The 144,179-nt window shown below is 45.9% G+C and overlaps 1 protein-coding gene across 1 annotated transcript; it reads left to right on the top strand.

The window, feature by feature from the left end:
* The first annotated feature begins 81,894 nt into the window (after positions 1–81,894).
* LOC126522453 (sodium-coupled monocarboxylate transporter 2-like) lies at positions 81,895–141,811 on the top strand. The gene is made up of 15 exons (XM_050171196.3): positions 81,895–83,889; positions 107,076–107,141; positions 114,662–114,713; positions 115,614–115,681; positions 117,933–118,090; positions 119,630–119,770; positions 121,292–121,421; positions 122,496–122,584; positions 124,786–124,895; positions 125,094–125,161; positions 130,716–130,802; positions 131,676–131,848; positions 135,116–135,216; positions 137,595–137,695; positions 141,279–141,811. The coding sequence occupies exons 1-15, from the start codon at positions 83,557–83,559 to the stop codon at positions 141,363–141,365; spliced, it is 1,764 nt and encodes a 587-aa protein (XP_050027153.2). The 5' UTR covers positions 81,895–83,556; the 3' UTR covers positions 141,366–141,811.
* The last annotated feature ends 2,368 nt before the right edge of the window (positions 141,812–144,179 follow it).

Genomic DNA, 144,179 nt, shown 5'->3' with positions numbered 1-144,179 from the left:
CTGTCAACTCATCAGTCAGCTGTCAACTGCTCTAGGAGCAACTGAGTGTTTGCGTGAGCAGACCGCCACCGAAACTTGTGAGCCGCGACAAGCTTCGCTTGAAAACCAAATAATTCGACTGTAGAAGGTCTCGGTTCCAGCTCTCGTAACGCAGGGGCCATATAACGTAAGGCTCTTCCAATATGTTTTTATTGCAATCTCCTGACGTCAAATTTGCGTAACCGCCGACGCAAGTATGGGGCGGTGACCCGCAGCGTTGTCTGAGCAGCCCAATCAAGCACTCTCCTCGTTTATAGGAGGTCACTTTTGTTTGCTTTCAAAACAAATAACACTGCCTACATTAGGCGGCGTTTCTTATCTAATTGGCTGACGAGGGGCGAGAAGTACGCTTAAGTGGAGAGGGTCTTGATGGGGCCAAGCCAGCGCAGTGAAAATCGACAACCGGCTGAGGAGGGTGGGGCCGGCGTCTGCGATTAGTCCTCGTCTCCTTACTTAGCTTGCGGTGGCTGGTCGAAAGTCACGGCGTCGTGCAACGGAAGCTTAAGAATGCCGCTAAAGCGGATCCTCAGCAAAGAAGAGTTGGCAGAGCGATGTCTTGTACTTGCCGAAAGGGCTCTATAAAGTTAAACTGCCACGCAACAAAGCTTATTATGCGCAAATCCATGCTGTCCAGCAGGTGCGAATAGCCAATGTGTGATCGGTGCTCAGGGAACTGATGGCGCATCTGATAATCGCCGGCGGGTGTTGTGTTGTTCTGCGTTTGTGGCCTGTAGCTGGTGGCGCGGTTATGTGGCACAGACGAACATAACAGTTCCCTTCCCTCCGATGACGTATAGAAGACAGGCCGACAGGCTGCAGTACAAATCGCCCGTTATTTACTCCCTGCCTCGCCGCTTTTTTTTTGCATGTTTTTCTTAGCTCATGTGGCTCAACTTAAAAGACCACCGATGAAGTTGGGCATCGCTGCATGCGGACAGCTTTATCGCAAGAACTTCGTCCCAGCAAATTCGTGCCAACAAACTGGCTGTTCTGTGCAACGGGACATAGCAAGAATGCATGTGACGGTGCTGGCGGTGTCGTCAAGCGCCACGCAGCCCATAACAAACTTCCGAGATCCCGCAACATCTGTAATCAGAACTGATCGAGAGCTAGTGTAAATAGTCGGGTATGAGCTACCAAATGTGAAGTTAATCCATCGTCCTGAAAAAAGAAGCATGCAAGAATTCAGAAAAGAATAGCAAGATGCCTGGCGCTGACTTCCCCCGTACATGGGATTCAGTCGTGGCATACGTGGCGGAATCATCGGGAAAGGGACTAGCAAGTTCAGGTGAAAGTGGGAAGAACGAAAGATGCACAGATAAAAAGGCTGAACTAAAGAAAACCAGTTCGTCTCTCTCCGTAACGATTTGTTCGTTCAAGGATGAAAGTTCTGAGATTCTGCATGTAAGGAACATCCGGTATCCGAATAAATAGCCTAATGGCAATCATAGACTCGGCTGAATGTTTTCTGCCCGCGAGCAGACAACCAAAAATAGAGTGAAATCACCTCCTTTGTTTGCGGTTCACAGTTCGCGGGTGATAACCTGTGGCATAAGGAATATTGGAAATTTTTTTTCCGGGTAAAATAACATTTTTTTTTGTCGAGAAAGTAAGCTTGTATTCTCTTTTTCTGCCACAATACCAATATTATCATGTTTTTTCACATAGTTTAGAAACGTAGACCGGACATTCTCGGCTGAACTTAATTAAAACCAGCTTAGATACGTTTTCTTAGTGTACGTGCATAGGCACAGTCATATGGCGTAGGCACTTGCACTATCTATGGACATTTGATATCGTGGATTTCTTTTTAATAACAAATAAATTACCCCTGCCTGCTCCATAAATATAACGGGCTTAGCCATCCACGGAAAGGCGAGCGCTGCGTGTTGTATGCCACGTATTCGCTCGGCGGCAGTTTCTGGTGGGTGTTTTCGCTCTCGTGCAGTCTAGTTAGTATGGCGCACGTGGAGTGGGAAACGGTTCCGCGAGACATACCGAACTGGTTTAAGTTGGCATGGCCGGAATTCCTGCCGCCGTTGAGGCGGTCGAAGCATCCAGCGCGATGTGTGCGCGCGTGTTTGAGCCTTAAATCAGCCTCGGGGATCAGTTTCGTAATTCTGAAGACTTGTTTAACGAATGTGGCCTTAATGCAGCATTCTCGCTGTAATATTAAGCTGTCGTTTAGCAGAAATTAGTAGTTACGAAACATCAGACAATCCTAACAGTGTGGGTACCGTTCTGCTGCACAATAAGTTGTGTTGGGGCCCTATAACGTAAAACTATTCCAATATGACTTTATTCCAAACTCCAGACGTCAAATTTACGTAAACGCCGACGCAAGCATCCGGCGGTGACCCGAAGCGTTGCTTGAACAACCAAATTAAACGCTCCCCTCGTTTAAAGGAGGTCTCTTTTGTTTGCTCGAAAAACAAATAACAATGCCTACATTGAGCGGTTTTTCTTATCTAATTGGCTGGCAAGAGGAGAGAAGCACGCTCAAGTCGAGAGGGTTTCCATGGGGCCAAACCAGCGCACTGAATATAGATAAGCGGACAAAGATGGAGGTGCTGGCATCTGCGATTGGTCCACTTTCCGTTACTTAGCTTGCGGTGGCTTGTCTGAAATCGCGGTGGCGTGCAACGGACGTTAAAAATGCCGCCAGAACGGATCCTCAGCAAAAAAGAGATGGCAGAGCGATGTCGTATACGTGCCGAAAGGGTCCTATAACGTTATACTAGTCACGCTTAAAGGTTTATTATACGCCAATAAACCCATGCTCTCCGGCAGGTGCGAGTAGCCAATGCCTGAGCCACCGGTGCCAGCCATACTATATTCCTTTCGAAACGGGGCAGTCTCTGGCTATTCAGAAAGAAATCCAGTTTTGTTCGCCATATTAATGCATCTTTAACGCGTGCACGTCACCATGATGCAATAAGTTTTCGCATTTCTTTGAGGTTTAGCGACAGACAGGTGAAGTGGGTGCTGCCTGAAACATTTGGCCCATGGCAGAGGGTTCATGGTGAAACGGCGTCGAATCAGAAATAATTATTTTACTTTTGTTCGGTCGAATCATGCATAATCAGTGCGTACACATCATGCCAGATTGGGAGCTAGCGCGGTTTACATTATGTCGCCTGACAGGCAGGGGAAGGGGAAGTGAATCGCGGAGGGCTGATCGCAGAAATGGAATAGAAAGGTACATTGACTGCGCGAGCGACCGAAGCAGGATTAGATACTGGGTTATAGATCTGTTTGTGATATATAGCGCATGGTCCAAGCGTGTGGCATGACCAGAGTAGGTGTTTTTTTTTATTTTCAGAAAATGAAAATGAAAAGCTATTCCTTTTTTCGCTCCTGTTCGTCTCGTCTTGTGCGACGCACTCACCCGTTTTACAGAAATTGCGTCTCACAAACAGTGGTTGGTTGCATTTTATGTGGTTTCCTTTGGAGAAAAATGCTTTACAGTGCTAAAAAGCAATGCTAATGCACATACATTATGTGCATCGTTCTGCTTTACCAACTGCAGTGATCCCTATAATGACCAACGCCATCGGTCTAATACAGGAGGTTAACGTTTACACAGCACTGCGATTTCAGGTCTGCTAGACTTGGCGCTTAGAAAACGCCGGTGGCTGACGCAACTATATTTCCATTCATTGGCGCAATTCCGAGTTGCCGCTGCTCTTCGTCGAATAAAAAACCGATACCGTCAAAACAGTTCACTATACCCACACACACTGTGGCTGGCGATGCTCGTCATAGGTTTGCACGCCTAAGTGAAATTTCCGCATACTATATAGCTACCATTGCGAGCGAACGGGCAAACAGTGGTTTTTCAAGGACGTCGTATGAACTGGCATGACGTAAATTTCCTTGAAATTGAGCTAAAACTGCTAAAACAGCTTCAATTCGTTCCGCAGCACGCGACGGCAACACATTAAAGCAGCGAACAAGCCGGCTCGCTCAAGCCCGAGAGGAGGAAAGGCTCGCCACGCGCCCTTTCCTCGTCGCCCGATGAAAAAGTCCAGCTTGTAAGTGTATAGTGTAAACGCGCCGACTAAGGATTGCTCGGAAGGGGAAGCTTTACAACTGAACACTGGTAAGCGCAGTTCCAAGACGGGACAAAAGAAAGGCACAATCACAGTACAAGCGCTTTACCTCGGGGACTCCTGTCTGACTACATGGAAACGGACAACGTTTTTCTATGCAACCATTGCACCAAGTTTCACGAGGTTTGTTGCATCTAAAAGAGATAGCGAAAATGTAGTGAATGTTGGAAGTCAGTTTTATTCTGATAGCCATTATATGGGGCACTCCAGACGCATTTTTGCCGTCACCGTCGCGGTCACCGTGATGTTCCGTATAAAGTCGAAGGGCGATAACATCGTTGCCAGACGCCGTATGCTCTATGTAAAAGTGAAAGCGAGCGAGGATCGGCTGCTCAGTATCGCGCGCGAAGGGAGGAGAGCGGGGAGAAAGCGTGCCGTCTTCTGTCGGGCACAAGGCATCGGGGGAGGGAGGGTGAGGGAGGGATAGGGGTGTCGCTGTTCCGGTAGCTGCTGCTGCGGTTGGCACGGCTGCGCGGGCTTTATTTTGAAAGCGATATGCGATGGGACAGAGTGCGCACCGAGTGCTGCTGGCTTCGTGTGCACTGTGTTTTCGCTGCAGACGCACGCCATCACTACTCCGTCCCTCCTGAATAAACTATACCCCGATCGATTTCTCGATCCCGGCTGTTATCGTTGCGCAGCCTTTATGCTAACTATGGGCCCTATAACGTAATACTATTCCAATATGTTTTTATTCCAGTCTCTTGATGCCAGATTTGCATAACCACCGGCGCAAGCATCGGGCGGTGACTTGCAGCGTTGTCTGAAGAGACCAATCAAACGCTCTCCTCGTTCACAGGAGGTCACTTTTGTTTGCTTGAAAAACTGATAACATCGTGTACACTGAGCGGCTTGTCTTATCTAATTGGCTGACAAGAGGCGAGGAGCTTGCTCAAGTGGAGAGGGATCCGATTGGGCCGAGCCACTGCACTGAAAATCGATAACTGGGTGAAGAGAATGACGTCAGCGTCTTCGATTGGTCCGCTTTCCCTTACTTAGCTTGCGGTGGCTGGTCGAAAATCACGGCGGCATGCAACGGAAGCTTAAGAACGACGCTAAAATGGATCCTAAGCAAGGAAGATATGGCAGAATCAGGTCGTAAACCTGCCGAAAGTGCTCGAAAACGTTACACTGCCACGCAAAAAGTTTTAATATACGCAAATAAACCCATGCTCTCCGGCAAGTGCGAGTAGCCAGTGCGTGAGCCATCGGCGGCAGCCATCTTTTATAACTTTCAGAACGGGGCATCCTGCGGCTGTTCAGAAAAAAGGTAATTTTTGTTCGGCATATTAATGAATCTTTAAGGCATGCACGTCACTTTGACGCGATCAGTTTTTGCGGTTTTGCGACTTCGCGTGACAGGCAGGTGAAGTTGGTGCAGCCCGAAGATTTTTGACAAATAGCCGAGCTCTAATGCTGAAAAGGCGTCGAATCAGAAATAACTATTTTTCTTTTGTTCGGTCAAATCATGCATAATCAGTGTGTAGACGTCATATAATATGGGGAGCTGTCGCGGTATTCGTGGCGTCGCGTGACACACAGGTGAAGTGGGAATGGTCCAAAAAATGTTTGACCAATAGCGGGGGGCTGATTGCAGAATTGGAATAGAAAAGTTTGGAATAGATTTACGTAATATCGCCCCTGTTTGAATAACACGATGCCGGAATATTTCTAGCATCCTAGCCTTGATCTGACCTGACCGTACTTTTTCATTAGCTTCACGCCCATCATTGGAAGAAGGAAGGGTACGAAAAATCGACAAACGATTGCTTACTTCTACTGCCAACACTCCCGCAGGGCAATGCGGCGGCTGTACGTTCGTTAAACATATATCGAACAATGCTGCAGTGCGTGCAGTCAAACGGGTTGCCTTAAAAGTTACGTTTTTGCAAGCAAAAGAATTTCTTAGTGGAGTTAATTGCCGTGAGCATGAATGCTGTGACGACATATCGATATTTGAGTTACTCGGTGCCACAAATAGAAGGCCAGTGTGACCCAAGTATTCCAGAACGTCGTCTATGAATTTAGCGGACCCAGATTTACTCCCAGAAGATGGTCTATGAACGACTGCAGCAATGCATGTAACTCGGATTAGGAAAGCTGCATCTAACTCTACCCCTGTAACTTCAGGCGTACCCCAAAGGTCCATCCTCGGTCCACTACTATTTCTAATTTACGTTAATGACCCACCAATGTATGTATCTTCTAACATCCGTGTGTTTGCAGACGATTGTGTAATTTATCGTAAAATTAACAGCGTTTCTCATAACACGTCCCTTCAAAACGACCTGCGAAGTGTACAGGAATGGTGTAATCTTCGGCTAATGGAACTAAACCCTAACAAATGTGAGACTGTCTCCTTCCACCGCCGCAGAAATCCGCTTGTTTTCTCGTACCAAATTGCTGACGTCAACCTTGAATTAGTTCCTTCCTACAAATATCTCGGATTAACCCTTTGTAGTCATTTAACCTGGGAAGTGCACATTATGAACATCATTTCATCTGCCAACAAAACACACGGGTTTTTAAAGCGCCATTTGCGCCACGCCCCAAAATATGTAAAATTACTAGCCTATCAGCCTCTCGTCAGGGTGAAATTAGAATATGCATCCCCCATTTGGAACCCTTATCAAATATACCTCATCAATCAACTGGAATCGCTTCAAAATTGAACTGCAAGATTTGTTCATTCTAAGTACTCCTACGACGTCAGCATATCGGCACCGAAAACAGAATCCGGCGTATCATTGCTTGCGTCTCGCCGCCGCAGCGCTAGTCTTTCTTTGTCTTTTTCACAACTTCTTTCACAGCTCACTTGGCAAGGCACCATACATTCTCCCCCCGGCAAGCATCTCCAGTCGCACTGGTCACCCGCAACAAATCGCGCGCCCGCGTACGCGCATTGTCACTTTTTAGTCTTCATTCTTTTTTTCGTGCAGCAACAGACTGGAACGGCCTTTCTAACGAAATCACAGTCATAACCTGTCGTAGCACATTTTTAAACACCGTAATAAGTTACCTTATCCTGTAACAAAAATATGGCCTTCAATTTTTCATGTATATACCAACTTCTTATGTAATACCCCTTCAATGGGGCCTTTAAGGAAGTGAAATGAAATGAAATAAGACACTCTACAACTTCCTTAATAACGGAAAAGTGGGAGGTAATTTCATGTTTTAATGATTGCTCCATGTGAATAGCTACATCACCTCCTCTTCCTAAGGGACGCACAAGGCCATTGTAAATATAGTTTTCAAGGTATGGTGGTTCTTCGAGATAGCAATGTTTCAGAGAACAACATTAAGTCAAAACTAAATGAAAAGGAGCTAAGGATATCAAGGACCACTGCGTGTTTAGATGAAAGACCTTTATGCGCCTGCGCGTATCCGGAAGTAGTCTAACCAAAGAACAGCTATCATACTAACCACTGCTAGGTACTGCGCATAACAGTGGTCATGAAACTTATTCGAGCGTCTGTCAGTTTGGGCTTATTCAGATACCGTACTTATTCTCCAGCAGTTCCTCCCGCTTCCGCGGTCATCTTTTCGAGGTCATTTGCGTTTCTCATTTTGAGTACATGCAAGCCCTCGTTTCTGCATGCAAAGGCCTTGCCCCCCCGATGTGCTGACAAATTTCCGCCTCATCTCCTTCTTTCTCTGTTATAGCTTACCTGAGAAGCTGTTTGCTGTGTTTCGTCAGAAGCTCATTGACATATATACTGTCGAGGACATTTGGCTGCCAAAGTCCTTGCTATCAATTCTCACTTTTTTTGCTTGCTTAATAAACCAACATTCTTTGTCCTAGGGCGCAAATAGCACACCTATGTTACTTCGGTCAGAACGAGCAGTCGGTGCTCTGTGGCTGATATCGACGTCATCAGCAGGTATGTCTTCTTGAATGAGATCGCCGATTTTCTAATCCGCTAGAAGTGGTTCAATGTGAGGTGGAACCTCCTGAAGTTCCAGATTATTTGAGCGCTGATATTGCTCAACTTCCTCTATCTTGCGGCACAGTCGGTGCTGTATCATTTTCAGCTCTGAGCTCTTCGATTAACCGTATTACTGACTGAATATCTTCTCTAAGGTCTTCCACTTCCTTCAAAGCATCTGCTATATCCAGAAGTTCATTTCTCATTTCACGTCCTATGTCTCCGATGGCTTTGGCGATATCGCACGCATCCTTCGACATAGCTTGCCAAAACAGATGAAATCACTAGCAAAGCATCCGAAACAAAACAGTACGTCCGGCAGCAGTGCACAGCTTGCGAAATTTAACTGCGGCAAAATGCAACCGGGAACTTCGCACCCGAAAAAGGCATAGCTAGTTTTAGTATGCGATGCCAAAGGGCACTGCTGCCGAACTCTGGTCGACGACTTTCTTGCGGCGTCTTTTTAAAGCAGCAGTGAACTGTTGCCTTCTGGGGATGCGCAGCTCAGGTCGTCGATGCAGGGAACACGGCCCGCTATGCCAGCTCCAGAGTAGAAGGCCGCGTGAGCGATGTATTGGCAGTAGGCGTATGTGAAAGAAGCGTAGCATAAGTATTCAATGCCAAAGTGCACTGTTGCCAGGCTGTTTGGGGCACTGTAACAAGGAAATTAAAAATGATATCACAATTCTGCTCACTACACGAATAGTACACCTAAGGCGGACCAATTTGATATAATAAGTTATATCTTACCTGAACTTATTACAACGATTGTGAGGTTTCGCAAATGTCACACTAACATATTAGGGGTGCGCTTGACAGCAATATGTAAATAAAGATTTCATCCGCTGTAGATTCTCTACGGATGCAGTTCACAAAATTACGATGTCTCGTTTTCGTGCAGAGTTACGAGTTTTTAAAATTCGCGGTTCTACTTTTTTTGAAGCTTGATGATTTACCGCAATCTTTCTAAAACAATGCCGGCTTGAAATAATGTTTTCGCTTCCAACATTCACTAGAACTTAATTTTCTCTCTTGAATACAACAAATTTCATTCAGATCGGCCCAGAGGTTGCCTCACAAAAGCATTTGTGCGTTTGACATGTATTTGAATAGGCGGCATCGGATTGGGCCGCATCTAAACCGTAGTTTTATGTCTTAGTTTAGTTGCTGCACGATCGACCGTTATTGCAGTAAGAGAAAAAAAATGCTTGGCCGATGGCCTATAATAGAGCAACTCGAAAGAGCACTCTTGGGTTTAAAATACTTTGGCAAAACACAAAATTATTTGGCTCATACTAAACGTACTACATGTACGAGCCGACTAGTACAACTCTTCAAATACCAGAGGTAGTGCAAGTGCTGTTAACGCTTGATTTTTTGATATACATGGTTGTGCACACGTGTGTTCTGTTATGAATACATATGCGCAGCCCCCTCAGCCACCCCATCCGCAGAACTATCAAGTGATGTACGCTTTTTCGGACCCTCTCACGTCTTCACTTGATTACGGAACAGTATGCGTGCGTCAGTTTCTTCTTACCTTTCTGCTGTGGCCCCCTTTACTTTTGCGCGGAACTTCGCAAGCATTCGTGATTTTTTAACGTCACTAGTGTTTTTGTGTTTTTTCGTGGCTTTAGCTTTGTTCGCCCATAGAATCGGGGTAGAAAGGGGATGAGCTTTGCTACTGTTAGTGAACGATGACGATGCAGCGGCGCACGAGTTGTTTTCTTTTCCACCTGCCATCTTGTCTTATACTGACGGGTCCTTGGCATAAATGGGCGAGCATGCCCTCAATAAAACTGTTAGTTGATAGTCAGGACATCACTCGGTCCCATCCTCTCCTCTAAATTCATGACAGCAACAATAATAAATAACACAGTGCCAGTTTCAAAACTTTCGCGGAGCATTCCCAAACTTCATCGACGCGCCGCGCCTGCCCCAAGAAGGGGTCAACAAGGCATCCGAGCGTAAGCTGTAGACACTTTCCTTCGAACGAGGGCGTTTTACACGGGACGCTTGCGCGCAAGAACCGGAATGCGCCCCGACCGGACCTCGAAGAAGCCGCGTTGCTAATGAGGGGCAATGCGGTATAATGCTTTTTGTGTTGGCGACGTTTGTTTGCCGGTTGTTTGTTTTATTTCCTAATTCGTTTTTCGCGCCCTGAAAGCTCCGACGGGCGGCGTGCCTAGCTGACCTCTCGCAGCGAGATCCTGCGGGTTATTTATGCCTTTCTCACCCTACCTGGTTCCCAATGAGAACTTGTACCACGCTCGCGCGGGACTTAAGAGCCTGCTCCTCGTTGTCGGCTGCGTTATCGCGCAGGAAACGGTGGCCAACTGGCACTCTGCGGAAACACCGTCTCAACATCAGTCGTTTGATAGCGACGTTTTCCATGCAAGCTTTTATTTCTTTCTTCTACTTCTTCTTGGGGATTTGTATCTTGTAGGCTGCGAGAGACGGCCTTTTATATACATGACACTAAGCGTGAAAAACAGGATGCTCTTACGGTGGAAAGTACGTTATCTGAGGGGAAGGATATTGAGCGACTCCTTTTTTTCCTAAGACGCGTGTCTCGTGAGTAGATAACCAAGAAAACGCCAAACAACATCCGCTGAAGAGTCTTGTTCATTCCTTGTGAGACTGTCGTTCTTTTCTTCCAGTCTTTGACTTGCATCGTTGCGGGCTATTAAAATTTAGTCTTTTTTTTTCTCGGTTGTTCGCGAATGTATGTAAGCTAATTCTTGCTAGTGGTAATTTTAATAGAGCGCTGCAAAGAATATGAAATTCGTGCAGTGCAGTTCAAGGAACGACTGCCGATGCTGAATTCTTGCACTCCTTTATTTACAAACCGAATACGTCTTACGCGTCTTATTCATAATCTCAAATCAACATACAGAATGATATATAAAACCTGCATTGTTCCTCGTACACTCATGTGATCATACCCGCATGATAAATATAAATTCATGTGTACAAGAGGCTAAGTACTAGTCAAGAAAACGGAAGCAAAGCTCAAAGCGGGAAAAACGCGCGGAATGCGGCATGTCGCCGATGCATGCCTATAAACCAGCATGAAAAAATTTTCTTCAAAACATTTGGTTAGAATTATTTTACCGGCGTTTGCACAACACGGACCTCAATATTATCTGCAATTACGAATCCTATTTGCATTTCTTAAGCGCGTCGTGAACTATCCAGGGTGCGAATTCCGGCCACATTTGGTATCTCTAGCAGATGTCCGATTTATTACATGTGATTATTTCTAGTATAATGTACCGTGTTCACATTGCTGTAGCTCTTTTTTTGTTATTGAGCTAAAAATGGGTGGCGTATACGTTTCACAAGGAAACATGACAGTTGTCATAAGAAACGTGATAATTCAGCAAATAATCTCGCGAGCACAATGCATCGGAAGGCCGTCAGTATTCGTGGCGTGAGTAGGCGTAGCTCCGTGGCTTCACCGTCTGCGCAATGGAGTGCACCGTTGAGTAATGCTTCGGGATGCAATTAAGCATCGTTGTGTAATTTTAGATGCGGAATGCTCTGCTTCCGCTGAAGTTCAGCATTGAATGTGGTCTGATGCAATAAATGAAATCGCGGGTTCGACTATCGGCCACTGGTGGCCGCGATGAAAGCCAATGTGCCCTTGGGCCGCACTTCAAGCTCGCAAAATAATCCTGACCATCGCACTGTAAGTATTGGTGCAGCTTAGCGAATGCAAACCTCATCTGTTCTCGCTAATCTTTATCTGCTTGATGCTAGAAAGAAAGCAAGCACCATTCGCGAAAGCTTTCAATCACGATCCTTTATATTCCAGAAGCTATGCAGGGGTATCCGGTTGCAACGCCGGAATTCGCGTTCTTCCGAGCTCTGTCGACTCCTCCCCACCTCCCTGCAGGGTGAATGAGCTAGCAATATCAGGACATAGATGTAACGCCGAGCACGCCTGAAATGCCAACAAGCGGCACGTGTAGACAGAAAAAAGAAAAGCTTGTTGCATCGCTGTCGTCACGCGGCCGCGGCCACGACGACCGTCGACTGCGAAGCGAGAGAGACGGCGATGGAGGACATTCGCCCGAGGCCTATAGCGGATTACGCGGTAGGCGCCAGATGTACGCTCGGGGATGCTCACCAAACGAGAAACGAGGTGCGACGTGCGAAGCGGTGGGAGCAAGGCGTTCGACCGCGAGTACTGTTTTCCCTTACTGAAAGGATGCAACGCAATTGTGTTCGGCTTGTGTTACACATTTGTCACACTTGCTGGCGACAAGCATGCTGTGCCTTTAGGTAGTGCATTAAGTGCTCGCATGTGTCGTCGAGGAGGTAGACCTAAAGCGCCACACGTGTACTTCGCACTGCGGCTCGTTATGTTTTGCAAGAAGCCTCACCCCACCGATCGTATGGCTTAATGAATAACCAAGTGTGCAACAGGCTTTCGCCTTCACGTCTTACAGGAGTCTGACATGCTGCCGAACTTTTTTCAAAATTGTTTACGTTCGTTAACACGCCCGTGCAAACAGGATGGCCTGCCGTATCATCAGGTTCTACCATTTTAAGAAGTCGAATTTCTTTCACGCTGCTAAGCACGAGGCCGAGAGTTCAATTGGCGGCCACAGCCGTTGCTTTATGATGGGGGCGAAAAGCAAAACCACTCGTGTACCGTGCAGTGGGTGCATCCTAAGGTGGTCCGAGCCGGTCGCAATCAATGCAGGGTCCCCGACAACGGCATGCCTCATAATGAAATCGAGATTTTGGCTCTCAAAATTCGTGAACTTTATGTAATTCTTAACTGCCGGTGGTCCAAGCTATAGCATTTCCCGAACTGCGTTTGTGTTAACTACAGGGCCCGACGTTGGAGAGGCTTTAACTCCGGCTTTCGCGCATAACACTAGTCATGACCTCCTTGAACCTTGCAAGGGGATGGGAGGTGGTGAGTAAGCAGGAAGGCGCACAATAGTCCTAAATTAACCGCTTAATCTGTCAATCTGCCTCTAGAGCCAAAAACTATTCACCATGCTACTGAACCAAAGAGTGCAAGCTCACCGTCCCAGTACGTATCTTTCAAAATGAAGCATCACTGCGGGTTTTCACCTCGCTGTTAGAGCGACGGTCATATCACCGGCTATGCTACTGAGAAATGCCTGCAGCACGTCTTTCAGGTCGGTTGAAGCAGTGGCTGCAATGGGCTCTCGAACCAGAAATTGCGGTAGTACATGCCGCTCCGCACTAATCCTTTTCCTCGCTATCCAGATAGTGATATATACGGAGGCAGTGGCAGGGTGTAGGAAAAACATCCCCTTCTCCAACGAAAACGCGTAAATGTATAGTCGGCTCTGTGCAACAGGACCGGTTTTTCTTTGCCTTCGTCTTACACCCCCGATCTTGTTAAAGGTACTTCAGCAAACTTTCCTGAGGTGATGGCCTGTGGCAGCGTACTGGTTATCAAATGTCAATCAAAGAACACCAAGCAACGCTACTTGCGTCAGAGTCCTGAATTTTCGCTTTGAAATGAACGATGATAAAATGAAAGTTACGTTAGGTATGCTTCCCTGGAGACACACCACTTCCATGCGGTTTTTAGCCTTTAACGTGTAACTTGTCTCTGATGTCACATTTTCCAGACTGCAAGTTGTAGGCCAGCTCGAAGTTTGTCGGGAAGTTGACGTCAAAATTGACGGCGTGGTCCAGCAAGGCTACCTGCGGAGGAGCACAGAAGTAGCTGTACGACCAGGGCCAAAGTGGCGAATCTCCACGAGCAACAGTCCGCAAGCAAACCAAGCAGCAGTGGTGTGAGAACTTATTTATATACAGCTTCATTGTTTTTGATATGTCAGCTGCTAAGATTGGCACATATCAACGCAAACATTTTCTTTTCTTTCGGCACGAAATCGCCACATCTTAGTCACTCCCCCCAACTGGGGTCGAACGCAATTTGACAAAGCTTGAAAAACGAGAGGTATCATAAATACCAACTTCATGCATTCTTAACAATAGTGCGAATAACTGGAATAGTGAGATACACAAGAACGACACGAACCAGGCTCTGACTTTAAGCGACGATTTATTTTTATCGCTGACGCCATTTGCGTGTAGTTCACCGTGTTGTTTGTGCAGTGCGCACGAGAAGGAAAGGAAAATAAAAACAAAAAATAATGCTGCCACACCTCATCTCCCGGTGTCTATCGACGGTAATGCGAATAGCACTCGTACAATGTAGCGATAGACCTCATTGCCGAAGCCACGTTTATCTAACACATGTAATGGTAATTCTTAGGCTTTCGTTGCTTCAGCAATATGCCACATACTTCGATATCGTACTACTTTGCTATGGCACTTCCTTGCCAAAGTTGCCCATAGGCATGGATGCATGACGGCGACTATATGACGCCGACGCAGGGATCGAATGACGAAGTAATGATATCGACCGAACGTGAAGTGCGTATAACGACGACGGCATGGCCACACTTAGATGCTGATTCCTGAATTACGGCGATGGTATAAGACAACGTAACAACGATGGCATGGAGACAATGAAGTGACGATGACTGTATGACGATGATTGAGTGGCGACGATGTTACGACGAATACGGCATAATGACGATGATATGACAATTGAGGCATGATAGCGTCTGTCTGACGATGACGCCGTGACGACGACGGCATCAGAGAGAGAGAGAGAGAGACAGACAGAGACAGAGAGAGAGAGAGAGACAACTTTATTGGTCTATAATGAAACCGTGCGAGTTAAGCGCCTGATGGGATGGCTCCCTGTTCACGGGTTCCATATGCTTCCAGGGCCGCCTGGCCCCTGTGGATCAGTTGTAGCTGGTCTTCCAGGGCGTGCATAGTAGGGGGGTTAGTTATGAATATAGGTCGGGGGTGTTCTTTGGAGAAATTGCACTCTCCCATGACGTGCCGGAGGGACGGCGGCATAATCAAGACTGAATGACGATACCATGATAACAGCAAAATGACGAACAAGGAATGACGTCGATGGATCGGCGAAGGTGGTCTGACGACGACGGCATCGTGACAATGGCTTGAGAACACTGAAGTGATGACGATGGCAAAACGACAGAGTGACGACGATTGCATGACGCATGACGGCACGACGATATTCGGGAGTCGACGTTACAACGACCACGATGGAACCCCCTTGATGACATCCCGGCGACGGTATGACAACGAATGTATGACGACGAGACAGGGAGTACGATAATAGGACAACGGCATTAGGAGAATAGGATGACGACGAGTGTGATGACAATGGCTTGACACTGACTGTATCAAGAAACCTGTATGACGACTATGGCATGACTACGGCAGCGTTACGACGCCGGTATGACAATGGAGGAGGGGTAGCGACTGTCTCACAATGACGGAATGACAAGGGTGACATAAACACGACTGAATGACGAAAGCATGATTAGAATGCAACGCTCAATAAAGACTGACGTTGTTGAAACGACAAAGGTGGTATGACGACGACGGCATGACGAATGTGTGACGGAGATGTGATGACAACCCGACGAGAGCCAGATGACAAAACTGGAATGATGACGATGTAATGACTACGACTACATTACCACCCCGAACACGTACTTAGTGGTCAAAGCTATCAGAAAATTAATTGGACCACTTCGACGAAGTAGAAGGCGTGACGATGACACACAACATGAAGAGAGTAAGATATCGCGAAGGTGGAATGACGATAATGGAACGACCACAACGGCGTCGTGACCAGGAGCGTATAACTAGTGGCCCCAGAAGGTAAACTTGGGCCACATGGATCAGTTTAAGAGGCTAGATAGATTGATATGCTCAAAACGGCTGAAGTAGGCAAGGAATGCGGTTGGCATTAGAAACCCAGACAACAGAAAAGATCTCACGATACCATACAATACTATACTACAATACTATACTATACTTCATTACGCTGTAAGGATAATGCTGACCTGCGAAAATGAACAGCGCGTCTTCGTCGCCATAAGCAAGAGCGAAAAACTAGAGAAGTAGGAAAAACCTCTGAAGCAATAACCGAAGAAACACTCGGAAAATAGAAACTCTAGAAAACGGCAAGAAATCGAGTGCTAATTAATGCAAATTGGAAGTTCAATGTATGTCCCCAAATAATTTGAAGAGATACTTATCGATACAGGTGACAAGACGTACATTTCCGCGTATGCGTATTTCCGCGTAAATTCGTATTACTTTATTACTAATTGGCTTCGATAGAGCATTTGAGATATGTCCTCTAATGTGAATGCTACAAATGTAGTTAATTTAATTTTGGCAGTCAGCTAACAGAACTCTGCAATGAGTCGTGCAAATAGTCGCCTCGGTATATATATATATTATATATATATATATATATGTTATGTTCATACTGGTACCGAGCTATCACATTGCAGCTGAGGCACAGTCGAATAGCAAAACTTTTCAACGCGGCTGCTATTCATCACATATGCAGAAAAATAGACAAAATATTCCGTGTTAATCATACATTCATTAAATTCAAGACATCTCTCATAGCGCACACCAGCAATCTTCTAGCAATTGCGATTTCTGCATGCGTTTTGGCGTCAGAATAGCCGGCAAAGTTTGCAACCTCGAAAGATGCATTTATAGATATCTGCTACCAATGTTAGATGCTCCGGAGCAAGCAGTTACTTACCACGAAATGCCCCATAACACTGCCTGGATTTTTAACACCACAGGCTCAAAGAAACATATACCTACGTCTGCCACAGAGCGGCTGCACTTTTCCTTTCCAGGAGATGTGCGCACGAGAGGCTTTGCAAAAATATTTGTTTTTCGTGAAAGGATATACATGCACAGACTTTGTCAAAAGTCCACAGGCGTCTCCGCACCTTCGCCATATATGTTGTTTGGCTCTGTGGTGTGGTTTCCGTGGCGCTCCTGACGTTCAAGAAATCTGGGTGGTGAGTACAGTTTCAGTTCTTTCAATTTCCGAGGGTGGTAGATCTTAGTCACTACCACAGGAACTCCTCCCTCCCCCCCCCCCCCCCCGCCATTAAATAAGCTGTGGTTTTGCTGGCGGTCGCCAGTCAGCGCTGCCCGTACACTTTTGGCAAAGGATGTACGCATGCGGGTAACAGAGCGTGCAGTAAGTTCTGTTTTGCTTTCGTTCTGGCGCAGCTGTTTTCCTGCGGTGCGAGAAGTCCCCGCATGAGTAGTAGTCGCTGCTGTTAGGTGAGCGAGAGGTGAGCGAGAACCTTCGCATAATTGGCGGGTGCATACCTCACTTACTAAATAAAGGCACGTGCAGGGCGCGTTAATATATGCGCAAGGACGTCACTCGAAAACACCACCGGTGCCATAACGTAGGAGCAAGAGAGCGCGTTCACAAGGTTAATAGGTTTGGCACATCGGCACCGGGCAACCTTCACCCCGAAATAAATCACGAAGGTCTCGCGGTCCTCTTAATAAAACCAAGAAACCATCACTTGTGGTGGAAAATAAGCGGTTCGTTGATGGGAACAGCGCAAGCGACGAAGACGAAGTGAGCGAGACGACACAATCGGCGCTCAACAAGCAATCTAAAGTTTATTATGACAATGAGAAATTTGTGACTATAGTCGCGGACAACGTTCTGTGAGAACGAAGCGAAAGCTACTTAGGCAAAGCGTGCGCAAATAACGGCGCTCCTTAAACGAGTCCCAAAATCTCATCCAAGTTATTCTAACCGGGCGATGAGGAAACGTCCGCACACTATTTACCGCCAGTGACTTCAGACGAAATACACCACTGGGTTTCAACTTTTACGTCTCTTCCTGCTTTTCGCTTCCGCGTTTGGTGAAATGCGAAACCGTCAGAGGTGGAAACTACGTTGATTCACTACATGTTCCCATAAACCAAAAGCGCTGTCAAATGCTTCAGGAATACTCGACAGAGTAACGCACGTGCAGAGGTTCCGCCTCTGTAGATTTCCTTTCATTGCCACAGGAAGTCGTTCGCGAGCACATACGCTCAGGGCACAACGTGATTCCTATTAAAGAATCCGCGGCAGTGAAGTAGCAAGAAAGGGTAGGCCGACAAGATCCATACAAATCAAGTAGATTGCAGCGACGATTGGAGGTTAAGTAGGTACAACACCCGATGAGAGCAAACCGAAGACGTGTCTGCCCCCGTCAACCCAAGTTCAATAAAGATATTTCCCCTTCGGGCAACGGTAGGCTGACAGAAGTGGAGCCCTGCGCTCTTATGTGAAAGTCTCTATGACTTCTCGGGACAGCTTATCTAGGTATTGGAACAATGCAGGGGTTTCTTCAATAAGAGACTTCCAGCCGCAATCCCGGCATTTAACTGATGCTTTGGAGTGCACTATACTTCCTTCAGGGAACCTGTATGTTTCCTTAAACTAATATTATGGTAACGGCAGTTTTGACGAAATAGATGAGTCCGCAAGAAAATAGCATCGAGATGAATAGCCCTACCTTATACGGACCCTGAGTGGCAGTTTAATTTCCACACAGTTTGCAGCTGGGTGTCGCGGCGAGTGGGTGAAGTTTCCGACACATGACGCTTTGTATTTTGCTAAGTCGTTGGGCACTCAAATAGTGCAATGTTCTTTTTAGACATAATGGTATACCACGTCTTCAACATCGACCAGAGTGATGTTAAAAAAATTAAAATGGGCCTTTTTCTTAGAAGGAAGAATTATTTTGGCGTTTTTAATACAATGTTTACGTACGAGTAAAATTTAAAGTAGAACGGCGTTTGGCTCAAGCACGAAAATTACTTCGAAGGAAACCAAGCACCTATGAGAAAATAACCGCGGAGTATTGTTACCCTCATTTTGAAGTATCCGATGAAACAAATTACAGGCATTTTGGGCTATTTGATGTTTTGTGATTCTTTTTTCGGCAGCGCGAAACTACAAGTACCAAAGGGTTTCCGGCAGTGGAAAATTGCATACTTATTTCTAGGCAGGAAAAAGATATTTACGCGAAACTAAGTTCAAAGTCATTGTCCTGGATTCAAATTCCGGCCACGGCGGCCGCATTTCGATGGCGGCGAAATGCGAAAACACCCGTGGTACTTAAATTTAGGTGCGCGTTAAACAACCCCAGGTGGTCAAAATTTCCGGAGTTCTCCACTACGACGTGCCTCAGAAATCAGAAATAACCAAAAATAATCAGGAAGCGGTTTTGGCACGTAAAACCCCATAAGTTAATTTAAGTCAAGGCTTTGGGAAAGAAGGTGCTTACAGAAAACTTATCTTCATCTCAGTTCTCCGACATCGGTACTGTGCTAGTCTTACTGTTGTAACATTATTCTGCACATATGTCGGCAGTAGAGTAAAATCATTCTGGCAAGACACAGCCTAATCTGCATATTAAATAGACTAAGCACTCCGGAGGAAGACGAAGAAGTGGCTCTTGAGCGGAACCCCGTTTTCTACTGCCCTCATTTTACGAGTGTTTTTGCATGCTTTCGGGAGACGCCGCTTCCGAGACCTTCGGCGATGGAAACGGAGTCCGCTAGCCGTCCGGAGGAGACAGACGTCACCGCGTCAAGCGCTCCTAGAAAGCGCAACCACCTCATTAGCGATACAGGCAGCGAGGACACCATGCTGTACTACTCAGCTTAAGGCGAAGATCTATCGGATGACGGTAACTACTTGACAGTTGTGACACAAAAAAGGAAAGAGGAGAATCGTCACTGCTTCCTCCTCTTCAACAAGGACGGCGGCGATGGCAAAGAACAATGACACGGCTCATACCATCCTCTTCTTGCCCGAGACGCCGTCCGACGACCGCAATTGGCTAAACAGGCAAGCCATATCTGTCACACTGGAGGCTCTTGTTTCGAATGAGATTACATATATGAGAATCAACACCCATAAGAACATTCTCGCGATCGATGTCAGGGACAGAGCAGCGCTGAATGTCTTGAGAACAGTCAAATTGGATAGGGTTGGAAAAACTTTAATAAACGTCCTGCAGGACGCACGTCTGGGAAAGTGCAGGGAAAGATTGATGTTCGCACCATAATACCACAGGACAGCGATACTTAATCAGGTGTGATTTATGATGTCGACGAGTCAATCAACGACAACGATCTGCCTATATTGGTTAAACCCGTCACAGCAGATGTCACTCTCATTGAAATCCGTCGCCTAGGAGAAACACGTTGTGTAAGGATAACCTTCAAGGGAGGAAGCTTGCCGTCACATGTGAAAGTCGGATTTTTTCGTCATCCAGTGTGACCATTCATTCCACGACCACTTCAGTGCCGTACTTGTTTGAAGATAGAGCATGTCAGCGGCATATGCAAAAATTCGACCGTGTGCCCAAAATGCTCTGAGCAGCACAGCGCTGATGCTTGCCGTGCGACTGATCTCAAGTGCGCGAATTTCTCTGGTCCTCATGAAGCATCGTCGAAAGACTGCCCGAGACACAAGACAGAGCTGAAAGTCCTAAAACAAATGGTGAGAGACAACTCAATGCACAGAGAAGCCGCCGCCAAAGTGCGACGGCGTCGTTCCCGCCGCATACGATCTTCGTCTACTAGAAATACTGAGACCGTCATAAGAAAGACGCTACTTCCAACAGCTGGTGCTCCCAAGACGCTCACCCACACTAGCAACACGGCGTCTGGTGACGCATTGAATACGCCTTCTGCAAATGCCTGGCCTGCACTTCCGACATTACGTTCTCCAGCAGAACAAAGATCGACGGTCGACTACCAACGCACCAATGATGGCACAGATCGCGGGTGAGGACAAGACAAGCAAGTAATCGCTATAATCAAGTCTCTAATGGCAGTCATTCGGTGGTGATAAGTGATATGCAGACGCCATCTGCTCGGGGTGCACTGCAAGTGCTGGACGGCCTGGATCCGGTTCTTGCGAGCCTCGAATAGCAAGCTCAATAGCTCTACCGCGTCAGCCGTTTTTCAGACAAGTCAAAGAAGCGTATATTACCCAATGGAATGCCCGTGGACTGAAATCCCGTATTGCTGATTTTCGCCAATACATTTTCACAAGTCGATTGCCCATTACCGTCATATGTGAACCGAGCCTACAGAAACCCGTCCGGATCTCAGGCTATGAACCTTATGTCATCGACTTCTGTTCATCCAGTGCTACCACATGACAGTAATCAGTATGTTTGTTCGACCGTGAAAAAGCGCACACTTTCATTTACTCTAGTGGGCTCTTACCTTTCTCCATCAAGTCGTTTCGAAAGACAGCGACTGAGTGGCCTTAAAGATGCGACTCCTGATCCATGGATTGTTGTTCGGGACCTTAACGCACATCATTCACTTTGGGGAAGCGTCAAGGTAAATTCCAAAGGAAGAAACCTCGTTTCCTTTGCCTGTGACCATGAACTTTGCTGTCTAAACGATGGCAGTCCCAAGTTCCTGCACGGCCGGACGTAAAGTAGCTGTATAGACTTGGCTTTTGTCTCGCGATGCATCACTCGCCGCGTCCTTTGGTTCGCACATATAGAAACACACGGAAGCGACCACATTCCTACCTACCTGAAGATTAAAGGCCTAACCAAATCCGTTCCATACAATTTTAAACAAGCAATAGATTGGCCCGTATTTAAATCACTTATGGAAGATGCATGTCACGAAGGCTTTTCGTCCACACTAGAACCTCATATCGCTAAGGCTATGCAGGATGCTATGGGTCCATTTCGGCCATTAGAGAAATACACAGATACTGATGCGGAAATACAGAGCCTCCGTGCAATCCGCCGGCGAGCGGAGCGGCGGTACAGACGAACTAAATCGGTCTGCGACCTTAGAGAGGCCAGACGTATTCAAAAGAAAATTCTCCGTCGTCTTGCTGTGCTGCAAAATCAACGCTGTAAATCCTTTTGTGAGTCTCGATCCGCGTAAGCCTCTGTCAGTAGTCTGGAGAACAGTCCGCGGACTTAGAACAGCTCCTCACCAGCGCCGGCCATTTAAATCTCTAGCCCTCCATCAAGGACACCGAGAAGTCGACGTAGCCGAAGATTACTGCGCAAGGATCGCGGGTCCAGCGTTCACTTGTTCACCTCGCGCACATACTCCTATTATTGTCCCCCTTGCTCCCGAGATCCTCGTATGGACGTTCCTTTCTCCATAGAAGAACTGGAGGCCACAGTTGCTGGGTACAGACGATCTTTGTCACCAGCACCCGATGACATCACATACTCTGCGCTTGCAAACCTTGGTCAAGAAGCCAGAGATGCATTTCTTGGCCCATACAACGCATCATGGCGTGACGGCCTGGTCCCTACCACGTGGAAATCCAGTCGCCTTGTTCGACTCCTCAAGCATGGCAAGTCTCCACTGGAATTGTCTTACCGCCCGATAGCAATGGCCAGCTGTGTCGGCAAGGTATTGGAGATAATGATCCTTACACGATTAGAATGGTACTTGGAATTTTACAACATCTATCCGGAGGCAATGGCTTGCTTTCGACGTGGACGCTTCTCAATAGAGAACGTTACTGACCTCGTAGCATATGTACAGCACCAGAACCATCTGAAGCCAATCACTATGGCCTTATTCCTTGATGTTAAAGGTGCGTACGACAATGTCCATCATCATGCGATTCTGGACGCCTTAGAAGCTGTAGGGATTGGTGGACACGCCTTTCGCTGGATAGACAGCTATTTAAATGGAAGATCTTTCTTTATTTTGACTGAAGACGGATCAACGCCGTCTAGCTATACCAGTCGTGGTGCACCGCAAGGCGGAGTACTCAGCCTGACCCTGTTCAACATGGTGCTCGTTGGTCTTACCGATTCGTTACCGCAAACCGTTCAGCTCTCCGTATATGCAGACGACATTTGCATATGGGCTTCAGGGGTGACACGTCTACAAGTCAGCGCCCGACTTCAGAAGGCTTCAACCGCCGTGTCAACATGTCTAGGAAGGCAAGGCCTGGAGCTTTCCCCTGAGAAATGTGCACTCGTTGCATTTACTCACAAAACCATGGCTCCGTATGCTTTGCAGATTAATGACCAAACTGCATGATACAGGCTTTCTTGGCGTCATCATTGATTGGGACTTGCCTTGGAGCCCTCACGTCTCGTACTTGACAAAGCATTTGGCCGCCATCGTGGACCTTCTTGCATTACTCGGAGAGAAGTCCTGGGGCGCAACAGTACCATCAATGATGCAACTATATAAAGCACTGTTCTTGGGCTTCCTGCGGTACAGCTTACCTGTACTAGGAAATACTTTCACACAAATATCCGCAAACTTCACAGTGTGCAAGAACAAGCACTAAGAACTTGTATTGATTTCCCCAAAACTACGTCATCGATTGCGACAGTGGCCATTGCCGGAGACATTCCTTTAACAGTCTATATATATATACAGATGTCCTGAGAGCACACATCCGACACCTGACTTGGGTTCCCTCAGACCATCTTGCTTGCTTGCCAGCAAAGAGGCCACATTCTACTTTGGCCAAAAGTGTTGTAAGACATCAGTCCTACTTGCCATCAGAATTTACGCCCGCTACACGATCAGCAGATACATTGTAGTGTCTGCACCGGCCGCAAGTGCAATTGACAATTCCAGGAATCAGAAAGAAAGCTGGAGCGCCGTTCTAAGCTTTGAAACAAGCAACTTTGGAACACATTCACCACGTACACAGATTCCGGCAACATGCCTACACATAGGGTTCGGTAAAATTCACCAGCTCTGCTGCTGCAGTCATCATACCAGCGAAATCTGAAGAAATCAAATTAAAAGCTTCATGTGTGACCACATCAACAGGTGCTGAACATGCGGTACTCCATGCTGCACTTGATTTCATTAATCATGTACCCCCGCTACAATGGACAGCCTTTAGTGACTCCAGGGCAGGCCTTCAGTGCATACAAAGCCCAATGCGCCACGGACCTACTGAACAACTGGCCTCAAAAATTGGACACATGTATCATCACAGCCATGACAAGGGACACAACATAATCTTTCAATGGCTTCCAGGACATTCCAGGACGTTCTTTCCGAACGAGACGAAACTGATAGATGAGATATATTTAATGAATTACTAAAGTTTAGAAAATAACAGAGCTTACATGGGTAATACGAAATTAAAGTGGTAGTCAGTCAGTTGCTCAGGTCTAGTGATTATGCATATTAATAGAGGCTTTTAATCAAACTGAATAAAGCACCAGTTTCAGTACTAGCTACTGTTGAAATCTGAAAATGACTTTTTATAGGTAATGCAAACCACAGAAATCGCTTGCGTGATTTTTAAAATCTAATGGTGTATACAAGTGTTTAATCTATGTCCTAAGTAAGCTCTGATATTGAATAATGCTTCATTCGCAATGAAAGGTTGTTCATGTCGGCATAAGAAGCCGGCGCCAGTCTTTCCAGGACGAGTGAGTAAGCAGCAGCAGATACGACAGGCTATTAACCAGGAATGGTGGTAGCCCGAGCCACCCCGCACAAATACTTATCACGCTGTCCAGCGGTACGGTGGCTAGATGCGTAGATGTGCCGACATGGTTAGTTCACTGCTTCTACACGTCATCACAGTAGGAATCGTGCGGCGGTGAGAAGCCTGCCACAAAGCGCGCGTCGTCTGCTACGGAGTCCGTTGTTATTGCGAACCTGTTATATTTAAAATACTTGGTTTTAACAGCAAACCTGCCAGAAACTGCTTAAGTTATGCACATAGTGTGCCTACAAATGTGATTTTTCTTGCTGCAATGAGTAACATTCAAAAGCGGTCATTTGTGTCGTCTGTTAATATGCTGGCGGCATCGTGCGCTGCCCTCGCAGTCACGATAGCTCCCCTAGTTCTGTTATTTACTTAGAAGTTCAAAGAGCGAAGTGGGTACTGTGGGTGACGTTCGCGAATGCAAACCTTTTTAGGCTTCGAGACAGAGTGAAAGTGTCCCTGCACAGAAGAAAACTCGCTGGAGGAGTATCAGTTACTTTGCGCCGAATCGTAAGTTCGGCTACAAACATGCAAGCCACATATCGATGATTTTGACGCCACGAGACCCGGAAATTTCCGAGAAACGTGAGTTTGCACATCACCGTGCTGAAAAGAAATGTTTCAACCGCGTTAGTCTTGTGCGAGCAGCACTTTGAGTAGCATTTCATTAGACGTATTGTGCAGATTCCGAGGGTGCATCCGCGGCTAACGAGTGACGCTATTCCTTCGGCGCTGCCCGACGCTGCAGCTGAAGAGGACTCCTAAAAAGAACAAGCGGGACATCCGTGGTATGCCGGTCGCTGAAATAATCCTGAAGAGACAGTCAGCCAAATTGCACACGCACTTCAAGCGAATAGGATGTGAAGCAAAATGACGCGTGTTGAAGAAGCGACGAATGAGCTTTTGCACACAAGCGAGGAAGCGAACTTGTTTAAAGACGGTTGACAAAGCGATTCTGCGTGAGAAGCTTGAAGCCGTCTTGACAAGTACGACGACCAATAGCAACAGCCACATAGCAGAATAAAATGCAGCTTCATGTGCAGCGGCCGGAGTTCAAGAGAACTGCTGCTTGCACTGCAGCTGGCAGATTTTCCTTCCTTTTTCCCGCTGAAGCTTTTTGTACTGGTCGCTTGCAAGCAGCACAAGCCTGAACTTACAAACGGCATCATCACGCTAATCCATCGCTGGCCTGCACTTTCTTGTGACGAGCAAGAAATTGGCTCCTGAGCGTACTCCAGGAAAGAGAAAGCACCTTCCACAACGCTACATGTACTCTGAGCGCTGTGAGCGTAGTGCCATGTTTCATTTAATGCTATAGTTTGCTGTACAATCTTGGAGTTGCTGGTTCATGCGAGCGACCTTAAGATTAGTCTATTACGTTCAAATATAGCTATTATTTGCATGCTACACGCTCCCATTATCATCATAAATCGTACAATTAATCATAGATAATCGAACACAGTAAGAAATTGAGTTTTTTTTTCCAGAAACACAAGTTTATTTCTATTGCCAAAATTTTGTTGGCTTTAAGTACAAAGATGTACAGCTCGATAACAATTACCCAACATCTTCTTTATGATAGCATCCATATGGGCGAAGAAACAAGGCAAGGGAGTATAGTTGTGTGAATATTAAAAATTATTCCATTGTATATTACAATAATTCAAACGAAGCCACATTCGTTGCAGATTTCATAGTATAAGAACAGCCCTTCCGCGAATTACATTCACGCACAGCACCTACACACTGATTCGTAGGACAAATTTCGACTCGAGCTCTCCCGTTACGAGAACTGATGAGCGGCTATTTTGTCTCTGCAGAATTTGTACTGCTCTTCGCAGATTCGTGTTTGCCGAACAAAACAGGATTAAGAGCTCCGTATTTTCGCCTCTCAAACCGGGAAATAGACAGCTCACGCACGAGGCAAGTGCGCTACCTTCGCAAGTGACAGAGTTCCGCCGCGTTCATAAATCTGTAACCGTTTATGATGTCACTCTGAAGACGGCGTGCAGTTTAAGTACAGTGCTAAATACGCTGCATTTCCACTGCAGTACGGCTGCAGCAGCACACGACGCATGTCGCTTGCGACAGGCCTCTGACCGCAGCGCCACATTTGTCGTGATGAGGCGGATAAGCGCTGCGCTACGTCACACGCCCAGCACTCGGCGCCGCTATCCATGTAGCCACCGTACCAGCGGAGCGATACGGTGTGTAATGCTCAAAAAAGCAACAAAGCAAGAAAAGGCAAAGGGCAAATATTTGAACCACAATAGCTGTAATCGAAGAACCGCAACAAAAACGGAAGCTGCACAAATCTGCAGCAATTCGAGAGTTGGCAATTGGAGCTTCATCAGATTGGGGCGCAGATTTTCGGAACGGAACTAATTCGCGAAACTGCTGCTAAGGATGTAGTTACTCTGTCCGATGCCTTGGGTCTTCATGCAGTGCGGGAAGGACAATCGAGTATGCTACGTAGACAGCTACAGCACAGCAGTAAGACTGCTGGCCTTAATATAGCAAAAGCAGAAACATAGGAGTAATATTTTTGTTTATTCTTTTGAAATTCATCATATATTTTACACCATTTGCCGAACCACTGTTCTTACAATGGTGATGAATAGAGCCACCACAAAGAACAAAATAACGAGATTCTCGGAATCTCCTGGTTCAAAAGCAGGCGCTCATAAGCCCCCCCAAAAAATGCACTGCTCCATTCTTCCCTTGTAACACATTCACAGCTGATGTTTGGGCCACCTTACTGAATAAGGTCAACGAGAGCCGAGCAGCCGCCCCAGAACGGCGCTGCGTAAAATTTTTTTTATGATGATGTTCGTGCGGATGTCAAGATTCTGCCAAGATTGAGCAAAGATTGAACAATCAACCCAGTGCAATACTCTGCTTGCCGTGAATGACCTCGTGAGCAGCGTGTTACGGGAGGCGATGCGTTCTTTTTTTTTTTTCGCAAACATTACGAAATCATGCACCTGTTCTGGAGCACAGCAGCGTCTAGAGTTCCTCCACGTGCTTGATTTGATGTCACAGCCAGGCAGCCCATTATGACGGTGATGGCTGGGTATTTGACACCGCAGTGATGGACAGAAAGCGTTACCACACGTGGCAGCATCGCGTACACAGCTTAATATGAAACGGAGTGCTTCAGCTTCATGTACTTCAATTACACCACGCGTCCTCGAAATTCGTGAACAACAAGCGCTGCATGCTATGCTGCGTCCGTTTTTCACTCCTACGTGTGATCCGAAACATAAAAGATACATAATTACAACACTGTATTATCTATAAAAGCATATTATTTTGTACTGTTGTCGTTTCTTCGTTTCATTACAATTGGTGGTATGTATTTTGGTGTGATGTTGTGCGCATACGTGTTCCTGCTGTCGCAGCTTTTGCTGTGTTATTAATTGTTCCATTTGCATCATTGTACCGTTTAAAAGAAACGAGGATGCGACAGTCACTCACGTTACAACAAGCCGTCATCCTACGGCAGAAGCATAGTCGACTAGCACAAATTCTATACGTAGCTGTCGTCTCTCACATATGTAAAATTATAAACAAAACCCGCCGTGGTGGCGTAGCGGCCACGGTGTTGCGCTGCCTAGCACGAGGTCGCGGTATCGAATCCCGGCCGTGGCGGCTGAATTTCGTTGAGGGCGAAACGCATGTCGCTTGCATTGGGGGAGCGCTGAAGATTTCGAAGTGGACAAAATGAATCCGTAGTCCCCCACCATAGGGCGTGCCTCACATCGTGGTGTTTGCACGTGAAACCGCAGGATTCTGTTCAATTCCAAACATAAACAAAGAAATACACTTTCGTTCATGCATTCAATACTTGGGGACGGTTCCCCGCAGCGCAGGCCAGCAATTATACTACTAATGGCGCTTTCTGGGCAGGTTTTGTCATCATAGTCGCACATAAAGTTTGTAACCTCAAATGAGGGATAGCGCAACCTGTAAGCACAGTTATATGCTACCAAGAAGGACAGTCTTCATGGCTGAAATGCGTGAGAATGCGATAAAATGCATCACGAGACTGTTTTTATTTTGATCGGCACATATTCCAAGAAATGCACGTCTGCTAGAAAGCGACTGTAGCCTTTTTTTTTGACCTGTAACTGTTTGTACCGGGGGGCGTGCAACAACATTTGTTTTTTGGTCCCGAGATATGGATGTTCGCATGTGTGTGATAGGGCATGCGTCGTAGCCGCTGCTGTAAATATTCATTTTACAAAAACGTGAGAGAGAACTTTCATATCATTAACCAATGAATAGCTGATCTGCTTAAGGATGGCACATGCAGGGTGTGTAATATGCGCGAGAATGTAACTCAAAAGCACCGTCCGCGCAAACGTACGCATTGTGAAGGTCGCTACATGTGACACATCGTCAACGGGTACCCTTCACCCCAGACGCAAAGCAGAAATAAAGCAAGCAGTTGTCGGCAACCTGCTCAATAAACCAGCAAATATTCACTTGCGGCAGTAAAGAAGGGGTGTTACATAGCCCCTCACCAGGTATACTCACTTTAAACAAACTGGTGTAGCGTTTGCATGAAATGCTGACGATATACTACACGCAAAATGGTGTGGCCACTTTGCGCCGCACCCCTTCTCCCCCCTTCACACGCACACACACACCAAAAAAAAAGGTACCCACTGAAATTTTAAATCAAAAGTCATGCGCCTTCCTTTTCAGGAACCGGCTGACAGCCAGAGAGTCAAAGTCACACGTACAAGTGGCTCTTTTACGCGCGTGTTTCGTCACTCATAATGACTAATCATCCAATCCGGAAGGCGCAACGCCTCAAGAAACGGAAAAGAAGCAAAAAAAGAAGAAGGGGGGGGGGGGCGGTAGGGCTCGACGTCACTTGATTTCGGTGCGGAAGAAGTTAGGATAGAAACAAACATTCAGAATGGGATGTCGAGGCAGAGGGAGAGCATGTGTCTCTAGGCAGCGACCCTCGCTCTCCTGACGGCATGGTATCAGGTAGTTGATTTTTTCATGTCTCCTTCAATAATGAACCGATTTGTGCAGCTATTTGAGTAAAGCACTTCTTAGACGGCGTTTTACGGCATTCAGTGTACAACTGAAATTCGAAGTGGAGCCTGGTCAGGGGCCCTCCGAATGCCAAGAATGTGGACACAAATTGCAGAAATCTCTCGTTATATTCGGAAGCATGTCGTAGTACTCTGAGCTTGAGAGAGAACAGTAATACAACATTAGGTGTGTTTCTCTAATTTTTCCGATTTAAAAATTCTAGTAAAAAAAGATCCCTTCACTATTTTAAAGGTGCGCAGCTCTGAAGAGCAAGCGTGTTCCACAATAAGACTTCGTATGCAACGCAATTCAAGCACTAATGGCTTTTTACTCAGCTTATCTCCAAAAGAACATAGCGCAAAGGTATCAGGAGCAGAATGGATAGCCGACGGAGCGGAGTAACATGGTCAGCAGCGTAAAACTCAAGACAAAATTGTTCTAGCTTTGTTTCAGAGCAGAATTTACTTGAATGTATGTAGATACAGCAACAACGATGACGGGATGCGTTTAGAGTGCATCCAACAACTAATAATTACTACCATAATTTTGCTTCACTGGCATTACCGCTTATTCAAATCGCTTACTTACAGTACGTTTCGCAATAATCGCACAATGGCAACCTCAAGCAGTTGGGCAGTGTTTATCAATCACATTCAGTAGCGCACATACGTGTTTGAGCCAATCAGAAACAATACACGAATACTGGTTTTGCTCAGGGGCAGAAACTGATAAGAAGTGCTGGTTTTTATTTTTTCGCTAACGCTTATAGAGAGAGATGGAAACAAATAACTTTGTTTTCTTGGCAACCAGTGCACTCAGTTTGATCAGCTGTTGCGCATTTAAAAGAAGTTGAAATCTGGTGACTGTAGAAGCAAACATGTCACTATATAAGGCCACCAATATATTTTAGAAAAATTCTTAGTGTTGGAAAATTTATTACAGTAGGATGTGCACAATTGTGAAACTTGCAACAAAAAAAAACGAGATAGTTCTGTACACTGAACATATTAAACCTAAAGCGAACAATAGTTATGTATTATGAAGCGTTCTGAAATACAGGATGTGCCATAATAATACCTGTCACACAGCTTGCGCCTGTGATTGTCACGAAATACCTCTAAGGGCCTCGTGTAGCAAAACATCTGTTGTAGGTTACGGACGTAGTTCTGTGAAAAATTATTCCGAACCTAAACCACGCAGGCCCTCCGGGTGGCGCATATGCGTTACTGAACTAATTAAATTCGTCAAAGTAATAAACGTCGGGAAAATCGTAAAGTACGACCGAAACACAAACGACAGACGTGATAGCGTCGTAGTTTAAATGGAATGTATCGGAAAGCATAATTCTGTCACGCGAAAAATGAAACCCAAACCCGTTTTCCAACGTTTCTACCATTCGTAGAACGATGCGACCCGCTCGGTTCCTTGCAACAGCATTATCGCGTACGCCTCCGCGCATTGGCGAGAAAACTGCGGTTCCCGGGAAGCGTGATAAGTAGTGAGGGATACATGAATGCTATCGCGTTCCACTCTTAAAGGGAAGCTGAAGAGTCTGTCGAATTCAATAAGACGCTCATATACGGATGCGGGAACCTTATAAACCATGTAGGTAAAATTTGGGTTTTTTTTCAATTAGGAGCGATGTAATCGTCGGTTGAAATTGCGCTGGAGCTCCGCCCCCCGTCGAATGCCGCGCGCTGCTGCTGACGCTGACGATGCGAGCGGAGACCGGAAACCGCGGTGTTGTGACGTCAACTCTAGTGTTTCGTTCCTTCGCAGCGTCCGCGACAGTGCCTGACCGCGCTTGTTTCTGCGTGCGTGCCATCGTAATCTGCTTCGATCGACCCTGCATTCCTTTGTTGGTGCGTCTGCGTGTATGTAGAGTGGTAGTCAACGTGCGTGGTAGTCAACGTGCGTGGTAATCAACGTGAGTGGTAGTCAACGTGGTAGTCAACAGATGAAGGTCACTACACGTACTGTATGAACCGGGAAGCTTTTCACGCGTTTAAACCGTCTTTGTAGATTGCCGACAGCTTTGGACAGCGCACAAATGCCGACGATCGCATCCCCGCTTACGTTCCACCAGGAGGCATGCAGGAAGACAACACTACAGTTGTTTGACCAGAAACGAGCTCACTAGATCGGCGAAAGATCGGCGAGATCACTAGATCGCTTTGCAAAAAACATACTCACCAAAGAGCATTTCCAACACGAGGAGATCCCAAGACTTTGCTTTCGTTCGCGTCGAAAGCACTACTCGCACAAGCATCGTTTGCTTCTTCGAGAGGCCGGCTCTTCGCAATCGGCTCGTACATGTAGGGAGTAACGCCGAACTCCTCAGAAAAACGCAGTCTCTCTAAATTTTCCATTACCGTCTCAGAAAAACAGCACCAAACTACCTGGCACCGCGCTTCATGTGTAGCGGCAGTGGTCGGTTACTAGAGTTGATGTCACGAGGCGCCCGACCAATCACAGGCGGAAACGAGACGCCAGAGCTGGGCGTGTCGGCTGCTGCACTTTTCGCCAAAATAAAATATATTTGCGCTTTCTTTCGCTCAATTTCGATACGATATTCAAATTCGGAGGGTTGAAAACCATTATGTACAGATGTTCACTCATTTTTTCTGGAAAACCTTTCAGCTTCCTTTTAAAGGCGAAACTTAAGCGTCCTCCAAATTTTACAGCGAAGCTGTATATATGACCCAGATCCGGGATTTTTTGGCATCTGCAAGCAGAAATTATCTTCATCAGCAATGACTCGAGCGTCGCCGTCTTCTTCGTTGACGCTCCTCCGCGCAACCTCTAGAACTTGCTCGTGCCACTGCTCGCGCATTCGTCGTCGTCATCTTCCATAGCTGGCTCCGTTGCGCAAAGAAATATAATCGCCAATGGCTCCTTCGAGTGCAGCTGAGGTCACGGCTGTGTAGGTGAACGGCGTAATTGATCTCAGTTTCGTTCCTCCCGTGCAGTGGGCATGCCACGTGTCATCAGGACTGCAGAATAACAGCACGTGGGTGAAGAGGCACGGAGGGAGCAGCGACGACAGCGTGATCGTCAACGGCTTGCGCGCGCTAATGCTGTGGCCAATCAGCGTACCCGCGAGGAGGCACGTGCGACCAGCGGGAACCGACGAAGCATACCGGGAGTCAGAGAATTGCGCCAAGTGCCTTCGGCGTCAAGGGCTCAACGTGGATGAGTTCAACGGTGCGAACGCGAGGTTCCAAAGAGACTTCCCTGATCGCCATTTCGGCTCTACTTGCAACATCTGTGACTGACCGTGGTTCTATAACGCCCTCCGTCATAATGGGGAGGCCGCGTTTACGGGGGCCATTGATTAAGGAGGTATGAGCTATTCGTTGTTTTACGTGACGGACGCATTTATTAACAGAGGTGACACTCGAATGTGTGTGCCGTACCTATATCGTCACGATAACAACACACAAGTGCAATACTTATGTTCGCGCCTTTGTTCGAAATTCCATGTCACCTCTGTGTCGTGCGCTAAACAGCCTCGCTGGTCATCCATCTTCACAGAGTGGAAAGGATCATGAATTTTTCAACATTTCTCCTCATCGTTTCTTGAAACATACTTTAAATGTTTATTCTTTATTGCAACCGTGTTTCAAGCTGGTTTGGTTATTAAAAATTCCCCGCTCTAGATCACATCGGCGCACAATGTCGTCACTGAGCAAGGCTGGAGAATCTTCTTCTGATGTCAGCAAAGTTCAGAAATTTCACCCCAACATTGTTTACTTGGCTCTCAAACGTAGCGCAAGTAAGGAATTAACGCGCTCTGTAGCCACTTCTCAATTTAAGGAAATTGTGAGGAATATAATCCAATGCCAGCCATGAACAAGCATCAGACGGCCGGCCTAGCAGCGGAATGTGTCGGCGACAACAATGAGAAGAGCCGTGCGAAGGAACCTAAGGACGTTTCCCTACAAATTCTACAGAAGACGCACACTGACGGAGGTGTAGAGAAAGGTCAGATGGAAAAAGTGCCTTCTGCTGTTGGCACGGGCCGCGAATGTGGGAGATTTGGCAACTATCTTCACCGATGAACGAATTTCACGGTCAGAACCTATGTCAGAACCCACAGATTTCTTGGCTTTATTATTGACCGATACCTCTGTTGGAGCCGGCACGTGGCCTACATGAAACGGCGCCTGACAGCAACTTCGCAGTTGTTGAAATACTTGACAGGAAAGACATGGGGGATGTCGTAGACGCAATGCTGAAACTCTAAAGAGCTCTCTTTCTCGCTTTCTTTAAGATATAGTCTACCTGTACTAAACAACACCTGCAAGACAAATATTCGTGTTTTGCAGGCAGCACAAGCTCAAGCACTCAGAGTTTGCCTTCGTTTGCCCAGATGCACGTCAACAGAGGCAACTGTTGCGATTGCTCGGGACCATCCAATTCAAACTCACATTACGGTGGAAGCACATCAGACATTTCGCACGTGCCCCCTATCACCACCTTGCAACACTACCTTCAGACAGGCACCAAGCATCATTCTCTAAACCTATTGTCAAATACAACGACAAACTTCCCCCGGGCTTCACCGCTGCACCTAAACTATCGATACCCCCTTGGTGTCTTATCAGCCCCACAGTCCATCACAGTGTACCAGGAATCGGGAAAAAGTCTGAGCTGTCGTCGCCTGTGCTGAAACAACTGTCTCTGCTTCCTCTGCACGAGAGGTACGCGGACAGTGTAAATATTGATACTGGTGACTCGACAGACATCCAGTGTTCGTCCGGTGCTGTGGTTATCCCAGCAAGAGCTATTACCATCAGCTTTAGGACTGACCACCCAACTACATCGAAATCTGCGGAACTAGCTGCTCTTCGCGCTGCACTTTGTTTCGTCAGTCGGGAGCCACCTCGACAATGGTCAATCTTCAGCAACTCAAAGGCAGCCCTACAATCTGTGCTATCAGCTCTGCGTCGCGGGCCATCCGAACAGCTCGTATTCGATATTATATGCCTACTCTATACATCACAGCAGAAAGGACACCACGTGACGTTTGAGTGGCTGCCAAGTCACTCCGGCGTCATAGGAAACGAAGACGCCGATAATGCCGCTCGGGAAGCTCTTGAAGACACACAAGAAGGGGCCATACCACTTTCACGGTCCGACGCAGATAGCAGACTTCGAATGCTTGCACAGGAGATCACGCTCTCTCTATGGTGCACACCAAACAGCCAGACCAACCGGAGCAACCGTAAATACCACCTGCCCTCTTTTCTGCATCTCTGTATGCCAACTGGACTCCGCCGAAGAAATGAACTTTGCTCTGCTCTGCTCTGCGCCACTCTGCTTTATCGCTTATGGCTAGGGGTGGCTTTCACGAAATCTTACTAATTTCGCATTGGAATGGCCGACAACGCTCTCTGCAATGCCTGTCTTTGCGAGGAGACGCTGGAACGCATTCTGTGCGACTGTCCTGAATATAATGTTCAACGACAGCCCCTGGCATCCGTTCTAGCGCACCTTGACACTAGACCATTGTCCCTCGGAACGATTTTCACATGTCGCCGACAGAAGACATCGCAGCTGAAGGCGACGAATGGACTACTTCGGTTTTAGAAAAAGACGGGATTAGACAAGCGACTGTGACAGTGATATCACGTACCACGCAAGAGTGATGGACTCTAACTGACGGTGTGTGTGCTGTGCTATGTGCTCTCTCTCTCCCTTCCCCATCTTTTATCCCCCCCATCCGGCTCCCATGTGTAGGGTAGCAAACCGGTTAAGCTAAACTGGTTAGTCTCCCTGCCTTTCCTTCTCCACTTTTTCCTTCCTTCCTTCCTTCATTCCTTCACGGTAGCGGCCCGGCACAATGCTCACAATTCTTGTGCGCTTGCTCGGAGGTTGAACGTTGCTTATGCAGCCAGTTGGACAGTTTTGGACACTCCCATGGTTTAGACTGGAGTATCCGCCGCTGGCTGCATTCCTCTAATCATTGAGCCAAAAAGCGCACACATCGACATTCACGCGCGCTTTAAAGATATGCTTTTAAATTATGGGGTTTTACGAGCCAAAACCACTTTTTGATTATGAGGCACGCCGTAGTGGGGGACTCCGGAAATTTCGACCACCAGGGGTTCTTTAACGTGCACCTAAATCTAGGTACACGGGTGTTTTTGCATTTCGCCCCCATCGAAATGCGGCCGCCGTGGCCGGGATTCAATCCCGCGAACTCGTGCTCAGCAGCCAAACACCATAGCCACTGAGCAACCACGGCGGGTTTTAAAGATATGCGACAGCCGCATTCACGACGCTGGTCCCAGTCCGAGTTCGGGGAGTTGTTTTGGACTTTGTAGCTGGACTGCGCCTCAGCACAATAATCGAATCGAATCGACACCGAATTCATTCGCGTGGCGGGTGAACTACCCTGAGCAAATCTCAACGGAATCCTGCGTGTGGACGATTCTCGAAAAGGAGACCCATCCCTATCAGCACACCAGCATGGTGCACCCGAAAATATCGCTGGACCTCGCGAGCCACGAGTGTAGGGCGCCTAGAAAGTTTGAAGACTGTGATCAATGCCAAGAGCGGAGGCATTAAATAAAACGTTTCACGGTGTGTTCCTAGTGTATCATGTAAATGCCATACAATAGATTTCCTGAGATTGTTTCTTTTTTTTGTTCCTAACCAGGGCCCGTATTCTGAAGCATTCGCCTTCCGCCAAACTACCTCCTTGGCCACACCTCCGCCAACGGCGCGCCCTGATTGGCTGTTTTAGCAAAACCGGAAAATAAACAGCGCCATTTAGTAGTTTCGGTCTACGTCACATTAAGGTCATAGTGTCGATGGGCGCTCTCAACATGTATTGAATAAATGAACACGCCTCTTGGCATTCTGTTGGTGGCGCAGTGTAGTAGAGAGGTGGTAGTTTATAGTAGTGTTGTTGGTGGCGTCTTACACACGTTGTTTCGCGACGATATTTGTTGATTCATTTAAAATAGAACATTTAACACTACCTCTTTCAATTTACTTTACCCAAAGTGGCCGTAACCAATCGTGGTCAGTGCGCAGAACCCGTACTGCGGCCACTACACTCGAAAACAACACACCCAAGCCGCTCTGCACTCGCACGGCGCGCTCTCGCATGCGATGTGAAGCGTTTGAGAGCGCGTGTTGGTAGTGCGGGCTGACGTCACGGGTAAGAAGTCGCTTGATTTATCGAACGTGACTATCGCGGAAGCCGAACATTTCAGAATACAGTCCCAGAATAATAGGCTTAAACGTATGGACAGTACTTATGGTGCAACCTTATGCCGTTAATTCGCGAGTACTTTTGCAAAATCCTCAAAAACATTGTCACAATTTCACGTAAACAGTAAGTGTATATATCAAGTTTGTGCACAAGATATTCTAACATATGCAGTTTACGCAACTGCTACATCTGCTTTTGGTTCAGAGGTATGAATTTGTAAAGATTACACAGGACTTTTTTTTAATGTTGCCAAATTTGAGAACACTTCCAAACTGTTCATTGCTCTTAAAAAAACGTTATTTTTAGAGTCGATAGAAGCTATTGCTTTTCTCGAAATACAATCAATTTTATTCAGATTGGTCATGCGGTTCTCTCGTAAAAGCTTCTCTGCGGTTTACCTGTATTTGAATAGGGAAATTGGAGTTGGCCCCGAGTTAAACCTTGCTCTTGTGTTTGCCTTCCTAAACGAAGATGTCTAAAAATCCTATCTCACATTTATCTCTAGAATCGACTGGTTGTAATTGTGTAGGCTGCGTTGATTCTTTTATAAATAAAATCTATTTCTTGTTAGAAACAAAAACGTCGTGTAATCTTGTTCATATTAAATCGTAGATTTTGCGCCCTTGAAATATAAGTGAATTGCAACTGATTACTTTGATCTTTTATTAAACATTATTAGCGTACACTTACTTGACTATGTTGAACTTTCTTTTCACTATGCTTTAGCACGTTCACACTTTTATTTGCAATTCGCTTTCTCATTTTATCTATTTACAGATACTGCTGTCTCCATACGAGACATAGCCCCCCTTCCAGGGGGGGGGGGGGCGTGTCATAACTAATCTTCGAAGATACAAGAACACGTTTGCAGAATATAACAGGTTAATTGATCACACAAAAAAGCAAAACAGGTTTACAGAATGCAGATCAAAGTTAAGAGAACTAATAAATACTAACAGAATATATATTTTTTCACTTCTGCAGAAAATTGTTCCGGGAATAGTCGTCTAACGGATCCATGAAGCTTGTTCCATAATTAGAATGTTGACAGATGGAAAGAAAATTTAAAGCAGTTCAGTTGCGACCTAAGCGGGACAATGTTCATCGAATCAGTGCGCCTGTTGCTACGCACAGAGCTGGTGACAAAAGATATACGCACATAGTCAGGAACAGAAGAACTGACACTTCTGTGAAGCTGATAAGATGATGACATGTGCTTGTCTGAGCCAGCGACTGTAGAGATAATAGCTGATCATGCGAAGAGGGTGAGAAATGGCGATCGTACCGGCCGTATATAAATCGTATCGCTTCTTTTTATTCTACAGCGTCAAGTATCTCTGTGTCACATTGATGGTGAGGGGACCAAATCACAGAGGCGTATTCAGGGATGCGTCGAACTACCGTTTTGTAGGCCGTGAGTTTGCACTCTTTAGTGGAAGTTTTCAGAATGCCTTTGACGTAACGAAGCCTCTGAAGCGCTTTTGAACAGACAAGGTCAACTTGCTTGTGCCATCTTAAGTTAGTCGTGAAGTGACTCCAAGATACTTGAATTCCTTGGCACACTCGAGGTATTTGCTGCCGTAACTGTAAGCGAAATACAAAGGCTCTTTTTTATTAGAAAAGGTCATCGACTCTGTTTTCTCAAAATTAATCGACATTTGCCAGGAACGGCTTCAGCGGCAAAATGAAGCGATAAGGCTGTTTAGCTCAAGTTGGTCTTCAATGCTAGTAACGTTTGCATAAAGCACACAGTCGCCAGCATACATACGAAGTTTGACGTGGGTGCTACTAATGACTTCGGCCGCATCGTTAATACATATACTGAATAGTAGTGGCCCCAAGACCGAGCCCTGGGGAGCACCTGAAATAGCTGCCGACGAATGAGCGTTGTTAAAGGAAACAAACCGAGACCTCGAATCCAAATAGCTAGTCAGCCAAGCAAGTAGCCTGTCCTCTTTAAGAACCGAGCATAGTTTAACGAGGAGTTTCTTGCAACATACTGCATCAAATGTTTCAGCATAATCTATAAAGATGACATCTATCTGTCCGCGAGAGTTTAGTTCCAACGCAACGTCATGAGTGAATTCGATGAGCTGCGCGAGCTGCGTTTGTTTCTGTGTAAGTTTTGGCATGCCTATCCTTGCTACATGCTCCTTGCCTAACAGAGAAGGAGTAGCGGGCGTCATTCATGACACTAACCTCTCTTATAGCCATATTTTTTTTTTTCATTGTGACGTTGAAAGCAAAACATCATCGTATTACGTGCGGCACATAAACACGAATGAAACGCTTTCTTCGAAAATGAATTGAATTGAATTTTGGTGTTTTACGTACCAAAACCAAGATTTAATTATAAGGCGCGCCATAGTGGGGGTCTTGGCAATAATTTTGACCACCAGGGGATCTTTAACGTGCCGCCATTGCACAAGACACAGGTGTTCTTGCATTTCGCCCCCACCGAAATGCGGTCGCCATGGCCGGGATTTGATCCCACAACCACGTGCTTAGCAGCGCAACACAATAGCTACTAAGCCACTACGGCGGGTATATATAATAAAAAAATAAAAAATAAACACTTATTATTCGAAAACATAACAGGTAACCCAACAGATTGGCTGCTCAATAACAACTCCAACGTATGTGTCCTCCGAACCCCGATAACAAAATGTGACAGAAACTTACAAAAAACGCCAATAAATTCGAGTAGCTTACCAATGACTTGTGGGCATTTCAACGATATACCTGTACATATTTTATAGCTGGAGTTCCGTGTTTCTGACAGGCAATTGAGGTAAAAATGTTTCGAAGCACTAACCGCAGACCAATATTGACACGTGTACTTATATTTAACGGGTTACCACATTCGCCGCCTAACAAATGTTATCGCACAGCGCTGGACGCGTCTGCATGTATCCGAAGTTTCTGGAAAGTTATCGATGCTTCTATCCACTGTTTGTTGTCGCCGAACCTTGTGTTGTCTGATTTCATCGCGTGACTCGAATGTTGTAGAACTTTGTGGAAGGCATGCGGGTCCCAGCGATTAGTCTGGAACATTCGATGGCTGCTGTATAAAAACCGACGCACTTGACCCGCTGAGCAGATTTTCGACGATCGCCGACTGCGTTCGCCGCTATCGTTGTGCTTTAAGTGTAGCCTGTTTTGTGGGCACAGGTTCACCCAATAAAAGCTAGTTTTGTCTTTCACAGTACTGCTACTGTGTTCTTTGGCGTCACTACCACGTGACAATATCAAGTACTTTGGGTTTATGGATGATTCTTTGGCAAGCCATTAAGCTTGAGGCCTGGGTGTATGCGATCCAGACGGATGATCCCGAATGCCAAGTCATGCTGGCAGAGTGGGCTAACGGCGTCGCGGCCACATGGCCTCCGCGCTAGCTCCTCTGCCAGGGCCTCAACTACTAATTTACGCCTCCGATAACGTTTACTTCTTTCTCTCTCTCTCTCTCTGTTTCCCGCACTTCCTAGTAGAGATTCTAAAGGTCAACACGTCTCCGTAACAAAGAGTGAGGTACTTTGCACAAGCCGACTTCTCTGCATTTTTGTCGTTGAAAGATTTTGTCTCGTGGGCGGTGAAGTTTGTAAAAGGCTTTGTACATTTAACTCACACGCTTGCAAAGTCAAGGCAATGACCGACAGAATGGTTGCAGCTGTTTTTATCACCCAGTTTTATTATTTTAGTGTGAGCGCCTTTCAGACACCGCATAATTCGTAGTACGCCTCAAGTTGTTGCCGGAAAATGCGGAAGTGTGCAGCGCCGAACACATGCTTTTATTAGTGGGCATGCTCATTTACGCTCGTCAAGTATAAATCGCCAAACGCAAAGCCTCAACCGCGAATGGGTGCCTCAGAACGGTGAGGATATTTTTATATCAATCTTCGTCGAACCCGTCAGTTGAACCCATATGTAAGCAAAGGAAAAATAAGCTGCCGGAATATTCAGAGCCATTTATCTGTGTGGCTTGTCCCGTTATATACCTCAGCCACCTTCACAAGACTTCGGTTGTCCGTACGATGTGACCTTGTGACTTGTTCTTGATACTTCACGTTTCGTTACAATTTTGCGCAGCCACGTGAAAATAACAGTTTCACGCCGCGACTTCAGGCCAGTGTTGCCAAATAATTTTTGAAAAAGACACTACCCAGGCTTCTACAATACTGTACGTTTTACGCTACACATCAGTTTACTGGTAAAATATTTCACTAGATTATTCGTGTCAGAAGAATATTAATAAAAATAATCGGGCGCTAATACAACCAAATGACACCATAATGTAATCGAAACAAGTAAATTTTGGGAATTCGTTACATATGACTTACGTCTAACGTACAGAAACCGCATCTATGTCGTCTAAGATTATGTTTTGAAGATGCTAAAACACGGTTAAAATCGAATAATATTTAGTGTAATAGCAAGACATGGCGCTACGTATGTCAACTACTATCACTTTCTTTCTTAAAATTTTGCTGTCTTGGACAGCTGTAGTGAACATGAACCGACAACGAAAGCTTAAATGTTTGTTTAAGATCGGCTAAGAACCACTGAATATATCTGTCCTGTTCATTTCCTTTCGATACAGTGAAATATACTGCTCTTCGACACTCAAAATTTCATAGTTCCAGCTCGACGTCACTAAGGCGGACTCGATTATGAGACAAGCTTCAAGTTAACATTGCTTTTTTCTTACATCAGTCATACTATAGTGGGTGTTTTCAGCAACTGGGTTATAGTGTGGCAAAGGATATATGAGCTGGGCTCATATCAATACATTCTTTAATCCGTGCGTGCCATCATAGGTTCTTATGTCTCCCAATTCTGGCCACAATGACGTGGGTGACTTTTTTTCGAATGGGGCTTTCACGTGACTGGTAAAGCAGGAAATATGAGTCCGCCACTCTTGTTCAGTTCTTCCGTGGTAAGGGAGCAAATGAGCAAAGCTCTTCTGAAGTGTGGGCAAGGCAGTCCTGGCAGCCCGCATCCAGCCTCCACACTGAAAGATGTTGCTGGCGCTATGAACTTGACCTGAGTCACTATCTAATGAAACACCTGGCAGCAGATTCGCAGGTCTTCTACTTCTGTTTGCTTGCCAGCTTCAATGCATGTGGCTGCGCAGTTTGCTGTCTCAACCCAGGTAGACGTCTTCTGACGGCAGCAAATTTTTTGGCGCCATGGGGTTGATTTCACTAACTTGTATTGCGCTGGGTAAACGAAGTTCTGCAAAGGGTAATGACAACAGGCTCACTTTCTGTTTGGTGCACTGATATGAAAGTCTGACGGGGCTGAAGAAGTGCACTTAGCCTGTTGAATAAGTTGAGAACATCATTTAAGAAGCTTAAATAGGTCTTCGTGACCTAGTTCATGTCTTTCAGGATGTTCTCGGCGACAACAACACTATCACTGATGGCTGCTTTCTGGAAGGCAAGTCTAAGCGTATTTTACTTTTCAATGAATTCACGTTCAATAATTTGTGAAGGATGAGCCATTGCGTCTCACAAGGACGGATAATTTTTTTCGCCGTTTCGATATATTCCTGAAAAAGCGGCAGGCTGAGCTTGTCGCTTGCTGCTATGGCTGAAGTAAGCGCTAATATTGCGGTCTTCAACATAGGCAGGTAATATCATCACACCTTTGCTCGCGGCGACGTGGGCTGACTGTGACATACAGCTTATATCCACAAAACTATGATCTGCCTTATCCTGCCAATTGCTGTGAAAAAAAAAAAATCAGAAGAGTGGAATTTTAGGCCAGTTGGTGATGCCTATTTGAGTACGGTGAAGGACGCAAGAGGGGGCAATATCTGGCGAGACAGACGAGACAAGCGCTGCTGTCAACAGTTAACGTTTATTGGAAACATTTCGCTACAGCAGGAGAACGCGCATGCGCCCAAGACATTATCAAGGAGAATCAGTGCAGCCAATTTCGCCTTGGTGGACTTCAGCTTCGTGGCCGCGAAGATCTTGTTGACGGCTTCCGCACCTTTTTTACAAAAGAGCTCATTGGGCAGGGTTGTGAAATCTCCCACTTTAACTGAGAGCAAGAGTGCCAGTTCTCACTCTCTGAAGTAACGTACCACTTCCTGAATAATCGCGCTGCTGCGTGATTTGTTGGGGTACGAACTCAGGAACACATCCACCCCCTCAAAATGGCGACGCTCCCTTTCTTCTTTGGATGCCTTGTCAGCGATCCTGCACAGTGTAGCCAGGAGACCATGTTTGCTCACCTGTGTTTCGAGGTAAAACGTCGGTCCCTGTTCGAGCCCTTATTCACTTTACGAGAGAGAGAGAGAGAGAAGCTCCGGTCATTTGGAACACCCGTACCTTGTAAACTTCGATACGCCGCTCCCTCTTCGGCAGCTGGAACCTCTTGAGATGCCAAAGGAACTGAGGGGAAGACTTGGTCGTGCGTGTCAAATCATTTCAGAGCCTCAATGCCTGGCGGCCCTTTGCCGCGCCCATGGAAGCATTGAAGCCGCAGTAAATCAAACGAGCCGCCCTTGTCGCCAGCCCTCCGACTTCAGAACCTTGGTGATTCGCTTCCAATGTCCGACGGAAGGGACTAAGGGGCCCAAGGTTGTGCAGACTTCAGGTGGAAAAAAGTTTACCCCAACTAATAGTCATACGTTCTTGCGCTGGGTAGTGTTGCGGCCAGGAGACAAGCGCACAAGGTACACTGACTGCTAAACGACTAGTTACACAAAAAGAACCAAGCGAAGTAGAAATGACCTTCAGGAGAGTGGAATTTTGTGTCAATAGGTGGTGCACATAAGATTCGAAGCGCGAAAGACGCGGCAATGTGAGGCGAGACAGACGGGACAAGCGCTGCTGACAACTGTGAACGCTTATTAGAAAAATTTCACTGCAGCAGGAAAATGCGCGCAAGCGCCCCAGACACTCCGAAACCAACAACAAACAGAGTAGGCGCAAAAGGTAGGAGATACGGAGAAAGTTGCGAACAACGCGTGCACAATCTCTTTATGAAACGTGATAAATTAGATGCATGTGCACTCTGTCAACAGCGCACAACTTGCGAAAGAGGCAAAGCAAACAATAGGCATCAGAAACAAGAACAGAAGTATTGGACCAGCTTAGCTGTGGCTGCCCTTGAATCACGTTTCTATGTTTAAACGTGCCACCGAAGCGACGCTAGCGCACTTATCAGATCTAGAATGTTCGATTAACACCGCCTCCAAAAGATCGCTTTCTGATTTAGTTTTTCCGCGGCCTACAACTTCCGCATTCTTCAGGCGCGGATAACAACCGCAACTTTTGCAGTATAAAGGAAAATCAGACCCTTCTCATGATTTCAAACACCTAAAATGCTGCCACAGCCGGTGGTTCAGGGATTGGCCGTTCTGTCCCAAGTAAACACCACCGCAGCTTAAAGGATTTCTGTACACGACAGAAGTAGCCCATTGTACATACCGATACTCTTGTTTCGTCGTACAGTATTTCGTTTCCCGACTGCCCGGGACGCGTTTACACAGCCGTGCGTACTTACGTGGCGAAGAAAACGCAAGATCCTCTCCATTCTTCCCTGTGACTTTCCTTAAGTTATGGGAAACCTTGTGCACGTATGGCACAACCTCGAACAATCGCCTTTTCTGCGGGGTACCTGCAACGACTACCGCAGGCTCCTTGTGCAGCTGCTTAAAGGGACACTAAAGAGAAGAATTATTTCTTCTGCATCGCTAAATTACCTTTCCGCGACACTAAAAACACCACTCTTACCAAAATAAGACGCTTGGTAAGCCAGAAAAAGCGCAAGAACGAAAGACGGGTGGCGACGCCTCCTTGAAGTTTCCGCACCTGGTCGCTGTGACGTCATGGATTTTGATGGCATCTTCTAGGGCCTACATACTTATACAGCAGTACAGATTGACTGCATTGTGCTCTAAAGGAACCAAATAATAAACATAGCAAGTTTCGGGAACCTTTATTATGCTGACGCGGCCCAAATGCGAAGACATGCTTTGGAATCCCTGACGTCACAATAACTGTTTATATTGTTTCTTACAGAAGGAGCATTCAAGCATATAAATTACGTCCGAACTTGTACAAATAAGGCTAGTTTTTTCTTCGTGTGTATAACCATTGGCGGTGCGTTTAATTTTACTGGCACTTTGAAGGCGCCTGCAGGTTTTGCATCTGGGTCGTTCTCTTCCCTGCAGATTCATTTTATTCATTTCGCTTGTCCGACAAAACTTCCTTGCTTGCAGTGTCACAGGTGATGATTGTTGTAATCTAAATATCGCTAGCTATCTGTAGGCTTCCGCTAAACTGTTGTCCTCAGTTTTCTATTTTCTATGTAGACCGTCGTATTGAGGGAGTTGATGATGATGAAGTTGACTAGGAGAGTGGTGAGCAGTAAATATAATACTGTGATGAAAGCGTTTAAATGGCTAATTAAGTCAGCTGATGCGCTTGTGCTGTGTTCCCATCTATCATCAATAAACCCTACACCCATCTGCGTTACATTGACGACAGTTTTATTTATATAGTTATTCCATTTTAGTCTTTTTTTTTCACGAGCACCATTCTCTGCTGCTACGTTTATGATCTCTTTCAGAGAGACGATAGCCCATTGACCTCTAGCGAAGCACTTAATAAAGGGGGCCATGCACACGGCCGTTGACACACCGGCTGACACATGGCCGTGTCACTGGCAGTGTGCATAGCACACCTTTATTTTCAATTCTACACCCTCGCCGCTCGTTGCCTCACTCACCCGCCTTACCCCCTCTCCTCTTTGGAAGAATTCTGCCTATATATACCGTGCTGAGGAAAGCATGTGTCGCCTTGAAAAATAGAAGTCCTCTTGTCGAAACGTTGTCTCCCGCTTTTTACTTTGTTTTGGTTTTGCTGTCGTCTTGAATTTTCATCTCCCGCCTTCCCCATGTTATCCCTTTATTATAGCTTGGATTTTGTGCGGTCTATGTAAACATTCTTTTTAATAGTCGACTCCTGAAAAGAAATTGTGTAGAAGATTTTCTAGATGATCGATAGCTAAGAATACCAAAAAAGAACCTGTAGTAACGTAATTACCCAATGGTTGGCAAATTACAGCATATTCTGTCAAAAAGCTGTCGGACGTCTCTACGGCTACACCAACGCAGGCGTCAAAATGCTGAAAGTACCCTCCAGTACGACATTTGCCCTACCCTAGGCAACACTGTTTCAGGCAGACTGCTTATAAGTTTAGCTTCATGATGAATTCGTACACTTACTGCATTATCCTTACACTGGCGTATGAGACCAAGCAGTAACGTCCCAACACATGTGAAAGATGAGCATAATCTCAGCGCTCAAATCAAATGATAAATCAGGTTTCTTCCTAACCTTACAACACGTTACTACTCAAGACGTAATAATCCTGAACGTACACGCGCTCCATGTCAAACCTGTGTCTTCTTTCTGCGCCTTTCTGGCACCGTCTTGTGGGGTAGCCATTTTCACGAAGTTTAGTTTAGGTTCCTGATTTTACTTCTCGCTCGTTTTCTCAGCTCTGTTGCAAGCAACGCAGTCAGAACTATATTCCTCGTAGTGAGAAAAAAAAAAGAAAGAAATTATGCAGATACAAGACAAATCTTGAAGTCTATGTGAAGCGAAGCGTTTCGTGAAGTGGTTCATCAATTATGACTAATGCGCCCATTGCATACCCTCGACTATGGCGTAAAGGAAAGTGGCGAGCGCGAGGGTCTTGCGCAATGCCATGCACGCGCTCGTCATCTCAACTAGCTATGTTGGCGTTGCCACGATAGAAGAATGCGTGCGAGTGCGGCCTCATAAGTACAGCACCAGGATGCAGTGCTAGAGGAACGAGCTCTCATCAGGCACCTATGTTATATTCGTTTTTTTTTAGTGTGAGCTATTCGCCAGGACTACAGCCGCACTCAGCGGTACCTAGCAGTGACGGCCGGTAAAGACTTGAAGCGTTTGCGAAAGAAGGTTCACTTTTAATTTGCTCCGTTGCGAGACTTAAGCTTATGTATTGGTATTGCTGCATTACAAGTTTGTGAGATGTGTACGTTTCTTGGAATGGTCTTTTTATGCAAGGTGCATGCGAAAATATGTCACAAGATGTGTGTAGTCTGTGTATGAATAGACCTGTGCCAAATATAAACATACCTGTGCGTGGAATGTCAACAGGAACAAGTTCCTTTTTGTTTGGCCACGCGGCCTGTAGCTCTTGTTCTTCTTTCTGTATAAGAAAAAAAATCTAATGAATTGATGAAAATTGAACAAAATTAATGTAATGTGCCTTTTCCTTTTTTTCTAATGCTGCTCATCTGCAGCAGCGTAGTGTGAACTCTATTCCAGGCAGAAAAAAAATTCCATCATTTATGTGCATTTTTTGTGTAGCATTTCAAGTTTTTTAGATGTTTAAGTTCACATGAATAATTTTTATACGCAGCGTGCATGCAAAAGCATGTCGCAAAACTATACAAAATGTATGTAAATAGACCTGTATGAAAGGTACATGTACTTATTGTTTGCTGAATGCCGACAGGAACAAGTGTCTCTGTCAGGCCACACGGCCTGCAACTCTTGATAGTCTTTCTGCATGAAAAAATAAACTGCCCTAATGAAAAAAAACTCCGTATTTCCCATAACCCTCACACCCTGTAACATCATATGATTTATGAGAAAAACGGGTTGTTATATGGTATTCTATATGCAACATATTGGATTCTTGAAAGGGAGAGTTTGGGGTACCTGTTCTTTTTTTTTCAGTAAAGTGAACTGGAAGTAAATGGAATTCGTATAGGTAGCATCTTAGCGTACACATTCAAATATAATACTCAAATACTCACCCACCTATATTATAAAATACGCAATATTTTCAGTGTTGCATCATTACCAATACATCAATATATACTGTGCATAAATTTCTATCGGCCGTAACTTCGTTTTCATTAGGTGCCTCTGACTTTACTGCTTCTTTTCGCGCTCATGTTATTCAACAGCAGGATATTTTCTGCGAATTTCACTGCATTCTTCTTTTTATTTGCTAAGAAGAAGCGCAGAAGTTCATGTGCATGCGCACAGCAAGTGTCAAGCGTTCCGCTATGTCTACAGAGAGGTTCTTGAGGTACCAACAGAAAATTAAGTTAAGGGGTCTTACGTGCCGAAACCGCTTTCTGATTATGAGGCACGCCGTAGTGGAGGGCTCCGGAAATTTCGGCCACTTGGGGTTCTTTAACGTGCAACAAGATCTAAGTACACGGGTGTTTTCGCATTTCGCCCCCATCGAAATGCGGCCGCCGTGGCCGGGATTCGATCCCGCGACCTCGTGCTCAGCAGCCCAACACCATAGCCACTGACCAACAAAAATGTTCATGTGAAGTTGATTAGAAAATAGAGTATATTCGTCCAGGCAGTATATTCTACAAGAATGACCTTTGATACCCTAATGCGTTTTTACTTTGTTTGAATAAGCTTCAACACAGTAAACCTAACGAATCTCCTGAATATAAACGTTGCCATTTGTGAGCGCGCTGCACACTGGTTATTAACATGTCAAGTGATGTTTTGCATATTTATGCAATATTCTCAGCTTTATGCACGACTGACCGAACGGGATGTGCTTCTGATAAGCTTTACGTTTTAGATTTTATGCAACTGTATTAGAATCTCTTGCATTTGAACGAGTTCTCAGCGTTGCGCTGCCGTTGCACCAGCATAGCAACCTATCCGGATGCGGAGAATCATAGCAGCCCAAAACACACGGACGCGGGATGTGTACTGCCGCCCAGAGGTAGAAAATGACAATCTTTATTCTGTGGTTAGCGGTTCTGTATATCGCTTGTAACTAAGAGGCGTAAAAGGTTAGAGAGCGCAGGTGAGCAAATATATGGGGCTTGTCCTGAAATTGTGTGTGTATGCTATGTGAAATCGAAGGTAGCCTGCCCTCAAAGACGCCGGTTGATGTCAAACCGCGTTCTGAGCGTCGGTGGATCGACCAATGAGAATAGCGACTTTCGTTTTATTTGTTAGCTTTAGCGCCAGTCACCTACTTGTTAATGAGTCAGCCTGTCAAAGAGACCCAAATGTGGTTGAAAAAAACGAATTTCTTTTATTAGACGATTGTTCCTTCTACATGGCGCTGCTTTCTGTATATTTAGAGTGTGCCTTTGAAGTTTAGGAAAGGCCGCCTATTTGGCAAAAGCTGTTTGCGCAGGCGCTGCAATGCAAGGAAGCAGTTATTTAGGCATTTTCGCCATGAAAAGTTGAGCGAAAGCCCACTCGAGAGCAGATACATAATTTTACACTCATTGCAGCTATACCGCTAAATATATATTTCACAAAGCACGAACTAAAGGAAAGATAGAGAGAAGTAAACAATTACTAGAAACCTGGAACAGGCTAGGTGTCCCAACTATCAACATCAACCCCGCTGGGGCGTCTGCGCAAGCAGGCGTTTGGTGTGTTGCGACACCACGGACCCGAGCACACGAGGGTTGGATCCTCCCGCGTGTAGCCGTGCACGGCTTAGCCGTGTCTGGGGAAAGGGGGATCCTGGAGGTTGAGCTAATGCTGGGTGTTTGGACCTTTAAGGCCCCCCGGCGGAGGCAACACACCTCTTTGGCCTCTGCTTCACGTAGACGGCACCCCCGGACGGACCCACCCGGGGGAAATCGGTAGTTGCCTTTTCCTGTCTCTCGCTCTCCCTCCAACCTTCGTCTTTCTCTTACTTTCCATCTTTCCTTTCTCCTCCTAGCTTCCGCTCACTTCCAATTTTCCAGGCAGCAAGGGTTAACCATGTGTGAATAACCAACCTAGGTTATCTCATATGTGGTTATAGTGATAACGTACAGCTGGCGTTTGCAGGACCTGCTCTTACAGCCCCTGTAGCGTCCCCTTGTAGGACTCCACGGTGGGTGGCTGGCGTTATTGCCGAAAATTCAATCTCTTTATGGCAACCTCTTTCCCTCCGCTTCCTGATCGCCCTCAGAAAAGAGGGCGCACCGATGATGTATTCCAGTTTTTTGGTTGGCAAAAAGAATCCTTTCCTCGTTTTCACGTGATCCACTCTGAAAAACCAGCTAAACCAGTTCGAACAATCTCACCATTCCTTGTTCCTAAGACATTGACTCTTTGGTCCAGGTTATATATAAGGCGTCGAGCATGGCAAGCGCTGATCTCCTCTTGGAACTCCGCGATCAGAAACATTATGAGAAATTGACAAAAATAGTATGATTTGGGGATACCCAAGTAATTGTAACCCCGCACCTTACGATGAACACAAGCCGTGGTGTTGTCTCGGACGATGACTTGCTGGAGCTCACTGAGGATGAACTCTTGGAGGGCTTCAGTGACCAGAATGTTATCAATGTTAAAAGAATTAATATCAGGCGTGACAGCAAAGAAATCAAGACCAAACACCTTATATTGACTTTCGGCTCTAGTATTCTGCCCGAGTCTGTAGAGGCCGGGTACATCAAGCTCCGTGTTAGGCCATATGTGTCAAATCCCCTCAGATGTTTCAAATGCCAACGTTTCGGCCACAGCTCGCAAAGTTGCCGAGGCCGTCAAACCTGTGCGAAGTGTAGTGCTCACGAACATACTTCTGAAGCTTGCGTGAACACTCTCCATTGTGTAAACTGTGAAGGGGAGCACGCCGCATACTCGCGGTCGTGCCCATTCTGGAAAAAAGAGAAAGAAATAGTCACAATCAAAGTTAAGGAAAACATATCGTTCAAAGAGGCACGCAGGCGGGTAGCATACCTGCCAAAGAAAAGCTTTGCCGTAGTGGCGCGTCAGGGGGCAGCGTCACAACGGTCCCCGGCGGTTGTCCGACCCACAAACAATGAGTCGGCAGTTACGCCGTCTGCCCCCACGGCGGTTGCAGCTAGCGCTGCTCCGTCAGCCCAGAATGAGGGATCATCGACCCCGAAGGTTGGCGCAGCCGAGGCTGCCCCGGCATTCCTGGCCCCTTCCAGGGAGCCTCATCAGGGAGCCCCATCGGGAGCCTTCCAGGGAGCCCCATCGACCTCCGGGCTGGTGGGCGCAAGGGTCTTGCCTTCCGAGGCAGGACTCACTCGGAAAACTTCTCGCTCTCAAGAGCACGTGTCCGGCGCCTCAATAGAGGCAATGGGCACTACACCTGTCCTGAAGGCGCACCAAACGCCTAAGGAGCGGCGGTGCTCCCTCGAACGCTTCAAAAAGGCCAAAACCCCGATTACAGGGCCTCGAAAGAGCTCTGTAATCTAAGGCATCACTTCCATTTCCATACACACAGCACCAAATTAACTTCATTATGGACACGCTAATTATGCAGTGGAACGTCAGAGGCCTCCTCAGAAGCCTTGATGATGTTCAAGAACTTCTCTACGAACTCACTCCAAAAGTGCTGTGTGTACAGGAAACCCATCTTAAATCTAAACACACTAACATTCTGCGTCATTATGTTATTTTACGTAAAGATCCTGATGATGCCATCGCATCATCTGGCGGTGTAGCCATTATACTCGATAAAGGTATAGCGTGTCAACATCTACAACTACAAACACCCCTAGAGGCAGTGGCCGTTCGAGCCATACTTCTAAACAAACTTATTACCGTCTGCTCTCTGTATATACACCCGCACTATCAGCTCCATAAACATGAATTCCATGCATTAATAGATCAATTACCCCAACCCTATTTGGTTCTAGGAGATTTCAATGCACACAGCAACCTATGGGGCGGCTCTCATTGCGATGTGCGAGGTCGACTGATTGAACAGTTTCTCTTTTCATCTGGTGCATGCCTTTTGAATAGTAAGGCACCTACATATTATAATACTGCACATAAGACCTATTCCTCTATAGACCTCAGTATTGCATCTCCCACCCTTTTACCTGATCTTAAATGGAATGTTATTAGAAATCCAAAGGGGAGCGACCATTTCCCGATAGTTCTTTCTACACCGAAGATGAATGAATGTCCCCCACAGTTTCCTCGGTGGAAAACTGATTCAGCCGACTGGGAACAGTTCCGAAAAATTACTCTCATATCGTGGGCTGACGTTTCTGCTCTAAGCCTGGAAGCTGCGGTTGAATACTTCACCTTTTTTCTGATTGATGCCGCGACCAAATGTATCCCAGAAACAAAAGGATCATCTAACAAGCGCCGTGTTCCATGGTGGAACGAGGAGTGTCGTAACGCGCGTAAACAGCAGAACAAAGCATGTGTCGTAACGTGCGTAAACAGCAGAACAAAGCATGGGGGTTGCTCCGCGATTCTCCGACTGCATCAAGCATGTCAAATCTCAGGGAAGGAGAACGCGCCGACAAGCTAGAAGAGAGAGTTGGCAAAAATATATATCAGGAATTAACTCTTACACGGGTGAGACAAAGGTCTAAAATAGAGTGCACAGAATAAAAGGCCGACAACCTTACTCGCTACCCTTAGTAAATACACAGGAAAATAGTATGGAAGACCAGGCGAACTATCTAGGCGCGCATTTTGAACGCATATCCAGTTCGTAACACTATTCTGACACATTTCAAAGACATAAAATACGAATAGAACGGCAGCCATTAGTACGAAAAAGTGCAAAATGTGAGGCATACAATAGACCATTTGGTATAGCAAAGCTTCAAGCAGCACTAAATGGCTGCGACAAATCTGCCCCAGGCTCTGACCGGATAATATATGAAATGTTAAAGCACCTGCCATCTGAAACACAAAGAACTCTTCTTTGTCTTTACAATGGTATATGGTCTTCCGGCAAGATTCCCTCTGTCTGGAAAGAGGCCATTATAATTCCCATTTTGAAACAGGGTAAGGCTCCTTCCTTGGCAAACAGTTATAGACCGATAGCGTTGACAAGCTGCCTATGCAAACTCTTTGAAAAGATGGTGAATAAACGCTTGCTCCACTATCTTGAAACCAACAAAATATTAGACCCATACCAATGCGGTTTCAGGGAAGGTAGGTCGACGACAGACCAGCTTGTCCGCATGGAAATGTACATCCGTGAAGCCTTTATCCACAAACAGCTTGTCGTATCTGTATTCCTTGATATGGAAAAGGCATATGACACTACGTGGCGCTTCGGGATCCTTCGGGATCTTTCTGAAATGGGTATACGCGGCAACTTGCTGACCATTATTGAGAGCTACCTGTCTGACAGAACATTTCGTGTTAGAATTGGCAATGTGCAATCTCGATCATTCTCACAGGAGACAGGTGCACCGCAGGGTGGAGTGCTGAGCTGTACACTCTTTATTGTGAAAATGAACTCATTGCATACCATCATACCTCGCACACTCTTTTACTCGGTTTATGTGGACGATGTACAGATAGCTTTTAGGTCGTGCAATCTCAGCATCTGCGAGAGACAGCTACAGCTTGGCCTGAACAAACTCTCAAAGTGGTCAGAAGAAAATGGTTTTAAATTTAACCCTCAAAAAAGCACATGTGTTCTCTTCTCAAACAAGAGAGGTATGTCACCGGAACCCGCCATTGGCCTTAACGGAGAACGATTGTCGGTCAGTCTTGAACATAAATTTTTAGGTATTATTTTGGACACAAAACTTAATTTCATTCCCCACTTAAAATATCTTAAAGCCAAGTGCCTGAAGACTATGAACCTGCTGAAGCTGCTTTCCCGAACAAGCTGGGGCAGTGACAGGAGGTGCTTGCTTAGCCTGTATAAAAGTCTTGTACGATCACGCCTCGACTACGGAGCCGTGGTGTACCAATCCGCATCGGACAGTGCTCTCAAAATTCTCGACCCGGTCCACAATCTAGGTATACGGCTGGCAACAGGCGCATTTAGGACAAGCCCTGTGGAAAGTCTGTATGTCGAAGCGAACGAATGGTCCCTACACCTACGCAGAACTTACCTAAGCTTTTGCTACTTTTTAAAATGTAAATTGAATTACGAACATCCGTGTTATTCAACTGTACTTGACTTATCTTCTGCAAGACTTTACCGTAACCGCCCATCTGTTCGGGCTCCTCTATATGTGCGCTTAGAACAACTGGCTAATGAAACCGGTATTCAACACCAAGAAACAGTCCTAATGACTCCCACTAACCTTGCACCACCTTGGGAATGGCAGTCTATCCAGTGTGATATGTCTTTCGTCGCAATAACAAAACATGCGCCTGAGGTGCATATACATTCACACTTCCTCGAACTCCAGGCGAAGTACTCCTGCGCAGAGTTTTATACAGACGCTTCAAAGTCTACTTATGGTGTAGCTTATGCAGCACTCGGACCTTCATTTTCAACGTCCGGTCCATTAAATCCAAACACCAGCATTTTCACAGCGGAGGCATACGCGATCCTCTCTGCTGTGAAACATATAAAACAAACAGGTATAACAAAGGCTGTCATATTCACAGACTCATTAAGCGTTGTTAGTTGCATATCAAGTCTACGAAAACACAAAAACTCCATTCTTAATGAAGTCTATAACCTTCTATGTTCAGCATACATGTCTAACCAAATGATTGTTCGTTGTTGGGTGTCTGGCCATAGAGGCCTAGAGGGCAACGTAGCTGCTGACGAAAGGGCTACATCCGTACCTTTTTGTGATGCAACCATTAATATACCTGTACCCTACACAGACCTTAAGCCATTTTACAGCACAAACTACGGAAATATTGGCAACGGCAATGGGACACTCAGGTATCCAACAAACTGTACCTGATCAAACCGAAAATAGGAAACTGGATCTCTAAGAAAACAACGAGACATCAGGAAGTACTGCTCTGTAGGTTAAGAATTGGGCACACCTACAGCACTCACTCGTATATTCTAACTGGAACTAACCCTCCGACATGCACTAGGTGTGGAAGTAGACTTACAGTCCTTCATGTTCTCGTTCAGTGCCCATTATTAGAAGAGGAGAGAAAAAAGTTCTTCCCTTCCTTATACCGTCATAATATTCCTCTGCACCCAGTCTTCTTTTTAGGCAATGACCCTCTATTTAATTTTAAATCAGTACTCAAGTTCTTAGAAGAAACTAATACCATAGAAATCATTTGGCCAGGCTATTTGTAGCACAGCCTCTGCTTAGAGGCTGTAGCTGCAATGAAATCACTTACAGAGCACATGCCTCGCAGCCCTTGCACTGAAGGGCTCTGCAGAGGCACTGATGCTGCTATAAATTAACATGTTTTAGTATCTTATCGTTCTCAACGTACTTTTACAACCGTAGGACTCACTTTTCATTGACATTATTTTAATAGATACATATTTTACACCGCTTATAGCGAATATTTTAGGCCAACATACAGCCACTCGATTACCGCCATATTCATCGATACTTATTGCCATTCATCACCAAATGTCCTGGCGCTCTTTGGCCATTTCTGGCCCTTGCGCCAAGAAACAATATTCATCATCAACTATCAACATCAAGGTGTCCCAACTATCATGCATCAAGATTTAAAAATGTGCAAATGCCACGTTGCTGGACAGAATCCAGGTAATGTTGTTTGGCATCGCTTAGTGATACTCAGAATATGTTTGTGCATTTCGCCTAATTAGTTAGTTAGGCATGCTTAATTTATCAATTTCTCAGAAATGATAACTAGATGGGAAGTGCCAATGAGAAAATGGTAGAGCAACATGAAAAACTCCCGATACAGCTTTTTGTTGCCCAATACGTGCTACATAAAAGCGTTTTTCCGAGCGTGAAAGAACCCCGCGAATACACGCTAAGTGCTTCGAGCGGGCAGTCATGCGGCAATGTTGTGTGTATTAGCAGTGGACGAGCCACGTAGCAGCTTTAGTGAAGCCGAAACTTTCAGACTCGTTCAAGCCTTCGGCATCGGCCGCATTGCATACAGCCTCCCTAACCAGGAGTTGTGTAAAACGGTGCTGGACCAGGTAGATGCCCTTATACGAACGGCCCACAAAGCCTCCATGTGGGCCGTGAAAAAATGAAATGCGCTGGGGGTGTAGAACATCTTCGAAGAACTAAGGACAGCGATATTAATATTGCAAAGAGAGCGCCTAAACCTATCCTCAACGGGGAGAAAACTGGTAAAAACATTGGGCTACCCGTGAGACTGCACTGCTGCGAGGAATACTCAGTGGCTCTACCTCATATGATACGCGAAAAGCTCATAGTGGCCCCAATTCCACCAAACATCAGCCCTTTTTACCACCAGGGCCGGCGCAAGGCTCGGGTACGCCAACTTAAAGAAGATTGGGAAATCATGCTGAGGCACTCTACACAGATGGAGCTCCGCGACCAGATGGCCACAAGCCCGACGGACCGATTGAAATTCCATACCGGCGCAACAATTAAGGCTAAATCCATAGTCACGGTGGAGACATTCACCGTCACTTTGACAAGGCGAAAGACGCAGCCAGCCAGCCATTGTTTCTTTAAGTTAAGGAAGGGAACTGCGCTAAAAAAAGACACGGACGAGTAGTGACATAGTGACGTCCGTGTCTTTTTTGAGCGCAGTTCCCTTCCTTAAGTATGTACGACCGACTCGCCCAACAACGTGCTCTCCTGAATTTAAGTTACATTCGGCAATCCTTCCTGTCAAAACCTGGTTAGAAAAAAAGGGGCTGTTTTGTGCCGTGGTAAACGAACTACCACTTTTGTCCACATGCTGAAACGATTTATCACTGTTTTGTACGTTGTAGAGACACCATGTTCTTCTTGGACATTCTCCAAAAACACTTAAAAATGATTCAGATGTCACACACTACACAATTCGTTTCCTACGTTTTGATGATGATGATGATGAAAAACTTTATTTATCCCTCTTGAAAGGGAAGGGGGTAATGGAATAGAGGGTGGGGGGAGGAACTACTTGAAGTAGGCCTCCTTTATCCTCTCAGCCCACTCCAGGATGGCCTCCTGAAGTTCCGGCCTGGAGCTGCGCAAGGCAGCCTCCCACTGCTCCTCACTAGATATTAATTGCTTGAGGAAAGGAGGAAGGGGGAAGGATCTCTGTGGCCCACCATATGACATGTTCATGCTACTTAGCCTACACAGCCTTTGGCACAGTAGAACGTGTGGCACGCTGAACCACCGTGAAGCATTCGGTCGTTTTTTTTTTTTTTTTTTGAAATCCGTTGCCTACGTTCGCAGTGCGTACGCTGCACAAGAAACAGCGCCAGACTGGATGCCTTTATTGGACGCTAGCTCGTGCCTGCCTGACTTTTGAGTGTGTTTTCAGTCACGTTAAATTTCTGTAGAGCTTTTTCTTCTTTTGCAGAACATTCTGTTCCCATGTAATAATAATAATAATAATAATAATAACAATAATAAATAAGGCTTGTGTGGCTCTGTGGTAGAGTAGCTGACCCCCGTGCGGCGGTCGCAGATTCTATCCTGGCGAGAACTGGGTATATTTTTTTATTATGCATGGCAATGGCTGCGACGGACGCCACCCGGGGCAGTGGCAGAAGATATCGCCAACCGAAGCGGCTGTTGGAATTGCGCAGACGCCACCGGTTTGAGGAGCTAGTCTCATGACGAAGACACGACAGTTGACGATGGCAACTGCGTGATGACAAAAGCTTAGCGGTAGAAACGACCGAAGAGACGCGTACAGCGAACCCAGTTTGCCACTTTTTAACTGTTATCACAATGAAATTATTCCTAAGAGAATGGGCTCATATCTTGCAACTGTGTTATTTATTGCCCCAGTTTTACTTTATATTGCAGCCGTGTTATTTATTTCTGCAAACGCAAAAGATAGTCCGATACTGCAGGAGATAAAAGGCAAGCGCTCACTGGAAAAATTGGAGTGGCCAGGCAGTTTTTCTGTTCCCACGCTTGCGTAGTTTCTTAAGGTCAACCCTGAAAAGTTTTCACGACACTTGAACACAAATAAGCCCGAAACAAATGTACCACTTAAAGATTCATAAGCGGGTAATTCATAATCAGCAACTACAAGCTTCTCAGTTTAATCATTACTTTTAGTCTGTTTTCTCTGAATCGAATCAGTGCTGTCCAATTGTGGCTGACCGCGGCGGAAATGTTAGTACTTATAATTTCATAACACGCAAGGGCGTCTTTTTTATGCTTTTAGATATGATATCAAGAAAAGGCATGCGGTCCTGACAATCTCACGAATTTTTCCCTTCGTCGGGGATGACAGGTGGCTTTCCCGTTTTCTTATTTGCCACACGTTCAACTCACGTGGCATTATTTCGTCAGACTGTTACGTGTACATTGGGGTAAATGCATCGGATATTTCGAAGTTCTAGATGCACAGGGGGCACCCCAGGAAATTTTTTAATGGCGGTGTAATGCCTTTGAAACGCTCTCTTCGAGCAGTAAAGATTCAGACGCTTGCTGCAAGCGGTGAGCTGGATATTTGAGCTGTAACTTTCTGCCTGAAACAGGGAAGGCCCACCAAGTTTCAGGTTTCTTTTTTATCAAATTGGTGTTCGTTGGATGACACTATCTCTAAGCGGTCACGCTTAGAGATATCGAGGACACCGGCGCAGAAGATTTGGCCCACCAATCCAGGCTTGGGTGGTGAGGAGGGCGCTCGAGCCCAGAAAAAGAAGTTTCACAGGAACTGGAAGAGCCTTTTAGCAGGGAACACGCTAGAGCACCCACGGAACGGCTGTACCTCTCGCGATACCTAATTTTGGTCGCTGAAATTCTGGTCGTGATTTTGACAGGTTGCGCAAGTATTTTAGATTTATGCTAGATTTTTTTTAAGTGGTTCAAGTTCAGAGCACGGCACATCCAACGTGAAATAAGGGAAATTATGAAATTCTTTCTATGCAGAGTGCAGTGCAATTTATACCTCACTTCCACACTTCTCAGCATTTTACGTATGAGGAAAGATGGGAAGGTCTCATGCAAGTGCGCATTTCATTGATGCTGTACTGCTGCCACGAGCTTGAATGAAACGCACCCCAAGCGGTAGTGCTTTTGGAAGCGCTCAACGCGAGCTCAAAGAAAGTTAATGGAATCTTGGTGCGAATAAACATTTCGCTCTGCTTCCGTCCGCTGGCGGCCAACGGGGGCTGTAAGACAATAAGCGAGCTGAATGAGGCGGAGGTTTCGCACGTGCCAGGACGCAGGGCTGAACGAACTTCGCGTCACTTCCTGGCAAGAGCAGGCGTAGTCGTCAGCGTATTTCCGCCGTCATTCGGGTCGCGGTAACAGGCCACAGCATGTGGAGTATTGCTCTCCGTGGAGTAGTGCGCGCCATAAAAATACCCTCGTGATCCGTTTCCTTACACATGCTGCAACTGCGGCTAAAAATTAAAAAAAAAAGAATGTTTTAGCTTTCATTGTTTTATTTCGCACCAACTGTGCTTGAATGCACGGTATCTAGAATGCGGCAGCGCAGTCCTCGCGCCCTCCGTTCTCGCCCACAAAGCTGAGCGACGCTGGAAAAAAATTTCATAGTTTAGCGCAGTCGAATTCTGGGAGGCTTTTGGGAGCGGAAGAGTTGGCGTAAGTATTTAACGGCACACTGGCCTAAAGCTGCACGTGTCGAAAAGGATATGGACCAGAATTTCTACTCTTTGTACCTTTTTTTTATTATGACTTTTTGTCTAATGGGAAGATCTTTATTAGGATTACTATTATTTTCATTGCGCACGAGAAAAAGACCGGGCCACTAAAGAGTCACTGTTAGCCGGAAAAGCAAGACTCTCGTCGGCCGCTGCCCACTCATATAATCGAAACGAAGAAGTTAAGAGGTCTAACGTATGGTACACTCTGAATTTCTTTGTATATTGGTTCAAGCTATAAGTGAAAAATGTTTGCAAATATTTTCCGCTTACCTGTAGGAAACGACGCCCTACATAAAGTCACAATATATGTACAACGGCGATACGTATGTTGGATTTCTTGCTTTCAAAGTACACATAAAATCAAATATGTGGAACTGTGCTCTAATCAACCAGCCGCTGTTGGCGGCTATTTCACATTGGCGGGAAGTATCACAAATGCCGACGGCAATAAAGCAATTCAGTCACTTGTATGCAGTTCTGCACGCGCCAGACTCCACTTTAATATTTTAATATTGGATCGACGCGTGAATATTTTATGTAATTAATTTTTTTAGTTAATTTTGAAAAACATTATGAACAGGTACTAGAGTTTGCACCAAGGGGCCAAACAATTTAATTTACGTCTTGTACTATGCCGAGTAGCCTAAAATTTTCCTCAGTGTTGGGCCGTTGCACATGAGAGACACATGAAAATTGAGTACGCCGAAGCTGCCATGAGCTAAAAAAAAAGAAAAAAAACCGCGGATAATTATTTTCATAGGTCCGCAAAATTTAATCAGCTTCGCAGGTTAGGTAATCTTCATTCTAAAAGATAGGAATGAGGTGGGCCGGCAAGTCCACCCGTAAGGCTACCTGTAACGATTACCTTCAGTTTCACTTGCTCTCGTGTTCACCGATCCACGTGTGAGACAAGTGTTGCAGTTCCAGAGAAACGTCGGTAGAGGGAATAGTTCGCCGTGTATCGGTTCCTGGCATGTGGATTTGACACGCGAGCGAGATCTCTCCCACGAGTGCTTCCAGCATCAGAGTATTGGAAGAGAGAAGATTGGTATACGTGACGCAGAGAGATACACATGCACGACATCAATCTTACTACTCCCGCTTTTCCACTCTCTCTCTCCCTCTCTCTCACTCTTTGTTTGGCTCTAGTTTTTTCCTGGAAAGACAGCAATGCATCTGAGCCCTACTGGCAGCCAATACCGCCTTCTTTTTTCTTGTTTGACTTTTTTTTATCACGCCGGCATATTCAGATTTCACTTGCTCGGCATCCTGTCACTGTGAGTCAGTTGTTACCTCCCTCTTCCTCCTCCTCCTCCTACTTCCCGTTTCTCCGTCCGTCCTCGAACGCGAAATTGACCTCATGATATCGACAGGAAATAGGAAAAGTCTACCTTAGGCACGTGTAAAGCAGCGGATGCTGCCATAGCAAAAGTGCAAATGAAAGCTTGTGGGGCGTTCGAAATGTATTTGCTTCCCAGGTTTTTGCCACACTAGAAAAACTAATAACCCATTCCGACTTGGCGTTACGAAGGTGCGCGTTCTGCGCCCCGCAGCGCTGCCCATTTAATCACACGGCTATGTAGTTGCTTACCCGGCGTATTTCAAGCCATTGTGAGGGCTCCTACACAGTGACTCTTCAGAAAAACTTTAACTGGAAGCCTTCGTCATCGAGACATCAAACTCTAATCCCAACTATATTAGAATAATTTCAATTGACGTGAAAAATACAAATAATTAACTGCGGGTCTTAAAAAATTCCGAAACTGCACATTGGCTTATGAGAGACGCCGCAAAGGAGAACTTCGCGTTAATTTTGACCTCATTACCAAAAAACTGCGCGGAAAAGGCGCAGACGAGCGAGAGAGAAACGACAAACGCCGGCGCTATTCGCAACTAACAGTTTATTTTCAAAGAAACCGGGTACGTAGAAAACTACACGGAAAGGACAACAGACATCCTCTCAAGTGTGTACGAAAAAAGGAGGGTGACATGTAGGTGGCAACGCCAAGGCTGGACAGGCATAGAGCGCAAAAAACAAGAAAAATAATGGAAGCCTTTTACATGTTTTTGCAAGGTGACGGATGCATCAGTAAACCTTCGATAGCTTTGTCATAGGCAGAAGTGTCATACTTACTGGAGTGCATGCGAAACAGTACTTGATCAGCCAGCTTTAACGTTGTTACGTGTATGTTAGTTTCGTCTTTTCGTGCACACTTGAGAGGGTGTTTGTTCTCCTTTCCGTGTCGTTTTCTAGTTATTCTGTTTCTTGGGAAACAAACTGTTAGTTGCGAATAGCGCCCGCGTTTGTCGTATCTCTCTCGCTCATCTAAGTCTTTTTCGCGCAGGTTTTATTTGTTAAGGTGGAACCACACCAACTCGCCCAGCTCGCAGTTTTGATGAATGATTTTTACCAGCTGAGCGAGTTGGCCCAGCTCCTTGACCCCTGCATCGAAATACACAGAACACGAGCGTTTTTGCGTTTGGTTTTCAACAAAATGTGACCGTTGCGTCTGTAAATTGAACCCATGACCATGTGTTTAGCAGCGGAACCGCTGAGCCACCGCAGTAAGTGTGAAAGAGAAGAACTAATCAAAAATAGGTAATAGAAGTAGGCAAGAAAATGCTACATGAGTCAATAATAACCAAATCGCTTGGGTCCGGACATTAGGAAATCATGATGCACCAAAACAATCCCAAGATTATCAATAGCCGTATAAAAGTTAATATGCCTTTGAAAATGCGAAGAAACATTTTTCGAAATATCACATTTTTGAAAGAAAAGCGGAAATGCTTAATGCCAGTTAGTGTAGCTGCAAATCGGAAACCAAATCTTTCCATATATATACTTTTCAGGCAATAAAACTGGAAAGAGGTCCTTGATATAAGAACGTCCCAGGCAAGCGTGTTTTTGATATAGAGACAAATGTCTGTCATGAAACGTAAACCCATCTCACGATAATTGTCAACGTTAATGCGATTAGCATTCAAACAATATGGCTACACAGCGCACTGCCACGGCCGAAAAGCGTCATGTGTCATCCGTGTTATGATGTTTATTCGCATCCCTTTGAAATGGGGCGGTGACAAATAATCACCTAGCCTCCTTGAGCTAATTCGGTATGCTATACACGCTTCTCAGTCTAGCCTTTTCTATACATATCCCCAACCTTTTTATTGCGATAGCAATTGCATGGATATTCCAGGTGCATTTCTACCGTCGCCGTCTCCGTGAGGTTCCGTATAAAGTCCAAGGGTGATAAAATCGTCACCGTGTGCCGCGTGCTGTACGTGCGAGTGAAAGCGTGCGAGACGAACAGGCGAACGCGGCTCAATCTGCGGTGCGCGAGCGAGGAAGGCGAGGCGGCAGCGTGCCCTCTTCTGTCGCGCGCACGGTGTACTTCTTACACCGTGGTCGCGTGCGAGGTACCTGGGTGAGGCGAGAGTGAGGGGGGGGGGGGGGTTCTTCTGCGGCAGCTGCTGCTTACGGCGCGGTCGTGCGGGCGCCATATCTTGAAAGCGATCTGCGATGTTTGTAGAGTGCGCGTAGTACCGATAGCTTCGTATGCGCCGTGCTTTCGGCATTTCCTTCGCATTGAAGCGAGAGATGCCCGAAGGTCAATTCGCTCGCTGCTGCTGTCCCGATTCCTCACTCCACTGTTTTGACAGCGAGCTTCCGCGGTCATTGAGTTAGATGTGTTCATGTTTGCGTGGGCGCGCGCGACACCCTGGTTCTTAATTTAGTCAGTAAGCGAATTTTTACAAGCTTATAGAGCCGATAAAACTACTATCGTTATTTCTTATAGCTATGTACTAAATTGCTATCGAAAGTGGTGCTTCGCCTTTCGGGCGAGACTTCGACTTTTTTCTCTTCCTGAAAACTTCTATGTCTACCTTGTACCGCGATCTATGCCTTGCAACAGATCCTGTCTATCGATCGCGGCCCTGTTTTTTTTTTTTTTTTTTTTCTCGCGAATACTCTAAACGTCTCTTGCTTACCTCGAGGACGGACTGGTTGATGCTTCCATCAGCTTTAACTCCCAGCACTTGTGAAAGGTGTATGCGATGATGATAATTATTGGCATCTCGCTTTGAAATAAACAAAAGGTAAATTATAGGGCTTTACGTGCCAAAACTACCATCTGATTATGAGGCACGCCGCAGTGAAGGACACGGGAAATCTGAACCACCTGGGGTTCATTAAGGTGTTCCTAAATCTAGATACAGGGGTGTTTCCGCATTTCGCCCCCATTGGAATGCGGCCGCCCTGGGCGGGATTCGATCCCGCGACCTCGTGCTTAGCAGCCCAATACCATAACTGCTAAGCAACCACGGCGGGTGCTTTGACATGGGGTGTGGTCAGATAGTCTCCTCGCATGATAGATTTTATCAAGTTGTACTACATCTACTGTTATCTAGCATTTTGCCTATCTGATCTCAAGCTTAGCTTTCGTATTTAAAACCTGTATTACTATACTGTACCATTACCTACACTTGCAATAACTCCGGTTCCATCAATCGCTTCCCGGCTCTTATTCCACCTATACTCCAATCATCTCTCAGCAGCGCGAAGGCGTTGGGCTGCTGTCCTTGAGGAACACGTGTGCCCCGGGTTAGAATCCAGCTAGCACCGGATAAAATTTACAGGAATATTTTTGAAAAAGAAAGCGGCAGAAAGAAACTAGCTAGATAGACACGCACAGTGGCTTTAAGTAGGCTAAGAATGCAGATCGCATGAAAATGCATTTCTTTCTGGTGTATGTGCCTTAACGTAAATTCAATAACGAACTCCAACCAACAATTTGTTTCAGACAATACAACCATGCACACCAAAACTGAACGCTTGATCTTTGGGAGTTTGATCGTTCTATCAGCTAAATCGGCCAGTTTATAAAATGTCCTCCCACATTGTGCTCTTGTCCTCCTTAAGAGACACAAATTTCAACCAGAAGAAACGAAGGATCGATATTTAATACAAAAGCTATGAAGCCAAGAGACAATGACGCGAAGAAAGGAACAATGGAAGTTTGCTATTGTTGCACAGTAGAATTCATTATGGACGAGCGTGAAAGTTGCAATAACATTTAATGCCCGGCATTAGAACGCTAATGCGAACAAAAAACCCGGTGTCGTCTTTCGGCTGCGTCGTTGCTTGGGGGAAGAGAAAAGAGTGGTGTGTAAAATGGAAGTGTGTGACGTACGAAGTGGACAGGAGGAACCGAAGAGGTAAAAAAAGAAGAAGTGAGAGAGCCAGTGTGAAGGAGGAAAAGGATGGTGTGATGTCAGACCTTTGTAGCCAATACGAATACAGGTGACACATGACATCGCGCTTTGGAGCTTGCAGCTGGCTGTCCGCCAGAAGGAGAGGGGGGAATCGCGCTGTGGGGGCGCGCCGCCACAGGACATCTAGAAGAAGGATGGACAGTCCCATAGAGCTACATGTCGGAACGCGGAACCCTACTATAGCGCTCATTTGTCCACTGGTGTTCTCCGGAAACTGTCTGCGCATGCGCAACATGCATCATGTGGCGTTCACAAACACCGCGGTAAGAGTGAGGGGAGGGGGGAAGGCTCGCTTTGGGTTTTCTTTCGGTTTCGGTTTCCAGGTACACTGGCATGTTCTCTGTGGGCCAACATGCAAATTGCAATTTAGTATTTATTTAGGCCAAGCAGTTTATCGGCATTGCGCATTTTGGTATGCTACGTTTTCCTAGATAAGCAGTGATACTTTGCTTCGATTCGTATCGAAGTAGTATCGAAGCGTAACGAAGCGTAACGATGCAATCGATTCGTATCGATTCGAGGCAGGGGATAACCATCATTCTTTGTTATCCTGTTGAGGTGATGTTCGTCAACGCAGAAGCGCCAGGAGTTGTCCTTTTTCTTTACTAAGACAACCGGTGATGCCCACGGGCTACTGGAAGGTTCAGTGATGTCCTTGTCCATCATCCTGTCTACCTCTTTCTGTATGATGGCCCTTTCTGTTGCGGAGACACGATATGGCCGCCTGTGAATGGGGCTGCCGTCACCGGTGTTGATGCGATGCGTGACAACAGATGTCTGGCCAAGTGGACGGTCGTTCAAATCAAAGATGTCCCGATAAGATGGCAGGAGGTGACGAAGAGCTCTTGTTTGCTCGGAAGGAAGGTCAGGGGTGATCATATTAGAAACATCGTCCGCAGGCGTCGAGTACGAAGGAGTGGGTGACAAAGGTCCGTTGGTACTGAGGAACGATTCAGAGGTCAAAGAAGAAATCTCAAATTCTTCGAAATGAGTGATATGCGCTATGGCGATACCGTGTGGCAGCACATGCGACGAAAATCCAAAATTGAGGATGGGCACGTGAGCGCAGTTTTCGCGGATCCGGATTAAGGTGCTCGGTAGGGCAATATTGCGCGACAAAACCACGTCAGTAAGGGGCGACACGACGTACTCGCCATCAGGTAAGAAAGGACAGGGCGTCAGGAGGACATTTGTAGCCGGCTTTGGGGACAGCCTTGCAAACTCCGCAGAACATAAGCGGTGTGAAGCGCAAGTAGTTGCGTCGGCAGGAAGCGGCAGATCCAACTGCACAACAGCTGCGGATCAGTCAATTTGGGCAGAGTGTTTCGAAAGGAAGTCGAGGCCGAGAATTAGGTCGTGCGGACAGTGTTCAAGGATGATAAATAGAACAACTGTATAATGGCACCCAATGGTCACACGTACTGTGCACATTCCAAGGGCAGGTGAAGTACTCCCATCGGCGACTCGCACAGTGCGCGGTACGGCGGGTGTCAGAACCTTTTTGAGCCTTCGGCGGAGAGCAGCACTCATAACTGAAAGCTGCGCTCCTGTATCAAGAGAGATGTAACAGGAACGCCATCAACTTTAATGTACAATAGGTTTTCACAGGTAGGTAGGGTTAACAGAGGATTTGCGGGCTGTGTCGGAGTTGCAGCTTCACCTCCGGGAGCTGCACCGCCTAGTTTCCCGAAGCGAAGCGACCGGTTGCAGAAGGGGAAGAAGAGCGGTGAACGAGAGAAGAACGGGTCCTACGGCCTTGCGGAGACGGGGAGTGGCTGGATCTTGGTGGAGCACTGTCGGCGTTGATGTTCCTAGTCGGCGTATAGAGCGATAAAGTAAGATTGTCTGGTACTTAGCGGCAGTGACTCGGAGACGACCGTGTTTCCAGCTATCGTAGCTATTTTGGGTACGCTTGAAGTTTCAACTGGGTGGGCAGTAATCTGAAATACTTCAATCTTATATTTCTCATAAGCAAAATGTGCTGTAAATAAATTTATTATGTAGGCAGCATCGCGCGGCGAACGCCAGAAGTGTCTCACAAGTTTTTTTCTTAAACATTCAGTTACGTGCTTTGTATCCTTACCATGACAATGTGCGGCTACGCTGTCATTTGATATGAGCGTAAATTTTTAGGTTTATTCACTAGAAGCTGAGTATACAAGCACAGAAATAAGTGTTGTGTTGTTGCATGCTACATGTATAACTCTACGAAACACAGACGTTACCTGGTATGTTGTTAATGACACGCAACAAGTGCCGCAAATAAAAGGAGCACGTGGCAGCAGCCACAAAATGAACTACTGGACGGCAATATACCGCTCACGCGGCATCGAAGCGTATTCTATTTGAAATCAATGCTTTCTGCATATTGATGGCAGTATTTGCGCTGCGATCACTTGCAATATTGCCTTGCGATGCCAGTACTGGAACCAGTTTTTTGTTTCCTTTCATAGCAAAAACGGACACAATTTCCGTCACTAAATAAACACTTTCAGAGTGACTTGCGTATCAAAATTGCTTGTTAGAATTTAGTACAATTAATTTTGAATGCAGCAGCGGCTCAGCTACAGAAGGAATACAAATCGTACACTGTGGCCTACATGAAGTAAAACTCGAGCTTCAAACGAGCCTCGAGAAGTTCGAGAAGCTCGAGAGACGACGACGCTCGAGCCACTGCTGCCGGTGCTAGTTTTCCGTAGTTTTTGGGCTTTTTGACCCGTTCAACCCTACTGGACCACCAAAATTTTGGCTGGGATCGACGCTGGAAGTGAAGAGGACCACGAGGACCCCAAATTCAAGCCGGTGGGTCTAATATTCTGGATTTTATCGGCATTTGAGTTTGCCATGTGGCCGACCGGGCGCTAAGCCTAACAAAACCTAGAGCAATAGCGGGGCTCCGCGGCCTCCCCGGCCTCGGCCCGAGGTAGAGAAGACCCAGAGCGATGTCCCGAGCAAGCAACCCCATCTACGACTGACCCTCAGCGACAGGCCCGACAAGATTTTCGGCCGAATCTCAAGAAAACATGGAGGAAGACCTCCAAGACACCACCCAGGCGGCTCCCGAGCAGCAGCTAGTCCGCGGCGGACCCGCGGCGGCAGGCAGCCACCAAGCCCTAGGAAGCAGCACCCCGTCGACACAAAGCTCACAAGGAAGCAACAATGGCGGAACCGACACAGATTGGGAAATCGCCATGTCAAAAAGGCAGAAAAGACGCCAACGCAGCGATAACAAGCAGCAAGTTTTGGCGGGAACGCCGGGAAATGGAAATTCCCCAGGCGCGGCGAAGGTCACAGATGGTGCGCCAACTGCGCCGGAGAAGAAGAGAGAGAGAGGAGGAGCGCCGAGGAGGAGACTGCCGCCGCTCCCCAGAGACGACCTTAAAATAGTCCTTCGGCCGAGGGGACTGGCTGTTAAAAGCCTGCAGACGCACCAGGTGGCGCGAGCGGTGGTTGCTGCCACCGAGCAAGGATGTAAGGCGGAAGACCTCATCATCCGACTGCGCAACGGATCCAATATCATCATCATCAGCACCGACAACGAAGAGGCGGCCCAGACGATTAGGCGCATCACGCAGCTGAGCTTCGGGGGCAAGAACTACGCCGTCAACGCCCACGTGGCGGCGCCGGAAGGCACGTTGCGCGGGGTCATCCACGGCGTGGACCCGGGGACCTCGCCGAAAGAACTCAAGACCAACCTCAGAGTCCGCACGCAAGGCGTGAAGATCCTTGCAGCCAGAATGCTTGGGAGATCCAGCACGGCCGTCATCACCTTCGACGGACCCATCCTCCCGAAGCAGGTGCTGTACTACGGTGAGGAGATGTGGTGCTACCGGTATCGGCCAACGAGGCAGGTGTGCTACGCCTGCGGCCAACAGGGGCACCGAATGGACGTCTGCCCGAACCCGGAAACCAGGACCTGCAGGCAGTGCGGCTGCCAAAACCCGGAGGAGGTGCACCAGTGCACGCCCAAGTGCCTGCTATGCGGCGGCGACCACGCGGTGGGTACGAGAGACTGCAAACAACGCCTCAAGTCAGCGAGCGAGCTGCGATGGGGCACCCAGCAGCAGCTACGGCGCAGCAGAAGCCGAAGCCGAGGAAGAAGACCACGATGGTTCCCGGACGAGAGCCAGGACCCGGGCCGGAGCGGATCGCGGAGCCGCAGCCGCGGCAGGAGCCGAAGCCGAAGCCGAAGCCGAGGGTCCGTCCGGGATGAGTCATACCCACCCCTGGGCAACACCGACAAGAAGCAGCTGTAGCAGAAACAGCAGCAAAAGAAGAGCGGCGAAGGAGTTAAGGTGAGCTGGGGAGACGGCCCTCCCAAATCGCTTTTTGCACCGCACTCGAACAACACACAAACAACACAAGACAGACAACTAATTGAAGAAATCAAAAGTCTCAGGCGCGAACTCGAGCAAGGTCGCGAGGAATCGAGGCAATTATAGAAACAGCTAAACGACTTAATCAGGGAAAAACAAAAAATGAGGGCAGGTTATACACCGACTAGCACACCTTCTCCGCCACCCCAGACCATGGAGCTGGCACAACAAAACAGCGAAGAGGGGAACCCCATTGACGACATCAGAAGTCTCATAATGAATCTACAGAGCCAGATGCAAAGTCAAATGCAACAGATGCAAAGCGAAATACAGCAAACACAACAAAAGCTTGCTCTGCAAGAGCAGAGTTTCCGAAATTACGTAAAGAACCAGAACACGCAAAGAACCACCAACGACGCCAGACACAGACTATACAACGAACGTAGGTTCGGCGCAGAAACCCCCAACGCAACCAACAATAATCAGACATGGCAGAACGGAAACAACAACACTTAGAAATCTGGCAATGGAACTGCAGGGGGTACAAGCGCAAGCAGGGCCTCCTACAGCAATTCATATACACCAGAGGAACCCCACCAGATGTAATCATGTAGCAAGAAACAAACAGCCCCCCAACGCTCAGGGGCTACACATGTCAAGAGAGCGGCCGCACCGCGACCCTCATAAGCAAACAAATAGTAGCCATAGCACACAAAGAGATAGAGGATACCCAAATAGAGCACGTAATCACGGAGATAATTCCCAAAAAGAAAAGAAAAGCCAAGAGCACCTACATCGTAAATCTATATAGCCCACCAAGACAAACAAAGGGGAACTTTATTAGGCTCTTTGCGGAGGCGAAAAAGTTAGCGGGGCAGAATACTCTAATCATTGCGGGCGACTTTAGCGCCAAGAGTCCGAGATGGGGCTATACTAACGAGGACAAAAAGGGGCGCGGCATCTGCACGGCGGCAGAGAACGTGAGGTGCGATCTGCTAACCGACGAGAACCAACCGACCAGGCAGGGGAATAGCGTCAGTCCAGACACGAGTCCCGATCTAACCTTTATCAGGGGCGCCAAACAAGCGGAGTGGGAAAACCTGCTCGAGAACCTTGGGAGCGACCATCACATAATAAGGATCAGCACGGTTGCCGACAACGTCCGGAGGAAGATTGGCACGGCTCTTCTGACGGACTGGGACGCCTTTAGAGCGCACTGCAAACAGCTCGAAGGCAGCATCGTTTCGGCGGAAGAGTGGAGCCAACAACTCAGGCGAATCCAAGACCTATACACGAAGGAAGTAGACAGGACGGAACAGACGCCGGAGGTGTACAAGCGGCTCCTCAGGCTATGGGAGGCGAGACGCGGGCTCACCAAGAGGTGGAAGAGACAGAAACTCAACAGAAAGCTAAAAAAGAAAATTGCGGACATCACCAAGAAAACGGAGGAGTACGCGACGCAGCTGGCCAGACAGGGGTGGTAGCAATTTAGCAATTCGCTAAACGGCACCCTCAGTACGGCCAGAACGTGGCAGATCCTCAAGGCCCTCATGGACCCGAGCAAAAACAAATCCGAAGGCAGCAAGTTGATACAGAGGCTAGTCCACCAGTACGAAGGCACGGACGAACAACTCCTTGAGGAAGTCCGGGTCAAATGTTACGGCAAAGACCAGGTCGAGAGCTACAAAGAAGAATACCGCGGCGAAGAAAACCCTACCACGGACCGACCCATCATGAGAGAAGAGGTCGTCGAGGCGATAAGATCGGCCACCAAGAACACGGCGGCGGGGGCGGACAAAATCCGGAACTCGCTAATCAGAAATGTCGGCGACGAGGCCATCGACCAACTTACGGCCTACCTCAACAAGCTCTGGCAAGAAGGAAGAGTTCCGGCGGAGTGGAAACACGCCGTCGTCGTAATGATTCAGAAGCCAGGGAAGAAACTCCAAATAGAAAATCTCAGGCCGATATCCCTAACGTCGTGTCTGGGCAAGCTGTACGAGAAAGTGATCACGAAGAGAATCCAGTCGCACTTGGAAAACGAGCGATGGTACCCGGATAGCATGTACGGTTTCCGAGCCAACCTCTCAACGCAAGACGTGCTGCTCCAACTCAAGGAGGAAGTGCTCGAGACGATGCCGAAAACGGGCGAAAACGTCGTCATGGCCCTCGACATAAAGGGGGCCTTCGACAACGTGAGCCACGCAGCCATCATGGAGGGCATCAACAACACCAACTGCGGGAAGAGAGTGCACGATTACGTCAGGGACTTCCTGAGCAACAGAACGGCAACGGTGGGGCTGGGCGAGCTGAGAAGCAACGTCTTCCCCACGCCGTGCAAGGGCACACCCCAAGGATCCGTCATATCGCCCGTCCTCTTCAACGTGGCAATGATTGGCCTGGCAAGAAAACTTAAGGAGATCCGAGGAATCCAGCACGCGATATACGCCGACGACGTCACGATCTGGGTCACCCAAGGATCCCTCGGAGAGAAGCAAGAAAAACTGCAGGAAGCGGCGACCTGCGTGGAGAACTACACCAGAGAAAGGGGACTGCGATGCTCCACGGAGAAGTCGGAGCTCCTCAGGGTCGGCAAGCACCCAACGCAAGCGACACTGGAGGTGACCCTCGAGGGACACAACATCCCGGAGAAGAACATGATTAGGATCCTGGGCATGTGGCTACAAGGCAGCCGGAAGTGCAGCCACACCATAAGCCTGCTGAGCAAGGCGGCGGAACAGGTGGGCCGCATGATCAATAGGGTATCCCAAAAGAGATACGGAATGAAAGAAGAAGACACTGTCAAGCTAGTCAACAGCCTAATTGTCAGCCGAGTCACGTACTCCCTGCCGTACCACGTGACGACCAAGGCAGAAAGAGAGCAAGCAGACACCATCCTCAGGAAGGCGTACAAGACGGCTCGGCGTCTACCGAGAAACACGTCGAACGAGAAGTTGCTCCAGCTGGGCATCAGCAACACCTTCAGCGAGCTCGTCGAGGCTCTGCTGGGAACGCAAACCGCGAGACTCAGAGGCACCCCTACGGGACGAGCGCTCCTGAGGAGGTTGGGTCGGGATACGAGCGGACTGACAGACAGATACGCGGACGTACCGGACCACCTCAGGAAAACCATTAATGTGGGACCACTGCCGAGAAATATGGATCCCAACCTACACGAAAACAGGCGAAAAGCTAGGGCCGAATACGTTGAGAGAACGCTAGCCCAGCTAGACAATACAGTATACACGGACGCCGCCGTATATCTACACGGAAGAGAACGCGTGGCCGCGACGGTAGTGGTTAACAAGGAAGGAAACCCGATCACGTATGCCACGGCAAAGGTCGCTGGCACAGCGGAGGCCGAGGAGATTGCCGTAGCGCTGGCGGCAGCGGAAGGTTATAGAACAGGCCGATCTCTCAACATACTGACGGACTCAAAAGAGGTGTGCAGGAACTATACGAGAGGCAGAATCAGCAAAACTGCCCTCAGAATACTCAGCGGAGCCACCTCCGCCGAGAAGGAAAACCCCAGGCACAAACTAATCTGGATCCCGGGTCATGTAGGCATAGGGGGGAACGAAAGGGCAGACAGCCTAGCTCGAGGCGAAGCGTTCCGAGCTGGGCGGTCGGATGCCCCGGAGACCCACCTACAGGCTTGCGAGGGGGGATACGCAGAGACCCTGAACTTACATAGAGGAACTAGAATTAGATATCCGCCAGCACACAAAGACCTCACAAAGGAGGAAGCGACCAGCTGGCGCAGACTACAAACTCCTTCCCCAACTTACACGTGCTCAATAAGATGTTTCCGACACAATACAGGGCCACCTGCCCTTGGTGCGGTGCCAAACCTACACTCTACCACATCACCTGGGAGTGCGAACGCAACAAAGCATTCCACAAACACGAACACCCGAGTGCGGAGCAATGGGAGAGTCGGCTCACCAGCAGCGAGCTCACGGCCCAAAGGGCCCTAGTGCAGCACGCGAGCGATGCAGCACGACTCAGTGGAGCCTTGGATTAGGGGCCCACCCTTGCTGAAGAGGAGTCTCAAGTCGCCAGCGCCAAGAAGATGAAGACGACGGAGACCTCGTAACCGCGAAACTCTCGAAAGACTCAAAAGTTTTCACTCACTCACTCACTCACTCACTCACTCACTCACTTGGTGTTCAGCAGCTTGCGCAGTGCGGCCGCCGCTTCTGTTTCGCATGCGTTGTCACAAATAATGAAAGCAAGAGTAAGTGGCGCCTGCCGCACTTCTCATTCAAAAGCCGACAGAAAGATGCGGCGGGAAGCCGCGCGCGGTGAGAACAGAGCCAGAACTTGCTCGACTATGGGCTCGGCTTGTTTGTGCTCGCGATTGCCGCTTCGCTTCATACTCGCAAGGTTATATAGCGCTAATTCTTGGTTCTTATTCCACGTTCGATCAGATCTTGTGCAACAAAAGTTTATGAGGCGCGGCATCGCCAGCTGTGTACATTCTTTTTCAACGAAAGCAGTGCTCTCGGAGTCGAATGCGGCGCCATCACTGGCGGGGACACTTCAGGCGTTCGGTTACGTGAAGCTTGGAAACAATTACTGCTAACGCATTTTAGCCGGGTCAACCAAGTGATGAGCCATTAGTTTTTATTTCTGATAAAGAATTCCCCAAGGAAACACACACATGCACACTCATGCACACACACACGCACGCACGCACCATATACAAGAAGTTGACGCCATTTGGGGCGCATCTTGTCCCCAAACAATAGTCATCAGCCTCTCGTGACGTTCCTTTATTTACCTGTGTGCGCCCAGTACTTGCACTTCTCGAACGAAATGCGCGTTATCAGCGTGAAATAGCATTGTTGACAGGAAAGCAGCGAGCTCAAAGTTCTAAAAAAAAAAGGAATTCAAGGGAGCCTGACGGCGATTATCGTTTGGGGATAAGGTATGCCCCAAAGGGTGCCAACTTTCTTTCGAGTGCATTTGGGGGGGATGAACGCCTCGAAACGGCGCAATGGATTTTAATAGAGGCCGTGCAGGAGGGCTCATAAGTCGGTAGCTCCATTATGCACCGGAACGCTGAACATTGGAGTTCTTAGGGCGAGGCGCGGGCTGCGTGAGTTCAGGCGCGCAATGTTGGAGGAAAATACCGACTTCTGGCAGTCCAGAATGCTAAACTAGAGAACGAGAATCAAACTAACGGTGTGCCTGTTCAGTTTAGTGACCGCTGTATTGTATGCGTTAGTCGTACGGTTTCGCACAGCGGCCAGTTTCTGTACGCTTATTAAGGGCTTGGGTATAAGGGAAGAAACTGGTATAAGTTGTCAGCTTGAACGATTCGTGCAGTGCGATTCCCTTTGTTGCAACATGAAATTGCGAATTGTTGATGTCCGCACCAACAAAATATATGAACGGTTGGGCTTCTTTAAAAAAAAAATCGCAGCACATGAAAACTGACATGTGTTTGGTAGCGTCGGGGGATTGTGATTGCGTTTCGAACCCAGAAGATCGTTCGTATGATGGACACTGCGCTGATTAGAGAGTACTGTTTTTGAAGGGTGCCAAAGGAAAAGTCCTGTTGAAGAACATTGCACATTACGTGCATGGTAGTAAGTATTGACATTATATTTATATCCAAGGCAAAAGATAGGCTAGGTTAGACAGAGCTTATCTTTCGCAAGAAATTGCCGCGCTGAGTGGAGATTACAAAGTGTTGAACATTGCATTTATACTGGCCATTGTGTAGTAAGTAGCCTTCACGTTAGTAATAAGGAAATAAGAGCAAAAGCAGAACAAAGTGACACACATGTAAACTGAACGAAAGCTCCTATCATTATTATTAAATGTACTTAAAGAGAGTTTGGTGCCTACGTGTGGCGCCGGCTCCTGCTCTTCTCTCACGTGATAGTTATCATCAGAAAGTTATCAACAATCACCAAACTGGACAAATAAAGACATGAAGGAACATTCACGTACTAAGTCTCAGTACTGCAATATAAATAAATGGTCGCACAACAGAAGAGTTCACATGGCATAAATACTCACAATACCGAAGTGTTCCCACGCAACACTTGAGCTCACACAGCATAAATGTTCACAAAACCGAGATGTTCATACAGAAGATGTTGCGCACTTGAACGCCGTACTCTAAATGCAACAAATACAAATGCTACGTGAGAAGGAAGACACAATGAACATGTAATTAAGGGTTTCGCTTATTAATAGCAATGCGAGCAATAACTATTGTATGACAGTATCTTGGGGATATTTTTGATTCCTCCAAAAATTGTACTGAGGTGCGCGCAGCGATGGAGTTTTTCTGTTGGTCATGGCTCACAATTTGTTTGTCCACTTGGCGTTCTTTAACGCGCGCACAAAGCACGGCGTATACTGACCTTCTTGCATTCCCCGCCCCCACTGGAATGTGACCGCCGCGGCAGGGAAGCGAACCCACGACCTCGGGCTAAGCCGCAGAACTCCATACCGACTGTGCGGCGGCCTTTTCTTGGCCCTTGTCTTTTGGCTTATCTTAAACTGGCGTTAATGAAAATCCAATGGCTCGGTTCCCCTGAATCTCCTCGTTGCCCAGAGACGGCTTTGAATGTGGCAGCTATAATGCCTCGAGGTGGGTTTCAAGGGCTCATCGGCCACGTTTCGGTCCTCGAGATGACGTACTATGTGGCGTAGCGCTTTGCAGCACGATACACAACCGCTGCCAAGGTTCCAAACGCCTTCAACCGGCTCGAGTGGCACTGGTGAGTATTACTTGGGTAATGTTGTAAGCACATCTGCACAATTAACAAAAAAAAAAGGTGCAGCGAAGGACAGTCGTCGCCATAGCTCGATTGCCATAGGATCACCGCACGGCTCATGCGGGTGTTGCGGGTTGTCATTTCTCACTTGTTTCAAAGTGAAGCTTTCTTTGCAAACCATCCCAGATTTTCCTGACCGTGACTGCGGGGTTGCTGCTGGGTAAAGCTGCTGGGGGAAGCTGCTGGGTGAAGCTGCTGTCTTGTCTTGCCGAGCAGCTAATACTTGGAGTTGTATTTATTTATTTATTTAGAGAATACTGAAGGCCATCAGGGGGCCCTAGCAGGAGTGGATATAAATACAGTCAATCAATACAAAAATGGATGCAATTCAGATGGATCACTATAAAAACACTAAGTATTGTAACAGCAACAACAACAAATAAGGTAGAAAGTGTGTTAACAGAAACAAACTAAAAGCGGGTGCTTTTACACACCTATGAGCTCAATAATAAATGCCAACGTGACCACAACGTGACCAATGACAACTCAACCACCACAAATGTTCAAGCCCCCAGAAGTTAGGTTAGGCTATACAATCAGTCTAGTAAAGAAATGCACGAAATAGTGCAACAAAAGCAAAGCAACAACATACCAATTACAATCAAGCAAATGGAGACGCATATACATAAGGTAACAAGGTACCAACAAAACAGAATGGTACCAACATAAGGTACCAACAAAACAGAAAAGAAATAAAGGTACCACTACGTCCTATGTAACCATTTGATCGATTATCTCATTGCTGTGCAACCATACCGATGGAAGAACGTTCCAGTAGTTTACCGTGCGTTGAAAAAAAAAAGAAACCTTTAACGCATTGATTCTGGCACTGAAAGGGGTAAGAGACTCAGCACGGCGATGCCTTATTTCTCTGGTGAAGAGGGGCGATATATAATCATCTGGATTTAAAGCTAGTTTACTGTGCTTCAGCTGAAAAAGAAGTTTCAATCTCTGAATATTGCGCCGAAGCTGCAATTTTTTAATGTCATCTTTGCGCATTAAGATGGTAGGGGAGTCTGTCTGCCGACACTTTGAATAAATAAGCCCTATAGCTTTCTGCTGGATCCACTCAAGTTCGCTGATATTAAGTTTTGTGTGTGGATTCCAAACAATAGCAGTATATCCACGCTTCGGTCGAATAAGCGACGGAGATGCTAACCGTTTTGCCATGACCGATGCTTGCTTTAATTTATGTAAGAGGAAACAGAGTTTGAGGAAGGAGGACGCGCAAACATTTGATATGTGGGAATTGAATTTCAATGTGTTTGTTACAGCTATTCCTAGGTATTTTTAGTTTGTGTTTAGGATATGGCCCACCTTGTCTACCTCGGTCAAGTGCTCGTCGACTTTCCGGTAAAGCGCGAGCACTTCCTGTATCTAGGAGACCTACGATTCGGTCGTCGACTGGACACGGGTGGCAAGCTCATTTCACGCAGCCTGTTGGCGACCTGACGGGTTGCCAAAGAGGTCGCGAAGCCGCTCTTTGAAAATGTCCCAGCTGGAGACCTCGATCTCATGGGTGCGAAACCCGACATGCAGTGTCCCGTCCAGATAAAAGATCACATTTGCTAGCATGATGGTAGGTCCCAGTGGTGGCTTTGGCAAACACGCCCATACATGCTGAGCCAGTCGTCGATGTCAACGTAATTTTGGGCGGAGAATGTCCCAGGATCACGGAGACTTGAAACCGTAACGCACGTTGTGGTTGGCGCCGCAGGTGTAGGTGGCGACGGGGTGGTTCCATCGGAAGCCATGGCTGAGAAGAGGACGGTGCGGACGCTTGGGAGCTCCGTGGCGAGGACGGGAAATGTTCTATCTCCGCCACAATGTTACGCGAAGGACGAGTCAGTAAGACGGGCAACTATTTACAGGTAATACTTACAACAGCGGTTGCAACGCTGACCGGTCAAATTCATAGCGCGAGCCCAGTTCATTCTTCCTCCTCTTTTCTCGAGTGATGGCGCCCACGAGCCTCGTTCAAACAATCAAATACCACACGCGTGTAGCAATATCTCCGGCGCTTCTTGTTCGTAGCTGCACGTGTCAAGAAGAAAGAAGAAGTATTTTAATGACTGGAAAATGTAGACAGGTCGGCCGGATAATGGAGCATCTGGCCTGCTACTTTACGTAAGGGAAGGGGTAGAGGGGAAGAAAAAGGGTCACAATGGGGGGTGATAATGGGACGAAGGAGGTGAAGGACACATTACACAACTGGTATCGCAGGCGTGAGTCCAGGCCCGTGTCACCTAGGAAACGTGAAAGAGCACGCATTGTCTCTGTCGTCTGCCAACTCTGTGGCCATGCGCCTAGCAAGAGGTCCTCCGACAGTGGTCCATTGTGCAAATGTCTCAAGGTATCTGCCATTGTCAGTCTTTCGCGCGCATACTCAGGACACACCACGAGCACATGTTCTATAGTCTCTACAGCGCCACACTGAACAGTCCGGAGAGTCTGTCCGTCCAATAATGTGCAAATATTTGCACGTGAAGGCAACGCCTAATCGCAGTCTGTGTCAGGCATGTATGAGGGCGAGGAGTTATACGCAGAATAGGAAATTTCATATCGGGATCCAGCCTTTTAAGGCGGACGTGACGAGCGTCTGGCTGGGCCCAGTATCTTCTCGTCGCACTCCTCATTAATTCCGACAGGAGCCATGTGATGTCCGGTCTGGAGAATGGCACTACAGTTCGCAGGCCATTGCTGAGGGCGGGCCTTGCTGCAGCGTCGGCCATCTCATTACCGTTGAGCCCACAGTGCCCCGGGATCCATTGGAACACTATGCGGTGGTGTTTTTCTTGAGGGCATGACAGTAGCTCGGTGATCTGCAGTGCCAGAACCTGATATGCGGTGTGGCGCAGGAAGCATCGCAAAATTTGCAGCGCGGGTTTTGAGTCCGTGAAAATGCACCACTCTTGAGGTCTTTCCCTGCAGATGTGTCGAATCACTTCCCGAATAGCCACAAGCTCTGCAGCGGTTGATGTAGAATTAGGGTCTAGTATGAAACCTCGAGTCATCTGTTGGGCTGGTATCACCACAGCTGCTGTTGATACCTTTGGTGACGCGGAGCCGTCTGTGTAAACATGAACATATGTCTGGTATTCTGACCAGATGTGCGCGAGAGCAAGTTGGTGTAGTCCACTGACGGGAACGAATGATTTCTTTAGTATGCCGGGGACATATACGCATACGGAAGGTTGAACCATCACCCACGGTGGTTTGACGGGGTGATATGGAAGGGCATAGCCTGATGTTATGTGGGGTAGATGGCAGCGGAGTGCACTTGTGAAACTGCTGTGCGGCCGCTCATGTAGAACCGACGTCAATGGATGGCAATGGTATCGTGTCAGTAAGCGTAAATACACACGAAGTGGTTCGTGGGACAGGTATATCGATAACGGGCATACGCGGGCTTCCTCAATTGTGCCTTTGTTGGAGGCACGCCGTGGCAATCCGAGGCATATTTTGAGTGCCTGCGCTTGAACGCTCTCTAATGTCCGTAAGCAGGAAATGCTCAAGTTCGAGAGTATCGGAAGGCTGTATCGAATGTAGCCTACGAAAAGGGACTGATAAAGTCTAAGTAATGAGCCTTTCGTGGGGCCCCATTTCATGCCTGCTGCGAAGCGAAGAACATGGAAAAACAGATTAAGTTTTTGCTTCAACATATTAACAGGCCTCGACCATGACAAACCGCGGTCGATGATAATGCCCAAGAATCTGTGGTGGAAGACATAAGGTATTATGACACCGTTAATGGAGATCGGGTAGCGGCAGATGGATTTGCGCGTGAATGCAACCACAGCACATTTTTCGGCAGCTAAGAGCAAACCCTGACGCCGTATGTATCGTGAAGTAGATGACACAGCCCGTTGTAATTTCGCACGTAGTTGTGGGCGTGTTGTACCAGAAGCCCAGATGCAGATGTCATCTGCATATGCACTGATGTGGATGTGAGGTGGAAGTTCGCTCACCAGGCCAATCAGTGCCACATGAGATAATGTTGGGCTGAGAACTCCTCCCTGAGGAACTCCACGGCATGCCTGATGACGGTTAGTCTCTCCGTCAGGCGTGGACATGTAAACGAAACGGCCGCTGAGGTAGCTCCCAATCCACAGGTAGAGCCGGCCGCCAATACCCAAGTCATCTAGGGCATCGAGAATGGCTTCATGGAGGATGTGTGTCGTAGGCACCTTTGATATCTAAGAAATCGGCGGCGACGAGTCGGCGTTGACGTTTGTCATGTTCCACTGTCGTAACGAGGTCAATGACGCTGTCAATTGAAGAACGACCCCGCCGAAAACCGGTCATCATGTTCGGGTAAAGATCATTTCTCTCCAGAAAGCATTCGAGGCTCGCCAGGACCATTCGTTCCATAACTTTTCCAACACAGTGCACGTGTCAACATTGCTGTTGCAGACGGGGGAGTCCAGATGCGCGGCAGTACGAACTTGAAAAATAAAAGCCTGCACGGAGCAAGAAAGGCACTCGTAAGGCAACATGCCAATGGCTGGCTCACCGTGTACACAAGTTGAATTACGAGACCGACGAAGTGGGTTATAACCTCGTTTTCCGCAGCGAACCATCCCGATTCGCGAACCATTAGGCTACAATCGCGCACATACCGAGGTCGATCCAAATAGGTCGCGAAGCTTCGGGCGAAAAGTGGTTCAAAGCAAGTTATCACCGACATCAGCAAGGGCGGTTATGGGTGCAGCGTTTGAAGCGCGACTATGTTTGGAGGGAAAAACATTGGAAAAGAAAAAGGCGTTTTTTTATTTAAGGAGAGGCAAAGTTCATCCGACGAAAATAAGGTTCCTTATCAATTTTTCATACGCGTAACGAGCAAAGAAAAGACAACTCTGTTTTATTTTATAATTTTAAATTAATAACTTTTTTCAGCTCCGCTATCGCTTGCAAAGCAATGTAGCTCTTGCCATCTGGAGAAAGGTGGGCTTGTGAAGTTCACCTCTCAATACGCCCCCTTGTGGTGGCTCGCTTGTCGACGTTTGTCTGAATTTGGGGACGTGGGTAGCTTTATCGTTTCTCAACCTGTTCAGTCAAAAGTAGTGAGTCACGACTGCCAGGTAATTGCTCGCTTTAGTTGTTTTCGTGTGACTGCGCAGGCCAACGGGCTTCGCGTCCGACGATAGAACCATCACTCTACACCTAAAGCTTTCGTCGGCCTCCAAAGAAAGTATGTTGTGTTCAGACGTGCGATTTCGACACGCGTACGGCTGACCTTTTCTTGCATCGCTTTCCGCGCTGAACGCCCATCAAGTCAAATGGCGGGACATTCGAATATGCAGCTCTAATGGCAGGCTACCAAAATATATTTCGCGTCTTTGAGATCAAAATGACGTCACTTCTGTTTTTAATGGATATGGCGTCACATTGTTTTTTTTTCTTCCGCTCGAAGTGTTCCCTCCTCACACAGATGGCGCTAAGCCCCATGAACGGCCGCCGTACCGCCATGTTTAGAACCTATGGGCCTCTATGGAAGCTTCGCTACCAGGTATATTTACCTTGCACATACTCTTCTATCGTGCCAGCACCAAGTGACTCTTTGAGGTGGTCGTCGCGTGCGTGACATTGTATAGCGCGGGTGCTCCACAGCGCGTGCACATTCATCGGTTTTCTTTAGGCCATAGGCGCATGAATGAAATGGGCAAGTTTGTAGTAATTCATTAACAGCTTCCCAAAATCATTGCTACACATGTATTTTAATATGTCTGTTAGATTAGAATATATTTTTTTCGTTTCTCTTCTTCTCCATTAGGAACATGAAGTGTTTCCCAGGTCTTCACATTCGTCCAGAATCAGTTCTACAGTTCATTATGAACATCGGGTAGAATGCACAAAACATTTTGTTTTTGAGCGCTTTCCGCCATTAGCCGATTGCCGTAAATAATAATACGTCCAACCTCGCGATTGCCTGCAATGCGTAGTTTCAGCCTAAGAAAACTTTTGTGAATACGAGCCCAGATAATTTTCCTTATCCTTTTTTCTTTGCACTTCATTGTCTATTGGCTTCGAAAGGCTGCCGGAAAACATTTCGTGCTCAGTAATCTGTTACTCTACGCGTTCTGATGCTCTCCATGTGGAATGCATCCTCGAGCATTCAGGATGGCGAATCTTTAATTTGCCTTCGTGGCTCTCAGCCACTGACAACCGCAATATATATATATATATATATATATATATATATATATATATATATATATATATATATATATATATATATATATATATATATATTTGTTTACAATTTAAATAAAATTCGCCGATGTAAACACAATCATGCGCGAAAATACTCCTGCTCATCTTTCTGAGGAAAGAGCATCTTACTCGAATACGCATCACCCATATGGCATCCTCACCAGACTTACTTCAGTAACGCATTAGAATCCATACAGAACCACGCCGTAAGATACATTCACTCGTCATACTCATATGATATCAGCGTATCACAATTAAAAGTAGAGTCTGGTCTGGACACACTAACGCACCGTCACCGTATCGCAAGCTTATCATTATTTCATAAATTCTACACCAGTTCGCTTCGCCACGCACCTTACATTTTACCACCTTCACGCATATCACTGCGCACAGGCCTCCCACTAAATGGTGCTTGCCTTAGCGCACGCACTCTCACGTGCTTGTCATCATTTTTTCATCGTACAGCTAAAGATTGGAACGGCCTTCTCCACCACGTCGCTGCCATCGCCACCTCGTCTGCCTTCGTGGAAGAAGTAAAAAGTGTTCTCTCTGTAGAATAGCATAGTGGGCAAGCTCCTGTATTTTTGTACACCCACCCCTTATGTAATACCCCACAAGGGGTCTTTAAGGTAATAAAATGAAAATGAAGAGACAGCTGAAAACACTTTTGTTCACACAGAAGATGAAGCTATTTTTTTTTTTTTCTTCAGGAGGAGTGAGAATATTATTACAAATAAATGGGTAGTACCTATACGTTTGCCTCTATACAGACGTTCTTCACGAAGCGGTGGAAAAGCAGGTGTTCATTCACTAAGCGAGCATTTTAAACCGCAGGAGAACGTAAAAACTCGGTCAACAGGCACAGGTTTGTTAACCGAGTATCAGTCTATTGCCTCCCCGTTTCACGAAGCACGACACACGCAAGCGCCGTATTTTCCCCGTGTCAGTTGCAATTCCCTCTCTCGTCTGTGCAGACTTTGCGCTCAATTAAGAGAACCAGCTGCGCATCGTTCACATCGACCGCTCGCTCGGCGTCGAAGGTTCTCTTTCCTTTTTTCTCGCGAATTTCCATGCAAGTGCGCATCGCTTCCACGCCCGCTAAGCATGTTCCGCGCATATATAATCGACATACGACACTAGTAGAAAGGAGCATAGCCGCGTGAAGTAGTCCGCACTCTGACATCTGCGCACCGCAATTAAAGGCGGAGTTCCTTAAGCCGATTACGATAGTCATGTGACCGGTCGTGCCCCCCCCTCCCTCCTCCTACCTTCCCTCGCCCTTACCCCGTAGCCACCTTATGGCCGAACGCCTTGCGCAAGCCTCGGAAACGCTAGTCAAGCTGTGTATCTCGGATCGTGGCGCACAAGGAGTCAGTCCAGTTGAACAGACCTGCCACTCCGAAAAGGAAAAACGACCGCTAAACTTGGAGCGGGGCGACAGAAGCGTTTCGCTCACCGCACAACGACACAGAGCATCTCGAGCGGCGGCCGAGCTGCGTGCGCTACCGTTCTCCAGCCCGAGCGGGTGACGCTTCCTCGTCCAAAGGATTTCGTAGACTTGGAACAGGCACTCGTTTTCAGAGGCCTGGCGTAGGTCCAGCTTAGAGGGACTCCCCCCTCGCGAGAGCTCTGTCCTCTCGGTTCAGAGAGCGCGCCGGATCGTTCTCGTCGGGGTTTTGGAACGACCAGGGCGGAGGACGGTCATGGCGCAAGCGACCGAGTACGCGGTGTTCGGCGCTCTCATGGCGCTCAACTTTGGCATCGGACTCTATTTCTCGCTTCGGCGAAAGGCCCGCTCCGCGGACACCACGGCCGAAGTGTTCCTCGGTAGCCGCGCCCTGCGCTCGTTCCCGCTGGCGGCGTCGGTTGTGGCGAGCCTCATCTCATCCACGGGACTCGTCGGTTTCACTGGACACTTCTACGCGTACGGCTTCCACCTGATGTGGAACGGCCTGAACACCATAGCTGTGGCCCCTCTGGTGGCGTGCTTGTTCCTTCCAGTGTTCTACGCCCTGCGCATCACATCTGTGTTTGAGGTAAGCTGGGATGTAGCTCTTATTTTTTTTTTTTCACTGTGGTCACGTCAGGCTGTCAGCCTCTTTGGAAAACGTGGCAGCTTGGATCTATTGGAAGTCGTTCCGGGCTCTTACACGAGCCATTTATTTCATACCGTCAACGTAAACCCTCTAGCGAAAGTAAACGGATCAGACATCCCGCTGCAATGGCGATTTACATCTCCGGCTGTAAGTGTAACTAAAAATTGAGGACCTCTGTCCAGACTTGGCAATGAAAATTTTCTAGTACCGTCGTAATTTGTTTTGGTACTCTGAATTACGAGTAAATTCAAATTTTTTTTTTCAGCGAATAGATGTTGTCCGTATAGCTGCGCTAGCAGTTGTGCATATTAAGTGAAATCAGGTCAATGGAACTTTTGCGTGTAACCTTGAACGGACCAGCGCGTTTGACTGATAATCGTACCCTCCCGGAATTTCAGCTGATAAACAGTTTGATCGAAGCTTGGTACCGGGGGCGCCACGCCGTTCCTCGTCCTACCTTGATCTTTTTGAGCGCGAACACGGGAGGCCATGGCATTCAGTACTTTCAACGGTGGCGCCGAAAAGTTTTCGCATGCTCAGGGGGAGTGTATTGCAAAGGAATAATTGCTTCGCGCGCATGTCGTCAAGTCATCGCGCTCGTCGCCTGCTACGCCTAGTTTTACGGCCGTGAAACAAAGTATTAAACTCTGAAAAATGTATATCGGGGAGCTTGAACGGAGCCGTGGTGAAACGTCAATTTGTTCTACGACTGCAGACTAGCGAGGAGTATTTTTTCGCGAAAAGTTCGGAAATTTGAAGGCAAATATAAAGTTTGTGCCTTCTGTCTTCAATTTGTTCCCGTTCAGAATCACAGAAATTGTTCCTGCCGAAGAATGTTTTAGCAACCATTCCAATGCAAGCAGTGGATATTTCCATCAAGCAGCTTTTAAGTTTGTAATTGCAACTTAACCAGTTACAGACAAAAGCTAAAGGAAGAAGATTGTACGTAACTGCCTTCGGACACCTTCTTTCTTTGGTTTATAAAATTCAGTATGAATAAATTTGCGGGCAGAAGTGACAGCGATATAATAAGCAATGATTTTTAGGCCCGACTGCCATGTTGAGGAACGCATCGTTGGACCTTGGCGCTGCGTAGTGTGGCCTATGGGTTAGCTGCGACCCGCACTGATGGAAAGAAAAGCGCCTAGCAGGCGGCCTGCGAGAGCTCGGGTGAGGTGATGCGCGCGAAGGAAGGCTACTCTCGTCACGCACGCGCTCGTCGAATCCGCGCTGCCGCTATAGGCAGCGCTCGTAGTGCCGAAAGCGATGTGATCCTGTGTTCACGTTTAAAAATATCAATATAGTAGGTATGGGCAATGTTTCCTTACAAGGCGGTCTTTATGAACTTTCAAGTATCTCGAAAAGCTCACTCCCCACGCTGAAAAAGCTTCCCGAGCACGAAGTTGCTTCAGGTCATTTCCACACTGCCTTTCTGCCGTGTATCTCCACTGTTGCTCATTTACACATTTTTTTTTCGCCTCTGAGACAAGGACTTCATTTATCTGCAAGAGCATGATTCTGCATTGATAGCTGATACAGCAATGTTCTTTGTAGACGTTTATGAGCCCCTTAGGGTGCATCCGATAACCGAGAGATATTTACGAATGAAAACGCAAGGAAACTTGAAAAATAGTCGTTCTATATTTCTGATGTGATTTACAATCATCACGACCCTACACTATTAAAAAACCCTTCACTGCAACTCAGACCTCCGGCCGGACTACACCGACGCGAAGCGTCGCTTCTGTGTTGGTTGTGGCTGGGAGTTGCCTTCACGAAAGCTTATTCAGCACTAACTGTAGTAGCTGATAGTCCTGCGTGTGATCTTTGCGGATGCGAGGAGAACATTGTCCACTTACTGTACCACTGTCCCCAATTTCAAGCACAAAGCCACTCTTTGTCCAACACATTGCGGAAACTAGATGATCGTCCTAGAGCACCGTCACCACCGATCATCGGCTCAGAAGGCAGTGAAGGCACTTTTGTGCTTTCGTATAACGTCTGGTTTGTACGAGCGGCTTTGACTCAAGTACTGTCCACGCATGTCTCTATATCCTCCCTCTCTACTTTCTCTCCCCCTTCTCCATTACCCCAGCGTAGGGTAGCGAACCGGACTCTTGACTGGTTACCATCCCTACCTTCCTTGTCTCTATCTCTCTCTCTCTTGCATCTTTTGACGCGTATCTTGTCCCACAACAGTAATCATCATCATCTGTTTTGCCCTAATTTTCTTTCTTTAACGCTGCGAGCCCGGTAATTCCAAGTCGCGAACGCATGCGCGTTATCAGCGTGCCATCGCATTGTCGACAGGAAAGTAGCGAGCGCAGCGTTTTCAAGAAAGGAAACGCAAGCAAGGCCGATGACGATTATTGTTGTGGGACAAATATATACATGAAAAGATGCAAATGGTTTAAGAGTGTATTGTTAGAGGAAACAAAACTACTGTTTGTAGGAGGGAGGGAGGGGATCGTAGTATCCCTTGAATTGGCACCGGCATCTCGGGTAAGAAAATTATACGCAACGCTTATGAAATAAAAAATCTAAATAGCCTCACGCATAATACTATGGGACTCGACCGCATAGGGGATATGTCGCTTTAAAATACGAGAAATGCAGATGTTTCCTTGCTTATGCAATCCACAAGCTTCATGGAATAGCTGTACTTATTTGTCGATCAGCCCGCTCAAGCAGCGAGGTGCGAGCCATTCGGAGCATAGATATTTATGCTAAGCATAATACCGGGAAAGCTTTCGGTAGCGTCTCTATGCGCCGCCAGTAAGGTTTCTTGAGCCTGGCTGCCAATTACGTGCAGAATATAGCTTTGCATTATTTTTTTTTTTGTTCGGATTGCGAATTGCGTTGATGTTGTTTATATTTTCTTGAAGCACTCTGTTTTCTTTATATATTTCGTAGAGCAAAAAGTTATCACTTGTCCTATACCGTTTCTACTATTTCATGGCTTTCAGAACACCATAAAGAAGAATACCGCTTAAATTATAAAAAGAGTCCATTTCGCATATATATTTAACGCATCCCATGGATTCAGTGCCTCAAGTAGTCATACGTAGCGTGTTCCTTTATGGCCCAAAAGTGTTTAAAAAAAAAAGAAAGAAACGAAAGTGATTATCTGGTTTTTAGTGATGTTTAAATTATTCTTAGTATTCTTTGCATAATACACTGCTACCGCGGCTAACTCAACACCGCCGTGAGGTGACGTAGAAATGCCGTGTTTTCACTGCAGCAGTATTCTGCTCGCAATTGCGTCGATGCCAAAAACACTCGCATGGTGAACTTCCAGGCGAGATCGCACGCACACGCACACGCACACGCACGCACACGCACACGCACGCACACGCACACGCACGCACACGCACGCACACGCACACGCACGCACACGCACGCACACGCACGCACACGCACGCGCGTACACCCACCCACGCACACACACATAATGTGTTTTCTAGGAACCAATGCCGACGATTTTGATGACGTTTCATGAATTTAAAAGTAAAAAAGTTATAGGGATTTTAACAAATCGATTTTTTATTTAGGCAGTCATTGGTTTCACGACAATTGTCAATAATTGAAAGAAACAATATCGAGTACGAAGATTTCAACTGTGTAACTCACTAATAAAGCTTGATATCTGATTTCAGGAAGTGCGCCTATTAAGACATCTAAAGCAGGCGAAAAATGATAGTGTGCACCGTTCTGCAATATACGAGTAATTTGAGAGCATGTTTTTTTTTTACAAGACCCTCGGGAACATGCTAACTTTTTCACGTAAGCTGTCAACTTATATATCAAATTTGTCCGTTTTAGATGCTCTGACAGATGCACGTTACAGAGATGCGACATCTGTTTTCGGTGCGGAGTTTGATTCGTAAATTTCGCGCCTCAATTATTACTTTTTTTAATGAATGACTGACGCAACGATTTTGTATCCCACCGTTTCTGTGTTATCAGATAGCTGCCGACCGCATTGCTGAACGCGCCAATAAATTTCTTGAACGCGCCAATAAATTTAACATATATCCTGCCTTAACGTGACCACTTCGATGTACGTGCCAAATGGAGCGCGGCTTCTTGGCTTAGCTTTCTTTACCAGTGGTCGCTGCACGTCACAAAAATCAGACGTGGTGGTAAGAAAGCGCTGACGCATGTGCTGGTCGGCCTGGTCCAATGGTCGCAAGTCAGAGAATGATCGTGTTGCGCCGAAAGCTGGACGCACGCCGCGTAAACATTTCTTTTACAGCCAAGCTGTCCATGACCAGAATCTGGAAAAAAATGTGTCCGAGATGTTGACGAAAACTAATCATGAGCGCCGATCACGCGCCCTTGACCTGCCCTTGTCGGACGTGGGACCTAAAGAGGTCTCAGGCGCGAGGGTAAGAACAGCAGTTCTTGAACGAAAAATGCGTTGTACAACCTTTTCAAGAAGGAATGCTAAGAAACTCTCGACGACTAAAAGTAAAGAAAAGACAAAAAAGGACGAAACAAACAACGAAGTTATGATGTTGACAAAAACAATGCGCCGCAGCGACGAACGCTGTTCTCCACACGCTAATCTATGACGATGCGAGTCGAAACGTCAGAGTATATGCCTACAGTAAAAAAAAAAGCAGGAAGAAATATAGAAAATGAGGAATAATTAGAAAATAAAAATAAAAACGATAAAGCAGTGTAGTTATCTGTTTGTGGCAATATATCATAACCACCATATAGAACTTAATATGTTGCCATTGAGCAATACAGCCTCACTGGACCTTCACGTAGTGGAAGGGCTTTGAATTTCCTGTTCGTGAGTTTCTCCGCATTACACACGAGATTTACGTAAACTTGGGCCCTTGCTCGGGTGGTCGACCTCTGAACTCGTGGCTCATACCCACTGTGGCAGATTGGTTATCGCTCCTGCCTGAACGCGCGCCGCCTTCCGTGCGTCTCTCCTTTTGTTATCTACTAATCTCCGTCTAGAGCATTCGATAAACCGATCGAATTGCACCTTCGTCTATTGGGCAGACATACGCGTCAATGCTACCAAGTGATCTCACCCCCCCCCCCCCCCCCCCCATCAATATTTGTGATGTACAGTGAAGTGAAGCCGACGGAAAGATAGGTCACACGACTTTTAAGTTCGCCACGTTAAAATAGTTCGTAATTGATGATTTGATGCACGTTCGATGAACGAAGGCATCACGACGTGATTTCGAAGCCAGCAACTATCTCGCAGAGCAAAAAAAAAAAGAGAAAAGAAAGGCAGAGATTTTCAGGTTTCGTTGAAACTGAAAAACATGTGAAGTTTTCTACCTTCTTCGAAGCCCTAAATCAAATTCCAATTTCTAGATTAATTAGAATATAGCCTTATCTCACAAGTGCAATAAATGAATAACCTAAGTTTGTTCAACGGTTGTCTCACAAAAAAGTATTTCTGATCTTCTGAAGCAATTCTGGGGTTTTAAGTGTCAAAGCCACCATATGATTTCGAGGCCCGCCTTGTTGAGGGACTGCGGAATAATTTTCACCACCGCTCACTCTGTTTTCCGTTCCCTTTGATTACCCCTACCTCCTTCCTTTTTTGCTCTTCCTGAGCTGCGCTACAAGCCTAAAACAGTCATGACCACCTGGAGTTCTTTAGCCTGCCAACGATGCACGGCACACGCGCATTTTTGCACTTGGCTCCCATCGGAATGCGGCCAGCGTGGCCAGGATTCAATTCCTTGTCCACGTGTTTAGCAGTACAACACCATAGCCGCTAAGCCACCACGGCGGCTATTTCCTAGCTTCACGCATATTCGAAGAGCAAAATTGCCTGCGAGCTAAATCTTCCTCTTAATGGAGTAGTGCGTCATGCTCAACGGATTTCTTTATTTAAATCACTATTCTTTTAATTTAGCCGTTCAGTATGTGACATTGTATGTGTGCACATACTGTCAATGTCATATTTTAGGTGTACACATACTTGACCGATCCTCAGGAATACGTGCAAATGGGACTCAAAAAGTACAGAATACTGAAATGTAGCCAGATGCGTATCGTACATTTCTATGCATACAGTCGCTATATGAAAACAACCCCACCGACAAGCTTTATGCACTGCCTTCTTCCCCGTGACGTCACGGCGCAGATGCCTCACACTGTGTGCATCCGCCTCATTTAGCATTTGCATTTCGGCATAGCTTCCGAGCGGTGTCCTGCATTAACATAAACACTGCACGAGATTACAGCTGTCACCTGTCTGGCGTGTAAGCATTCCATGAAACTGCGGCTTGACTAGGATGAAAGCAAACACAATTACACGCATTTCCATTAGTAGTACAACATTTCATGCCCCCCATTATATTATCAGGGCCTCGCTTTCAAGTAGATTCTAATTGTGCGTCAAATCTGGGTAATGCGTTTGCGGTCTCTGACCGAGCTTTCCGTCCGCACGTTCCACTGGGTGATGGAAAACTTGCGACAAATCCTGAAACACAAATATGGTACCGAAAGAACGAATTTCAGTGCAGATATCTAAAGTTGTCATTTATTTTTCAAGCGAAGCTTGTATTGCCTCACTCGTGTCAGCGCTCATGTTGCCGTACGAAAAAAACAAGCCGCGCGAAAACAAAAATTGTTTGTCGGGCTGCGGACCCGAACCACCGACTATCGGTTTGCGAGACCACCATGCTAACCGATTCAGCCACTGTCGTTTTTTTTCTTTATTACATGGAAAACAAAACTGAAGATACGCGCCCTTTAAAGCGGGCTTTTATATGCATGAAGAAGTAAACGTTGCGTAAGGCGCGAGCCAATCACCGGCGTCCCCTCCCTCCGGAGGTTCGAAAGGGTGTGACGCATGTTCGCTTGTCTTGGGTAATATTTCTGCAAAAGCAACCATAGTTAGGTTAAAGAGAATAAGCCTCAATACCCCGCCCTCTCGGATGCCACCATGACAACAAGAACAACAAAACAACAAAGAGATGGTTAGCTATGACTAGGAGGCAGTGTTTCTATTCAACACAGCGAAACTGATGCAAAACTAATCGAAACAATGCAAAACTGATAAATGAAACAATATATACGCACTGACGACACACAAATCACGGTGACACTTGAGCTAACCGCGCGAGCGCACCGTACATGAAATTTTCCGCAACCATTTATGCCCAGTCAAGCCGGCGGAAACAGTGGGGGTCTTCAGACATATATATTACATCCCCCCCCTCCCACTGGGCACCTGGCCCCATCATGATCTTTCTGTCGCCTTCACATCGCCATGTGTTCGTCACGCCGTCACACAATTACACGCATCCGCCTTAGGCGTACAAAATTTCATACCCACCGCCACATTATCAGAGCTTTGCTTCCCATAAATTCTAACATGTGCGTCAGATCTGGGTAATGCCTTTGCAATCTCTGCTAGAGCTTTCCGTCTTCACGTACCACGGGGTGAGTGAAAACGTACGGCAAATTCTGAAACACAAATATGGTACCGAAACAACGAGTTCCAGTTCAGGTAATTAAAACTATCAAATATTATTTTGCAAGCGAAGCTTGTATTGCCTCACTCGTGTCAGCGTCGGTGTTGATATTGCCGTACAAAAAGCTCAAGCCACGTGAAAATAACAATTGCTTGTCGGGCTGAGGATTCGAACCACCGACTACCGGGTTGGGAGACCACGCAAACCGATTCAACCACTTTCCGTTCATCAAATACGCCCTTTAAAGCGAGGTTTTACATGCATGAAGAAAAAGACATTGCGCAAGGCGTATCAATCACAGGCGTCCATCAATCACAGGTAGCCACCAACGGCGGCCTAACTCCCGCTCCTCTCACCAGGGGCGCTACGGTCGGTATGACGTCACACCAGCTGTGTAAAAACGGGGCCCCATCTCACGCCGTCGTGAGGCGAGGCGGTAGCCAGCAACGGCGGCCTAACTCCCACTCCTCTCACCAGGGGCGCTACGGACACTATTGTTTCGCAATCACCAGGCTTCACCAAGCTAAGCCACGGCCGTTTTTTTTTTTATTCTAGGAGGAAATCAAAACACATTCTACGTTGAAACGAACATCGGCAGTGGCACATGTCGCTGCAGGTGTTTCCTGTATGCCTGCTTTTTTCCACTTGCTGCTTCAATAACAAGCACGACTCGCGACCTTCGCGAATATTCTAATACACGTTAACGGAGCTGGAATGAACTACAAAAAAACATTATTCTGGGTATCAGATGCACGTATTGTTCTCTTCTGAACATTGCCATCAGAAGCTGCCCTGAGTTTGCGCATCCTTCATTTAGTGCTGAGGGAAATGCATTTCGCAAAATGTCGATGTTAAAACGCCGTAACAATAATCAAACAGAGGGAAAATAGATTATCAATCAATAAATAAACAAATTCAAATCATTTTGTATCAACATCACAACCAGAAGAGCACAGATATTCATGTGTGTGGAGTTGAAGCCACGAAACTTCTAGACGATGCCCGCGGTGGCTTCAGCTTTGCGCAGACGGACAGGAATATAATCACCGAGCAAAAATATTTGTCAACTCTACAAAAGAAATGGCGGAAGAAACGAACAAGCCGATAAGGTTAGACACGCGGCAGAACAGAAATGATGAACAGAATAGCCGATAGCCGATGAACAGAATAGCTGATATTCTAATTGACATTAGGAGAAAAATATGGAGCTGGGCAGGCCATGTAATGCATAACTTAGATAACTGGTGGACCATTAGGATTACAGAATGGGTGCCAAGAGAAAGGAAGCGTACTGGAGGTTGGCGGAAGACTAGGTGGGGTGATGAAATTAGGAAATTCGCAGGGGCTAGTTGTAATCGGTTGGCGCAGGATAGGGGAAATTGGAGATCGCAGGAAGAGGCCCTCGCCCTGCAGTGGACATAAAATAGGCTGATGATGAAGAATTCAAACTCCGAAGAAATCACAAGGTTTACCATGAATTTTTTAAACTTCTTTTCGGCATGGTTGAGGAAGCACCACATCAAATCTACTTCTTCTGTCAGCTCAACCTGCTGTCTGCTCGCATGTAGACGCTCGCGCAAACAGATATGCGTATCCTTAACAGATAATGCAATTTGTTTCCAAAACCTTTCGCCGAGTATATTGGCCGATAAGCTTGAGCACGTGTGTTCCTTAACTTGTGCACAACGACGAAACTGTTTGACATGAACTAATGTGCATATAATTTGCCTGCGAATGTTCCGAAAAGCATAGAAGGCATGAAATCGTAGTGATCAACAGCTGAATTTCCGCCACTGGCTTCTTCTATCCCCTCCCTCCGAAAGCGAAAGGAGCCTTGCGCCCGCCGTTTTCCGCCAGTTCAGGCCTGGCAGTGAGATGGGGAAGCCGCGTTTGGTTCGTGCTGCCGAAAAGCAGGCTGCGTTTAAGAAACGGCAGCGGGAGCGGCCAACGCGTCGTGCGTGCGGCTGAAAAACAGGCGGCGTTTGATGAATGCCGCACGGCAACTTGTTTGAGAGAGGGGTCGTCGTCGACGTGCCAACCTCGCCGTGATGAGCGCGAAACCGAGGCGTTGAGAAGACGAGGAGCCGCGGATACCAAGCTTGGCTTGCACCCCTCTTCGCAGTAGTGGTAGGGCGGTAATTCTTTTTTATTCTAGGAGGAAATCAAAACACATTCTACGTTAAAAACAAACATCGGCAGCGGCACATGTCGCTGCAGATGTTTCCTGTATGCCTGCTTTTTTCCACTTGCTGCTTCAATAACAAGCACCACTCGCGACCTTCGCGAATATTCTAATACACGTTAACGGAGCTGGAATGACCTACAAAAAACATTATACTGGGTATCAGATGCACGTATTGTTCTCTTCTAAACATTGCCATCAGAAGCTGCCCTGAGTTTGCGCATCCTTCATTTAGTGCCGAGGGAAATGCATTTTCGCAAAATGCACTTCTTTTCGGCATGGTTGAGGAAGCACCACATCAAATCTACTTCTTCTGTCAACTCAACCTGCTGTCTGCTCGCATGTAGACGCTCGCGCAAACAGATATGCGTATCCTTAACAGATAATGCAATTTGTTTCCAAAAACTTTCGCCGAGTATATTGGCCGATAAGCTTGAGCACGTGTGTTCCTTAACTTCTGCACAACGACGAAATTGTTTGACATAAACTAATGTGCATATAATTTGCCTGCGAATGTTCTGAAAAGCATAGAAGGCATGAAATCGTAGTGATCAACAGCTGAATTTCCACCACTGGCTTCTTCTGTAGAGAATATTATTTGACAAGTTATCCTAAAAATGATTAATAAGTGGTGGAAACATTACAAGCCTGAAAACGTATATTAGACTAGTCAATGTACGGTACCTGATCAATCTCGAAATGGCCGAGCCGTCGTAGCAGCAGCCAACGCAAACGCAATGTAATATACAGTTTGCGTATTCTAGGAAGCCAACCATGCGCGCACGTCCATGGCAATGATTCTGAAGAGGCACCGGGGTGCCATCGCCCATTCTCTGTCGTTATTTTGCTTGCCACGAGCCGAATAGACGATGTCGCAAACATAAAAGCAACACGTGGCAAAAAAAAAAAAAAAAAAAAACTAATAATATGTCTGACATAATTGATAAGCGCGTCAAGATATGCAAGTCAAATCTCACGAAACGTTGAAAGAAACATGCAAACAAACGGCGTCTCATTCAAGGTTTCGTGTGTATATAAACGTGAAGATTGGCAGAACAGCGAGTGTCGTTATCATTATCTTTCCTTTTTCTTTTACTCAAGGAGCACAGGTGTCTCTCTGGCTTCCTTGGCTCATTATAAAACTTCTCGCGTGCATATCTAAAATAATTACGTAACGGGGTCGTGTTGGAACCTATGCGCGGTCTGATTTCCAGGAAGGCTGAGTGCCAAAATCGAGCACGCGCTTCCTGCATGAGGAAGTACGCCAAATATTTCGTTTATCTTTCCAGTCCCTTTCGGAGGCCAATTAATAATGTCTATTCAGAAATGCAGTATGTATTTAGTTTGTTCATGAAAAGCTTAGCGCTCCAAAACGAGTTCTGAATTTTTATTTCATCACTGAGTTTTGAGAATTTTACAGTATGCGGACGCCTCGCCAAAGTTCTCTACAGGAACGTCAGATAAAAAAAATGCTAGTTCGTGTCCATGGCATGCTTAGAAAGCACCTATTCAGCCATTTGAGATAGAGAGAGAGAGAGCACGTTATTGGAACACAGAGAATTCTACCGGCGTGTGTAAAGTCACCAGTACATGCCGCTCTGCATGAGGGAGGCGAAGAGGGATCACATAATGTTTGGTCTTAACGGAAATGAGACAGTGAATGAAGCAGCTGTTCAGCACAAGAAATATGTAAATACATACTTTACGAAAAGAGGCGCGTCGGTTATGGCGAAAAGTACCGCTAGTGCAGAAGGAAACCGCTCCTGGACCCAGCCAATTCACCAGCGTACCTTTCCTCCACTGTGTATACCCGGGCTTGAGTCTAAACTTTTTCATCAACTTCCCCGCTGGCAAGAAACTTTGCATCATCGTCTTCGCCTGATGATTGAATTTACAAAGAGTTGTTTGCACCACCTGGAACAATCTACCCATGCGTAATTTGACGCTTGTGGTGACACAAGCGGTATAGCGGATCCGGTTAGCATGACGGGCCTATACACATGAAAGGACATTTCATGAAAACGAAATACACAAAGTTAGACAGGCACCATAACGCTGAGAAGCTGATTAGGTTGTATTCCTTGTCCTTCTAAGCTACTGGAAAGATAACTGCGTGATGCTAACAAGCTTTGTGCGTAGAAATGACAGATGGGAACACAATACATCAAGACAAACTGACACTGAACGCGCAAGCGCCCAGCTATCTGGCTTCCTGTTTACTGAAATGCAAGTATTACTAAATCTTGTCGTACAGGTCTAAGCACAAGTGTTTCACAAAGCTCTACGCAAGCTTTGAGAAGTACCGTAAAGGGGAGCCTCCTGAAACGTTTGATCATCTGTCGTTTCACGCAAAAAAAAAAAAAAATATTTAAGCACCTGTCGCGCAACTTCCGTGAATGCAAACTGGCGTGAGAATAGTGGTAAACTCAGCGAGCTTGTTCGCACTGAAGATAAAATTTGAGCGCGAAAAGTAGAAATGGACGAAATCGAGACTACACAACACGAAAGATTACTATGAATAAACGTTTGTTTTGAGAAAATGTGTTAAATTTCTACGAAAAGAAAGCATTCTCGTGCGCATGATTGCGTGCGTTTAACAATGGAAATTCCCAATGTTCCTTACAAAGTAGAAACACATGTTGAGCGCTTCTTGCAGGAAGAAAAAAGGTGAATAGCAAGATTGGTGTGAATTTAGGCGAGTTGTCTAATATATCTATATATATATATATATATATATATATATATATATATATAAGGAAAACAGACAGCTGGTTGTCCGCCAGAAAGCCTGTTTGTTTCTTCTGCTTTCCTTCGCCATGCAAGCGCCCGAGCCCAAGTACCTCTAATCTTCTTCATTACACTATGTGTGTGTGTGTGTGTGTGTGTGTGTGTATGTATGCATATATATATATATATATATATATATATACACAAACAGAATATAATATGCCGAAGGTGAGCATGCAATTTGCCTGAGTTTTTTGTTCGATAAGGTCAAGGACGGATCGCTCAGGTATCATTCATAATGAATTTTCGTTGCTTCTGTAGCTTGCCGCGTGCACTTATCCCCGTTAAGGTCAATAGTGGAGCAATTATGAAAAAGCGGCGAGCATTCATACCTTCTACAGTGCAATGACAGGTTTCTATCGCCGGACCCCTCGCGGACTAAATTATTGTGCTCGGCCGCAGAAGCATGTGACCGTTTGTGCTATGTGTTTTCTGCAGCATGATAGTGTAATGCAGTAAGCCATTCTGCGAAGTTGTCGAACGTGCCTTTAGCAGCGATTAGTCGTGCAAGCTGCAAAAGTACATTCCAAGTGCACGCAGGGTGGTGTATGGAGGGCCGCTTTTATGCGAACAGAAGTTGAGGCAAAACGGTCAGATGCTTGAACGGCCGCGCACAATCATTTAGCTCTCAAGAGACCCGATAGGAACTTGTCACTATGCACTGTAGAAGTCGAGAGTGCATTTGAGGTTATTACAACGTTCTTTTTCGTCGAAACGCGGACATGTGCACGCGGTAGGTCACAGAAGCAGCAGAAATTCATTCTGAAGAACAAAAGTGTCTGAGCTCGCCGTCCTTGTCCGTATCAAACAAATAAATTAGGTATATTTTCTACATGAGCCTTCTGCATATTATTTTAAACGGTATAGCGGGTGTCTCACATAACTTTAGCCGAACTTTAAAATATACCGAAGCACTCTAAGAGCCCTCGACCACGGACGTTGTTAGCTATTGTATGGAGCCATACCACACTATTTTTCATATTCTACCTAACTGCACAATAGACAATAATTATTGACTAACTTCGCGAGTATTCATTTTAGAACAACACTTTTTATGAGAAAGTCGTAACGACCTCTCGGAAACATCTAATCCAGGCGCGTTGAACTTCCTGCTTGTTTCGTAATCATTGTTGTTTCTGTTTTTTTTTTTTAGAGAAAGCCTGCTAACTATAACGAAAACACACGTGAAATACCCGCTGGCACGCCGTGATCGCAGCGCTCTCAAACGGACTGCACGTGAACGAAGGGTGCATTAAACTTGTCGCTTAAAAAGTTACAAGGCAGCGACGCAGGTATAGGCCACTCGATTTACGCCAGTGGTGAGCGTCGGCTCATCGCAGTCATAAAGTTTCCTATTATTACAAGAGGGAACTATGGCGCTGCGGTCGTTCATTCACTATAGGATTTATACATGGGTTTCCCTTATCTTTGTGCTTGGGCCTTCAGACGTTCTCGTGGCTTCGTTTATTACTCTTTATCTGGGCCTAAATTGGACTACATTTCGGAGCAATTCGTACTCTTCTTTAACGCAGAAGATAATAAGACTGGAAGAACGCAACATCGCTGCTAATTGCAGTGGTTCAGCTTTTCCATCCGTCCATGGCGCAATCGCTTTAGTATATGGCTTCTGGGCTAAAGGTTCTGTGTTCGACTCCTGCCGTCTGACAATTTTAATAATGGTTCTGCAATTATTGCTAACGAAATACTTTCTTATATTTGATCTCTGAGCAATGTGGTGAAGCCATTTAAAGCCAGAAAGGCGAAGGTTAGGTGCAGTCATGTGCCACCCGTCTATCCTATGCTATAGCTGAACTGCCCTTCTTGCAATTCCCGTAGACTCTAGCGCCACAACCCGCCGTGGTTGCTCAGTGGCTATGGTGTTGGGCTGCTGAACACGAGGTCGCGGGATCGAATCCCGGCCACGGCGGCCGCATTTCGATGGGGGCGAAATGCGAAAACACCCGTGTGCTTAGATTTAGGTGCACGTTAAAGAACCCCAGGTGGTCAAAATTTCCGGAGTCCTCCACTACGGCGTGCCTCATAATCAGAAAGTGGTTTTGGCACGTAAAACCCCAAATATTATTATTATTATTATCTAGCGCCACAGACCCCTCTAGTAATTGTATGAAACCCTATGATCGCCGCACTTAATGGACAGCGATAAGCAGACACCTGCATTGCTCCCTTGTCTCTCTTTCTGAGTGACAACGTACAAGATCAGTGCGCGGCACGTTCATAGGCGACCTGTTTGAGAGCACAGCAATTGCGGCGTCCAAGCGGGAATGCCACGTGCTTTTGTTTTCATATATAGCGGGTTTTGTTTTTGCCATCGAAAAAAAAATATACTATTTCGAAACAAGGAAGTTAGAAGCTGTTGAATTGCATGTTTCAAAGAAGGCTCTGCAACTTTACCGTTGGAAGTTTCGCGCTAAAGCGAAGTCGGTTAACTAATCTTGAATAATTATGCAATTAAGCAGACTACAAACCTAATGCGACTTGCTCCATACAATACCTAACAACCTTCATTTGGTCGTGTCCTCCTAGAGCGTTACGGCATATCTTTAACCTCTCGGCTACGGTTAGTTGGGATCTTCTGTATATTCTGTTACCTTTCAAAAAACCTTTGGCGGAAGGAGCGCCAAGTTTGTTGTACCTGTTTCTTTTATAGAAAGTTTGTTGTACCTGTTTCTTTTATAGAAAGTTTGTTATACCTGTTTCTTTTATAGAAAAGAAACAGGTACAGCAAACTTGCCGCTCCTTCCGCCAAACGTTTTTTGAAAGGTCACAGAATATACAGAAGATCCCAACTAACCGTAGCCGAGAGTTAAAGATATGCCGTAACGCTTTAGGAGGACACGACCAAATGAAGGTTGTTAGGTATTGAATGGAGCAAGTCGCATTATTTTTGTAGTCTGCTTAATTGCATAATTATTCAAGATTGGTTAACTGATTACGCGTCCTTATCAATTCAGTAACAAGGTGCTGCTATTACGTGTTCTCATCTAGATAAGACTTTTTTTTTTCGTGTAGGAATAAAGAGGATAGGCTGACATACCTCGTACCTTCGTTCTTTGGGTGGTAATGACTCACTTACCGCCCTGTTAACGGACCCTGGAGACTTATCTCAGTGAAGGCCGTCAGGAGCAATTACAGGGCCAAAAATTGAACTCACAAACACGCGCTCTTTATCGTCACACTATATACTCGCTGAGCTGCTGTAGCCGGTTTCATATGTTTAACGACGTTTTACCTGAGCAAGAATTTGGTTTGTTTCAAGTTATTACTTCTCTCTTACAGAAATGTCTTGTGATTTTCTCGTTGGCTTCCTCAGTAGATTAGTAGAATGGCTGGCAAAAAATGCAGTTCCTTAGAAACAATGAATGTGAGCCCGATTTTCCCGTCAACAATAAAGTCACGCGCATTCAGTGCTTACGCTGCTTGGTATAGCGACGGTAAAACAATAAACGCTGTCAATACTCTAACTTACAACGTCAACTCGCTATTGAGCGAACTTCTTCGCAGAATAAAATCAATACTTCGAATTATGAAAACACTAGCACGGCTTTTTATCGTCGCAAAATATTTGACGGCCGTCGTCTGTGCTCGAGGCTATCACTGTGATTTGGGTATTGCCGGTTTTTCTGTACACAAGTATGGCCTAGTAAAGTGTTGGATATTTACCTTACAGTACTGGAAATGTTTTGCTGTGTACCATCGTTACAACGTGAGAATACGAGTATCAACGAAGTTTTAGGGATAACTAGTGTAGCGGATTGCATTTCTTATTCTGTATCTAAAACATTTTTGCATCCTTAAGAGACTTGTTAGCGCTTTGACAAACACCCTTAACCATAAGGAGTAAGAACGAATCGTTGTCGCAGAGAAACGAAGTTTTCCTTTCTTGAAGCCTTGTGGAGATAAGTAGACATGATGATAGCTGTCACACATGACACGAATATTTCATAAAGTAAGCTTTCATAGCAATATACCTGTCAAACTACCGCGTTAGATGTGCGCACAGAGGTTAGCATTCATACCGTTTCGGAATGCATGGTTTCCTACATAGTATCCGTAGTTTAAGCGCGCTGTGGTGTACAGCAAACTTATTTTACAGACTTACTGATAAGGCTCTTAGCCATACGACAGTATGGCAGCCTCAAAAACGCAAGGTTGCTTGCCGCATGCACGCAGTGTACTCCTAGATATGGGAACCCAATGCAAGCCGGTATTCGAACAAAGATTACAGATATCTTTGCGCACATCATTCATACGTCACTTACATTCCCGGAACGGACTCCCATGTCACAGCCTATGCGACGCACAACGCGACTTTTGATGCTCGGTCACTTATGTTGCATCAGGCGTACAACTCATTCGAAGGACGCTATCACAAAGCACGCGCCAACTCTGTGTGTGTTCGTCAGTATGACTACGTCGCAAACATGAGAGGACAGATAGTGGAGGAGGTTGCTGCAAGTTTCACAAAACCGGCACACGAAAAGTCGAAAACAAAAAGGCAGGTCTGTACATATGTTGTTGCTACAAATCCTAAATGGCGGCACAAGTCCGTACTTTTTGTTCGAGACAGAGGCATCAGAGACAGCTGCTCGTGCGTCGAGAACATTGTGTTTATTAGGAGCATGCATTTCCGTCAGCTTTGCTTTAACTTTAGCGAAACGTTTGTAGCGCGAAATGACTGACACAACAGAGTCAATCAATATTAGGAACACGTGTAACAGGCAGAGGCTTAGCTGTCTCACACAGTCGTAAATCTTTCAAAATACCTAAACGCGAACTCCTTCGTGTATTATTAGGCAGTTGAAGTGTGCCTGACGGTGACAGTTTTGCAATGTTCTACCTCTACGTATATTCAGGTATTGCTTTAGGCACTTACAACCCCTACGATATTTTTGTTTGTAGCCTACGCGGCTTCACAAATTTGGCATATTTTTTTTTCTTTCGTTTACATTGCAACGTTCTTTTTCAATATACAACGGACTGCTTACGTACATCGTTAAGAGCTCGGTGATACCATAATCGCGGAGCTTTTACCCTTGGCTCGAGGACCCTCTTGGCAAGCAAATAAGCTAGCGCTTTAACGTCTCTATTTGCAGGGCACTGCAGGCAAAGCAGCCAATTCCACTATAGGTCGTTGCGATGTTTTCTTTTCGACAGGTAACAGCGTTAGCAGCCACTGTTGGAAGGTGGCATTACCCGCTACGTTTTTCAAAGTCCCTAAAGAACACTGCGTTACGCAAAAGTTAATATTTATAAAAATAGAAGGCATCCTAAGTGCAATGTGTCACAGAATGTTAGGGTTTCTGGCGTAAGTAGTATGGCGTAAGATATACGTATTGAACCCTCTTTTTTTGTGTGTTTCTGTGTGGCACACGTCGTATGCCTGGTGATCTCAATGAACTAAGCGGGGCGCTATGTACGTGATTACTGAAAGTATGCGCCTGATATTTATTTGTGCGCTAGCAAAGTTCGAAGTGGGTGCGGAAATTGCAGCCTTTGCAATAAATTTCGTATGCAAGCGCACCAAAGCGTTATTAGCATTTTAGGAGAGCGTTCAATTTGACCCCTTTTCCTGGTAAATTGACACATGCCACAGTCATAAAATTTAGCGCTAATCGAGGGAAAGGCGATGGTAAAGCTGCGTGAGAAGTAATACGCATGTGGAATGACAACTGTCTTAAAGAAAGAATATGTTACGCAAATATTTGAAAGTATCATGCGGCCGTTATTTCCTATGCCTACTAATGTTCCAACATAATTTTACGTTACACCAAACCTACGTCTCGTGCAAAGGGGGTCTTGTTAAGTGCAATATTCTTGGCTTGATTAGATCTGTTGCAGATAGTTACTAAACTCTCATCTTCTCTTTTTTATGCATTATGCGAGGTTCGTAGTACGTTTCCCCGGTGGTCTGCGTGAACTAGGAAGGTAACTTGTTTATATTTGTTCCGATGAAGGGCAGATTTTGGATAATATGTGGACGAAGTTAAAGCGCGAGGAAAAATCACGGCCTTCGTAATTAATTAACTGCGCAAGCTGTACGGAATGTACGGTGTGTCTGTGATAAGAACAACAGTGAATGCAGCCTCCTGACCTGGGAAAACTACAAATGATACTAACATCGCACCTTGTGAAAATTAAGGGACGTATTGGCCAGTGCTCTCACCATGTGTAATGTGTGTGGATGAAGTATTGCCTTTGGAAAAATTAAAAAAAAAACTGTACGAACGCACTATGGGGCCAGGTTTTAAACGGAAATGTCATAAAGAAGCAACGTTTTAATTGGTGGGATTTGATTACAGGCAACTGAATCTGTTATTGTAACTAACTGAAAGGAATAGCTTTGCTGGAATTTGGGTAGCGATTGCGCAAGGTCGAACATGTCTGTTGTCTTTTTACCTGGCCAATAATTAACGTGTACATGTGGTTGGAACAGTTATTCAAAGGTTACTAAATAAAAAAAAAACAACGCGACACGACTGACTGCACGAAAATAGCAGTTTAATTACCTAGTAATTACAATGTGTTGTAATCTCAGCGCTGACACCCGTTGTTGCAAATGGGTCGCAAGCCCCAAGGGTAGCGTTGGCCTGGCGGCCTGGGGCACAACTGGAAGCACCCGAAGGTCCCGGCAAAGCATGAGTCGACTGGTAACAGAACAACTTGTTTATTCTAGCATCGCAAAAGAGCGGGCCGTCAGGTCGACCGAAGTGGAGAGACGGGAGAGCACGTAACTCGACGGAAGAAATCGGAGCCTCTCTCTTGGCGTCCGGGGGCAGCTGCTTTTATACTCTCGCAGTTGAGGGGAAGGAGGAACGCCTCGTCAGAGGCGCACGTGATGTGGGGCACGGACAGGCTGAGAGACATGTTGAGACGAGTGTAGTGACGCATCCGCCGAGCCGGCGCCGGTCAGACCTCCTCGCTTCACACTTGGGGAGCTCCTCTCGCCGGCTGCCGCGCTTTGACAAGCGTGGGCACCACCATGCACACACACACACACGCACACTTGAAGACACGTGGCACTGAAATATGCCTGGACGCGCGTGGCGGGGAGGCGTATCGGCGGCGCTGAACGGGCCAAAATGTCCGCCGCTTTGAACGAAGCCCCGGCGTCCGTTGCATCCGCGCCGGCCATACCGCGCGTCGTAGGCGAAACGTAACAAATGTTAGACTTATTCAAAAATGCGCGATGGATCTTTCTAAAATCTTGAATTTTGTTTAGTGGTGTCCACAGCACCTTGAAATAAAGGTATGTACCTTTTCCACATTTGTTAACAGCGTATATCATCATACGCGACTAAAGGGGATATTCTCCGTCGCCCATGCGTAATATGTAGGGGTGTGCGAACAATCAAAATTTTCGAATAACAAATCGAATATCGGCCTAATCTATTAGGTCTTCGAATCGAATACTCACTTTTCATAATTTGAATATTTTTGAAATAGTTTTCGACGTTTGAAATCTCTAATTTGGCACGATCAGCATAAAATTAGCCCGCGATCAACATTAAGGCAGACCTGAATCCGAGAAGTTGCGCAGTGGAATCAATCAGGTCGCTCAAGGGCCGAGACTTTTACGGCTAAACTACCATCACGTGCACTAGTAATGAGTCTTGAATATGCAAATAACTGCTTGTTTGCTCCCAATGCTCGGTTCGCGCTTTTATTAAACAACGCTATACGATTGCATTGAAATGACACAAGTTTGGTAACGGTGTGAATACGAGGATGCCAAAAATCTTTTGCTGTTACAAAAGTACACGATATTCGAACGTTTCGGTGTGGGCGAAGTGCAGGAAACACACGTGTACCATGCACTTTATGAATAGCTACTTTATTAATTGATTTATTTATAGTGGTGGCGATTTTTATATTTTATGTCATTGTATATTTTTTTTCCTTTAGCTGCACGATCTTGATCCCCGATGATTGCGCTCCTTTTAGCATGGATTTTGCTTCGACCGGAGGAGACTTAATTTAATGTCATTTCTATATTAATTTATGTTGTCCTTGTTCGGCAAAGATGGGCTACCCTCACTGGAGGTACTATCAAAAAGCAAAAAGGAACGACAGTACAATATGGTGGACTGATAATTATCGAAATTTAATTTGTTTGGAAGCGGCAGACTTCTAACAACCTTTCCTGTGAAACAGAACTTTAGGGCTTTCCAGTAGAGAGCGCCGTTTGAATATCAGAGTCACTTTGTATCTCAGCCACTAATCTTCAATATGCGCCAAGGTGTTATATCCAGGCGTTTGCGTATTCACATCCGCCACAGGTAGCTCAGGAGTAGGATAGCCTACGTGTGTGTCCGCGGGGATTCTCTCTTCTGTCTACTGAGAAAGCGAGATATTATCAGTGCTAGTTACTTCGCTTCCTTAATAATTCGGCATTACAAAAAACGCAATAACGGAACAAAGACAGCTTCCTTACGGACAATGTACCGGCATGGTCACTGTATCTGTGACGAGCTACAGGTATTACGGGCCTATTTCTCAGAATCTCAGCCGTCTTTCTGTGTGTGCCTTTTCCAGAAAGAGAACAGTTCTTCTAACAGCCAGTTTCCTTTCATACGTGTACATACAGGCAACTCTGCAAAGCGTACCCAGTAGAAGATTTCATTCACAGCAGAATGGGACCTTTCGCATGTTGTTGTCAGTGCTGTGGCGTCGCGTGAAGCTCTTGAAGGTGGGCGCTCTGGCTTTTTCAGAAGCAGGGTATGCAGGACTTGATGCGGCAACTTAACTACTTGGGACGATCTCATCCCATAAGTCTAATTTCGGGTGCAGGTGGGTGGAAAAATGTTCCCGATATGGGCACGGGGAAGGCTTTCGCGTACAACTGTAGCCGTTTCACTGGAACACGTCTCGGCATATTTTCTGTTGGGCACATTTGAAAAGATGTTGAAACATATAAAGCGCTGCTCCATAAATTATCTGAATTTATGTGGAGAGCCATTCTATTTGGCTAAGTAAACGCGTTCGCTAAACATTTACCGCTTATAGCTGGAACCTACATCGAACGAGATAGAGTGCGTACTTCTGCAAAGTGGTCGAGAAACTACCACTTGTGTCACTCACAGGCCCGTTTGCTTGCCCTGTCTTCGTTGAGGTATGATGTAGTGTCCTTCGGCCAAGTGTCTGTTCTACGAAAACTGGCGTTGCGTTCCCTTTGTAGATTGTGGTATAAGGAAAAAAAAAAAAGACAAATACCGTATTGCCTCTCGTTAACGGTCCTCGCTTCTCCGGAAATAGTAAATGTCCGATAACTCAGTAGTCGATGACCTGTTTTATGTGATACAACGCTCGGTCATTGCTCCTAATCGCGTGGCAAGTTGTGTCGTATTTCAGGACAGCCTGAAGAGCATGTAGCGTGCAGGGATGCAGTTGGTGATACGTCTACCAAGCGTGACGTCCGATAGTATTTATTTATTCATTTATGGTTGATATCCTGTGTTCCTTTTCTACCATTACGGCTTTTCGAGGTGGCTTTTACCCTTTTGTGTACGTACAGTGCCGTTAACTTTTAAATAGGACACGTGGATTTGTGCCTGTCACTTTGCCAACACTCCAGCTGGAACATCCGCTATTAGAAAGCTGACATCATTACCAACCACATGTTGTACTATGCGAAGGCGGTCATTTCCGCACTTGCTAGCAAATATATATATATATATATATTTATGTATATATATATATATATATATAACAACACGTGTTGTGCTTCATTCACTCATGTGTTCCCTTTAACAGCCAAACACCCCATAAAATTTCCTCTGTAGACATCACTTATGTTTATGTGCTTGCTTTTTTATTATGGTTGCTCGCAGTTGCCCTGTGTGCTCCCGTATACCAATCCCATCGAGGTTGTTTTTTTATTTTAGCGCAGCAAAATAATGATAATAATAATTAATAAAAAATAAAAACGTATAATGGGCGGAAGAGGGAAAATAAGAACAATGTAGAGATTTTGTAACACGTTTTAAATCAAGCAAATTTATTGTCTCTCTAGAGAATCCAACCCCTTGGCTAAAGAGATAATACATTCACGTTGTCTCTAAGGGCACCTCCTCGCCACTACGTTTAGACGGCCCGCGGCACCACGCAGATACGGAATGTTTTGGACGTTCAGAGATTCCAAGGCGTTGCCATTTTAGGTCAATGAGAAGTCTGTCCTTCCAGGAAATATTGTCGCTGAAGAACAAGTAGAACATGCGTAACTGAAAGAAAATTAGTGCAATAGTGTGAAATAAGTATTTTGGCACAGTTTCATGTCTTTAGAAACGTGAAAATTGTTGCCACCCGGCTTTAGAGAGGGCAGCAACCGCATTAAAGAAAATTAAATTATATTTCTGCCGAAACACCTCTCGTGCGCCTCTTTTTCTGCTTCTTGAAGGGACACTAAAAATGGTAATCAATCTTTATTAGCTGATTAGCCCAAAGTGTAGAGGTTTATTGGAGTTGAGAAGTAAAGTGGACAAGCAGTCGAGATAAGAAGAAATAAAGCAGACTTACTCTATGTGGTCGTGTTAGAGCCTCAGAAGAAACAACTTGTGGGAATTTTCACGTTACCAATGCAGAATTTGTTACTGGGTGAATACGAAAGACACTCCCGTGGCGTACGCTTAACACATGAACGGGTGCGTGGAGGGTAATTGAAATGCACTTTTCTGTTTCAGTACATTCGCCTGCGCTTCAACTCGGCGATATCGTTAACGGCCTGCGGAAGCTACCTGTTCCTGACGGTAAGAGAAATAAAATATTTGACCAGCATGCTGCTTATTCGTGTACCACCGATTCTGGCTTACGTTAGTCATCTTGTGCAACCTCTGGAGCAGGGTGAAACATGCTGTTCAAGATTGTTAAAATAGGGGCCCAACGAGGCAAACATTATAGTTTTGTGCCCCCAGCTTTCTCAACTTTCCCGCACTGCACTCAGCCTCGTGTGCCTCTAATAAAACACGCGAGAAGAAAATGTGGGTTGCAACTTTCAGAACTGCTAATCAGATAGACAACACTTTAATGAAGCTGTCTATCTGCCTGTGTGTCCGCACCGGTGTCAGCATATGACGGTGGGCGTTGCGTATTAACTTCAATTTTGTTCCTTGGTGTCGGAGTCTGCAACGTGAATGTCTGTCAGTACGTCCTAATGAAATTTGCGCTAATTCTTTGTCTTCTTCGCGACTGAGAGGGTTTTACGAATAACACAACCAATAACTCTAAACATCTTTCCAGTGTAGGGTGGCTATGAACTTCACTCGGCAAAGCACAAGACCCGCGTCTAAAGCAAATCTTCATAAATAAAAGCTTTTCCGAATTTTCTTTTCACTGCTCATGCATATAGGAAAACTTTCATTTTTGCAGCATAAGTGCCGCAACCAATACAATAGCCATGTAAATACCATATAATTCGCGTAAGCGAACAACGGACGCCCAAAATTCTATTTTGGACATAATTCGATCAGTAGAATTATACTTGAAGAAATATTTCACTATATTTCAGTGTGCCCAATAGTTTCCAAGCGAGAGAAGTATAAGAAAACGTCAATGAACACGTTGAAGCGAACGTACGCGCGTGCTGCGCCATAGATCGGCCTCCAAGCGCTTATGAAAAAACAAAAAAAAAATCCAGACAGCGCAAATAGCCTTCGAGTAGAAAACACCCGTCAAAAACACGCCGTACGTCGAAACGCTGCCTGACACCATGTCCTTTCTAATGTCGTCTATAAAGCCTCCACGATTGTTTGGCGTATCCTTATATGTCAACCTGGTCCATTTTCTTGTAGAAGCAGTTGATAATGTAGCGACAGAAACAATCAGATGTTCGGATACGCCACTCCGAGTTCCCTTATATTTGCCGACTCGTCCTATATATATATAATCTTCCATTTCATAGACTCATTTCATGTCTGAGCGGCTATCACCTGCTTCACTGCCTGCTTCACATAACTTTCCGACTTGTCTCGGGCAACTCATTTCAGATAGGACATTTCAGTACGACGCTTACGCCGCTGATCGCGACACTTTTTTGTGGCGATGTCACTGGCCCTTCTAGCCAGTTTTCCTTTGCTTTCACTCCCGACAAATGCCCTTCGAAATTAATGGGACCATCGTTCCACAGCAATCTCGTTCTGTCACCAGTGATCCGTAGGAGAATTGTCCTACATGCGAGAAAGGAATATCATTTGCGTCAGAACGAAGAATGCGAATGAAAAAAAAAACGAAAACAAGGGCCAACTAAGCACGAACACTGAGCCTACTTTCCCCTTTATCTACAATAATTAATCAAGAACAATACCAACGGAAACAAGACTTTTGTCAGCTCATGCGTGTATGCGTGCGGAGTGCGTTTGAGCGTGTGTCAGTGTCTACTGTGTGTGCGTGTGCGTGTCTGCATGCGTGCACGCACGTACATGTGAGAGTTGCATATATCTCCTGCGCCAATTATGCTTTTCAGCGCAATAACGGGCTTGTTAATCAACGGTGAATGAAAATTATATGTCAGCGTGCATGTATGGAAGCAACCTTATAGAAAATGCGGTAAAGTTCAACGACCCGGGCTCAGGTCTCCCACGAGGTAACTTCGAAGCCTTGCCTCGTCGCTGCCTCTCGGGCCCACTGGACTGCCCACTCTTGAATCTTGAGGTTGAAGCTGCACAGTGCGTCGGCCCACTTCGAAGCAAGAGCCTCCGGAGCTACTGCCATTTTAGCTGCTATGACAGGACACTCCCCCAACATGTGTGAGAGAGTCGCTCTAGTTGTCTGACATAGCTTGCGAAGAGCACTCGGGTATTGCGTGGTTAAAATGTGCCGCAGTCACACCGGACTGGCGAAAGTGTGTGTCTGCAGCTGTCGCCAGCTGTCGCCAGACGTCTGCCTGGCGATGTTTCAGCTTGGGGTAACGTAGGGGCAGTACCCGCCTGCCTATTTGATAGTGCTTGGTGATGTCGTTGTATCTGACTAAGCGTTCTCGCATGCTTCGCACGAGGAGGCCCGAACTCGAAGAAGGGGTCTCCGACTCTGCGCGGCGGGTCATTTCTCGAGCAGACCGGTCTGCTACCCCATTCTAGTTAGTGGGGCTCTCGTCGGTGGGGGTGGCGACGTGCGCTGGGAACCACATGATTGCGGTGCTATCGAAGTGCTGTCGACCAGCCTTCCTTAGGATCTGGCGAGCTTCTAAGGAAATGCTCCACCGTGCGTAGTTATAAACTGCGTATTGTGAGTCGCTAAGAACTACCTTGCAGAGGGGGTCGGTAAGCGCAATCGCAACTTCTTCAGCTGTTTCTGGGTATTGCTTGCTGACACTACGCGCGTGCGTAAGCCCAGAGTTAACGTTTACGACTACCACCGTGAACAGGTATACCAAAGCACCACCGAGAACCACAGCAGCGCTGCAGTGCCTTGACACGGGCCTGGCCTCGGCCCCCATTATGTTCGAGACACATGTTTCGAGGGATACGGGCGGCGATCAGCGTGCCGTTGATGTCGGGTAGGATGACCTGTTTCTGACCTTGTTAGGCGTGCTAATTGAAGCCGAGTTTTTGCAGGATGTACCAACCCGTGGCTGTCAGGGACATCCGTTCGAGTTGCGAGGCTCCTTGCGCACCCACGATTTCCTTAAGCGTGTTGTATACCCCCGCCGTAGCAGACGAGCAGTGCTCGTGGACTCGGGTAGGCCAAGGGCGACCTTGTAAGTCTTGCGTATAAAGTTGCTACTTTCTTCCTTTCGGTGACATTCCAGTTGAGGAAGGCAGCCACATAAGCAATGTGACTGATTGCGAGGGAGTGTATGAGGCGCATCACTCTGTCCTCTTTCGTGCCCGTGTCCTTGTTTGTAAGGCGTTTGTTCAGGCGGGTAGCCACTGTAACCTTGCCTTGGATCTTGCAGATAGCTTCTGCATTTGACCCGTTGGCTGCTAGATGCATTCCGACGATGCGTATCTTCGGGACTCGGGGAATACAGGAGCCGTCTTCCGTCTACAGGAGCACTTCCTCACATTGGCGCGACTGGCCGGTAGGCTTGGGCGGGTGGCTTCGGCGGTTGAAGAGCAGCTCCGATTTGAGTGGAGATGGTGGAGACCGCTGCGTCTAAGGTGCATTCTATCTGACCGTCGCTACCCTTGTCGATACACAGGGAGATGTCGTCTGCATATAAGGAGTGATGAAGGCCGTCAATCTCGTCAAGGTGGGCCGGGAGACCCTGCATCCTGACAATAATTTATGAGATAATAATTTTTTCAAGAGTGGTAATTAGACGATCGCTACGAGGCCAATTTTCAATGTTTATTACATACCGACTTCTATAATTTATGTTCTTCTGTTCCTTTTCTTATGTTCGTGGACCAGGGTTTGTTCGTGGACCAGGGTTTAGCTTGTTCGTGAACCACGGCATAGGAATGTGTACATCGTATCAAATTGTTCGTATAAATTCGTGCGCCCCAAGCATGATAAATCGAGGTGATGAACACCGAGTACGTCCAATCTGTGGGTAGGAGAGTACGTGCTGAGCCAAAGACGGGACGTCCTTCCGGCACATATTTAAAATAATTCCATGGCGGCCGCATTTCGATGGGGGCGAAATACTTGGATTTAGGTGCACGTTAAAGAACCCCAGGTGGTCGAAATTTCTGGAGTCCCCCACTATGGCGTGCCTCATAATCAGAAACTGGTTTTGGCGCGTAAAACCCCATAATTTTTTTTAAAATAATTCCATGTATTCGAGTAAAGCGAATTGACCATCAGTCGTTCCTGAACCACTGCTCTCTCTCTCTGGCCTGAGATGACTGTTAGAAAGACGACGGGCTTCATCGTGTTTTTATTTCCCTGTCCTCTTCAAGCTCTTACATGACCTTACACACGTGGTACTGTAAACGCCTATATAGGAGGTGACACTGAAAATTGACTTCCGCCGACTTTAGCCTGTGGCACGTCGTTGATCCACGGCGTCAGTCGCAAAGGCAATCGACCGCCCCTTTTCTTTTCTTGTTAAGATGTAATACCAAAACAAAACAAGGAATGAAAAAAATATCGGGGAAGTTGAAAAGGGGCGCCGAAGCTGAAAAGCATAAAAGCCGGTTGAAACGAGATAGAACAGCGGCACAAAGAAATGTAGAACTTCGTAGGATCTTCGCCGCTTCCACAAAACATGCGGTTGTGCCTCCATATGTCCTCATTATCTCATTACAAAGCCTGTGATCTAAATGTTTCCGTAAAGCCACATTCAAAATACAAAGCTCCGAATCAGGTTTGCGCCGATCCCTCGAAATATACAGCGCACAGGTGCGATATCGCCACCCCTTTGCCCTTCCACACGTGTCGCTCATAAGCCGCAGCTGTTGGTTTTGGCAAAGGGGTCGCGATACGCCGTCAATGTCTACGCAGATTGCTTTTCTGTTCACAATCCTCTCTCGTATTCGATTCGAGGCCGTAGCGGCTATGTTTTGATATGAGTGGAATGAAAAGCGCTGACGAATAAGCCTATTCCGCGAGAGGTAGCCGTCTGGGTGAAAAACAATTTCGCTGAGATGAATTCCAAAGAGATTGCACGAATAAACGTCCCTTGTGATAGCGTATTCCGGAAAAGTATTCTCGCCTCTGATATGTGCGGAACAGATATATAGTATAACGGTTGGTGCGTATGGACATCAGAAATTGCAGGGAAGTGTTCTCACTGAGCTACAAAACACGTGCTTGTGTTCTTTGCCCGTTTTAAGCACGTGCGATATTGCTTACGACGGGCTTGGACGATTGTTCTTTTTTTTAACTTTATGGAATGAATCCGAATGCGCAAAGCGTGTTTGCGCGACAATATGCTGTTTAGAGGCATTGTTCTTGTTTGCAGAACACGTAGATTGTGCAAAAGAATTATGCGTGGTTCTGCTATCGCAAACACCAGGGACCAGTGGAGCTGGGGGAAGGCCAATAGAGTAGTGCCAAACGACACAAAAGACACATGAGCGCCGGCAACGCGTCCCTACCGCGTCCGACAAAGGCGTCTACAATGGCATCCACGATTAACGTGACCAACTCCGTAGTATACGACGTGATTGTTTCCACTCGGTACGGAGCGGCGGGCGAGGAGGACATCGAGGTACCCTAGCAGCTATCGGAGAAGAGCGCCCCTCCTCCCTCGCCTGACCCCCCGGCCCCATGCTCCACAGGAGAGGGCATGCATCCGGGCAACACCTCCTAAGTTCTCTAGAGGGTGTTGGCTATGCTCTTTGTATACTCTGCTTTCACTCTCTCTCAGTTCTCTCTCCCCCAGCTCGAAGATGCTGCGCACAAGAGAAACCCAGCGAGCTTCTAACAGCTCCACTGTAAAAATGCATATCCTTTGAAACTTTTCGCAGAAAAGGCCCATTCGGCATTGCTTTTCATACCACTCATATCGAAACGTATCACACCCTCACATCCATAAAAAAAAAAATCTGCCAGGGTGTGAGTTATCGGCCATCGTAAACCCTTATTTACTCCTAAGTGTGTAAACTACTTTACAATGTACGCTACCAATACTGCTTATTAAACAATGTGTAAATACATAGTTAATTGTCCTATCTCATCCTCAGCTACCATTTACCCCTCGCTTTCCCTGTTTGTCCCCCTTACCTCGATAAGAAGTATCACGATAGAGGCACACTTTCCCGCCCAACCGGTTATAATTTATGTTCAATGAAACCTCTATGTATCGATAACTTTTCCTGTGTGAGGCCAGCTTAGACTCGACAGAGTGATTAGAGGGATTTCATGGTGATTTGTTCACGTAGGGGTTAGCGCAATGACATTGTGCACACAGAAAAAGGCTGTGTAAGATTTCGGAGTTTCGTAAAAGCACCTAAGAGCACCAAATGTAGTCTGGTGACCCCCTAAAGTGGTTATGTAATAGCGCAAGTTCATCTGGGGCACATACAACCCTTGGTTAGTTCGGTCCCGTTTCCATGAAGACACCTGAGCTGCATGCATATATTTAGAGAGGCAACAAATGCCTCAGGGTTGGCCACGTATCCTCAAACGGGATTAATCAACGACGATACTCATTCTGTTCTCAACAGCAATACAATTCATGTGACAGAAAAGCCTTTGTTTCAGCTTTCTGTGGCTTCTGTGTGTAATTTACGTTCACGTGTTTCATATTACCGCTCTAATATTTATTACGCGCCTTCATCAACCCAGTTTATTAATTTCTATCAAGAAAACTTAAGATCAAAATTCTAAGTTGGTGACGTATTTGGGCGGCATTCACGGTAATATATTTATTCATTCATCTACCTCTCAGGCTCTAGAAGGAATACTGCGTTAGAGAGGACGTTGTTACATAATAACAAAAAAAGGAGCAAAAAAGAAGCTATACAACGTTATAAATTGATAATGGCGTCGCCAGTTGCTTTCTGACTCCACTTCAGTTATACCTCGGTATGTGTACATGTATTATTGGGTACATGGGACATGTGCGTATATATATCCTTCGCTAAAAGTTTTAAAGTTGTTGTTCCTGCCAGAGAAGCCATCATCCCACGCACGTAGGTGTCGAGAAAACTTTCTCTTGTCGGAAGTACAAGGAGCCGAGAGATCGTACTTTAGCCTCCATTAAACATCAAAGCACTTAAACCGCAACAAATTGTGTCCCACTGAGTGGCTTCAAAACATGTGACAATAACTTTGCTACCATTGTAAGTAAGCACCGGGGCAATAAAATAGATACAATTGCGTGCACAGGGACACTGCGGGCTAAAATGCGGCCATCACCATTAACATCGGCCATTTTATTCTTCAAAATACTGGCTCAATCGCCGCACTTTGCCAGTCGCATCACTTTATACCCAAGAAGAGACATGGTATAGCCTTATGCACTACCACTCAGAATTAACGTTAACTCTGCCGAAACCATCAAAATCATGAAAATATGGCCTTGAAATTTCGCGATGCTTCTGTTAAGTGCGACCGCAAGCTTCCACCAAATTTCTGTTCACCCAAAGCTCCTACACGCCGTCTCGAACGCACAGGTTACTTGCGAGTGGTGTGTCTCTGTTCTTCACGTTAGATTGAAGTGGCAGCTTAATATTCAATCACGTCGAAGAACCAGCTGGCCCACTACAGCACCTTATCGTTTTCTCATTCTTCTTTTTGAATACTATTGGCCTCTAAACGTTTTCCGTTGTCTTACTATTGAAAAACTTATACTCTTTCATGTTTACCCCTAATCACTTGTTAGAACATGTATTTAAGTCTTAAAACACAGGTCTGGAGATTATTGCCTTTTTATTTTCAGCAAAGCATAGGCGCCCTGTCCATCTACGCAGCCAGCTTGACCATTGTCACAAGTAAGTGTTGACACTATAAACACTAGAAGGCAAACCTGGTGGTATAGTCGGTCTTGCATGGCTATGCAAAATACATTAGCGCAGAACCCTGAAAGCGCCACAAACACAAGCGTCCTCATTCGTTGTGTGTTTAAGCCAGGGAATTTGTCACGTCATGAAGGTAGCATAAGTTATTCCTGTACAGAAAGCAGTTTCTAGAGTGAGCACGAACCAACAGGCACAAACTGTTCTGAGATGAGTACACTATTACTAGTGAAGAAATGTGCGCACGCTTTATTGAAAAGATAATATTACTTCCCTCAATGAGCCATTACCGGGTATTTCCTTCATCTTACAGGCAATTTGGGTAAATATAGCTGCGAGCAAAGCCTTGTCACAGATGATTTATCATGTACATTACCCGCGTCTGCTGTACTCGCAAAAGCGACAGCGAATGACTGTTATACAAAAACCTGACGCGTGTTGATGTTGGGACCTAAGGCCGAAATGCCCTGCTCGTAAGGTCATGAAGCTGACAATGTAGTTCTTTTGACGGGGAGTCGATAATCGAGGCTTAGGAATGCTCGAGGTTTTAATTCCTTTTTCATTACCCACGTTCATGAGATTTTTTTTTTCCTAGCTTTATAATCAGTCATCCTATCATCTTGCGCCCCTCTCTAGTAACTCGACGCTTAGTGATACGCAAGAAACACTATTTTACGGTTATTTCTGACTTTTTTATTGCAATCTGGTTCTCTATCTGTTTCTCAGTTATTGTCGATATAGCAGACGGTTAATCTGACGAATACTAAGGTCTTCTGCTTTCTTGATGCCGACGCAAGGCATGTTACTGACTGGACAGTGCGAGTGCATAATAACAGTAAATGTTCTTTTGTTTGAGAGCTTTCCTTCACATTTCAGTTTTTGGAGCACCCCTTATCTGGTGTAACATCGTAATCGGAGTATGCGGAACTCTCTACACGGCACTGGTGAGTGTTCCTGCACAGTAAACCTAGCGCAACACTATCATCCTAACATGACCTGTCAAACTGTCACTTAATATTTCAGGAATAGTAGGCGCGTGGCATTATTTTGAAGTGTTGTGGTGCGGAATTTCTTAAATTATGTTATTTAATAACCCAGTGGACAGGGGTAGCCGTCAGCAGCGTACGGCAACAAAGACTCCTATATTTATTTTCGCCTCAATAAAACAAAAACAAAAAAGCAAAGTAAGACTATAGCATGGTCAAAAGTATTAGCTCTGTGTTATGACACCCTAGGAGCTGCCGATCGTGCATTGAGTGTAAGCCTTGGCTCTCCTGTCGAATGCAAAGCAAGCTAGTGCAGTGATGTAAAAAATTCTGTATAATATGGAACTCCGCTTTATTCGTCTTTTTGTAGTGCACCGCAAGAAATTGTGTTTATTTACATCTACAGTACAAGATATACATATAGATATAAAGTGAAAGAGCGAGTACGATCTTAATGGACAACGCGAGAAGTAAACAACGGCTGGTGTTTTACGTTCTTGATGAAGGACAAGTGCGAATGCGAGGCGTGCATTCAGGCACGCTCTAAATTAAGCCTATTGCCAGAAGAAAAAACGTGAAAGGTGGAGTGGAAACCGTTTGCCTTTATTTGTGCAGAAACGGCGCCACAATTTTAACCTTGAAAAGCCGGCAAGCTATAGAAATTCCAGAGCAAAGCTTTCTATCTCTTTCCCCAAGTTTCGCCTGTCGTTCATTGGCTTGCTGTGCCGGGTAGCACCATGGGAGTTGGTGGTTTCGTATACAGCACACACAAAATAGTGTCATCCAGATTACCTCTGTTCTGCCTAATAAAGCAATAAACAATGACACAAAGCCCATACCTCTGATGCAGATTTTTTTAGGTATGATTACAGCACGTAGTTGGAGAAGTATGGGAGAGGCCTTTGCCCTGCAGTGGGCATAACCAGGCTGATGATGATGATGATGATGATGATGATGATGATGATGATGATGATGATGATGACAGCACACAGAATGCTTAGTAGAATAGCGCAATATATATTGTTTTCTTAGAACATACTATATTTGGCCTGTACCATTCTTGGGTAATTGGGTATGTACCCATTCTAGGCCGATCCAACAGAATATTGAAATGTGCCACACTGATACAGGGGCTATTGAGGCCCTAAATGTATTCAAACGTGTGTCGTACTTCTCTGTGCAAACACATCATCTCACTATGCTTCAATCGACAAGCAACAAACATCACCTTAGTTCTAGTGACATCGCTGCGTCCACCTCTAACAATATGCATCCACCTGGATTGGTGCTTGTATATCGGCATAGCTTAAGAATGGTGCAGTGGACAAACAGAAACATTGCATTAGGTAAGAGTTGACCAAGATTACTCGTGGCATAAGTTGAAAAAAAGAACCGCGTAATTTTACACACATCTGATTACGTTGTATAATAATTAAGTAGCCGCTTCATGAAGGCTTCCCTTAATATTAATTCTAAAATGTGGTTTGCATTTGCATACTCTTAATTTTATTTATCTTTTACAGTAAACTCTCATTGGTACTGCTGTGACACTAACGAAGTAAACCATTTCATTACAAGTAACCGCAAGATAAAGATCGCGACACACAGCTGAATAATTACATTGACTACATCGACATAAAAGAAAGCGCACCAGCGAGGTCTTTCAATATATATAATTCGATTATCTGATCAAAATCTGCCACGTTATAGCTTCACGCCATGGTTTATCACCATCCACGCTTCGTCAATTTCCGCTTCCTTAGCGTATAAGTTTCTTCACCTTTCATACAGTAACAATAATGGCAGGAAAAATAACTTCGGCGCAGCCAAAATTTACGTGAAGGTGCTTTCACTCTTGTGGAGCCAGCACTGCAATTGTTGCACTGAGCGTGTTGGTGCACTTTCAATGCCACTGAAAGCTGCAAAGCCACGAGCGGCAAATGTGCCCGGGACAAGAATAGTGACTATAGTCGCCCTTTTGCGTCCCTTCACACAATTTTTCATTAGCGTTAGTTGGTATACGTTCAGTATGGCTGGTTGGTGCACCTTCATCAACGCGTCTATACTATTCGTATACCTCTTTGCCGTCGTCTGAGTTGTTCATTTTCTCCGCCCCATTTGATGCATGGGCTGCTTAGTGCCTTTCAAGCTGCAGTTGTTTGATATGCCGTTCTTCCTATCTTTCACCTCTCCCGGAAACCAACCTTAGGGCGGATTGAGAGGCGTTGTTTGGACGGACTGCATGCAGCTAGTCTTCATTCTACTCGGCCCCACAACGGTCATCGCGAAGATCATCGTGGATTCGGCTAGCTCTAGAGGTGCCTCGCAGGCACTGCACGAACTGGATCTTCGCACTTACGTGGCGAAGTGAGTTTCTTGTTTCTTGTCCGAAATTTTCCTTGTAATCTCTGCAGTAGGGCTCACTGCAAAACGACGCCTACTTTGTTCTTTTCTTTTGCAATGTCATGCCTTCGCGCTTTCCTGCCTACCTCTTCTCTCCCCTGAACGCACAATAATGCGGCTGCCCTACCCGCGCCCTATTGCGATATTTTTCTACAAGATCGTAACAAAAAGACACGAGTATTCACGGCATGTTTGGCCTGTATAAAGAATTAAACAACAAAAGAAATCAAAAGGAGAATATAAGGTAACATAACGTCTAACAATAGGCACTAGGATCAAGGCGGTAGGCATATGAGCGATAAGGGGCACATTAAGTAGAAAAATAAAGAACGACAATGCTATGTATCTGAAAGCTTATGAGGGCAGGAGGCTTTCGTATGGAAAAGGAATCTCCAAGGGTAGTGTCAATTCGATAACATCATGAGGGCCGCCTCGGATGCGGAGTTCTGGGAAAGCAGTCGGTCGCGACCTTCTGAAATGAGCGCCGGTAATTCGTTGGCGAAGGGAAAAGGAAAGAAGGGGAAGTTACGGGCACTTGACCAGGGAAATAGGAGCGATGTCAAGGCGCATGATGGAGGAAGAGAGGGATGACGTCACTGTGTGCGTTGAGAGGCTCGGTGGCGACGGAATGGTGCAGCCAGCGGGGTTCGCCCTTGGTGGATGGGAAGTGCTTAGCCAGGCTGCCGGCAAAAAAAAAACAATAATAATCTCAGCTTTCTTCACTATTCCTGCGAATAAATTTGCTTGGAATCACTTTGGTGGACATACTTTCATTACAGGCGCCCTCTTGATATCCTGCCAAAAGCACAGATAGTGGCACATACTACGCAGTTGCAGGGAGGCTGTTCTGCTAGAAGCAGCGGCCAAAATTAGTGTTTGCTTGAGCGAACTGGTAAATTCACTGTACATGAGCACCACCATCATTTCGCCCGCGTCTATACAACAAAAAATTAGTGTCACCAGTAGCCGATGCAGGCATGCATACACGGTGCGCTTGTTGTTTGATGTACTTCTTGTACCGGACAGTGAACTCCTCGGAATGGCGCACCTTTCTCAAATGACCATGGCGGTCTCCACAACGATGCACAATATAAACTGCCACGGATAGCCTGATTTCACTGCGACGCTTACGCGGCTTTTGTGGCTTTGATAGTGATGTCATGTGATCGGGAAGCGCGTCTGTGTGCTCACACGACCATTGCAGACTAGTGTCAATCACTTTCTATTTGACCTCGCGTAAACATCTCGTCAGATTTACAGTATGAAAAGTGTCACGACGAAAAAGAGTTTTGCCATACATTAATATAGGTAGCACACGAGCTGTTTTCCGATAATCAGGGACACACTCGTTAATCCTCAAGTCACTGAGTCTGCAAGTGCGTATCCCCCCATTAAGACCCACGTTTTGGAACACACTGTATGTAATCGAAGGTGGACCTTAATATGCTGTAAGCGACACGCATATCAAATGAGTAACTGTTCCCTAATGTCATTTCTTTCCAGCGTGGCGTTCGACATCACTCACGATGAGAACGTCTGGTCTGCATTTGTAGCGTCAACGACGGCTTCCATCTACCGAGTAGGTTTGGACCAAGTTGTTGTGCAGAGGTGCATGGCTTCACGAACTCTAGGCAGCGCCCAGAGGTATGTCCAAACGGCCGACAAGCGTGGCTGAGAGTGCTTTTGAGATGGATACGGCTCATTAGGTGTTATGACTGTCGCAACAAAAACTTAATGGAGTTACATTTGTACTAAATAGGTAAATTAGCGGCAACCAACGTATTGAGCCTTTCGAGCTTTTTTTTTTAGTTCCGCCATTCCTGTCTCTTGAGGAGTGACTCTTGTGACGCCAATATGTTAGACGAAGTAGAGGCTTCAAAACGTTAATATAGCGTGGCTATACCGTAGAATGAAATCAGGCTATCGTCAAAATAAACGTTCTGCTTCCTACACGACAAGTTCTCGGAACAAAGTGTTTTACCAACTTGGTTGGCGGGTATGGCTGTCCCTTCAAATTTATATCAAATTTAAAGGATTTCGCATGCTCCTATTTCACAGGTTTATTCTTCTGTTTTATATGAGAATACGAGAACTCGTCGTAAATTAAGTTCGATATTTCACAAAAAATTACTCTTGTTTCAAATGCGGCCAGAACTTTCTTTCTTCTTTAAGGCAAACCCGCTAAAATTAAGCTAACCATTTTTTTTTTATGTAACATGTATTGAGCAGTGGGTTGAAAGGAAACAAACGAATACGAAAAAAAAAAGGAAACGATATTTTTGACCCCAACAAGAAAGTAACGGAGACCTTATTCATTATTTTGGTTCGGAGTGAAACCGCAATATTTTTATCGGTTTTGGGTTCAAGGGGAAAGCCGGTAATGCGAAACAACCGACCTCATGCAACGTCAGACTTAGCGCGTATCGAAGGGATCCGCATAAACACTCATCTCTGACAGGGATGATGCGAGCGATAGCCGGTCGAGTGCCCCACTAGTATAAGCCTGTCGCTCGGTGCTCTATCAGATCGGCGTCGTAGCAAAACCCAGGGCTTCGGCTCTGAAGAGCTTATCGTTTTCTTTTCTATGGGCACAACGGTTTCTTGCGCGAGTTTTATCGTTCGTGTATGTTCGCTTAAGTTCATTTTATAGGAACAACGGTCTGGCATTTCGGTGAGTGCCCTCGATGGCGTGCTGCTTCTCAGACCATGCTCAGTACCTTGACTCAAAGCACTGAGCATGATCTCTCAAATCATAATTCGCTTATTGGGAAAAAGAACCACTACGCTTTTATCGTTAGTATGCATTGAACATTTTTTCATGCGAACGGAAACCGTTAATAATCGTTATGAATAACTTTTCTTTATTGTCCTAGAGCAGAACCGGAACGGAACCTTAAGTTTAACGAAACCAAAGCCAGAACGAAAAACACTTCGTTCCGGCAGACTGATATCGCGTAATTACAGGCGAAGTAACTGCAAGGTCAAACATCAAGATATTCGATAAGATAAAAAAAATAGAAAATCACATCCACAACGACCACACGGACTACATTTCCGCCGTATTCTAGGTCTTGAGTGATCGCGGCACAATTTTCACACGGTGTTAATGTGTTTATTCGAGCAGCTGCACAATAAAATATTTTCCCTTCTTTTTTCTGCTTTCAGAACCGTTTTGATGGGATCACTCATGCTTGTTGCCGTGTATGCCACCAATTTAGCTGTCACTGTGGCCTTGATAGTGTGGTTTTGGGGCTGTGATCCGAAGTTGTCCGGCGCTATCAATAGCTATGATCAGGCAAGTTCATTTGTTCTGATTATCTCAAATCAAGTTTACGATGCAAGAAAATGCAGCGTTTAAGTCGGCTTCTAAACAACATTTTCAAGATGTGCAGCGCTGAGAACAAATTGTATTTTTTTCTAACAGTCGCCACAAATACTACTTAGACAAAGAAACTTAAAAGGAAGAACCGCAGGTAATACAAAATAAGGTCATTTATCCCAAACACTGCCACATAACTGAGTTGCTCTGGAAGGCAAAAATTGAATTTTTTTATTGATACGGACAAAAAACGAAAGCTTCTGCACTTATCGTCATATTTGGAAACTATTGGTCCACAATATTTTTCTTGTGAATCTACTTTTACTTCCCACCTAGACTTACAGCCTTGTCAACCTGTATTGTATTGCGCGGAGTAATATACCGATAATTACGGAAGGATGCACCAAAGAAGGATGATAGTGCAATCCTTGTTTCGTGCGGGCAGACAGGGATTGCGTTCAGTCGTCCTTACCTGGTGAATCTTTCAATACTTATCAATAGTTGTACCCAGCGCTATACAACACAAATGAGCTCGCTATACTCAACCTGAGCCTGCTAACAAAATAATAATAATAATAAAAAATTGGCAGTCGTGCCTCCAAGTGCTCGTAGTTTTTAAACCTCTTCGACATCCTGGTAATTCACTTACAAATTTAATTTAGAGTGAAAAAAATAAAAGTTGGTAGAAGTTTAAGCTGTTAGTGCAGCCAGTCTGCGATTTTGAAAGAGAATGCGCCGCACTTAATTCCGACTCCGTACCACTACTGCGCTTGCTATTTTAGCAGCGCTCCACATCTCTATATCAATGACTAGAAATGCAGTCCTTATTATGCGAGCATGCTGATTGTTGTAGGTTGTCTTCATGTTTTAGTTGCTTTTGCGCATGCCAGCAGTTTTCATTATATATGTGTCCTTATGAACCAATGAGAAAGCAAATTTATAGTAAATCTGGTTGCCTTTATCCTGGCTTCTTCGTGGGGTCTCGTTTGTGCTCAACATGACCAAATGTTATCGCATGGCAGCTAATAAATCGCAATCCTATCCAAACAGATTTTGCCGTATTATGTGAAAACCTTCCTCGTGAACATTCCGGGATTCACTGGACTTTTCCTCGCAGCCGTTGTAAGTGCTGCAACAAGGTAAGACACAACTACAGATCGAATCGAAAATCAAACCGTTTTTCGATGTGTGTGCGTATGCGTGTCTGTTAACTTTCTAGTCATTTAAATTTCTATTTACGTTCCATTTGTCTAACTAAAGTCTAGAACATTAGGCGAACAGCATCATTGCGATTAGTTCTAGTCATTTTTTTTTTTTGGCCACACGTTCTCAACAACTGAACTGTCAACCTAACCAACTGGCCCACACTTCCGTCATGAGCAAAGGAAAGTATCTTGTCCTTACTGTTCAAATAAATGCTTCCAACCAATGCGGGCCAATAGGAGTGACTGGTCTGGAACTATTTATGCACATATTAGTAATAATTAGAGGACATCAAAAACAAACCCATGGCAATACTCGCAACGTCGTACCTTCATTTCTTTATTTCATCTCCTCGGAATCCGAATTAAAAACATGTTAATTTCGTGCACTGTCCGACAAGGAAGTGCAACACTTCTGTTCATAACCTCGTTTAAACATTTCTTTATTGCATCACATATTACGTAAGCATTCATGCTAATTTTGGCCGTTGGCGTTGCTGTTCCTGTCACCGTGATGTTCTGTATAAAATACAAGTGTGATAAGAATGAGCGGCCATCTTGGCATTTTCTTCATTTGCTGCGGTCTGGCACCGGCTACTTCTCAAAAGCGGGTACAGAACTTACGTCAGCCCTGGCACGCATCTACATCTTGGCACAAAGCCATGAAGCACGAAAAGAGCAAGGTGCATGGCTATAGGAGCGTCAACCGCACGCATGGAAAATATTTGCGACGTATTGCCGGCGTCGCCATGTGCGTTTTACAGTGCTGACGGGCAGTTTTTGTATGAATGGAAATGTGTGTTGCGCATTGATGTTATTAAGAACTGACACGTTGTGGCACTCGTTTTGTTCGTTGTAAGCGTGGCGCTTTTAAGTCGCCTCAGGACCGAGGACTGCAAGCCAGGCGAGGGCCACCGTGGTTATCTCGTATTGCAAGCCGGGCGATGGCCACCGTGGTTATCCCGTATGTACCGTATGAGCCAGTGCCTGAAGAAAATTACTGGAAGAGCTGGAGTTCGCCTTGCTTTTTCCGCACCAAGCAAGCTAGGCGCGTTGTACAGGAAAGACAACCGGACCCAGCCGAAACGCGAAGGTTCCGGCAAGAAGCACGCGCAGCAGTTCGTCGCCTCGGCGGTTGGCGTCGTGTACGAAATTATGCGGTCCTGCGGCCGAAACTACGTAGGACAGACGTGGGGCGGTCCGTCAACGTACGCCTCCGAGAACATGTTAGGCCTCTACACACAGGACGCGCTATGCGCCGGGTCATTCTTGTAGCCTCGCGCGGCTGTCGGCCGGCATTCGAGAAGCGCCGAATCCCGAGGCGACACAGAGACCAAAGAAGGCGCGAAATTATAGAAGCGTACACAGGATAACACAGGAGGGGCCCTACTTCCGTAAGCGCGCTAGCACTAAGTTTTATCGACAAAGAGCTCATTTATCTTAAAAGTTTGATTGTCGGATCGAGCGACATCGCCGTGGGCTCTAGTTACTGGATACGCTGACCATTCGGCGTCGCAGTCGAGGGTGAGAGCGTTATACCAACTGGTGACGCCGCAACTGCGGTGTGTTGATCTAGACGCCTGGTTGCGTGCGCGGTAATTGGCGGAAGCACGGCCTCAAGTGCCAAGTTCAACCCGCGGCAACCATAGCGACGCAACTCGGTACAGCGCTTCTGCCTTCACACGCGCGCGGTGTCCGCACGTTATGCGTTTTTATCGAACGGCCGTGCTTATGCTTTTACCTGGTTTGATTGCGAAATGCCGTTGTCTAGCTTATCTTCTTGTACATGTACATTCACTTTGTTAAACTGGCAAAGTCGCAATTTTTTTATGCGCACGGTCCTCTCATCTCATCTCGGCTTGGTGGCCTGTGTGCTTGCGCTCTAACGTTATGAAACGAGCACACTGCGTAGATACAGTTTTAAATTTGCTTTGTCCGTCTTCGCGCACTAGTTGCAAGTCGGCGCTCTGTGTTTTTATGCCACTCGTCCATCCTGTCTTTTGCGCTGTTCCCTTCAGAGACGTTGCCTTAACTATGTCGTATCCATACATCAAAGCCGCATTTGAATATATTTCATTTTTCTGCCTCAGCTTCGTTTCGCGGCTGAGTGACTAAACTGCACCATTCCTTTCTTACAGCACCATATCGTCAATCATCAACTCCCAGGCGGCGGTACTCTATGTTGACGTGCTGTCCCCTAATATCAAAGGCGTGAATTCTCATGTCAAATGGATCACAAGAGGCACGGGTATGCGCCGAAACACTGTTATACGCTACTGCAAAACAGATTGCGCATATCGCTTATATACTTTGAGCTCGGTCTCTGCTTGTTAGCTGTCTGCATGCTCATTATCTGCACTGTCCAATACGTTGTGGTTATCTCTGTTTCCAACTCGCAAATCATTGTGCAGGGTTGTATTCTTAATACTACATAAATTTTTTGCAGCATTCCTTCTTGGCGCTATGATGACGCTGTACAGCTGTGTCTGTGTCTACATGGGATCTATTACAAGGGCAAGTGTCTTTTGCAGTTATTCAAATGAAAACAAGAAACAAATTAGTCACTCTGTAATTTCAACGGATGCTCTTTTTCATAAAGTAATAATAATGATAATGATAATAATGATAATAAGAAAAGAAATAAAAATATTACAACAGAACAAGAAATGTCACAGCTACGGAAAATCAAGACGGCAGTTAGCCAAAGTGAGTAAAGAAAATTCGCGTATACTTAAACATACTTAAACATACTAAGACAAAATTAGAGGACAAATTGCCCTTAAGTCACTTGTGAACTTTAATCTCGGTATTTCTCTGTGTGCAGCAAAGTTCCGCAATTCAAATCACTTCCATTTTGTGAAGTGATCTATGCATAAATAACCAGACAAAAAATTCGTAGCTTGAAAAATCACGTGATTGTCAGCTAACTGGCCATCACTTTTTCATGTAAAAGTTTGTTGCTTACAGACAAGTGTTCCGGGTTCATTTTAAGGACTACGTCGCGGCGCTGCTACGAGAGAGAAAAACATTCAAACGCGTTTGCCATAATTGGTGTGTCTGAGGAATACAATCTCTGACATCATTTCTGGCCGACGCTCAAGTTCAACAAAACAATATGCGTGTGAATAGGGCAGTATCTGTAACACCGCCATGTGCAAAGAGAGTTATATCCAGAGAGTCATCCAGAGAGTCATATGTCCTGTCATTCGTGACTTCATCTATATATAAAGAGACAGATATCCACGATACATATAACTGCTCTTGACGCGAAGACTTATCATTCCAACGCAGGAAACGCGACCGGCTGACAGCAATTTACTTTATTTCTTTTTCTTATTTTTTTATCCACCCTGAATCCAAGGCACCAATGCGTAACGTTACGGTAGCGCTCATCGGCCATTGTTCTTGCACCTACGATGTTTTGAACAATCATTCTTAAGCACGCTAGTCATTAAAATCCGTTCAAGACATTCCACTGAGAGTTCCAGCTAGAAACGGGCATGCCTTTTCAGCTGATGAAAATAACGTATGCCGCAATGCGCACACCCGATTGAAAGCTATCGCGGTGTATATTTATTTTTATTTATTTATTTATTTCGGATACTGTTAGCCCTTTTCGAACTGATACAGGGTAGGAGGATTGACACATTTTGTCAACACATCTAGCAATGAAACAAAATTATTACATCACGAGAGGTACATTTCCAGCTTCCGTTCAAATGATTGTACAGTCATTGTGTCATCAGAAATCTGTACATCAAGGGCATTCCAGTCTTCAATTGTCTTAACAAGGGGAGGATATTAAAAAACATCAATTCTGGCATTGTAAGGCATAAAAACATAAGGGTGATTCACACGGGGAGAGACTCTGCCAGGACGTAACAAATAGCGCGACTGATCTAAGTTAAACTTATTAGTAGAGAGCTGGTATAAAAATTTCAGTCGTGCGATTTTTCTGCGTATTGCCAGTGTCGATAAATTTGCCCTAGCGAGCAAAGTGGTTACGGACTGTGTTTTGCTATGCGCTGAAAATATAAACCGTACTGCAAGTCTCTGAACGCGTTCAAGTTGGTTAATCTGATATTGCTGGTGAGGATCCCATATAACACTAGCATATTCCAAAGAAGGGCATACAACAGCTGTATACGCCTTAAGTTTAACTGCAGGCGTTGCATGCGCCAATTTTCTTTTCAAAAATCCAAGTTGTCGCTGAGCAGATCCACATATGTTATTTACACGATCCTTCCAATTGAGGTTATTTGAGATGGTGACACCAAGATACTTTAGTTTTGTCGTGCGGGCTATTTGTTTGTTGCCTACAAAGTAATTAAAACACAGTGGTATTTTCTTGTTCGAGACAGCCATACACGTGGTCTTTTCAAAAATTAATGTCCATATTCCATTTGGAGCACCAATTGTGGATTCCTTCCAATAATTTATTCAGCAATTTTTCATCATCTATTCATTTCACTGGGCAGTACAATATACAATCGTCCGCAAATAAACGAACCTCAACACTAGTATCTATATGCTCGGCTATATCATTAATGTAATCAAGAATATCGGCCCCAACACAGACCTTTGCGGTACACCAGAAGAAACGGGTAAACTTTGGGATTGTTGGCCATAACTTTCAACAAATTGCAGCCTATTCGTCAAGTACGCTTGAATCCATTAATAATTTGTTCGTTGACTCCTAAGTCATAAAGCTTGCTGATCAGCTTGCTGTGACAGACCTTATCGAATGCCTTTGGCATATCAATTGAAATTACGTCAACGTGCGCTTTCGAGTTGACTGGTTCAGCAAAGCTGTGGATAGCTTCAAACAGTTGGGTCACAGTTGACAGACTTCTTCGAAAGCCATGCTGCTTACTGTAGAAAAGATAATTATTTTCTATGTACTGAACTAACTCCTTAGCAATTATGTGTTCCAGGACCTTGCATATTGTGCACGTAATAGAAATCGGGCGATAATTCCCAATGGCAAGCTTGCTTCCGGATTTGAAAATCGGTTTTACCCTTGCCATCAGCCAGTGAGTAGTATAATACCGCTATGAAGCGATAACGAAAAAAACTTTTCGAAAAAGCATGCCACCCACTCAGAATAACGTTTAAGAAAAGCGTTTGGAATCTTATCCGAGCCCGGTGACTTTTTGTCGTCTAGTCTTAGCAGGGCAGCAATTATACCTTCTTTGGTGATAACAATATTGTTGCTGAAAACATTCATGTCCGAGTGTTTTACGACAGTACTATCATCCTTTGAAGTGATTACAGAGCAGAAGTACTTGTTAAATGCTTCAGCAAGGAGGGAGGGTTCAGAACACCACATACCACTACAAGGACGGCTTCGATTGTGTCTCTACTCCGTGACATGTACCTCCAAAATTTCTGCGGCGATTGTTGCATATACTTAGTCAACGTATTGGAAAGGAAAAAGCTTCTAGCTTTTTTTTAACTCGCTACGCACTTGCGCACTGAGGTTACTGATAGCTGTCGTGTCTCTTTGAATTCTCTCACGTGCACGGCGCAGTCGCCGTTTTAGATGAATAATATCTCGTGTAATCCATGGGTTTGGTCTATCTGTCCTTTTTTTTTTTTGTGAACATGTTTGAGCAAGCAATCATTTACGATTCCGAGGAAATTACGCCAAAGCCCATTTACGTCTTCATGATGTGGCATTTTATCGACAGTGATTTCCAAGGGGTCGAGAATTGATGTGTCGTCGGCTCGCAAAAAATCAAATATTTTACTAGCCGATTTCTTAATTAAGAGTTTCTTGCTGACTTTAAGAGACGCAAATACTGCTTTGTGGTCGGATATTCCTTCTTCCACATCAATTTGATAATCAAACGTTCCCTCGGATAGAAACAATAAGTCCAACGTCGTCGAACTTGCCGCACGTACTCGCGTTGGAGACGAGTACGTCAGAATAAGACCGAGCTTAGCCATTGTTTCTAACATACTGTCTGCATGAATCCTATCAGTGGAACTTGGGATTCCTGCCTCCCCATCTACACCAGGCCAATTGAAGTCACCAGTGATTATTATTCTCGCTTTGTTACTTAAAATTGTTAGGTAATTATCAAGGCTTTCAAGGAATTCCACAGAGCTGCCAGGAGGCCTATAGATGACGCCCACTAACAATACGGTATTTCCAAGAAATAATCGACACTAAGCGTTTTCATGCCCTTCAAACGACGGTAAGGGCTCGTATTTTAGTGGCTTCTTTAACAATAGCGCAACGCCCCCGCCTCTAGTTAATCTGTCATTTCGCAAGGCATTATAGGAAGAAGGAAAAACTTGATCACTCGCGATATCAACTCCCAACCATGTTTCTGTAATAGCTGTTATGTCAGGATCATGCGTTAAAGCCAATCCCTCAAGCAACTCAGTCTTATTCACAATGCTTTAGGTATTCAAATTCACGAGACTTTTTCTTCAACTTCAACGTTCTTTTGCGTTTGTCCACTGGGGATAGTATTCTGGTTACTTTCCCCGCATGTCCTAGCCATCACTCTGCCCCCCCCCCCCCCCCCCCTAGTTTGGCACTCGATCAAAATGAAGGTAAAATTGATAACGAACTTACAAAGGAACGAAGAAAAAAGAATGCCATGGCAGTATATGAGAATGGATCAGTAAACTCCTTGAGTGTCTGCCGTTCGCATTCGTTGAATCATAAAGCGTTCAAAACGGACGCAGCTAGTGCCAGCGTTTTACATCGCTGTGCGGGTCATAAGTATAGACGACGCTTCGAATGTGCAACAACGCTTGTTTAAGCATACATGAAGGCTGGGGTTATGCAAGGTGTATCAGAAAGCTCGTTCAAAATTTTTTGAGGTCAAACGTTCGACATTTAGACAATTTCCACAGAGTGCATTTTTACCAGGAAAGCATGAATATCTATATTACGTTAGGTAGCCATTGTACACAAAAGTACAAAAATTAGACAAATTTTTTCGACAGCACAGACAGACAACTTATCCTCATGCAGGACTTCAAGCCCATCATTCAACCAGTTCACAGCTGGTTCCGCGAATGCAAGATGTTGACGCTGCTAATTTTTGCAGCGGCATGAAAGCCGACCAATTTCACCCTGAAAAGTGGCACTGAACGGCCGCTGAGCGCAACTGTGGCGTTCTTATTAGATGCGAATAAGTGACGTGAATGTTTACGTTTCACTGTTGGGCAGCGAGCCTTCACAAAAGCTGCGATGCCGCTGCTTGTTGCAGGTTTTTCTTAATGTAACAGGCAGGTAATGTTGCAAGTGTAACGCTATACTGAACCGACTGCAATGTGTTACCTCGGCGCGAGATTTAGCTGAAATTAGTCAGCGGCTTAGCAGTAGTACCACACTCGCGTAATATTTTTTTTCTGGCAATGAAGGGAAAGGTACGAAGGCCTAGCGCCCACAAGTAAGAGCACTTCTGAAAAAAATTTACACATTCTAAAGAGCATTAGTTTAGGCTGAGGAAGAAAAAAAGCACAAACGCTTTATTTACAATTGAGAAATAAGACAAAAGCACTACTGTGTGTTATATGCGATTTATTCATCTCCTTTTATCTTCCCGGCTTCGCTAAGTACGAAACCGTTGCACGTGTAAACTACGCTAATTCAATATATGTTCCACGAAACGAAATGCGTTGTCAGATGCTGCCGTATCTATGGCGCAGTAAGACACGTAGAAGCTGCACTCCTGCAGATTATTCTTCATTGCCAAAGAAACATACCCGCTAGTATTACCGCAAACTGCACATACTAAAGCTTTTCTTTCCGGCTTCTTGCTTTCACGAGCTGAGCAGTGGAGTTGAAAAACTGTTGTCATTCCTGTTTCACGAAGAACAAAAAAATACCCTTTAAGCATGCGTCACACGTGGGCATTGTTTAGCTTTGTAGCTTTCTCCCGCTCCCTTTGTTTTGAAGCGTTCGCATATCGCGATGAGGCCAAATATATATAGGCGAATCAATATAAGCGATATTGTTGGCCTTGCTTGTCGCACAGTGTTATTTCCCTAGCACTTTCGCAGAAACAATGATGTTTACATGGCAGCGTGTTTCTTTTCAACGCAGGTCATAATGATGGTGCTTTCTGCATCAACGGGACCCTTCGTAGGCTTGCTGTTATTGGCGATTGCGTTCCCATTCGTTCATACGAAGGTGAGTAAGTGACCATTTTGTCGTCAGTCGTTTTATAGCTTTGGGTCTCTTTAGATAAACAGTACGCGAGTAATAGAACGATAGACTCTTGAAAACTAAGCGATGCTTTATCACGCCTTGTGGTGTCTTGTTCTGCCCGTTTGCTACTCTACAACATGTATGTGATGGCTGTGTGCGCTAATAATAGCTTACAGATGAAAAGTTTTGATGCACTTCAACTGGTTTAATTCTTTTTCTGCACTACGTTCTTTTTTCGCTTGCCAGCTCCACTTGCTAATCAACCGTTTTGTCTAGACATCCGACATTGAAACACGGCACGTTTGCATGAGCTTACAATCAATAGGTATTATAGTATGGCGCAGAAACATTCTACCTGTTCATATATTTGGACAGGCGTCAATGCACAAACAAAAAAGCATGCAGATATTTATATTATGTCACAGAACTTCTTTTCAGATGGAGGGCTATTTCAGTGTGGGGACATTAAAATTAGATTTGCTGATTCTGTGAAACGCGTTCATGAATTTGCGGCAATGACTAGAACAGCAGCTTGGTGACTCAATCGTCTTGTCAAATTTCTGGAGGCCACTAGTAACGAAATCCTAATGAATCGTGCACGTTGGGAGGGCACTGTAGTTTTGAAACAACGCATAGTTGTTAGTGCGAAAATTGTTCATACGTGCCATGAAGTGATGACTTTGGAATTGTCTCAATAAATGAAATGCCTTTACTGTTCTGTAGAGTTAAAACAGCAGTTTGGACAACATTTTTTTTCATTGGGAAGGTCGAGTTGTTGGCGTGTCGTGTATATTAGGACCACTAATGCAGTTCATTTCTTTGTAGTGAACCATATTTCCGTTCCTTACGTCTTAGGGTGCGGGAATTTCGACGCTTCTGCTCCTGGGATTCCAGCTACTGGTCATGTGGCAAGCAATCTACACTGGAGCCAAGCCACCGCTCATGCCGGTAACGCTCGACTACTGTCCGGAAAACAGCACCGACGTTCAAAGCAGCTCAAATTTTACAACGCTTCCACCAATTGCAAGGTGAGGACTCAGTCACGGAAGTTTGCCGTGGTGCCAATCGTCACGCAGATCTGACTGACAAAGCATCTCAGAGGCGCTTGTCAGAAATGCATAGCTTCTCCCACTTGCTTATTAAATGTGATAAATTGAAAATTTGGTGACAGGTAGGGCCAGCTATCCTACCGTTATAGGTAGAGGACAGAGCGAAACAAAAGCAAAGAAAGATAACAAAACTGGAAAAGACTATCGAATGTCTATAACAAACTCTCATAAGAACAGACAGAGCAAATCCTGAGATCAAAGAAAAATAAAGAATGTTACTATAAAAGAATATCACAAACATGTAAGCGTAATGAGAACATAGAGGAAACAAAATGTGCACACTAACTGTCGTTTACAAATAATTCATTAATTCACTGTTGATGAAAAAATCTAGTAGAACCTAGAAATGTAATCTTTCTTTGTTAGGGCTAACTATAGTCGAAGCAGTTTCTGTACAGTGAAGGAGCGCCTACCTAAGGTGTTCAGACTACTGTGCAAGATCTTTCACTGCTTGTGCTGCTGCAGGCACTCAACGAGAGAGTGCTCAACAGAAGCTTCTATTTCGATGCACTGTAGGAACTCAGATGATGTCCTCTTTTGTATGCGTTACAAGAAATGAGGCGCATAGGCTCCCTCGAGGCGCATTTTGTGTAGGCGCACGTCCAGAGCGCCTACACAAAATGAGGTTTACAGAGTAGCTCATTCAAGGGTCAACGTGGCACTAAAATGACGACTTTGCACGGTAATCAAACTCTGTCCTCCCGCATAACTTGTTTCGCAGGCCACAAACGAGAATTTAGCATCCGATGGCGACAAGGAAACCAGTGTTGGTTATTTGAAATATGTGCCTCAGACACCAGTCTTTTGCGACTTCACTGCCTACTATACCAATATGTCTAATATTTATTGTAAATCAATCGGAGTACAAAAAAAGGCAGCGAGAGTTAATATCACTTGGAAAGCATATTTAGGGCCAGCGAACAAGGATAGAAGGCAGACGGCACCACAATGCGCTGTCTCCCTTCTGTCCTTGTTCGCTGGCGCTAAATATACTTTCAAAGTCAGTTTACCAACCCACCCAACAAATGCAATGGAGAGTGAATATTTTAGTAATTTCATGGCACAGAAAGGAAGGGTCAGATTAGAAATAATAATGAATCAGTGCCTACTCGACTGCTGCAAAATCAGAAAAAAAAATGACTCATTTGCTTTTGCACGGACCTTCGGAAACAAATCTTGCAGTTTGAAGAATGCCTAGTATTGAAACTGCACAGTTGTACAGATTCCCAAATTTTAACCTATGATCACCCAGCCAGAACACGAGTAGACAAACATTTTATCATCACGATACTGTATGGACGTAATTGGTAATTCGAAGTTGTCCAGCCAACAAAAAAAGACAGGCATGCTATGTATCACGCGCTTGCCAAGATTAATAGTTGCTGCTGTTGAGTTGTTTACATTGACCCTTAAATCGAAAGTGAAAGGGCAATGTTCTCTTCAGGGATATCACGAAAAATGGACGGCTAGTGCGATAATAGCTCTGCAAATTTTCCAAGTCAAAAGAAGAGTGATAGTTGAACGGCATGCCAGGGTACTTCAAGGCGAGTGGAAGGTCAGGATTGAGGTCAGGGTGAATCAAGGCATACTGAGTTTGGTAAGTTATGCTGCTGAATCTGTTGCATTGGAGCTGCTCATCCCTGTCTTGGTTGTGAAGTCTCTATCGCCTTCTTTTTTTTTCCTTTTTATTCACGGGGAGAGAAAACGCTTGAGCAGAGGACACTTTTCTCAGAAGTCGCAAAACAAAGAAAATCAATATGATTACTCAGAATTACTTTTAACACGATTTTTTTTATCTCTTTTGCCCCTATGACTCGGTTTTGAAGAAGCGTCACACTCGCAAGGATTAACACTCTACATTGTTTTTCCGATACTGCTTCTAAATATTATTTTCCAGAATTCCACGCTGTTAAACTTACCACGCAAATCTAATAATTCTGCGAGTCAAAGCCTTATCGATCATCGAAAAAAAAATTTAGCAAGAAAGTTGTTGTATTCATCTTTTCTTGCCGTATAATCTTTTCTGACACGAAAGTGTTCTATGGCAGGGTCCATTATCATCTTTATGTAACTGACGTGACACGGATGACGCCGCCATGTAGGAGCGGTGAAGAAGCCAAGTACTGCATTATGACACTAGCGAGCTCCGACAATGAGCGCTTCGGTAGTCTCAGCGCAGCGAAGGCTCTAACGCGATGTAGCCTCGTGTAGGTGGTGTAGGTGGTGTAGGCGGTGTAGGCCTTCTGCTCAGATCGGGACGCCGTTTCCGGACATGGTTTGTATTTCGCGCTCGATTAGCCTGCGACGCCTCGTCGCCTACGGAGTGAAGCTTCAACATGCATCAGCAGTGCTTACACACCACCTACTGCTTCGCTTGAGATGGCACCAACTAACAAAACCGCTGCGCTAAGCGGCGCAGAAAGGCAACGACGTCGCCTGGCGAATCTCGCTTTGATCCGGTTCTGCACGCCAGCGTGAAGCAGAACATTTTTGGGCATTCGGGCCGCACGCTATGAACTCTGCCACTAACATTCCTGAGGCTGAGCGCGTCGCAACTCAACTGGCTGCTCAAAACACTACGGAGACGGACCAAAATGTTCGTACCTTCACCGAAACGATTCGGCAGCAGGACGCCTCGTGCGAAGCAAACCTGCAGCACGGTCGCCAGCCCACAAAATCGTGCTCCTTTCGCTGCAGCGGACCGTGAGTTCAGGAAGCAAACATGCAACAGCTTCTGTGCAGACACGCTTCATTTTCGTGTTCCACCGATTCCTATGAAAGAGGGATCAACCATAAGTTTCTCATTGTAGATTGCTTGGAGCAGCCGCCCAAAATTTCGACCTGGCAACCTCGCCATAGTACAGAAGCAGGCACACAATCATATTTATACTCTGGCGTGCAAAACCGGAAAAGTGCTGTTATGATTGTTGAGATTATCGAGCGTATATGACCGCTGTGATTAAATGAAGGACAAACGCTTCACTGTGTGTGCGTACCTGCTTACTGTGCACGTTCTTTCTTTCATTCTTCACCTCTTGCAGTCCTCTTTTCCCCTTCCTCAGTGCGGGGTAGCCAACCAGGCACAGCCTTGTCCCTCATACTTCCTCTCCTTTCATTTCTTCGCATGCTTAAGCCATCACAACTTGAGCTAACGAAAGCGACGCCTTCTGTACATTTTCCTTGCAGGACACACACCTCCGACTCTTTTCACTTGTCGCCCTTTTGGAGTTGTCTCTTCAGCACCTGCGGCACAGTCGTGCTTGGAGTACTGATAAGCGTTGCAACAGGTACGTGACCGGTATTTGCATAAAATGTTCAATTCGAGCTTCTCACGAGGAGGAGAAGGATGCTGTTTGCTACAGGCGGATTTGGCCTTGTTCGGATTGCCGGAGGCACTTACACATAGGAGATTTCTAGGGGAGGCTGTGGGGTGAATATTGAGATGGTTAAGCAAGAGAAAAAGAAGCAGTGAAACTGCGCGTGCACTAATTCGTGGCAACTTCTCATATATCAAGGATTTCGGTGCACTTCACTGCATTGTGTAGCAGATGATTTTCTCTCACTATATTTTTCATGTCGTGCTACAAACATTACGAATAAACGGCGAAATAACATGTTCTCCGTGCTCGCGCGCACGCTTCGCCAGTTCAACTCCTGCACTTCCAAAATATAGTCCTGCATTTCTGAAAATGAACACAGACTCTTTGGACAAGTTTTATGGCCTTTTTACAAATTCGTCAGCCTGCCAAAGGAAAACGGGGGAAAAAAACCAAAGGCGCTCTTTCTTGCTTTTGTTTCATGATGTTGTCGTTTTTTTTTTACCAAGGACATTGCTTAATTCGTTAGAGTGACCGCACTTTGGCAGCTGAAGCGTCAAATAGCGGGTGTCCGATAAGGAAAATTGCTTGTACCATCTCGCTGGAATCTCGGAAAGAATTTCCTTATAAAGAGAAATTGTCGCTGTCTGAAACAGTTCGTTAGCTTTTAGAACGACCCATTTTCCTTCTCGGGCCATTTTCGTTAGAAATGCAGAAGACGTGCAGGCCTTGTCCGTATTTCCCCTTCAGTCGCAATATGCACATTTCTGCACACAGCATGTTGTTTACAGTTTAGTGCAGCAGTAGTAAGGAAAAAAAGACGGAGTATAACCTGCACTTAAGTTTAACCTCCTGCTTCTACAATGAGGATTTCACTTCAGTGAGTAGTGTTCTATAACGTACAACCAGTCTATTTTCGGCACTGCCATGTTTTATGCGACGTACAACGTGCTGCGTTCAGTCCGCAATGGTGCGAGAGTAGTTTTTCGTTCCTTTTAACCTATGAAAACAGTAAGTAATGTGCTCGCGTGCTTTGAGAAATGATTCAATTCAAAATCATTCACGACGTGGCTGTTCATACCGTAAAGCAAAATTTATAAACTCCGTATTAGAACGACACAGTAGAAAGTGTGCAAAAGGTCATCCTAACAACTTTACTTTCTTTTCATGGATTCCGTCACTAGATCATTTGAAAATGTTATGTGCCGTCGACATACTTATGATAATCCATCATAATCTGTGATAATGGCATAAAATCGTGATTGTACTAATGGGAGATTGCGATTTAGATAAAGTGGCGTTGCAGTTGAAGTTGTACAGTTGTGTGTGTATGTTCTTTCCGCCATTCGTTTGACGGCAACGTATACAGCAAACTAGCTCCTGCTATCCATAGTCCTTCTCGCTAGCTGGTCTTTTTACCAGAAAAAAAAGTGAAATTCTGGAATTTTACTTGCCATATCCACGATCTGATTATGAGGCACGCCTTAATTAGGGACTCCGGGTCAATTTCAACTACGAGGGGTCCTTTAACGAGCACTCAATGCATGGTACACGGGCGTCTTTGCATTTTGCCCCCAACGAAATGCCCCTATTTACTCTGATCTAATCTGGTTCATATTCAGGGAAGGCAGCGTGTCTAAAAGTTAACGACGACAATGAAATGAAGACGACGTTTTCAAGTTAAATGACTAGTGGAGGGACCGGGACAGAAAATCCAGTTTCGAGCTTTCCAACTGCCGCAACACGAGAAGATCTGTTTGTGCCTCCATTGAGCGATAGTTTCGTGTTATCTACTTTACAAACGCATGCCTAAGGGCGTACGTAGCCACTGCACCTATAAATCTACCATTACATGATTTTTAATTGTAGATTTTCAGATCTAGAATTACGAAAATAGTGCCCATTGCGTCTGCAATTTCTTGAACTTTAGGTTTTATTGATTGTGTATGACCCGAAGCCTTCTTAACACAATTCTGATCCGCCAACACTCGCTACTCAAGTGACGTCTGAATTAGGTTATTCGAATATTGCACAGCAGTTCCCAACACGCGCAAGAGCTTGAGGAAATATTAAGCGGTACTTGCGCAAAATTTCAACGGGAACTATTTATTTCCCTGCTGTTAGCTCTTGTGCGAAAAAAAAAAAAAACACTTGAGGCCCGCGATAATATCCGAATGTTTCATGCCGTAATAAATTGATACATAGATTTGAAACTTCACTCTCAGATGCTGTGTAAGGCGTGTGATGCCGTTTCGTTCTGAATATAGTTCACTTTTACTGATGCTCTCGTGACAATGAGCTTAACTTTTCTTTGTTTCCTTCACTGCATGTTGCTCTTCTGTTCGTAGGTGAACACAAACAGCGGAAAGCTGAGGTGGCACACGTGAACAAATGGTTTGTTCATCTCTGGAGAAAGCTTGGATTTGTCGAATATGACATGAAAGAACTGGTGAGTTGGAGGCGGATCGCAGCGTTAATTATACTCCTTTGTTATAGCATTGGAGTACTTCCTGCAATTGATCACTTTTAGACATTCATTATTTCACTGAATTGCGAGCAATACCGCAGTCAAGTTCAGCACATATTAAACTCTGTAGGGGTACTGAAAACCATGAAAACAACGACTTTGCTCCAGGGACGCGACATCTGCAGCCAGCAGGTCAAAGGATATACATAATAGCCTTTGGAGAGAGGCTAAAAAAAAATTGTCGGGCGACAACATTCACATGGGGACGGATTACCAGCGAAGCTGTTTAGGCTGCCTACAGGGGCCGCACAGATAGGCTGCACACATTATAAAATTCTACATTTTTTTCATACGGCACTGCGCTACGCCGACACAAGCGCCGCCGCGGTCACCACACCTCCCACGCATCTGCCGTAACCGCTACTGCAGCCACGCCGGCAACTCTGACGCGCGTGACGTTATAACCGCAGAAGAGCAGGCCACGTTCACAGGCGTAGTCGCCCACCCACACTCTTTCCTCCTCTCCCCTACCCGTTTCGATTCCTGTCCACACACTGTATCCCCGATACGGACGCAAGCCGCCCCGGCTACCTGCCCTGGGAACGCATGCGGAGGATGCATACGGCGTTAAAGGTAAACAGCTTCACTGTGAAAATATTACGCCAAGCTTTATTGAAAGCTTTGATTTCTGTAATAACGAATTCGTCACTCACAGCGAAAACACAGCTTTCTTGAACAACAAAATTATGAAAAAGAGAAATTAGAGTCGCGCTAGCTGTTGTGGACTATAGGGCCTCTCCTTTGACGTCAGCACTGGCTGGATTCACAGAGTGCCATAAAAGGAAGTCATAAGGAAATCACTTCCGCTAGCCTGTTATGGCTCGAGCGGTTCAAATCTAGTAGGCGCAGCGGCACCTTCGGCGGCAATTTTAGGTTAGATTAGATTATTTGGTTTTACGTGCCAAAACCACCATTTGATCATGAGGCACGCCGCAGTGGCGGGACTCCGGGTTAATTTTGACCACCTGGGGTTTTCCAACGTGCACCCATTGCACGGTACACGGGTGTTTTTGCATTTCGTCCCATACAGCCCAGCAATCTTCTACGCAACAGAGTGATGTGTTGGCACACAGAAAAAGATTATATACTTCTACGCGAGAATTCCCTTTATCCAATTTCACTTAAAGGGTCCCTGAAACCCCTCGGGCTTAGTGAAAAAACAGTTTGCGGTTAGCATACGTTGCTGTGATCATCCTAGCCAAGTTTTGCAGTCGCGCGCGGCGCGTGAAGCTAGCAAACCGAGCTCAAAGTCACCCTCCTCTCAAGCGCTCTCATTTCAACAGAAGGTTGCTCCTCACTCTCTTCTGGACGCTTTATTTCGTAGTATTGCCGATTGCCATGCGCGGCTACTATTGGCCAATACCTCACGCCAATCAAGAAGGCTGCCTGGACCAGTGTGCTTCTTCCTGCTGTTACTGCGTATATTTATCGACGAAGTTCGATCAACAGGCTGAAGTAAGCGAAACTGGGCTTTAAAATTCCGATAATAGTTATGTACTTCCCGAAGACGCCGACTATAGTTTGCTCACACTGGACCACGGCCACCAGCCCAGTAATTAAACTTTGGCCACCTGGCTAATCGGCGTCGTAGAAGTCGGGTTTCGTCAATTTGTACTAGTTTTGAGCTCTCAACTAGCCTCGAACCATGCGAAACTTAAGCTCAGACCACACGCACGCTTGCAAGCAAGCGCTCACGCCTGGTCGCTCCGTGTTAGACGCATTGGCATACTAACTGATAGCGATTCAAAAATGCGGAAGTTGGATGTGGCTACTATCCGTTGGTCAAGCTGGTGACGCACAAAGCCGGTGCGCACCACGTGGCATGGTCAGACTAGTGCATATGAACACGAGCACACACTTAATTCCTGTCGTGCTCAAAGAGAACGCCGCGCTTCTCAACACGGTTAATAAAGTTATTTCCCTCACTCACTCACTTACTCGCTCACCATGGTTGCCTGTAGCTGCGGTCGGTTACGTAGCGCAGATACCGCGGACGCTGCGAGATGGCGCCACGAGTCCACTGGCTAAGCGCACTGCGGCTCTCTGAGAACAACAGCGTTTGGCTTACGTTTTGCGTGTCGTTGGAGACATGGGAAGCATCCAAAATCAAATTTTAACTGCACGCAGCGGTGACATTCAAAAGGCGGGGCGTTTTGGGCATGCCCCGTTCGGCCGTAGCCTTCGCAGTGCAAGGCATTCAAGATGCAGTGGAAGCACCGCGAACTTCGTGTTTGGTTGCCATTAACTCCGCTTATACTGAGCTGCGCATTGAACTACTTTTTGCGGCAAAGTATTTGTGAAATAGTTTATTTTCGCTTAAAATGGCTTTGTCGACTTTTATAAAAAGTGGTTCAGGACCCCTTTAAACGTTTGTTTAGTATCGCTTTAAGTAGGTGATTCTTTTTCGTCCACGTATTACGACAGTGCGGTACAAATAATTTGCTTACTTCAACAAATGACAGCTCTGAGATAGCATAAACGCAATACTACACCTTCGCCATCGCTTAGAGCAAGGAACACGCACCGTCAATATGTACATGACATTACCGTGATGAAAGCGCGGTTCAACGCCCCAACGTCGTATTCAGTTGTACACAAAACATGACATATTTAATTGATCTAGAAAGTTGAAACAAAGCATCAGTTTAACGCAAAATGGGTATTCGAAGCGTACGTTACCGCCAGCTGCACATAGTTGCTATAATTTCGATTGCGATAATGCGTAGTGAGTTATGACGAACCGTATCTATCTATGCATATCACTTGTCAACTTTCCAAAAAAGTATTTTGTCCCTTCAAAGCGGTGCACTAAAAGTTACAAAATAACGTTTGCATTCCGCTTACATTTTCTCCTTGCAAAGTGTTTTATGAGGTGCTAGTTGAGCCGATTACTGTGACATGGAATGATAACTTTTAGAGACGTGGGGGAAAGGGGAGGCGTTAGAAATTTTTTTTTTATGTTGCTTTATTAACCCACGAACTATCAAAGAAATGTTTCTGAATTTCTTGTAAGTCTGATGCATAAACCACAGACAAATAATTCATCACCGCCTTATCAGATAACGTGGACAATCGCGTATACGCTTTGTCACCTTCGATTCACTGTGTAAATGCCCCGTGCTCCAGTCGTACGGTGGTCTTCCTTGGGTTACTGCGAGAATGACTGAACAGCAAACTACAAGAAATGCATAGTACGCTGCCACGATATAGAGAATCGCGATCGCCACATTATGTGCAACTTACGTGTTTGCCTGAACAATAAGAAATATATCCTGGCTTTAGCACGAAGACAAAACTGTATGCATCGGAGCGCTATGCAAGCTACCGAAACCGTTCATCACAAACGCTCTAAGGTGAGCTAGCGTCCACTAAATACCTAAACAAACTCTCTTGCCTATGGCGATCTCACAGTGTACTCATCTCATTGCCAATAGTACCCAGACCAAAGTTCTGGTTGACTGTACATCCTAATTCGTTTGTGTTTGTTGTTTTTTGTTCTTTTCAGAATGGAGCGAAGGAAAAAGACGCTGATCAAACAACCACAGCTTTATTACTTAACAGGGACGCGCACAAGCCTGAGACGACAATATGATTGACTGAATATTTAAGGAAAGAATGATCTCCATATTTTTTCATCACGCACTGAACGGCTTCCGCCGTTCTCGAAAACTAGAGGTTAAAGATGATTTTAGTTTCGCTTGAGCATCACTGCCATCCTCTGTATTTCGAGCTCTTGTAGAAACGTTCGCTGACTGTATCAGGCTCACTTAACTCACTAGGGCAGGCTAATGTGGTTGTCTTTGAGTGCATCTGTAAACCCACCTTAATAGAAGCGCTTTGACGTAGAGGGAACACTACTTTCGTATAAATGAAGATCTGCATTGAATGTTCTGCATTACAGCATGAGATTGCACTTATTCCAGTCATCGTTATTAGCAAGATCACCAATAATTTCATTCGTTTAGATCGCGTTCATCTGTGTGTATTGTGCAAGCGTGTAGGCATACTGAGTTAAATAAAGACACGATTTCTTACCAATATATTGTGTCAAGGTCATCTATACAATAAACGGCGGCATTCTGGAGTGCTCACCACATTATACTGCAAGCCGAAGTCTGAGAGGTTTTTCGGTGTTGACAATAAAGGATATGCATGACCAATCTCCAACAGTGAGGTCACCAAGAATACCATTTGTCATTCAAGAAGCATGGGATAAAGCAGGTTCTGAGGTCCCTATCAAATCCTCGGGTCGGCGGCCACTGTTACGTCCTAATACAACGGATTACATGCGTGTAATGCAATTTTAAGCGTGGTATCTTCAATTACATAGCTCTGGATAGTGTGTAGATATGTGCTGTTACGTTCATCAAGACGTGTGAAAAAGTGTGCACATGTGCGCAGAATTTCGGACTCGTTTCGGTAGTTTAATTTGCCAGTACAGATGTGCATACCAGTGCGTGCTCTTGCACTCTCTGAAAACGTATTGATGCGTTTGATGTTCGGTTATAGCGGGAGGAAGAAGACGACGAACCTGCTGCTAGCCTGTCTGAGTAGCTCTGCCTACATTTATCGTTATTTTCGTTATTTTGTGGTAATATTACTGGTCAGAACGGTTCAAGACGTCTGTCGACTCAAAAAGGTACCTTCCGTATTGGAGACCGACGGGTGCTGCGCCACCCGCCGCCTCACAAGGTGCTAGAAGGAACAAAGCTGGCAGCGACGAGCACCCCGCCATGACCTCCTAAGGGCTGACACCGGGTCAGAAACGCCAGCTGGTTTGTACAAGCCAGCCTGACTGCAAGCGACAAGACACTGGTGAATCTGAAGACGAGTCGACTATCATCGAGGACGACAACGTGGCGAACCCTTCAGACCTAGACATGGACGAGGGTGGTTTCCGAATTGTGCGCCATCGTAAAGACAGGGCGGAGGGCATTCCAGTGTTAATCCCTGCAACATCCGAAAGAGATGATTTAAGGCAAGTAAACCCTATTGTCCTGTATTCTGAGCTTGAAACGATTCTCGGTGGCGCACCAGTGAAGAGCCACTTCACAGCACAGGAGCATTGCTCTTAGGTGTAGAGACAGAAGGAGAAGCCAACGTCCTTCTAGAGACCAAGAATATCGGCGGCATAGTCATATCTGCCCGTGTCCCACATAGTTATATGAAAAACACGTGCATTGTTACAGGAGTCCCTAAATGGTACTCGGATCAAGAGCTGCTCACCTACCTGAGACCTCGGGGAGTATTCCATGCAAGAATCATCCGTCGGGTCCAAACCTCGTCATCTGAATGGGAGTAGAGGCGCACTAACTCAGTGGTTCTCACATTTGCTCCAAATTCTGAACGCCCGGAGAAGATTAACCTTGGTTTCACCAGACACGAGCTTGTCGACTACGTGGAGACACCACCACGCTGTTTTAAGTGTCAGCGCTTCGGACATATCGCTAAGTACTGTCGTGGGGAACAGAGGTGCTAGCGCTGTAGGGGACCTCATGACATTCAGACGTGTGCAAGTAAAGACAACTTTGTGCAAATTGCGGCGGTGACCATCCTGCTAGCTATACGGTCGATGCTCTGCGCGGACAGCTGCTCAGCGAAGAAATAAGTTGTTTGTTCTGGGCCCAAAGAGTGCAAGCGCACCATCAAACACGAAGAAGACGTCCAGAGCGCCACAACTAACTGGTTTGGAAACAGAGTACGCATCTCATTTCCCGCGTCTCACACCGATAAATGAAGTTATTGAGCCAACGCAAACGGTCTCAGCGGCTGAGAAACCTGTTCGAAAAGAGTCCGAAAAACGCACCTATGCGGCCGCAGTAAACCGACCTCAAGTACCACTTGGCAATAGTCAGCAGGAAAACTGCCAGCATGTGATACGCGCTTTGTTCACGGCACTACGTTCCCACGTCGCGTAGATGCCTGCTAGTTCAACGAAGGATATGCTGGAAGCAGTGCTGGCTCTTGAGTCAGTAATACTCTGCTCTACTTCCACATGCACTCAGTAGCATAATGGCAATGTCTCGCCCACTTGGTCCATTCCGTCGTCCAAAAGTGCCCTTAATAATGCAATGGAACTGCGCCGGTATTCTACAGCGCCTTTCTGAACTCAGCCTTTTCCTTCGAGACATAGGTATACCAATTCTAGCCCTCTCGGAGGCCGGTCTCCCAAATGGAAGGACGATCCCAGGGTACATCAGACATGGAAATCCGAGTATGCCATCATTTGCAAATGGAAGTGCGATGATATACATCAGACGAGAAGTACCTCACGTCACCTTACCAGTGCAAGACCTTTGTTCTACCTTCTTGGAAGTCGCCGCTGTGCAAGTGTGCCTAGGAAAACGAAAACTCAGTGTGGTGTCGGTGTATATAAATCCGCGCAGGAAGGTCTCCATGGAGGCGT

The sequence above is a fragment of the Dermacentor andersoni genome, chromosome 6 (genome assembly GCF_023375885.2).
Source record: "Dermacentor andersoni chromosome 6, qqDerAnde1_hic_scaffold, whole genome shotgun sequence".
NCBI classification, from domain to species: Eukaryota; Metazoa; Arthropoda; class Arachnida; order Ixodida; family Ixodidae; genus Dermacentor; species Dermacentor andersoni.
This window is presented reverse-complemented; position numbering and strand designations above follow the sequence as displayed.

Bases quoted from the DNA above. Each gene is read 5' to 3' on its own strand.
- LOC126522453 (XM_050171196.3), top strand. From the start codon at position 83,557: ATGGCGCAAGCGACCGAGTACGCGGTGTTCGGCGCTCTCATGGCGCTC. The intron at 122,585-124,785 runs GTAAGACACAAC...CCTTTCTTACAG, and splicing joins GTTGTAAGTGCTGCAACAAG to CACCATATCGTCAATCATCA. The intron at 124,896-125,093 runs GTATGCGCCGAA...AATTTTTTGCAG, and splicing joins ATGGATCACAAGAGGCACGG to CATTCCTTCTTGGCGCTATG.